The following is a 128,363-nucleotide window of genomic DNA, read 5'->3' as shown; positions in this document are numbered from 1 at the left end:
TAACCCAACAACCCCCCCCTTAACCTTACTTTTTTTTTAGGACACTACGTGCAATTTAGCATGGCCAATCCACCTAACTGCACATCTTTGGACTGTGGGAGGAAACCGGAGCACCCGGAGGAAACCCACGCACACACGGGGAGGACGTGCAGACTCCACACAGACAGTGACCCAGCCGGGAATCGAACCTGGGACCCTGGAGCTGTGAAGCATTTATGCTAACCACCGTGCTACCGTGCTGCCCTTTTGTAAATGTTTTGTAAATGTAGTTATCTCTTTGTAGCCACTTTCTTAACATCAATTAATTGCTCTAGCCTTAATTATTCTTACAAAACTAGCATTGAGCCTCCAATTTCACCATTGCTGCAGTTACTCTGTCCACTGTGTAATGAATGTAATAACTTGGTATATATATTGTATGCTATCTATTTGTTGCAGTAATGGTTTTAAAAGCCTGGGTATGAGGGCAGCACGGTGGCACAGTGTTTAACATTGCAGTCTCACGGCACCGAGGACCCGGGTTAGATCTCAGCCCTGGGTCACCGTCCCTGTGGAGTTTGTACATTCTCCCTTTGTCTGCCTGGGTCTCACCCCCACAACCCAAAAATGTGCAGGGTAGGTGGATTGGCCACGCTAAATTGCCCCTTAATTGATAAAAATTAAACTTTAAAAAAGCCTGGGTTAGGGTGTGCATGTATCTGCTGCAGCAATATTATTTGTAAATCCTGGTTCAAAAGATAGACAGACTTTGTGGCTGCATAAAGTGCAATTAAGATGTCGGGCCCGATTTTCCCACCTTGTTGTGCCTAACGCCGACTGTGTTGCACCGGGTGAATAGTGGGAAAGGTCAGTAATGAAATTCTCACTGTGTGCAAACCATTTTGCTATTCACCCGGCCCGCTCCCAATCCGGATCTCCCCAAAAATGACGAGAAGGTCATTAAGCCGAATGTGCATTCTTTTCAATCTCATTAGAGAGATTGAATGCAGCGGCCTCCTGGAGTCACCCGACTCCCCGGCGAGAAGTCACACGGGTGTCATTTAGTACTCCTCCCAAAAAAGGCACCTGACACAATGGCTACTGAGGGCAAGCGAGGCCTTGAGTAGCCGTTTCCATTTACCAGCATGTAGCTCAAGGGCACCAAAGCTGATGACCAGGGCTGTCTGAGGGGGTGGGGGGGGAGGGGTGGTTTGGGATTGTTTGGGGGACTGGAGGGGTCCAGATCGGGGGTCACCGGGATGAAGACCTATTTGTCGGTCTCTCACCTCCAATTCCTTCCAGATACAAAAGTGATTGCAGGGGTCGATCCCGCAGAGGCTGCCCTCGTTGTGCTTGTCGCACCCAAGGCGGGAAGAGGCTGAAGAAGACAGCAAGAGCAATGCAGCCTGGAGGCTGCACCACATGAGCAGGGCTCCATCGCACACCCTCAAGACCCGCCACCATTAGGCTGAGGAGGGAGCCAGAAGGGGAGTCCAGCAATGTGCCAAGGTGTACAGGACTCGTTGGTCCTCCAGCGAGCTGATGGACAGAATATGTTGGAGAAAACTGCATCTCAACAAAGAGACAATGCGGCACCTGTGCCACGCCCTTGTGGACATGGCACCTGCACCCGGTGGCCAAGACGGTCACCACAGGCTTAAATTTCTACACCACCTGGTCATTCCAGGGCTCAAGCGAGGACTTGTTTGGTATTCCATAGTTGCATTCGGGAGGTGACTGATGTTCTGTATGTCCAGGCATCCGACTATATCACCCGGCCCGCTCCCAATCCGGATCTCCCCAAAAATGACGAGAAGGTCATTAAGCCGAATGTGCATTCTTTTCAATCTCATTAGAGAGATTGAATGCAGCGGCCTCCTGGAGTCACCCGACTCCCCGGCGAGAAGTCACACGGGTGTCATTTAGTACTCCTCCCAAAAAAGGCACCTGACACAATGACCAAGATGCCCGGGCTGTAGGATTTGCTACCAATGCCGGGTACCCTATGTCCAGGGTGCCATCGATGGCATGCATGTCACCCTGCGAGCACCGGGGCATGAGGGAGTGCCCTATATTTTTATTTTTTATTTTGTAAATTTAGAGTACCCAATTATTTTTTCCAATTAAGGGGCAATTTAGAGTGGCCAATCTACCTACCCTGCACATCTTTGGGTTGTGGGGGTGAAACCTACGCAGACACGGGGAGAATGTGCAAACTCCATACGGACATTGACCCAGGGCCGGGATTCGAACCCGGGTCCTCAGCGTCGTAGGCAGCAATGCTAACCACTGTGCCACCGTGCTGCCCGGGAGTGCCCTATATTAACAAGAAGTGGTTCCACTCCATGAATGTTCAGATCCTGTGTGACTACTGCCTCTGGATCATGCTAGTGTGTGCATGCTATCCTGGGAGCGTACATGGCAGCTACATCCTGGAGCATTCTGAGATCCCCAGTGTTTTCAAGGACCACCCCAGAATCGGTGTTGGCTCGTGGGGGACAAGGGATACCCACTACGGTCATGGCTGAGACCGAGGAGAAGACCTGTTAAAATGAAGCCCTATAATGAAGCCCACACTGCCACCGGTGCTGTCATTGAGCAGTGCATCAGGCTGCTCAAAATGCAGTTCCGCTGCCTGGCCTACTCTGGCGGGACTTTACTGTACACACCCAGAGGGTCTCTCGCTTTGGAGTGGTCTGCTGTGCCCTCCACAATCTGGATCAGCAGTGGGATGATCTGCTGGACGAGGAGGAACATTTGGCCCCATCTGAGGACCAGAAGGGGCTGGAAGATGAACCCGCGGATGCTGGACGACTGGCGGCGGCAAGGGTCCGACATGCAAGGGAGGACCAGGAGGCCCTCAGCATCTCGAGAGTCTCCTCAGACAAACCTGTGCCCGTGAGCTCAACACACCCCTCCCCCACATCCTATTTCCCTTCCCTGACTACAGTGTTTCCCCCCTCCAAGGATCTATCTAACATCATTCCAGGGTGACGGGCCTGTGTTGGCACCGTCAGTGAGTCCCTGTACAAAGAGGGAGAGTGATGACCACTTGCTGTGAGAAGTGCTCTGGTGCTCCTCAGGTTCGGATTAGGTGTGACTCCTGTCTTTCTGCTGACAGCCCGCTCACTCCCATCCTCATGACATAGTCTGCATCGGGGGCTTTTGATCTTAGATCACTGTGCCATTGGGAGTGGGTGGGGTGGGGGCACGGGTATCTGGGTTATGCTGTTCAAAGAATGAGACATGATGTTGAGGCCCTCAGCCATGGTCGACACAGACTGAGCAACGCCTCGACACCACCACTCGAGGCGCAGACTTTATTCTCCAGATTTTCCACTGCGGTCCCCACCCTAACAGTATTGGCCTGGGTGTCACACAATGCCAGCGCCATCTCCTGTACCTGAAGGCTTTGGGACTCCTTCAGTCGCTGGAATGTCACTGACACCCCTCCTAATGGCACGGCTGTGTTCTATCATCTTCATCAGCTCTGGGAGAACATTGTCCAGAAGCTCGGCATCTGGTTGGGACCCAGCTAAGTCCCGAGATCCAGCAGACCTCCGACTGCTGTCTCCCTTCAGTGTTCCTGCCTCCACCTGATGTGTATCAGCAACTGTGTGGTGCTCACCAGATTGTGCCCCCAAAGCCTATCTACTAACGTCAGCCACTGAGGTGTGTGTCTCTGTGCTGGTGGAAGGTGTGGATGATAGCTGTGACGCATTGCCGGTGTTATCCTTGGAGCTCTCCAGCGAGGTATCTTCTGGGGTAGCGGGGAGGCAGTGATTCTGGATGGCCTGGCTTCATCAGATAGTGACCCTGCAAGACAATGGACATGTGGTCAGTGAAAGGGAAGGATAATTTTGTGGGACATCAAAAACTCACCTTAGGCAGGTCTTCTGGATGGAGGAGCAGTGGATCCTCACATCCCTGTTGCAAGTTGTCGGCCACTGCTCTCTCCTTGGGTAACCATGCGATCTTCAGCATCCGGTCCTCATAGGGGGTGACAACTCAGACCTCTGGGATTCTGCCCCCCCCCCCCCCCCCCCCCCCGTCTGCACCCTTTCCCTCTTCTTATCGGCAGGTGGGACTATTGCCAGCAGGGATGTGGTAACTTACCCTTACAACCCGTAGGAGGTTATTCATATTCTTTCTACACGGACGGCAGCCCTCCTGGTCATGCTGCCTGCACTTACTGCAGCTGCCACTACATTGCCTCCCAGGTGGCATTTCTTGCTGTGCTGCTGGTTCTGCAAACCCCTCGGGGCAAGAGGGAATCCTGCCTCGAATCCATGCCACAGAGAAGCCTGGCCAGGTCAGCATACCCAAAGCAAGGTGCAGGTCTCGGCGCTACCATTCACGTATCTTGACTGGGAGTGAGTGCTGAGGGAGCATTTTAAAGCAGTTACCCCTTGTAAGTAGCAAGCAGCTGAAGCGCAAGTGGGGCAAATCAGAAGGCATGGGAGCCAGGCATGGTGAGATTCAGGTGGGGGCTCGATTTTTGCACTGTGCGGATGAATACAGATCAGAATCTCGCCATTACAGCCGGCACAAAACACCACGCCAAACTCGCCCAAATAACACTTTGTCAGTTTTTGGGTGAATTGCACCCTCCGTAAAAGTGAGATCATTATTCTTTCAAGCCATGCTTATGTTTACAAGGAGAGCCCTATTAAGTTTTTGTTATGATTTCTGGGGTGTAGATAATTAGAGGCATTGTGTTTAAACTTAAGTAAGTAGGCTATGGGATTTGAGTAGGTTAAAGATGATGCAAGTAATGGGAGGAGCCAGGTCTGTACCAGACAGTAGTTTTAGTTTAGTTTTTGGAAGCTGTGATGAGCAACAGCGTTTGCAGGAGGCTGTCAGATTCAACATTAATCTGTCAGACAGGAATCTGCAGTCTGTTTACTGAAAGGATCTCTCTCCTCAAGCAGTCTTTCACATAACTTTCCACCCAGAGAATGGCAAGTAATCCTGTGTTTGCTAACTTTATTGAAAAGTGATTTTTGACCAGTGATGGGTTTTGCTTGATTGGAGATAGAGAAGGTATCAGTTAGAAGTTAAAGTGTGTACTTATATTGTTAAGCATAATCTAACTGGTAATTGTAAGCTATATTTCTGTGGTGCTAAGATTGCTTTATATTGTTTTAATGATGAAGTTTGTTGAAATACATCATATCCCTTTTGTGCGTGGAATCACTCCTTTCCTCACAGTTTTACAAATTAAAAAAAAGTGATTGGGGTTCCTGACTGGTATCCGAGCAAATGTTGGAGTGTGGTCAGGGATTGTAATGACTGTATGCAGTGTAATGAAAGAAAGACAAACCCTACATTTATACAGCACCCTTCACTATGTCACAGATGCATTTACATCCAGTTATGTACTTTGGATTTGTAGTCACACTGGAATAATGTCGAAAATCTTATCAAATAGCAGAGCAAGCTCTTGCTCCCGATACATATGTTCGTATGTCATTCTGGGATAGATAAGATGAACTGGGTTAGATGGTCTTTGTCGTCCATAATTATCCTACAGACAGAGGGTAGAACCCTGACTGGAGTTCGATTTGTTTTATTACTATTGAAAGTTTACTGTGAGCAGGCTTTGTGGGGCAGGATTGCTGGGATAGGAGTGCAAAATGGGGTCATGGTGGATCATTAAACTATTTTGCACTGGACATGATTCTCAAGAACCTTTTCCAAGAATCTACTTACCTGTTATTCCACTCTATCTTGGCACTTTTTATGAGTTTCTTTAAAGTAAATTGAAATATTCCTATGCTGAGCCAACTGAATAGTCTGCCAGCACATTATGGAGATTTCCTTGTCTGGTATCCCCCAACAATCTATCGTTGTCTTGCTTCTATTTCTCACCTACATACTGTCCTTTGGTGACATCTTAATTAAAACAGCTTTAGTTTCAAATTTATGTTGACTAAATCAACCTTTACCTCATCATCAGTTCCCTCGACTCCTCTGGTGCTAAATTATTAGATTGCTTATCCAACATCCTGTAATAGATTAGCAGACATTTCTTCTATTTAATTTTTTCATGAGATGTAGCATCATTGGCAAGGTCAGCATTTTCATTGCCCACCCCTAACTGGCCTTGAGAAGGTGGCTGCCTTCTTGAGCAATTGTAGTCCTTGTGGTGTAGGTACACCCACAGTGCTGTTCGGGACTGAGTTCCAGGTCTTTGATCCAGCAACAGTGAAGGAATGGCGACATAGTTCCAAGTCAGGATGGTGTGTGGCTTGGAGAGGAATTTTCAGGTGGTGATGTTCCCATGTGTCTGCTGCCCTTGTCCTAGCAGGTGGTAGGGATTGTAGGTTTGGAAGGTGCTTGTCGATGGTACCCGTGGCTACTACTGTGCCTCAGTGGCAGAGGACATGGATTTTGGCGGTGTAAGGATCCTTCATGTTTATTCCCCTTTTACTTTGCCGTTCTTATTTTGATCTATGGATGATTAATTGACTTGTCTCTTTAAGACAAGCAGCCTGTATCTTTAATTCAAGCAGAAGAATCCAGAAGTTACAGGAGACATAATTTTGCTAGCCTGTGCTGGTTTGAACAGGAGACCCCAGACTTGTCGGCATCAGTGGGAAAGATGGGCCAGGACTTGGTTTGATTGATTGGTTGGTGGCCAATGAATTGGGTCAAAAGGCTGTACTGCGCTTGGTAACAGGTGGTGATTGGATCCTGTCCAAGAGGAATGCTTTTCAGAGTCAAAAGGGGTTTCAGTTTTTATTCTGGCAGCACAGAGGGAGATCTTACCATTTATATCTCCAGAAAACCTGCTGTGAATGCTATATTTCTCCAGAAAACCTATGAGTGGCATCTCTCTCCAGAAAGCCTGTGAGTGCAGTATGTTCTAAACTACAGAGAACCTGGATGAATGAATCTACAGAGAAGATCATTCTAGGATGCAAACTTGCTGTGAAGAAAGGTATGCTAAAAACCATCATCTGAAATAAAGATATTTTTTCAGGACCTCAGGTCTTTGGCCCATGGCTGCCCAATAATTACAGTCACCCGGTTTGTACTCTTTATTTATAACAACTATAATGAACTATGCAGCAAAAACTACTGGTTAACTAGGAACTAATTCCCAACTCCCCACTTTAACTCCCCCCCCCCCACCCTCTATACACACACACCAAAACAGGGCAGCACGGTAGCACAGTGGTTAGCATTGTTGCTTCATAGGAACCCAGGTTCGATTCCCAGCCTGGGTCACTGTCTGTGAGGAGTCTGCGCGTTCTCCCCGTGTCTGCGTGGGTTTCCTCCGGTTTCCTCCCCCAAGTCCCGAAAGACGTGCTGTAAGGTGAATTGGACATTCTGAATTATCCCTCTCTGTACCCGAACAGGCACCGGAATGAGGCGACTCAGGAATTTTCACAGTAACTTCATTGCAGTGTTAATGTAAGCCTACTTGTGACAATAAAGATTATTATTATGTTAGAAGCTTCTGAAAGTGATTTGTCTCAAATTCAATTGGATAATAAGGAAGTGCTGAAAGCTTTGAATGAATTTTAGAGTTAACTTCCAGATATAAATGGAACTGAATTGAGAAAGCTATTGCAGACATCTAGAACTATCTGTGGAGATAATTTTGGAAAAGCCATGCATGATAGGTGTAGATGTAGGAAAATCTGTTCCAAGAAAGCAAATCTTTACAGGTTGAATCCAGTAAGATTATCATTGGTGCAAAAAGAAATTGAACTTGTGCTCAAATATTACTCTTTTGAATTGAGTTGTAGTGATTAGAGTTCACGTATTGTGATGGTACCAAAGCCAAATGGATCACAAAGGCTGTATGTGGACTGTCGAACGGTGAATGTGGCAACTAAAGCAGACCCATGCCTTATTTCACGGTTGGAAGTCTGCTTTGAGAAAGTGGGACAGTCAAAGTTCATCACAAAATCTGACTTGCTGAAAGGATAGTGACATTTAAGGGGCATCTTGACAAATACATGAATAGGATGGAAATAGAGGGATACGGACCCAGGAAGTGTAGAAGATTTTAGTTTTGACGGGCAGCATGGTCGGCATAGGCTTGGAGGGCCGAAGGGCTTGATCCTGTTCTGTACTTTTCTTTGTTCTTTGATATTGTCAAATACTTATATTGGAAAGGGTAATGGAGATTTCAGCATTTGTAACCCCAAATGGATTTTATCAGTTCAAGCTCAAGCCATTTAAATGAAAAAATGCAGCAGCAACTTTCCAGAGGCTGATGAATAGGATTATTGATGGCCTGAGTTATTGTGTTGCATACATTGATGATTTAATGATATTTAGTCAGTGTTAGGAGGAGCATTAACAGCATTTGAAAGAACCATTCAATTGCTTGCAAGAAGCTAATTTGGTAGTTAACTTAGCAAAATAGTGAGTTCAGAAAAGCACAAGGCACATATTATTTTTTCTCCACGCATTTTAGCGTGGCCAATCCACCTAACCGACACATCTTTGGATTGTGGAGGTGAAACCCACACAGACACGGGGAGAATGTGCAAACTCCACACGGACAGTGACCCAGGGCCGGGATTCAAACCCGGGGTCCTCGGCGCCTTGGGATGCAGGGCTAACCACTGTGTCAGGTGCTGCCCTCAAGTCACATATTTTGACTATACTATTGGACATCGTCAGATTGTCCACGAGAATTCCCAGAGCCTCCAACAAAGAGGGAAGTTCTGCAATTTCTGGACATGAGTGGATTTTGCAGGAGGTTTGTGCCAAACTAAAGCAGCGTGGCTCCATTAACTGAAATTTTAAAAAAGAAAAAGAAGCTTAACTGGACAGTAGAGTGTCAAAATGCATTCAGAAATCTAAAATCTGTGTTGGCACTTTTAGCAACACCCAGTGATGCCAAATAGTTTAAATTGGCTATTGGTGCAAGTGATATTGTCATTGGTGCTATGTTCTTGCAAGATGACAACAAAGGTATCGAAAAGCCTGTGGGATAAAGAAAAGTAAACAGTCATTAACAGAAATACTCTACGGTCGAGAAGGAAACACTGGGCAAATCTTGAGCCCACGGGAGAGCAGGAAAATGGCGAGAATCGGGAAACGCAATTCTCGCCAGAGAAATCGCGTATCCCAATTTTCCCCGCTCCTGGCCGGCAATGTCACGAGATTGAACCTCATTTTAATAAACTTGAATGTGCTTAAATATTATTAGCAGGTCCCCAGCTAAATGATCCCCCCTCACTAAATATTCATAGCTTACTGACATGACGTGACGTCAGCGAGGTTTACAAGAGATTTCGCCAGGCGTGAAGCAGTCGAGGGGTTCCCTCGATCCCATCGACTGATGGCTGTTTGGCTGCAGTTCTGGTCAGGGTACACCGATCTGTTTGGAGCTGGTTCCTGGCTCTAAGAGGTTCCAGCATACCACCAACTAATCCCACTCAGTTTCTTTTGGCAAGGGGACTGAAGATTCCGTGAGAAAACTGGTCTGTGCAACTGGAGAGTCCACGCCAGTTTTCTGTGTGAGTTTGACCCGTTGCCAAATTCTGGTACGATTCCATCCGCTGAGTTTTGTTTTGGCACGGAAACATTTTGAGGTTTATGCTGCCAAAAATTCATCAGAGATGATCATCTAGGTGCTCCACAATCCATTGCGGTTTTTGGAAAAGTGATCGGAATACCAGACTGTTTCAATGGAACCTCTTATTACAACCATTTAACTTAAAAGTTATATATGTGGCAGAAAATAAAACATAATTATGGAAGCAATATCAAGGATTTAAGTTAGTGGTTAACACTGCTGCCGCACGGTGCCGAGGACCCAGGTTCGATCCCGGCTCTGGGTCACTGTCCGTGTGGGGTTTGCACATTCTCCCCGTGTCTGCGTGGGTCTCACCCCCACAACCCAAAGATGTGCAGGGTAAGTGGATTGGCCACGCTAAATTGCCCCTTAATTGGAAAGAAAAGAATTGGCCGCTTTAAATTTATAAAATAAATCAAAGATGTCAAAAGTTTTAATTGTGAAGAAGATTGGACATTTGAAACCTGTGGAACTTTATTTATAATGAAGCTTTGGCGTATACATTACATGCCTGTAATGTAATAGTATATAAGTTAGAAAAAGTAAGGAATAGCAGGAAACACTGGAAAAGATTAGACCATCTTTTAAAATTATGATGATTCATTTTTCAAAAAAGGGAGATGTCTCGAAAATATCGGTGAAATCCAAGAAATCGGAATATATTCTGTTGATTATGTTCTGGTCATATACTTTAAACTGTGGCAATATGTGAGTAAGATAAGTAAGGCAGGGACAGGGTGAACGTTACGAATGGAAGCATTTGATATGTTAATGACCCTAGCAACTCTGCAAACAGATGTTTATTTGAGACAATTTAGTAATAATGGGTGCTCCAGTTTCCTCCCACAGTCCAAAGATGTACTGTTAAGTGGGGTTATGGGGGCTGTGAGGAATGTGGCGACTAGGGGCTTTTCACAGTAACTTCATTTGAAGCCTACTTGTGACAATAAGCGATTTTCATTTCATTTCATTTCATTAAGGATTCAAAGGAAGAGAAGCAAGGTGAGTTTATTTAGCTTTTAAACTCAAAAATCTAAAATAAAGTGATGAAGGCAATTAAGTCTGGTTCAAGGCAGTTCTAAAGAATGTAGATCAGATAAGGAAGAGATCAAAAAGAAAAAAACATATTTAAGGGGATACAGAAAACTGTAGGGGGCTGTTTTTTTTTTAGATCTCAGCCAACAGCAGGAGTAGCTATTTACCCCTCGGAAAGCAGTGTGTGTGTGAATGAAGCCTGATTTGAAAAGTAAGCTGGGGATTTACCTCAGAAGCAACCCCAAGAAACAAAAAAAAAGCTCCGTGTGGTAACAGTGGCTGGATGTTTATAGATTTTAAAAGCTATAAAGGGCACGATTCAGCGGCATTGGCACACCCGACTTGGTGTCAGGACGAGGCCGTATGGCTCATTTAAATATACGTTTGTAGGATTCACCCAGCGCCCGGGACTCAATGGCTGTGCCTGGGGGACCTCGCCAGGGTGCCATTTAGTATTTGTCCACACAAACATGGACCAGTCGTAACGGCACCTGGGCGGGAGGGGGGGGGGGGGGGTTCCTGAGGCCATGGTTGAGGACAGGGCAGGGTGGCACCCTGGCTCTCCCTCCTGTCAATTACAGGGTGCCCAGATGACACTGCCAGGCTGGAAATGCCAGAGTGCTCAGGTGCAAGTTTGGCACTGCCAGGGATCCGGTCCGGGGGTGGGGGGGGGGGGGGGAGAGCAACCTTACCAGGTAGAGAGGTGTGAGGGGAGTTCCCAGGACCCTTCCCAAGGTTAGGAGGGTATAAGGGGTTGGGGGCAAAAATGGGGGTGAAAGGGGGGGAGATCAAGGCAGCTAGACAAGATGCCGCCCCGATCTAAGTGCGGCCTCGGCGGAGAGAATCTCCGAGGTCAAAAAGCAGCAAAGTGCCGTTGAATAGTGGGATGTTTCTTGGTGCTACAGGCGCTGAGAAACATCCCGCTAAACATGCCATTCAATGGACTTTAACTCAACTCCGCTGAATTGCGTGAAAGTTGTTGTGGAACAGATTGGGGAGAGTTATAGCTGAAGGTAATTAAGATTGTTTGGATCTGTTTAAAGTAGTGTTACTGTGTAAAGCCATAATCTTAATTCAGTGTACTTCTGGTTTACATAATTGTTGTTTGTTCTATTTCTTAATAAATATTTACTTTATTAAAATCATCAAAGAGATGGGGACATCATTTTCTAGATTGTAAACCTCTCATACTACACAAATTGCATACACAGTTGAAAGTAGTTGTTTCAAGTTTCCCTTTTGGGATTTGAACAGCTTGGCATTTACAATCAGCAGTGTCCTTTACATTACGCCAATTTGCACGTGGCTCAGGTAATAATCTAGAAATTGTTACGTTTGAGGTTCTGCTTAATTTCTTGCCGAGCTCCTCATACTGATTATGCAATACCTCCTTCCTCATCCTGCCTACGTTGTTGGTAGCTACGTGGACCACGGCAACTGGATCCTCTCCCTCTCCAACTGCAATTTCCTCCCCAGCCCTGAGCAGATGTCCCAAATCCTGGCAACCAGACAGCCAACATATTCTTCTGGACTCTCGCTCTTTGCTGCAGCGAACAGTGTCAATCCTCCACGATACTACCACTATATTCCATTTTGCTTCCCTCACTTGGATGGCTCCCTGTACCACTGTGCCATGGTCAGTCAGCTCATCCATCCTGCAGCCCTCCAGTCTCACCCAAACAAGCTGAAGGAACCTCAAACCTGTTGGACAATTGCAGAGGCTGCGACTCCTGCCCTCTGGGTCCCCTTACCTGTAACCACTTTCCAGATCAGACGATCTTTTTTTTTCAATAATAGTCAAATGATTTATTTAAAACAAAGCTACTTGACACAATTTTTATTTTATTTTTTTAAAAATTTAGATTAGCCAATTATTTTTTCCAATTAAGGGGCAATTTAGCATGGCCAATCCACCTACTCTGCACATTTTTGGGTTGTGGGGGCGAAACCCACGCAGACACGGGGAGAATGTGCAAACTCCGCACAGACAGTGACCCAGAGCCGGGATCCAACCTGGGACCTCAGCGCCGTGAGGCGGTTGTGCTAACCACTAGGCCACCGTGCTGCCCTTTACTTGACACAATTAGGTTTTAATCTTTAATTCATTTCATCTCACAGACCTAAATATTCTCCTGCAAGATGGTTTAATATCCTCAAAAAAATTAAAGATATTAAGTTTGTGCCAGAAAAAAAAGTAAAGGTGCTAAAATAAACAATGTTGAAAATTATAGCTAGAATTCTTAGTCCAGACTGTAAACCACATCAGTCATTATCTGCGAGGTCACTCTGTTCAAAATACCTGGCAACTAAACAAATCAGCAAATTCACTGCTGGCAATTCTGTATCTTCTGGACTTTCTAGCTTAGCACGAACCACTGAACATCTTCTAGCCAGTTGTCGATTAAGAGAATGAGCCTCAGGTAGCAATGGCTTCTCTATGCAGGCTAACAATGCATATAACCATCTGCCTAATTCTGGATATAACTTTTTATCTCCAAACCAGATAATTAGATATTCCAGGGTGTTAAATACAGTGGGCTGACTCATTCTGCTGACAATACTCAACAAAGGAGGAAGTCCCACCTGAATGTAGTCAATGCCTGGGTTATCGGGCTCATTCATGATTGGTAATACAGATGAACCCAAGTACAATTTTTGTCCAAGACAGAACTTTTTCCATCCTTCTTCATCATTAAGTGTTGGCAGCATGACGTTATTGTCCAAGGGCTGAGACTTCCAATGCTCCCTGTGTTTAGCTATACTCTGTCGAAGGATTGAAAAATTAGCTACTTGCTGCTGCTGCCATCGGAGACTGGGAGAATATCCGGCAGGGGCAGGTTGACATCCAGATAGTGAAATATTCACAGTCTGATTCATTTTCAACTTTTTTGGGTTAATCTTTGCCACTACTACTTCAGGACATCTTGATGCTTCAATCTGGACTCTTTTCAAGTATTCTTGGGGTGTTCTGGGTGGCACACTAGGGTCAAAGTCTTCAATGGTATCCCAGTCATCCACAGGCAATTGCCTGGGCATCAAATCCTCTTCAAAATTCATTGCTCACAGGTGGGTGAAATACTGGCTCAGGGCAAGACACAGATTTAGAACAATATTCAGTCCCCGCTGGTGGACGGGAAGCTGGTCTCGGTCATGATGAGGCCTTTAAAGCAGACTCTGCCTGACAAACTGCTGCTACCGCCACAGCCGCTCCGGATCAGACGATCTTATCCTACGTTGTGTGACCAGCTCCTGGTGCAAAGAGTCCAGATAACTTTCCCCCTCCCTGATGTGTTGCAGTCTCTGCGGCTCAGCCTCCAGCTCAAATGAATCTGAGCTGAAGTTTCTTGAGCCTTAAACTTTTCCCACAGACTTGTTTGTCCTGAATCACAATGGCATTCAGGAGCTCCCAAAAGCTGCAGCTGAGACTTATCACGGATCCAGCCATTCAGAAAGCATTTTAATCATCGACTTAATTATTTTATTCAAATACTTATTTTCATTTTATGCAATTCATTAAACTTACCACCAGTTCCTGTGCTATTTTAAAACTTAGAAATAGAATAGACCTTAATCACTTACCAGATATTCACTAAACAGCTACCTTCTTTGCCTTACAGTAGTGTCAGAACCAATTCCTACAGGGTGAAAAAGTTTTTATAAAAGCAAAGGAACACATCCTCCCCCTTCTAACCAACTCCCTCAACTCACCAAACTTCCAGCACTCTGTTCAGGTCGCACTCTAGTCAAGGCAGGATTTGACCAAGTGTGACATCAAGGAATCTGAGCAAAGTTGAAGTCAACGAGAATCAACAGGAAAACTCTCCATTGGTTGCAGTCGTACCTAGCACAAAGGAAGATGGTTTGGTTGGAGGCAAATCATTTTAGTCCCAAGACATCTCTGCAAATGTTCCTCAGGACAGTGCCCTAGGCTTAACCATCTTCATTTGCTGCATCAATTACCCTCCTTCCAATAGAAGGTCAGAATGGGAATGTTCGCATAATGTTCAGTATCAATTTCAACTCCCCAGATACTGAAGGAATCCATGTCTATATGCTGCAATACCTGGACAACAATGAGGTTTGTTCGGATAAGTGGCAAGTAGAATTTGAGCCACACAAGTGCCAGGTAATGAGTATCTCCAACAGGAGAGAATCCCTTGATGTTCAATGGCAATACCATCGCTGAATCCCTCACTAGCAAGATCCTAGGGGTTACCATTGACCAGAAACTGAACTGAACCAGTCACATTATTGGACCAACCATCTACAACTCCTGTGGCTACAAGAGCAAGTCAGAGACTAGGAATTCTGAGGCAGGTAAGCCATCTCCTCACACCCCAAAGCCTGTCCATAGTTGACAAGGCACAAGTCTGGAGTGTGGTAATAATCTCCACTTTCCTGGAAAATTAAGAAGCTCAACATGATCAAGGACAAAGCATGCCTGCTTGATTGGCACCCCATCACCACATGAACATTAATTCCCTCTACCACTGACGCAAAGTAGCAGCAGTATTCTCACTGAGAATCCTTTGACAGTTCCTTCCAAACCTGTGTTTGTCAACTGTGATTGAACGTATTCCTGGAGATTTCATCACATGTCTTGCCCCCCACCCGCACCTCTCAATGCTCCAGGCATTCGGCAGCTAACACATCCATCGTTGTGATGCACAGCCAATCATCCTTTTTAGCCCACCATTTTCAATATTTTTTATCTGCTAGACAGAAATGTTCAAAATATTTTTAAAAACAATTTTTTTTAATGTCCTGCTGATTTTGTTCCAGGATTGTACACGCAGCAATGTCTTGGATATTGATTTTCATTCCTGCAAACTCCAGGTCAATTCTGGAGGCTAACCCTAAACCCATGGCCTCTACCAACTATAAAGTTGAGGGCAGCAGACACAAGGGAACATAACCACCTGCAAGTTCCCCTCCAAGTCACACACCATCCTGACTTGGAACTACATCTCCGTTCCTTCACTATCGCTGGAACAAAGTCCTGGAACTCCCTTTCTAACAGCACTGCAAGAATATGCGTACCACGTGGAGTTCAATGGTCCAAGAAGACAGCTCACCATCACTTTCTCAAGGCAATTAAGGATGACCAACAGATGTTAGTCTTGCCAGTGAAGACTATGAAAGAATAAATAGAAAACTATGTCTATGATTTGTGTCACCTGCAAACCCCATCCTTCCTTTGTCGACCCTTTTATTATATATTGGCTGGAATTCTCCGTTTGGGAGACTGAGTGTTGCTGGTGGGATCGAATAGCGTGTGAAATGCACCTTCGTTGGGGACACTATTCGGTTAGCAAGTCAGGACATGCCAATAGACAAACACGAATTTTAACGTTGTAACCGCCGGGGCCGGAGTTAGCGCCAAAGAGCCTGGCAGCTGAAGCTGTTTTTAAGCGTTCCACTTACCACAAACTCACTGCAGCCACAAAAATGGTTCACAAAAGACCTGTCTCCCCGCATTTGGGAGTTTGAGGTGGACTCATAGCTCCATGCCCGTGGGGAGAGGAAGGTCACCTTCTACCCCAGCGTGGGTTGCAGACTCAAGCCTGCTCTCCTGAACAGTGCCTGGGAGATGGTGGCAGAGGCAGTTAGCTCTGCCAGCCTCAACCAGGAGGAAACAGCTGGTGATCCAGAAGGGTGGGGGTCACTGGTGAGGCCTCTGCCCTGAGGGTCAGAGAGTCAGGGAAAGTTCCAAAGGTCACGGTGTCTATTGGAGTGAGCTCTGCTGATTCCCTGCTTCCTCTGCAGCGGGCAGCACTTCTGAGGAGTGCCAACACCTGGCGAGTCCCTGATTGAGCTTGGCCACACCCATTCCTTTGATGAAGAAGCTGGGGCGTGCAGGTTGGCAGAGTTCTCTGAGCATTTAAAGGGCACAGGCAGTGCCCAGTAGTGTGAGCAACCAGGAGCTTGTATGTAACACCAAACCAACATACTGCAGCAGTGGCGGTTGCAGACCACCCTGATCCAGAGCGGCCACCCTGAATCTACGGACTTGGCACAAAGTTGTTCCGTCACTGCCCCCAGCCCGGACAGCCACCCCCCAACAAGCCTGACAATTTTTGAGGCTTTTAAGAGTTTTTTTTGCCTCCCACACCACCTCAACAGCCAAGGTGCCCAAACCCTGCTTGTAAATACTTGCAATATTTCACGCTTGTGAGACTTCCGCCTAAGAGCATCGTGGAGGGGTAGACCACGAAGTGTCCAAGCAATTAATGATAATAAAATCCTATGGCAGCACAATGGTTAACACTGCTGCCTCACAGTGTTGATGACCGGGCTCGATCTCCTCATGTCTGCATGGGTCTCACTCCCACAACCCAAAGATGTGCAGGCTAGGTGGAATGGCCACGCTAAATTTACCCTCAATTGGAAAACAATAATTGGGTACTCTAAAAAAAAATGTAAAAAACAAAAACCATGAAAATGACGCACGATTTTCCGCCGACTGCAATTCCATCATCGTGAAGCACGTTGGCCAAATAATGTATTCTGACAGTATTTCTGTCCCTTATTACTTTTTTTAAAAAAAATTCTTTGTAATCCTTGTTTTTTTTTGCTGTATTATGAACATTAGATATTTATAAACCTAATTTTCTCCTCGAGTTTTAACTTCTATCTCTTCAGTCACCTCACTCTTAGTGTTGGGTAACCTTCCTTAACCAACAGCCTCCCCCCACTCCCAGCACAATGTGCCTATACTATTCTCAAAGCATCTCCTCTTTAATGGCCTCCCATTAGGGCAGCATGGTAGCACAAGTGGCTTCACAGCGCCAGGGTCCCAGGTTCGATTCCCTGCTGGGTCACTGTCTGTGGGAGTTTTCCTCTGGGTGCTCCGGTTTCCTCCCACAGTCCAAAGATTTGCAGGTTAGGTGGATTGGCCATGATAAATTGCCCCCAAAAGGTTAGGAGGGGTTACTGGGTTACAGGGATAGGGTGGAAGTGAGGGCTTAAGTGGGTCGGTGCAGACTCGATGGGCCAAATGGCCTCCTTCTGCACTGTATGTTCTATGTTATTGTCAACTTAGTTTTGCCTACCAACTTTGATGGAATCCATCTTCAATTCACCAAAATGAACTGTCTTCTAATCAGGTATTTTTTGTTGATGGAGACGCATCTGGAATATTTGGAATAATGATACAATAACTTAGTTGCATATGGAATAGTGAAGCATGCTCATTGAAGCTGAGCTTCAAGACAGTTTCTGCAGTTATGCAATGTGGAGGGGGAAATGAATTGTTGTGAAAATATAATAAATCTCCACCTTGTGCCTAAACAATGTAATTACACCTAAACAGCAACTAGATGAAACCATATAGGAACATTGGTCTGTATTTTGCTCTCAGTAAAGGCATTGCCATTCACCATACTGAAAGCCATGACAGACTTTTCATGTCTTGTCATTGGAGATTTCCCTGAGTCTGTAACCTTCTCCATTATGGCACCAAGATTTGTGAAGGTGGCAAGAAACAGGTTGACTCTTCAATTGATCAGATTAAAGAATCCTCACTGAGGCATTCTTGGTGTAATCCAGTGAGTATAAAGCAGAAAATATAGATTTAAATGATGCAGAGAAAGCACAACGAAGACAGAAATACAGATGGGATTACGAGAGAGAGAACATAGGGCAGCACTGTGGCACAGTGGGTTAGCACTGCTGCCTCACGGCGCCGAGGTCCCGGGTTCGATTCCGGCTCTGGGTCACTGTCCGTGTGGAGTCTGCATATTCTCCCCGTGTTTGCGTGGGTTTCGCCCCCACCAACCCAAAAATGTGCAAGATAGGTGGATTGGCCACGCTAAATTGCCCCTTAATTGAAATGAATCGGGGAGAATGCAAACTCCATACGGACAGTGACCCAGGGCCGGGATCGAACCCGGGTCTTCAGCGCCATGGTCCCAGTGCTAACCACTGTGCTACTAACTTGTCCATATTAGACCTATCCCTGGTCTTCCATTCTGCCCCACCTCCTTTCCAACCATATAATTCTGTACATATCTACCTTGCTTCAGTTCTGTAGAAGGATCATTTAGATCTGAAACGTTAACTCTGATTCTCTCCATAGATGCTGCCAGACCTGCTGAGTTGATCCAGCAGTGTTTTTATTTCAGATTTCCAGCCTCCGCAGTATTTTGCTTTTATTTGATTATCTTCGGTCCTTCACATAGAAAAATGTTTTCAGGCTTTTTTATGCATACTATTATTTATCGTAGAAATCACACCGTACACTTTCCAGGTTAGAGCACTTGACATCTAGAATAAAATAGGAGAAGTGACAGTAATAAACCAACAATAATAGATTGAAATCCATGGCTATGGCAGTCCGTCAGATCAACTTGAAAACAAAAAATTAATTCTCCATGTTTATCTGGGAAATCAAAGGAATAACTTGACTTTTAAATTCAATAGCAATACATGCTACTAAATACGGTAGGTAATATAAGATGATGAACAATTAACACATGCTATTCATGTTAAAATAGTGGGCACATTTATTTTCAAGCAACGATTATGCCCTTGATTTGACTATTATGACCAATAACAATTTCTAGTTGCCTGTTTCAAGGTTTCAAATACAGAAAATGTTTTGAATAATTAGTATATTGATTAGGATTCAATAAAGGAAAATATAAGCTAAACCTTTGATGACCCAGTTCATCAGAACCGAGTATTAAGTCATTATTTTACTGATTTCTCCATTAACCCTCCCCAAGATACTTCTACGGATGACTAATTTAAATAGAGGCTGTATTTTGTACTTTCAGTTGGATCTGACTGATTGTTCTAACCTAGGGGTTGCAATCGATTAATGCCCAATTTGGACTGTAAACTTTAATTCAAATACAAGCAACTTTTAATTTTTGCTTTGAACTTCACAACACAACCATGTTGATCCAAGAAGGCTGCTGCCAATCATATTTGTAACCAGTTATTTTGGAATAGGCAAGTGCATGTGCTAAATACCTCTTGCCTCTTTGTCGAGAAATTTCAGACACAAATCTACAACCTGTCACATCAGGAATACATTAGAAGCAATTTGTTAAATTGGTTAATACTTGCGTGAGGCAAGATCTACTATAAGTTGGAAGTATAGTTGCAATTGAAGTTTCGCAATTGTAATACTTTTTTGATCATGTAGCAATTTCAGAACTTTTTAAAATAACCACTGCACTTATAATCAACAAGGTATCACAACAAGAAGCTAATTCATCAACATTAATTTAAAGGCTTATTTAATTAAAGATCATTTTTGCTGCTTGAACATATTTCGGATGCATTATCTCTTCAAAAAAAAAAGTCAAGGGAAAATAAAAGTTATATTGTACACTTCACCAATTCTGCGCAAAAGCAATTTGATAAGAGAAATACAAAGAAAGCAAGCAATAACAACAACAAAAACTTGCGTTTGTGTAGTGCCTTTAATATAATGAAACATCCCTAGGCACTTTGCAGGGACATTATAAAACAAAGCATGAAACAAAAATAATAATACTCTTCTAAATTTCTTTGGCAGGGCCTTACAGTTTCAAGTGCTGCTTTGAGACGAGTTAGAGACAGGAAATATTTGTGAAAGTATTTCCTTATAACAGCTCTCTAATTCTTTAATAATATCCCTTTTTAACACCTGTTCGAACATATTTTGGGATCTTCCACTTTCCTACTGTAAGAACTGCAGTAGAAATCAAAGGAAATGATAATGTAAGGTATTTCTCTCAGAGATGACATGGGGATATCTGAAATATTCAACATTATGACTGCAATAACACAGCAGAAAGTGCTACAAAATGTAAAAGCAGTTGTCTGTACAATTGGTAAAGTAACAGAGTGGCACAGTAGCTAGCACCGCTGCATCACGGCACCGAGGACCCGGGTCCGATCACAGCCCCGGGTCACTGTCCGTGTGGAGTTTGCACATTCTCATGTCCGCATGGGTCTCACCCCCACAACCCAAAGATGTGCAGCGTAGGTGGATTGGCCTTGCTAAATTGCCCCTTAATTGGAAAAAAAATATTGGGTTCTCTAAATTAAAAAACAATTGGCCAAGTAACAAGCACAATGTAAAACATGGTTGAAGGCTCATATTTTTGTATATGTAAATAAACAGACAGACGTGTATTTCTGGATCACTATTTTAATGTGGATAGTTGTTACAGCAGTTATTTTATAAAGAACATATATTAGTCACACAGACTGCATAATGAAAACCAGAATGAGCATTAAGATTAAGACCTTTTACTTCTCATGTAAATAAGATTTTTTTTTTGTTACGTGCAAAAGTTTATCCATTTTACTACTTTAAAAAAATATACATTTTCTTTCCTGACCATTCTTAGTCTCTATTCCATGCACCATCTCAGATTAAAAAGTTTAATTTGTCCACTCCAACCCTTTCACCAATACCACCTGAAAGTTAGCTGCAAAAACATATGCAAATGTGACCTGGAATTGTCTTGCCCTTTTGAGTGTATCTGCTAATGATGCACTATGACTGAAATGAGGAAATTAGCATATGCACACAAAAGTACACACAATTTCACATTTGACCAGAATATAGTGCCCCTTCTTAGCTAGTACACTTTCCGCATCATCTAATATTTGCTTTATTTTCTGCAGAGAATAAGCAGAATAATAACAGGCAGATAAATCCTACACCTGCAGAGATTTAAATGGTTTAAATTATGTGAGGTGTAATTATTGAAGTGCATGAACTCTGATCCCTGCACTACACTGACAGAATGGTTTTACTTTGGTGAAAGTGAATCATGGAAACAGCAAATCACCAAAACTTTAAAGTAATATCATTGATGTGTAAAATGTAGACAATGAAACAGTTACAGAACATATAAAGCACAATTACAAATAAGGAAACAAATGAGTTACTGTGAACAGTATCTATTATAAGATTCACCAAACCAGTCAAGATGTTAGATTGCAGGAAAAACAGCAGTTGGTTTCTGCTTACAGCTTCAATAAGACAAAAATGTACAGTGGTTTTATCCACCTTTTTGAAAGGACTGTTTTTTAATAAAGTCTTATCCTTCTCATGTTGGGAAGAACCTAGTAAAATGTTCCATGAACTTGGCACATTAGAAATCCCTGAAATAACTTTGACAAATACCAAAACAAGATCGGCCAGCATGTAAATCATCAGAAAGAACAAACTCTGCCCGACTGTCCATAAAACAAAACTCAGGTTGGCCATCCGGCGAGATACGTGCTCTGTGAGAGCCTCACACACATGCAGTAGCAGCCACAATATCAAAAAGCTCATCAAAAGGAAACCTTGCACTTTTATCCAGTCTACGACCAATGTCCTCTTCTTCATTATGTAAACACCAGTCTGTACACCAGCCATGTAAACAGCTAAGTATCCAAGCAATGAAAAGAGTCCTTCTCTGTTGGCATTAATGAACCCAATCCTGGTGTCTTTTCCATCACTTCCATGCAATATAAATTGCTTCAGATTTGTAGTTTCAAGAAGCAATTGATAACCAATGGCGATGCTCGCTGACAAGATCCAAGAACTTCTAACAGGGCATAAAATCAAAAGAAAAGATGACAGGATCCTAACTATTGCCAGTGTGAAAAAGAAGTTCCAATGTAAACCATATTCAGATATGTGCTCATGATAGTCCACTGCTTTAATGCTTATTAGACGAGCAAATCCCAAGAAAACTAAAGGCCAAACTGCTATGATCTGTTTAATCACAAAACTAAATTTGGAAAGTGATATATTTTTGGTCCTCTGTCGAGCTTCAGGAGAAACAAGGGCATTTGCAAAAACGAAAGCTGCCACTCCAAAATCCATAATTCCAGTCCCATATGTTTCAGCTTTAGCATAGCGTCTTGGGAAAATTGGAAAGTCCACAGCTAGAATGCTGATGCCAGTCTTTATGTTAACAAAGACCCGAAACAAAGTGACAAAGGGAATGTAATTCATATCCAAACTGGTTTCATAAAAAGATCCTATGACTTCTTTTAAGTTTTGATGGGAATACCGTTTTCTTTGATTGTATATCTGAACCACAGATAGGACAAGTACAGCTGCTAGAACCAGCACCACCCAATGAAGTACATCTGACAAAACCGTGCAGGACAAGACAAGAGAGGCCACCAGCATAATAAAATCAATCAACAGGAGTCTTTTCCACGATGAGACACCACTTGGTCCAACAAAGTACATTAATATCAGTCCTCGGCAGGTGACACATAATGCAGACAGAATTAAACCCAATAAATTCTCAGCCAGCGTAGTGCCACTTAGGTTACTGATAAATGCTTCTTTGACTTCTTTCTGCGCCATATTAGGATTAGATAATTTTTCTTGAAAAGACATCTGGTGCTGTGTTGGGTTTGGTAATAGGTTATTGGAAAAACAAACGTGGGTATGCAATTGATTTATCAACCATTCAAGCAAGGGCCATCCACCCGAAATGTAAACTGCTGTCTCTTCACAGAGGCTGAGTATTTTCAGTGTTCTGCTTGCATTTTCTGCCTAAAATTAGGTTGGGTTATTTCTGTTGGGTCAGCAGGGGATTTTTTTTGGATCAAACAAGTTTTGAAGCGGAATCCTGTAACATCCTTGTCTCAGGTGCGTTTTAAAAGGCATCCTCCTGTTTGGCCTTAGTCGCAGATCCTTGTCCAAAAGAAGTTACTCCTGAGTTCCTGGACATTGGGCAAGGCAGCCACTTGCTGTCTTTCTGTGAGGGAGAAACTGAGCAGTTACCCTGTGAGGAGCTGGAGGCAGAAAGGCAGGTCTGGGGGGTTCCCAGTGTGGGCCACCCCCAAGAACAGGTTTCATTCGGTGAGCGCCAGACGGCTGAAATAAAGATCAAAGTCACCCCGCCGCCAGCGCTAAAACCACTCGGATGAGGATTGTTTCTCTCAGTTTTACCAGCCAGGTGTTCTCACTGTTGTTCACGACCAGGCCGCGGCCCAGCTCACACACCGAGGGGGCAGTCCACAGGCGGCCGGATTCCCGGCTTCCCGCTTCCGCCCGCTCCGGGCCTGGCGGAGACCGGGGTGAAAGGTCAGGCAGACGGGTGCAGCCGCCAGATCCCGCGAGAGCAGCCGGGGATGGAGAGCGGGAATGGCCGCTTCCACCATCCACCCTCGCCGGGAGCTGCCGGAGACTGTCGCCCACTGCAGAGCTCCCTCCTCCGCGGCACGGTGCCGGGTAAGAGCGGCGGCTGCCGACCCGCTGGAGGGACGGCAGAGAGTGGATTGGGGGTCAGGGGCTGACTGGAGCAGAGGAGGTTTTGGGGTAGAAGCGATGGTATTGGGGGGGGGGGAGAGGAGAGAGTGGGGGGGGGAGAGGGGAGAGGAGAGAGTGGGGGGGGGAGAGGAGAGAGTGGGGGGGGGGAGAGGAGAGAGTGGGGGGGGGGGGGGAGAGGAGAGAGTGGGGGGGGGGGAGAGGAGAGAGTGGGGGGGGGGAGAGGAGAGAGTGGGGGGGGGGGGAGAGGAGAGAGTGGGGGGGGGGGGAGAGGAGAGAGTGGGGGGGGGAGAGGAGAGAGTGAGGGGGAGAGGAGAGAGTGGGGGGGGAGAGGAGAGAGTGGGGGGGGGGAGAGGAGAGAGTGGGGGGGGAGAGGAGAGAGTGGGGGGGGGGGGAGAGGAGAGAGTGGGGGGGGGGAGAGGAGAGAGTGGGGGGGGGGGAGAGGAGAGAGTGGGGGGGGGGGGGAGAGGAGAGAGTGGGGGGGGGGAGAGGAGAGAGTGGGGGGGGGGAGAGGAGAGAGTGGGGGGGGGAGAGGAGAGAGTAGGGGGGGGAGAGGAGAGAGTGGGGGGGGGAGAGGAGAGAGTGGGGGGGGGAGAGGAGAGAGTGGGGGGGGGGAGAGGAGAGAGTGGGGGGGGGGAGAGGAGAGAGTGGGGGGGGGGGGAGAGGAGAGAGTGGGGGGGGGGGAGAGGAGAGAGTGGGGGGGGGGAGAGGAGAGAGTGGGGGGGGGAGAGGAGAGAGGTGGGGGGGGGGGGAGAGGAGAGAGTGGGGGGGGGAGGAGAGAGTGGGGGGGGGAGAGGAGAGAGTGGGGGGGGAGGAGAGGAGAGAGTGGGGGGGAGGAGAGGAGAGAGTGGGGGGGGAGAGGAGAGAGTGGGGGGGGAGAGGAGAGAGTGAGGGGGAGAGGAGAGAGAGAGGGGGAGAGGAGAGAGGGGGGGGGAGAGGAGAGAGTGGGGGGAGAGAGGAGAGAGGGGGGAGGAGAGAGTGGGGGGGGGAGAGGAGAGAGTGGGGGGGGGAGAGGAAGAGTGGGGGGGGGAGAGGAGAGAGTGGGGGGGGGAGGAGAGAGAGTGGGGGGGGGAGGAGAGAGTGGGGGGAGAGGAGAGGTGGGGGCGGGGAGAGAGGAGAGGTGGGGGCGGGGAGAGAGGAGAGAGGGGGGGAGAGGAAGAGAGTGGGGGGGGGAGAGGATGAGAGGGGGGGAGAGGAGAGAGTGGGGGGGGAAGAGGAGAGAGGGGGGGGGGGAGAGGAGAGAGTTTTGGGGGGGAGGAGAGAACGGGGGAGGAGAGCTGGGGGGAGCTGGTGGGGGGGGGGGGGGGAAGAGAGCTGGGGGGTGAGAGCTTGGGGAGGAGAGCTGGGGGGGGAGAGCTGAGGGTAGAGGAGGGGGAGCTGAGGGTAGAGGAGGAGGAGGGGGGAGCTGAGGGTAGAGGAGGAGGGGGGAGCTGAGGGTTGAGGAGGAGGGGGGAGCTGAGGGTAGAGGAGGAGGGGGGGAGCTGAGGGTAGAGGAGGAGGGGGGAGCTGAGGGTAGAGGAGGAGGGGGGCTGAGGGTAGAGGAGGGGGGGCTGAGGGTGAGCAGGAGGGGGGGCTGAGGGTAGAGGAGGGGGGGCTGAGGGTAGAGGAGGGGGGCTGAGGGTAGAGGAGGGGGGGGCTGAGGGTAGAGGAGGGGTGGGCTGAGGGTAGAGGAGGGGTGGGCTGAGGGTAGAGGAGGGGGGGGCTGAGGGTAGAGGAGGGGGGCTGAGGGTAGAGGAGGGGGGGCTGAGGGTAGAGGAGGGGGGGCTTAGGGTAGAGGAGGGGGGCTGAGGGTAGGGGGCTGAGGGTGGAGGGAAGGTAGAGGGGATGGCGGGCAGGCGGTACGAGGTCGAGGGGACAGTGGGCGGAGGGGCAGTGGGTGGTGGGTGGGGGGACTGGGGGCAGTGGATGGTGGGCTGAGGGTAGAGGAGATGGTGGGTGGTGGGTGGGGGGACTGGGGGCAGTGGATGGTGGGCTGAGGGTAGAGGAGATGGTGGGTGGTGCTGGGGGTCAAGGGGATGGTGGGAGGAGGCTGCGGGTAGAGGAGATGGTGGGTGGTGGTGCTGGGGGTCAAGGGGATGGTGGGAGGGGATGGGGTAGAGGAGATGGTGGTTGGTGGTGTTGGGGGTAGAGGGAATGGTGGGGGGGGCTGGAGATCGAGGGGATTGCTGGGGGGGGGGTTAGGGGATGGTGGGGGGCTGGGGTAGAGTAGATGGTGGGCGGTGGTGCTGGGGTCAAGGGGATGGTGGGAGGGGGCTGGAGTAGAGGAGATGGTGGGTAGTGGTGCTGTGGTAGAGGGAATGGTGGGAGGGGGGTTGGAGATCGAGGGGATGGTGGGGGGATTGCTGGGGGGTTAGGGGATGGTGGGTGGGGGGCTGGGGTAGAGGGGATGGTGGGTGGTGGTGCTGGGGTTAGAGGGGGTGGTGGTGCTGGGGGTATAGGGAATGGTGGGGGGGCTGGAGGTCGAGGGGATGGTGGGGGGGTTAGGGGATGGTGAGGGGGTTAGGGGATGGTGGGTGGGCGGGGGGCTGGGGTAGAGGGGATGGTGGGTGGGGGGCTGGGGTAGAGGGGATGGTGGGTGGGGGGATGGGGTAGAGGGGATAGTAGGCGGGGGGCTGGGGGTTGTTGGGACTGGTGTAGAGGGAAGATGAGCAGGAGAGACTGGGTAGAGAGTAGATGGGGGATCTCTGGGTAGAGGGGATAGTGGGCAGGGTGGACTGTGGGTTGAGGGGATGGCAGGTGGGGTGGACGGGATAGAGGAGATGGTGGGTGGGGAGACTGGGAAAGAGTAGTATGTGTTTGGGGAGTTAGGGACAAGGTGGGCAGCAGGATAGCACAGTGGTTAGCACTACTGCTTAACAGTGCCAGGGGCCCGGGTTCAATTCCCTGCTGAGTCACTGCGGAGTTTGCACGTTCACCCCGTGTCTGTGTGGGTGTCCTGGGTGGTCCGGTTTCCTCCCATAGTCCAAAGATGTACGGGTAAGGTGGATTGGTCACGGTAAATTGCCCCATAGTGTCCAAAAGTTAGATGGGGTTACGGGGATAGGGTGGAGCGGTGATCTTATATAGGGTCCTCTTTCGGGGACTGGTGTAGTCTCGATGGGCCAAATGCACTGTAAATTCTATGATTCTAGTAGGAGGTTTGAGTGCAGAATTTAGGGACTGCAGGAATGATCATCACAAGGTCAATAGAATAGAATAGAACAGCACAGAACAGGCCCTTCGGCCCTCGATGTTGTGCTGAGCAATGATCACCCTACTCAAACCCACGTATCCACCCTATACCCGTAACCCAACAACTCCCCCCTTAACCTTACTATTAGGACACCGGGCAATTTAGCATGGCCAATCCACCTAACCCGCACATCTTTGGACTGTGGGAGGAAACCGGAGCACCCGGAGGAAACCTACGTACACACGGGGAGGACGTGCAGACTCCGCACAGACAGTGACCCAGCCGGGAATTGAACCTGGGACCCTGGAGCCGTGAAGCATTTATGCTAACCACCATGCTACCGGGCTGCCCTCATGCATGCCATTGCACGGTACACTTTCCCTACCTTCTGTATAAACTGCTTTTTTAAACATGTGGAAAGGTTGAAAAAGAGGAAACTGGTATAGAAGGATGGTAGACGTTGGATTATAGAAACATTGCCAACCGTAAACTGGTAATTTGAAATCACATGTATGGCAATTATGACTGAACTTCAATTGCACTTGATTTGCTCTAAAATGCTGTAGGGCGTCTTGAAGTTGGAAAAGGTGCACAAATACAATCTTTCTGATAGTATTGTGTGTGCTATTGATTTTTGAATAGTTTGATGTTTCCTCTTACAATGCTGATTGAATTCAACATGGACATACACTCATAGTTTAAAGAACCATTTGAAGTATGTTGAAAATTATGTACATCTATTAAACTTGGCTTTACAGTGGAAATAACCAGTCAATTAAAAGGCGTCATAGAGTTGAAGGGCAAATTTTTTTCTGAAGGTGATAGTTGAGCCATTAAATTCTTGGCAGGCATGGCAATAATGTTGTGCCATTGACCTCGCTCTGAAACGGCACAAATGGGATTGTCTCCCTTACTAAGTCTGTTTGGATCATCTTGTATCTGACTTTACGGTGACAGTCAAGCCCTTAAACAGAGTTTTGTGTCTAACTCCACCCTGTTGAAAACTGTCATGTTATCATTCGTAGGATTATAGAAATTGTTTCAGAGTGGGCCGCAGCAAGCTAGAAGTGACTCAGAGCAGCCACAATATATATTTTAAAGTTACTGTTCAGGCTTGTGAGCAATTCCTTCGCTGCAGTGCATGAATTTCACTCCAGCAACTTTCGACAGTTGTAACTTTTTTAATTTTTGTATTTGCTCTTGTGGTATGCATTTAGACCAGTGTTTTTCAAATTTTTTTTACTTAGCACTGGATACTCCGAGGAGATGCTATTCCAGAATACTGATAGCCTCATGGGTGTGGTCTTACAGGTCAGCTACAGCAGCGTAGTATTTTAATTTGGAGTCAGCTGTAAGTTAATAACTTACTCCGGGGTCTCAACCTCAAAAGATAGTTTTCACCCACCACTTCTCTTTCGAAATATGGAACTTCTCAATTGATGTGTATCTGATTCTGGAATTGCAGCCAAGAACCATCTCATAAACTAACTTAACATTGTTCAATTCAGAAAATACACGTTTGCCAGCATCATGGCCTACCCCTCCAATATTCCGGTGACCATCACGTAACGACCCCCCTGATTGGCCAATACCGCCTCTGCCAGAAAACAAAGCCTCTTGCTGGCCAGAATCATCATCCCCCCCCCCCCCCCCCCACCTTTCCAATCCGTTAATCTTTAAATAATTTGGTAATTTTGTTAAAAATGTAACGCTTAAGACGGTTGACCCCTTTTTGCCCAGGTGGAACTGCAGTAGGGTCCCCCCCCCCAAATATGCTCTTAATTTTGAATGTACAAATTAATACCGTGATTGGAATGAAACTTCCCACATGTTTCAGTGAATTTTTGCAGCAGAAATTTGAATGCACCTCCGAGCCCTGGATGTGTATACCATCCTCGGAGTTGCAGTGGAAGATACTTGCAGAATAAAACTTGTTAGAAGCAGCACTGATTATCCTTTCACCTTATTTGTATTGTTGTCTGTCATATTATGAGAAGTCCTTATCATCTCACAACTAGTGTCAAAAAGAAGACAAACTAATGGTGCTAATAATTTGTTTGAGAGAAAGTTTCTGATTTTAATTATTTCCCCACCCATCTTAATTCATGCGCTTCTTGAAGGTATGGGCTGCTACTTTAGGATGGCCTTTTACATGCTACTTAGCTTCCACTATATTTAAGCAGCCGCTTTTTAAGGGGTGAGGCCTGCTAGCGAGTCTTGGCAGGTTATTTGAAGGACTGCAGCTGAGTATGAGTCACTTGCCTGAAGTTTGCTAGTTTTGGCAGTGGTTTCTGGTTAATGATTGGGAGTTATCAGGACTCTATATTTTTTTTATAAATGCTTTTCATAAGCCAGGGTGATCAAGCCAATTACAGCACTGCCTCCGAAGCTCTGATCAACTAGAGCAGCTCATGCTGGGGTTTGAATCCAGGAACCGAGCCTGATCAGTCTGGCTCAGCCTTTTCCTCATTTATCATTTGAAACAATGGGGGTGTTGAATTTTGACTTTTAAAAAGCATTAATCAATTTTGGAAATGCTGAACAGGTAAATAAAGCAGAAAACAAAACTCAGGATGTCAGCCAGATAACAAACTTGCAGAAACTCGTTGGGGTTCTCCCAAGATGAAATAGTTGCCAACGCCAATTCTAGCAGCCAAATTGAGGAAATGCAGAGACCATTTTAATAAGGCTAAATAATATGTCTCTGAATGAGGCCTTTGGTTCCATGCTTAAAACACTTCCAATAATCTCTGTAAATATTAAGTATATAATCAATAAGCAGGTGGAAGTGGGAGAGCCTTTTGCTATTTTCGGAAATAAAGGAGCAAATCTGTAACTGATGGAAGCATATTTTGGCTTGTTTTTGAAATACGTTATTAGTCACAAACAACAGTTAGACTGTGATGAGCACCAACTGTGACTGCTCGTTCAAAGTTTTGTACTTAAAGGCGTCTGAATTAATAAAATGTTGGCTAACCATAGCAATTGCCATTAAGAATTTTTAAAGGGTTTGAGACTCAACCATCTGGAAAGATGTCATAAAATCAGTTTTGAATTGTTTTGTTTCAAAAATGCAAAGTGCCTTCCTTATGATAGATAATCTATCTACATACTCATCAGAGGAATCCTCTGGACACTGGAGCACATTCCCAAATAAGAACACTAATTATATAAAATATCCTTTGGCCCCAAATGAAATAAATGCTCGGACTGATGTTCTTTTTATTGCAAATGTAGGCCAAATGAACATGGAGGATGTTTTTTCCTTGGCCACTGAAATATGGAAAAAGTTGAAGAGTTTTGAATCTATTGAAAGTATTTGGAATTAAAAATTGAGCAGAAGACCTGGATGTGGAGGGTTCAGCTGTACTTGAAATTGAGTAGATCAATCAGGCACTACAGATGTGGATAAGTATGGTGTAACTAAATTGGGCACGCCTCGAATTACCAAGGCCATGTTGGAATGGATGTGTATTGAATGTTGGGTGCCATGCTGCAGGAGATGAAGATCTCGGAGCTGAAATAATGTAAAATAGAGTGTGTGGTGTATGTAGAAAATGCTATATATAATATTTCATTTTTGTGGAACTAATGTGATTTTAAAAAAGCGATGGGCCAAATGCTGGCAAATGGGATTAGGTAGGCAGGTTTTTTTTTCATGCGTCGGTGCAGACTCGATGGGCTCTTCTATGTTGTATTATTCTGTGATTCTGTGAAAGTGCATGCAGGCAGTGTAATGAAAGCTGTAATGAAAAAGTCATAAAAGATGATGTAGTCATTCATTCCAACCAATTATATGGTTATGGAGAAAGGGCTAATGAAATTGTGTTTTGATTGCTGGAGATTCCCTGGAGAAAAGATAATTTATTGCAGGATTGTATTTAGTCCTGGCTAAGCAGGCAATGGAATTTAGTAGGGTACAGATAATGCAATTAATGGGAGGAGTCAGGTCGGTCTGCAATTTTGCAGTATGTTGTAGAATTTTAAGTTGAACAGCTCTTTTACAAAATTCTGTTAGATTGAGCAAAAGTGTACTGGATCTGCCCTTGAAAGAAACTCTCCCCAAATGTCTACACAGCTAAGCAACTAACCTGTTGTGTTAACCTGCCTATGAGACCCACTTTTTGCTCTCGCGATGCCATTCCCACAAAGCTGCTGAGTCAACTTCCCTTCCTGGCCCCCATGCTAGTTGACATAATTGTATCACCCTCCTATCTCCCATCCAAAACCGCTGTCATACTCTTTTCATATTTAAAAAAATTACCATGTGCCCATCTGTCAACTCAACTGCTACCACATCTCCTATCTTTCTTAATTTCCCAAATCCTTTGAAATTATTTTAAAAAAATAATACATTTAGACTACCTAATTGTTTTCCAATTAAGAGGCAATTTAGCATGACCAATCACATATCCTGCTACCTTTTTTGGGTTGTGGGGTCAAGACCCATGCAGACACGGGGAGAACATGCAAACTTCACACGGACAGTGACCCAGGGCCGTGATCAAACCCGGGTCATCAGCCACCGTGCCACCCTACCTTGAAATGATTATTATCTCCCAAATCTGTTTCGATCTTTTCCTGGAACTCCATGTTTGATTATATCTAATCAGGTTCAGTCCATTTTTGTTTGATTATGCTCCTGTTAAATGTCAATTTCATAAATTGTTTTGCTGGTCCAGTAATAGAGAATTAGCAGGGCATAAAGTTGAGGCAGATCCAGCATAATTTACACTTTGATTGTCTTTGATCAGCATCACAACAAACAGATCATTAATGAATCAACACTTTTTTCATTTATTAAGATGAGGAATGTTGTTGCTGAAAAACAGAAGTTATTTTCGATTTTAACACCTAGCGCAAGCATCTCGCACTCTATACCACTCTGTTCTTACAATGTGCCTGGTCGCTAGACTCATTAAATGCACTTCTTCCACTCTTGTGTGACAATTTCCATTTCTCTCAGCAACTTTCCTTCGGTTTCTGTGAGATTACCAATCACTGTCAAATTTAGAAAAGCTTTGTCATGTGCTTCTTGTATTTATACATTTTGGATTGACTAAACTAATTTCATATCAGATATTCGAGAGCTGCCAGACGGAGGGGAGTTTTATTCCATCCTTCTGAGCTTGATTTGAACTTAAGGTGGAAGCCGGTGGATGACCCTGCACAATAATTCCCCAACCTAACCGTTTCTCAAATATGCACTGCTTGAAATAGAGGCTATTCTTATTGTGGGTAACACAGTAACCAATTCTGCCTCATGCCTGATCAAGCTGCCATTAGACATTTGGTATAAGAGTAATTATTCCTCCTAAGTGTATGAAGTAGCTTAATTTTTCAAAATTAAGAAAAGTGCCTTGAGTACGTACGGATTCTGTTATGTTGGTGCTTTTCCTTTTGCAGATAAGTAACCAAGTTGTTCAGACTTCCGTTTGTCCGCCTTTCCCTTTTGCTCACCCTACTGTATTTTTTATTTATTTTTGAGAAGAGACGGTGGTGTGTACTTTACACTCCCTGGAGGAACTACTGACTCATCTGTGGCAAGGCATAAATAGGCTGTCGAGCAATACGGAACCGTTGAGAGAAGTGACGGAAAGACCAAAATGGATGTAATTAGCATATATGTAGCAGCCGTTCTATGTCTGCAGATGAAGTCAGCCTGTAATTAAAGAGGTGAAGTGAAGACAGACCTTGCAGGGAGTTCTGAGTTGACACTGTGTGTGGGAGCAAGGGATATGAGTTTGCTAAATGGGTGGGAAGGAGTGGAACTGTGAGCTGAATAATGGAGGAGAATGGTGTGGTTGATCATGTTGAAAGCTATGGAGGGTTGAGAAGGATGCAGAGGGATTAACAAGTTGTTATTTGTAACTGTGGCTTGGGTAGTCCCAGTGCTGTGGGCAGACTAAAAGTTGTAGTGAAGGGATTGAAATAGGAGATTTTGGAGAGGGGTTACCAAGCTAGGAGTTGGTGACGTATCTGAGGAAAAGGGCAGTCAGTTTGGCACGTAGCAAACTTTCACAAACAGCAGTAAAATAATGTGTTTTAAATTTTTTTTTAGAGTACCCAATTTTTTTTCCAATTAAGGGGCAATTTAGCGTGGCCAATCCACCTATCCTGCACATCCTTTGGGTTGTGTGGGTGAAACCCATGCAGACACGGGGAGAATGTGCAAACTCCTCACGGACAGTGACCCAGAGCCGGGATTCGAACCCGGGTCCTCAGCGCTGTAGGCTGCAATGCTAACCACTGTGTCATCGTGCTGCCCTAGGAGTAAAATAAATGATCAGCTAATTTTTCTTTTTGTGGGTGTTGATCGACGAATATTAACCAGGCCACTGCGGCAGCATCCTTGCTCTTTGAATAGTATCACTTTAACCTAGTGGACAGCACATAAGAACATAAGAACTAGGAGCAGGAGTAGGCCACCTGGCCCCTCGAGCCTGCTCCGCCATTCAATGAGATCATGGCTGATCTTTTGTGGACTCAGCTCCACTTTCCGGCCCGAACACCATAACCCTTAATCCCTTTATTCTTCAAAAAACTATCTATCTTTACCTTAAAAACATGTAATGAAGGAGCCTCAACTGCTTCACTGGGCAAGGGATTCCAGAAGTTCCTCCTAAACTCAGTCCTAAATCTACTTCCCCTTATTTTGAGGCTATGTCCCCTAGTTCTGCTGTCACCCGCCAGTGGAAACAACCTGCCCGCATCTATCCTATCTATTCCCTTCATAATTTTAAATGTTTCTATAAGATCCCCCCTCATCCTTCTAAATTCCAACGAGTACAGTCCCAGTCTACTCAACCTCTCCTCATAATCCAACCCCTTCAGCTCTGGGATTAACCTAGTGAATCTCCTCTGCACACCCTCCAGCGCCAGTACGTCCTTTCTCAAGTAAGGAGACCAAAACTGAACACAATACTCCAGGTGTGGCCGCACTAACACCTTATACAATTGCAACATAACCTCCCTAGTCTTAAACTCCATCCCTCTAGCAATGAAGGACAAAATTCCATTTGCCTTCTTAATCACCTGTTGCACTTGTAAACCAACCTTCTGTGACTCATGCACTAGCACACCCAAGTCTCTCTGAACAGCGGCATGCTTTAATATTTTATCGTTTAAATAATAATCCCGTTTGCTGTTATTCCTACCAAAATGGATAACCTCACATTTGTCAACATTGTATTCCATCTGCCAGACCCTAGCCCATTCACTTAACCTATCCAAATCCCTCTGCAGACTTCCAGTATCCTCTGCACCTTTCGCTTTACCACTCATCTTAGTGTCATCTACAAACTTGGACACATTGCCCTTGGTCCCCAACTCCAAATCATCTATGTAAATTGTGAACAATTGTGGGCCCAACACGGATCCCTGAGGGACACCACTAGCTACTGATTGCCAACCAGAGAAACACCCATTTATCCCAACTCTTTTCTTTCTATTAATTAACCAATCCTCTATCCATGCTACTACTTTACCCTTAATGCCATGCATCTTTATCTTATGCAGCAACCTTTTGTGTGGCACCTTGTCAAAGGCTTTCTGGAAATCCAGATATACCACATCCATCGGCTCCCCGTTATCTACTGCACTGGTAATGTCCTCAAAAAATTCCACTAAATTAGTTAGGCATGACCTGCCCTTTACGAACCCATGCTGCGTCTGCCCAATGGGACAATTTCTATCCAGATGCCTCGCAATTTCTTCCTTGATGATAGATTCCAGCATCTTCCCTACTACCGAAGTTAAGCTCACTGGCCTATAATTTCCTGCTTTCTGCCTACCTCCTTTTTTAAACAGTGGCGTCACGTTTGCTCATTTCCAATCCACCGGGACCACCCCAGAGTCTAGTGAATTTCGGTAAATTATCACTAGTGCATCTGCAATTTCCCTAGCCATCTCTTTTAGCACTCTGGGATGCATTCCATCAGGACCAGGAGACTTGTCTACCTTTAGCCCCATTAGCTTGCCCATCACTCCCTCCTTAGTGATAACAATCCTCTCAAGGTCCTCACCTGTCATAGCCTCATTTCTATCAGTCGCTGGCATGTTATTTGTGTCTTCCACTGTGAAGACCGACCCAAAAAACCTGTTCAGTTCCTCAGCCATTTCCTCATTTCCCATTATTAAAACTCCCTTCTCATCCTCTAAAGGACCAATATTTACCTTAGCCACTCTTTTTTGTCTTATATATTTGTAAAAACGTTTACTGTCTCTTTTTATATTCTGAGCAAGTTTACTCTCATACTCTATCTTACTCTTCTTTATAGCTTTTTTAGTAGCTTTCTGTTGCCCCCTAAAGATTTCCCAGTCCTCTAATCTCCCAGCAATCTTTGCCACTTTATATGCTTTTTCCTTCAATTTGATACTCTCCCTTATTTCCTTAGATATCCACGGTCGATTTTCCCTCTTTCTTCCGTCCTTCCTTTTTGTTGGTATAAACCTTTGCTGAGCACTGTGAAAAATCGCTTGGAAGGTTCTCCACTGTTCCTCAACTGTTCCACCATAAAGTCTTAGCTCCCAGTCTACCTTAGCTAGTTCTTCTCTCATCCCCTTGTAATCTCCTTTGTTTAAACACAAAACACTAGTATTTTGTGTTCAAGTCCTGGCTTGGGTCACTGTCTGCACGTTCTCCCTGTGTCTGTGGATTTCCTCCAGGAGCACGGGTTTCCTTCCACTAGTGTTGGGTAATTTGGACATTCTGAATTCTCCCTCTGTGTACCCGAACAGGCGCTGAAATATGGTGACTAGGGACTTGTCACAATAACTTAATTGCAATGTAAGCCTACTTGTGACAATAAAGATTATTATTATTAGTTGGCCAACCAGGACCTCTGTTTAATGGCTCACCTGAAAGATGGCACCCCTGACAGCGACTGGGGTGTTGGTCTAGATTTTGTGGTCAAGTCTCTGAAGTGTGGCTTGAATCCACAGGACCAAAGCTTGTCCAACATGGATTTATAGAATTTATTTTCAGAAAGCGAAGACGAGAACTTGCATGGTGGCGAGAATCATCATCATCAGCAGCAGTAAATAGGTGAAGGGTCAAGGGAAAGGGAGGAATTAAGTTTCAAACAACTTCATATCTTTAATAAGACACGAGAACAGCCTTGCCATGAGGGGTTGTAGAATGTGCGCATTAAATACAGGCATTGTATTAATGTTTCAAATTAATTTGCAGTGTCCTCCATTAATGCAGGTCAACATTGATGTGGAAATAAAAATGTGCACTTATTTTGTGCCAAAAACGTTATGTTCCTTGTGTGGGTGACCATGTGCTCGTTTATGTTTCATTTGAAGAGAACTAATGATTTTCCAATTTTTTTTGTTTTAATTCCTTTTCTTCCATCGTTAATTAAAAACTAATATATCTTGCATGAGGCAGCTCTTACAGAATTGTGGTCTTATTCAGAAGAACTGATCTAAAGCTCTAACTCTGCTGGGAGTCGCTAGAACAAGGTGTTGTGTTCCGATCCAGCTGGTCAGAGGAACTTTGTGTTACACTTAATGATGATATGTTAACAATATGGCGAAAACCCTTTCATTCCTCTGATTACTGTGCTGTATTCGAGCATTCGTAGACTGTTTGACTTGCTGCATGACATTGAAGCAATGGTAGTATTGTTTTTTTCAAATTCGCTGATAAAACAGCACTGCTTAACATTTAAAAAAATAATAAATTTAGAGTATCCATTTTTTTTCCAATTTAGCATGGCCAATTCACCAATACTGCACATCTTGAGCTGTGGGGGTGAGAGCCATGCAGGCACGGGGAGGTAGTGCAGACTCCACTATAGTGACCCGGGGCTGAGATTAAACCCGGGTCCTAGGCGCCATGAAGCAGCAGTGCTAACCACTGTGCCGCCCTAACATTATTTTTTTAAATGGAGTTTTACTGCTAGATTAATTTTCTTCCAATTTAAAATTGCTCTAGTTTCTCTCTGCTCCCTCTTCCACCCTCCCTCCCCAAGGGCATCGATTCATGAGGCCATTGTTCTACAGGCAGCGGGCATCACTGAAGTGACTGACCATTGGTCAAACAATGCCTGCTCGCTGAATGGTCTTGCAACATTGTGTCAGCAGAACAACCATTTGGGGCCTGATTGTTTAGCTAGCTCCCCACTCCCCCAACCTGATGTTCACAAATATGGATTTTCCAGGAGGACGTCATACAGGACTGGAAATCCTCACTAATTTGACTTCTTCCCCATCTTTGTCACCATGGCTGAGATTAGCTAACTCAACATACAATCGGGGTTGAATCTGGAAATTCCACAATTGCAAATGGATGCTGGAAACTTTCTGTCCTTCGGTATGAGGTTTTATGGTGCTTGTAAAGAAGCAGCACTTTCATTTTGGGCACCTGATGCCAACACCAAGTGCTTCAAGGTCACTTGTTGCTTCCTCCTCGTTGTATTCCAGCTTCAACTCAGTACAGTGCAGCATTCGCTTGCTATGCCACTTGTGACCGTTTCCATTTTTGCACGTCGTCCAACCTTGAAAGAGATTGCCAAGAGGGGCAATTTATCGTTGTAGTCACACGTTGGATTCTTGCAGCCAGCATGTAGAAGAATCTTTCACCCCATTGTTCTCGACAGGATTTGATTCGAGGCCCCAGAGTTGTAAAGTACTGTTGCAGAACCTCAGTGCATCAGCTGCATATGTATGTAAAGAATGCCTTTGTAGTCTAAATCTCCTTTTTGTTTTCATGGAGTTCTTTTACCAGATTTATTATAAACAGAATTGAACATTTTGTGTACATTTTCAATTCTGTGCCACTGATCAGTATTCCACGAAAAGAACAAATCGTAGTTTTGTGAATAATCGTCACTGAGGTCACAAATTCAGTTTCGGAGAATGCAACACACTTGATGGTGATGTAACATGCAGTAGTGCACCGATATGTTTAACTTCTTTTCTGTTTTAAAAAAAATGTACACTTGAGATGAATACAAGTTAGCAATAAAAATTAAACAAGTGGGTTCACACTCAAAGAAAAAAAAATCCATGTTTCTTGTTTCTGGATCTGTTTTCAGAGTAATGGCTTCCAAAAGTCCCAGAAGGAATCCGGTTACACTACATTGAATCACACACTAAGGGAGACAAAAGTTTTTCTCACTGATGAAGATGAGTTGTACCAGTTTGATGACCTCACTAAAGTTAACCTGGTAACAACAACGACAGGTATGTACTTAATCTGCGAGCAGCTTGATTTTTGTGGGGTATTCATTTTTAAAATATTACATGTTTAAATGTGCTTCTAGTATGACTGGCCTATAACGTATGATCTCCAGTGCTTCGTGCCCCTTCCCTGCCACATGCATTACCATGTAAGGGTTGCATGGCAACTGCCTGGGAAGTTCAAATTCCTGTTGGGCAATTTCCCTGCATTGGGGACCATCTGATACTTCAATTTAAATCAGAAAATTCAGATTGTTGCCACTGATTTCTAAGAATAGTTACCCAGGAAAAATGAGAAGAATTCTCTCTGGCTTCTCAAAGTGGCTGCTTTTTACAGCAGCTATAGCCATAAAAAAAAAAGTGGGGGGGGGGGGGGGGGAAGGTACAGCTTCCTTACACTCGACTCTACTGCACTTGACTGAGGGGATTCCTGAACGGCTGCACTGCTCTTTTCTCACCAGGCCCAAGTTGGAAGGTTGGGCAAGGAAGATGCAGCTCCTGATGAAATACAAAGGAACTGTGAATGCCACGCCATCAAATTTCTGGTCTGGTATATTAATAATGGACAAGAAAAAAAGAGGCACACATGATTCGGTGTGGTAAAATTGTTAATATGAAATGAAATGAAAATCGCTTATTGTCACAAGTAGGCTTCAAATTAAGTTTCTGTGAAAAGCCAGATGTTTGTGGAAATACATAACAGTTCCATTGCCATGTGAAAAAGAGGATTGGTGTATTTGAAAATGGAGCCCCTTCAACAGAATTACTTTTCGAAGCATGTGCTAATTTGACAAATTCAAAGTGATGCTTCTCTCGGTGTTCATGATCCAACTTCAAGGTTGAGAAATTGTCATACTGGTCTGATTGTCCTAATTAAAGAAATCAAAGTACATTCATGTAGGCCAAGGTTTTTCAAAGTGCTGGTCGCTACCGCGGGTGGGTTGGGGGGTGGGTGTCAGAAGGGTCACGGAGTCTGGGTCTGCACTTTTGTTAACCAGGTAAGTGTGGGGCATTCAGGTATGTGGATGCACAAACCTACCACTCCAACAATCCAGTGAGAGTGAGTGAGAGACAGAACTGTGAAAGAAGAGATGAGGAAAATATTGAAGCAAAGGATAGTCACTGAGCTCACTGAACAGTGTAATTAATGTCTTGTGCTGGCTGTGCGTCGCCTCGCCTGGTGTCCTGAGCCCCACTCCTGACTTGTTACAACTGCTCAGTGTTGGGAGACAGTTGCTGTCATCAGAAACCATTCACCGGTGATGTATTTTGACCTGCACTAAAGCACTGGTCCCCTCAGCACTTTGAATAAACCAGAAGTGGAACCCAGAAATATTCTTTAGTGACATAGTGTCCCAAATCTGTGACCTACGCCTTGCAGAATGATAATGGCAGCAGATGCATGGTAACTTAAAGGTTGCCTTCTAAATCCCACGTTTATGCCTAACTCTGTTTTTGCAATGGTGGCAGGAAAGATAATGAAATAGGAAGGTAAAAAAGTATTAATTTGGAAATATTTCATAACCATTAATGAGTTTTCTGATATCTGAGAGTGCAGTCTTTCAACATTCACAAAGTAAATTCTCCTGCGGCTTCTCACACTTGCAAGGGCTGTGGAAATGCACATATCTCATCGTGAGGAAATTTTGCAAAACTTTCCCTACGGAGATTAACTTTCAGGAGATTCCATCATGGAGTGCTGTTTCTGGATCTTCCTTCATAACAGTTTTCGCACTGGTAATAACATAAAGCCAGTACGCTGCAGGAGTTACTCGACAGTGATTATGACCAGGAAAACTAGATGATTTTGTTTTCGTCCCTTGCCTGGGACAAAAACACTTTAGTGTCCCAAACACTGCCTTGACTCAAGACAGACTGAGCAAGTGAACGTGGTGTGGGTCCCGAAGGACAGCCAGTTGGCAAAAGTGGGTCCCGGAGAGAAAAGTTTAAAAAAATCACTGTCGGGTGGCCATACAGACTTTATGTTAAATGTATATATTCTTTACCGATACAGGTTTATAATCCAAATAATTTTGATTGGCAAATATGTACAAAATAAAATCTCTTAAAGTATTTTAATACTAAGGAATCTGCATAAATTCACATCTTTCCTTTCTCCCTCACAGTTTTAAAATGTCTGCAAGCAAGATATACGACCAATGTGTTTTATACCAATGCTGGTTGTACACTCGTGGCTCTTAACCCATTCCAACCTGTGCCTAATTTGTATTCCCATGGCATCATGAAGGAATACCACACTGCGTCTCGACCACAGGTAACCCAAGTAGAGAGGAGTCTTATAATGTGTTTGAAATGAGAATTAATTGGAATTTTATTCATACTTGATTACAAATTCTGTCACCTCAGAATCAAAATATTAGCATTTCATTTTTGTCCAGTCTATTCTAACCATTTATTCAATGTAATATATGCTATGGCCAAGACTGCAAATTTTCACAATCTATTTAAATTTGTTATTAAAGTTGAATAATTGAGAAAAATCCCTCTAGTTTCCAGTGTTGAGAGTACAGGAATAACAGATGAATTAGTTTGTCTAATGGTGATGATGTGATCAAAAAAACTAAATTTGATCTCCACAGAGACACCTTTATTGGCAGCCGCTGTATGTTCACATTTGCACTCGCCTAAATTTAACATCTTAATAACGTTAATAATTCAACACTTTTTGCTGCTTTTGCCACTATAGTGTCTTTTTATACAAATAAAAGCTTCAAGAGATTAAGTCTTTTCATTCTTTAGGAATTGAAACCGCACATCTTCACAGTGGCTGAGGAAGCCTTCAGGAATGTACAGAGCCTCATTGAACCAGTTAACCAGTCACTTATTGTCAGTGGGGAGAGTGGTGCTGGAAAGGTAAGAACTCAACATGAAGAATGTAATTGGAGGGCAGCACGGTGGCGCAGTGGGTTAGCCCTGCTGCCTCACGGCGCCCATGTCCCAGGTTCGATCCCGGCTCTGGGTCACTGACCGTGTGGAGTTTGCGTGGGTTTCACCCCCATAACCCAAAAATGTGCAGAGTAGGTGGACTGGCCACGCTAAATTGCCCCTTAATTGGAAAAAAATAATTGGGTACTCTAAATTTATAAAATAAATATAATCAGATCCACTAATGAAAAAAACCTACCTCACTCATAGGTGTGGATAAGATTTTGAAAATGGATTTTGATCGTTATAAGCAACTGATCATTAACGCAAATAATATAGTACGGTTCCATTGATCTGGCTTCATTGATCTATTCCCCCTTTACTAATGAGGTGCCATCATAGTGCAGTAGGCCCAAAACACTTGTTATATTCTTCAGTAGTGTTTTGATGACAAATCTCTGGTAATGGTATTGAAACCAAGTATTTTAAGTTTTTCAGGATTTGTGCGCAAAGTTTTTCTATTAAATGCAGGAAATAACCAGGACACAAACCAAGCAAAAACGCTTACTTGTTACAAATGGTCATACTTTCAAGCTCCATAATGTAGACTCTAACAGAAACCAGTTTCTAACCTGTAACTGTGTCTGTTGGTGACATTTCTGTTTTGCAGACTTGGACATCTCGGTGCCTTATGAACTACTTTGCCACGGTTGCTGCCTCATCCACTTCTGTTAAATGCCAAGAAAATGTTGAAAGGATAGAAAAGAGAGTACTCGACTCCAATCCTGTGATGGAGGCATTTGGTAAAGAAAATCTTTCTGCTTTTATCAAATTGGATGTTTGAAAATTTAGTGAAATATTTTGATTGGTTCCCAGGATAAAATATTCCTTTTTATTGGAATCTAGGTCTAATTGCTAACCAGTAGAAGTGATTCCATCAATATTCACATCATTTTGATCACATTAAGTAATTAGATCCTTGCTTGACATATCTGTCTGTGCACTGCAGTCATGGCTGTGTTCTCTAAGGTAACCTAGAAGGAACTGAGGCACAACAATTAGTCCTTGTGGTCAGTATTGCAGATCAGTATCCAGCAGGCTGCGTAACTCTCTCAAAACGCAGCAGTGTGGGGAGCAGAGATTGTCTTGTATCAGAGCAGGAGCAGTTCACACACACCTTTGCTCACATGATTGCATGTGACCTCAACACATCTACCTTTTGGTATTCAAGGATGCAATTGCAGATTCTTGTTTCACCTGAGACGCAGTGACAGAGTGATTACCAGGACAGGCGCCAGAATGTGGCGACTAGGGGCTTTTCACAGTAACTTCATTGAAGCCTACTCGTGACAATAAGCGATTTTCATTTCATTTCATTTCATCTCGGCTCATCTGTTGGGAATGGAACAAGGAAGTGCTTCTCTTGTGAAACTAATATATTAAAGAATGGTCAACCAATCCCCTATTAACCGTTCTGCACCACCTAGTGGCCTACTGCAGAACATCACTGGTTTAAATATTAGAACAGGCTGCAGGCTCACTCTTGTGGTCAGGTACAGTAATGATGTGTGTCACAAAGAATTGTGCGTGGTTGAGATAAGAAGAAGAGGTAGGAAGAAAAGAGACAGAAGAAAAACAAAATTGGGGATAGAGACTCTGAATCCTGCAGCAAGTTACTCCCCTCCTGCCCACCCCTCCCAAAAAGCTTGTCCGCCATCTATAAGGCACAAGTCAGGAGTGTGATGGAAAACTCTCCAGTTGCCTGGATGAGTGCACCTCCAACAACACTCAAGAAGCTTAATACCATCCAGGACAAAACAGCCTGCTTGATTGGCAACCCTTCCGCAAACATTGACTCCCTCCACCACTGACGCACAATCTTAATATGGGTGACATAGTAGCACAGTGGTTAGCATTGTTGCTTCACAGCAACCCAGTTCGATTCCCGGCTCGGGTCACTGACTGTGCGGAGTCTGCACGTTCTCCCCGTGTCTGCGTGGGTTTCCTCCGGATGATCCGGTTTCCTCCTGCAAGTCCCGAAAGACGTAATTGTTAGGTGGATGTGAAATTCTGAATTCTCTCCCGGTATACACGAAGAGGCGCCATGGTGTGGCGACTGGGGGATTTTCACAGTAACTTCATTGCAGTGTTAATATAAGCCTACCTGTGACAATAATAAAGATTATTATAGATTATTGTTATTATAAGTGGGCAGTGCGTATCATCTACAAGATGCACTGCAAGAACTTGCCAAGGCTCCTTAGACAGCACCTGCCAAACCCATGTCCACTACCATATAGAAGGATGAGAGCAGCAGACAAATGGGAACACCACTACCTGCAAGTCCCCTCCAAGCTATGCACCATCCTGACTTGGAACTTTATTGCGGCTTCTTCACTGTCGCCGGATCAAAATACACAAATTCCTTCCCCAGCAGTGTTCATAGAATCATATAATTTACAGTGCAGAAGGAGGCCATTTGGCCCATCGTGTCTGCACCGGCCCTTGGAAAGAGCATCCTACTTACGCTCACACGTCCACTCTACCCCGTAACCCAGTAACCCCACCCAACCTTTTTGGACACTAAGGGCAATTTAGCATGCCCAATCCACCTAACCTGCACATCTTTGGACTGATGGAGGAAACTGGAGCACCCGGAGGAAACCCACGCAGACATGGGGAGAACGGGCAGACTCTGCATAGACAATGACCCAAGCCGGGAATCGAACTTGGGACCCTGGAGCTGTGAAGCAACTGTGTTAACCACTGTGCTGCCGTGTTGTGGGCGTACCTCCAGCACAGGGACTGCAATGGTTCAAGAACGCAGCTCACCATCACCTTCTAAAGGACAATTAGAGACGGGCATTAAATGCTGGCCTAGCCAGTGATGCCCACCTCCCAAGAATGAATTTTAAAGAACCCATTGGCGGGGGTGTGTAAAATTCAGCCCATGGGTTTGAGGCTAATGAAAGAATTGGCAACACATTTCTTGGAGGCAGTTAGGCTACGGAGGTGAAGCTGGTTACTTGCGAAAATAAACCATTGCACATAATTGGCAGGGACTAGTCAAACAAAAGTAAGATTTTGTTCTTTTGGATGCATGTAAAAGATTTGCTGAAGGTTGAAAGCCATGATTCCGGAGGAAAATATGCAGATAATTGTAAATTTGTGCCATAGATTCTGCAGCATGAAGAGTCAGCAGCATGAGGAACTATCATGTCATTTTAGTTGGGATACAAGAAAAGCATCCACGAGTTGGCTACAAGCAGTGTGGTGTTAACTATGATTAGACTGTGGGCAATCTACCGCCAACATCTTGGATGGAGGATGTTTAGTAAATTGTCTGCTATGCTGAACTACATCGTTTTGAGGCACAGCTGGCCAATTGAAGGCGCTAAATCTGTATAATGTTGGATATTTTCAATTCAGCTTTCATTTGGTGTTTTAAAAAATTAAAGGTTCGCTCCATTCCTTTTTTAAAATCAAACTAATCTTGTGCATAAAATTAAAACTTGCTGAGGAGAGCATAAATGATTAAGTAATTGATTATCAACTTGATTTACTGTTTCACAGGAAATGCTTGTACACTACGGAATCACAACAGCAGTCGATTTGGAAAATACATCCAATTACAGTTAAACAGGTCAGCTATTTATTCAATTGGGTGCATTTATTCAATCTGCTCTTAAATTCTATAAAATAGTTTTCAAAAGACTAGTGCTTTTCGTTACATGAAGCCATTGTTTATGAGAATAGAATCGCTACAGTGCAGAAGGAGGCCATTCAGCCCATCAAGTCTACACCTGCCCTTGGAAAGAGCAGCCTACTTAAGCTTCAGCCCATGTCTCCACCAGCCGGAGCACCCGGAGGACACCCACTTGGAGAAAGTGCAAACTCCACACAGAATCTCCCGAGGACGGAATTGAACCTGGGTCCCTGGAGCTGTGAGGCAGCAGCACTAACCACTGTGCAGCCCATTGGTATTATTGGTTTGTTGCCAAGACCCCAGTGGGTAACCCTTGTTGCCTAAGAACTAATCCCTCACCTGAGGGAGCATCTTGAAGGTTCCAGGAACAGACGAGTGCGCCATGATGTGCGCCATGATGTATTTGTCGTGCATGCTGCCTGGGTATCGGGCGCTGATGTACATGATGTGCAGCTGATAGTCACACACCAACTGCACAATCAGGGAGTGGAAGCCCTTCTGATTAATGATGGACAGCCCCTAATTAGCCTGTGCTCATAGAGGAACATGTGTGCCATCGATCACCCCCTGGACCTGGGGCATGCTAGCGCTAGTGGCAAATCCTGGTGCTTGGGCATCCTGATGTGCCTGATCCCGACTGAAGTTTATATAGTCTGCTGCCCAGGTGCATAGGACATTCTTCACATCGCAAATGCATCTGTGTATAAGATCCCAGACAGGTCCCCGCTCGGTCCCTGGAAAGGCCCAGAAGCATAAATGTTCAGGACAACTGTTACCTTGACAGCCACCGGGAGTGGGTATCCTCCACCATACCCCTGTGGTGCCTGGTGCCCTCCATACCCCCCACAGTGCCTGGTGTGCCACCATCTGGCACAGGTGGTGTACAGTCTCCTTGGTGAGCCAAAGTCTTTGGCGGCACAGGCAGCCGGGAGCTCCTTGAAGACCAGTCGCTGACAGTATAGACGTGGTCTGATGTGGCGCCTCCTTCACATCTCCTCATCGACTTGTTGGACGGCTGACACCCAAGTCTCACCTGCTGGCCCCTGCTCTTCCGGAGCAGACTCCTCTTGTGCAGGGTCCTCCCTGAGCTAGCCTTGCTCCTCCAGCCTCCGTGCGTGCAGCCAGGTAGCTAACAAGCAGCTGGTGTAATCCAAAATTTATTCTCCGCAGAGGAGAAAAGACATGTTAGCAAGATGAGTATTCCCTTGTCCATTCAAATCCAACAGACTACATAGCCCCTACCCCCATCCTTCAGCTGTTCCCCCCCCCCCCCCCTCCAATATGTTACATTCGACACTGCAACCCTGTCCCCATCAGAGAGTGACACCAAGGAGCCTCTATCCTCACCATCCATCCCTGAGAGGGGTGAAGCATCGTGGAGGTCCGGAGCATAGTGGGACTAACGCAGGAAATATATTTAAATACACGCAAATGTTGGTTTTGCGTGCCCTTGCCGGTGCAGGCTGCAAACCTTATTATCGCCACCAGGGGGCCACTGCCACATGGTTCCTGAGTCAGCGCCGGGCACAGGCCTTGATTTTGGCCGGATGCCTGATTCTCTGCCTGATCACGGTTTGCGTTTGTGGCGTAGTTGGACAGAGAACTTCACCCAACATTTCAGATCAAAGACCATTCGGAAAACTTTATTTCATATATCCAGGATCAGTTCTTTTGGGTTTTGTTCCAGGTGCTGCCTATTTTAACACCCCTCTTGTGCAACCAGAATCATCTTGTTTATCTCCTCTTTATCCAGACAATCGGTGATGACCGATGCTCTATTTTACAGATCACAGCAGCTGGAGGGCGCCTCTGTTCAGACTTACCTATTAGAGAAAACACGCGTTGCTTATCAAGCTCCTTCTGAAAGAAATTTTCACATTTTCTATCAGGTGAGGCAATGATTCTGTACAAAGCTGATTTTCACAAGTTAATGGATTATAGTACAAGTTTAAATTTGTATTGAAAAAGTTGGAGATGGCAGTTTATTGGCAGAGTTCATAAACCAATACTAATCGCAAACACACAGTGGGGAGAGTAGGATAAGAATGGCATTTCTTTATTTAAATTTTTAAAAATTAACTAAGAGTACACGATTCATTTTTCCAATTAAGGGACAATTTAGCATGGCCAATCCATCTACCCTGCACATCTTTGGGTTGTGGGGGCGAAACCCACACAAACACAGGGAGAATGTGCAAGCCACAGATACACTGACCTAGAGCTGGGGTCGAACCTGGAACCTCGACGCTGTGAGGCAGCAGGGCTAACCCACTGCAGAAATGGCATTTCGTGATGTGGAGGTTTACTTTAGCTTTTGGACATAAAACGATGAAACAAAAACAAAATGTTGGAACCACCAAATAGATTCTAATCGAGCATTTGTGGACCAAACAGACCAAGTTAATTTTTCAGAAGATTGACGAAGAACCCACAGGGCTGGTTTAGCACAGGGCTAAATCGCTGGCTTTGAAAGCAGATCCAGGCAGGCCAGCAGCACAGTTCAATTCCCGTACCAGCCTCCCTGAACAGGCACCGGAATGTGGCGACTAAGGGCTTTTCACAAGTATCTTTATTTGAAGCCTACTTGTGACCATAAGCGATTTTCACATCTGAATGGTTAACTTTTAAAAAAAAATTAGAGTACCCAATTATTTTTTCCAGTTAAGGGGCAATTTAGAGTGGCCAATCTGGCTATCCTGCACATCTTTGGGTTGTGGGGGTGAAACTCACGCAGACACGGGGAGAATGTGCAAACTCCACACGGACAGTGACCCAGGGCCGGGATTCGAACCCGGGTCCTCAGCGCCGCAGGCAGCAATGCTAACCACTGTGCTGCCCGCTGAATGGTTAACTTGTCTATTCTCTACACAAATGCTGCTGCCTGAAGAGTGTTTCCAGCATCTCCTGTTTTGTTTCCAATTTGCAGTTTCCGTATTTATTTTTGTTCAAATAGATGACAGACTTCTGTAGTTTTTTTTGAGTTCATAAATCCAGAACTGACGTCCATGGATGATCTCCTCGGTTAATTTTGGAAATTTGCACTGGAATCTTGGAAATATACCAGTATAAGTGAAGACTTGGGTTCCAGTTTTTCTTCCATCCAAAAAGGCCTTGCTCTGTAGCTGTCATTCCTTAGGCCTGACCAATCCCACTTGCAGAGGAAAATATACTGTTATTTCTAAAACACTTTCTAGGTTGACACATTTTGCTCTGTTTGAAACCAAACTAACTTAGACTATGATTGTAACTTCTTATAACAGCACATCATAAAATACAAGAAGTAATGGAGACTTTGACATTTGTTTTGGAATCTGTGCTTTTGGCTTGATAGCCCACTCAAATGAACTGTCCAAATCGAAAACTGCCCTCGTACTTGCAGCTCTATTAGAAATGCTGGCCAAGTTCCATTTAAGAACTCTGCAGACGTTTAATGCGCCCGTCGCACCCAGTTTCTGCACCCTTACCACAAAGCTATTCAAGAAGCTGATGTGACCGTCCCTCTTCAAAGATTGCACTTGGACATCTGAAAGAGCTCTTGGGCTGCATTACTGCAGAACCGGAAACTTATTGCTAATATACTCGAGAGGTTTGTAATCAGCATTAGCATTCACGTCAAGCTGTGCAGCAATCGGGAATATGCCGCATAGGGAACAGCAGGGCACGCACAAGCTATTTTTCCTTGAAGATGCAACCATGCGCGGCCACACGTCAATCTTAAAGGGGACCATGCAGTGCAGCAAGCTTGCCGCGCACAACAAGCAGAATCCAGAGGGAACATTGGCTCTAATGAGGGGCAAACAGTAATGAAGGTATTAGGAAAATTTAAATACTTTGCTGTTGTCTTGGATAACTTCTTTGTGTTATGTTCAAGTCATTGATTCAGCAATTTTCTGAATGCTGGAGCTTACTGCTGTAATGTTTTCTCAGATAATGAAGGGAGCCACTGAGGAGCAGAGGTTGGAGTGGGGTCTTCCTGAAGCAGCAGAATTCTTCTGGTTACCAAATGCTGACAAAATGTTAGAAGGTTAGCAAGATTGCCAAACTCTGCCCAATGCTGCTTTTGAAAGTAGACAATCCAAGAATACACTCATCAAGTACTATACTTGCAGTTTTAGCAGCAATAGATGACCATCTGTGGTATTATTTGCAGGAGGTTAGATAATGCCTTGCTTTTATCACTGTTCTACTGTATAATGCACAATGTGTTATTGAATCTGATGAGGCGGAGGTGTGTTTAAGCTATCCTGCTTCTTATGATTCCAATTCTTATGCACAAGCCTGGCCTGAGATCGATCATTTAATTTATTGGTCAGTAAATCACACATTAAAGAAAAAAGTTGCATATTTATAGAACCTATCAGATGTAAAAGAAATGTTAAATAAATTGCTTCTTATTTTCTTCACCAATTCTCTGCCTTCTCATTATTTTCCCGCCCTTGTTGGAATTCTGTGAGGGAGGATTCCTGTAGGGAATATTAAGCAGTATGGAGTTTCAGCAGAGTATATGGCTACGTGAGCGTTATAAACTCTGGTTCATCCTGTCCTCACCCAATGTATATTGAGCATTTTTAATTGGGGTTTCAGGAGGGAGATGGAGGGGGGGGTTGAAATCCCAGAATTATTTTTTTCTCCCTTACCTAACTCTGTGATATTGAAGCTCAGTTGTAACACATGGATTACTTACTCTGCTCAGTGCAGCTAACTCACCACAGACCACGGTGTTAACCTGGAACCTTGCTATTCATTTTGCTCTCCGCTTCTACCTTTTGTAAAGTACGTGAAATTGGCTGCCCTTGTGATACTGTTTTTATTTAATGTGTAATAGGCTACAGAATCCTCTCCCATGTACTTCCGAAACTGAGTTGTCATTGAGACATTGTTTGAAGGCTGATGTTCTACCTTGTTTGTCTGTCTTATCATGTTGTAATTCTGCCAGATAATTCATGGGAAAGATTTCTAAATAACACTGTTGACCAATTTAGTGACTAAATGACCGACTAAGAAGAAGAAAAAAACTGAGGGGGTGAAGAAATTGAGTATAATATGGAAGATTCATTGTTTATGCACATAGCTTGGCTATCAGTCCAATTATTTTCATCTCTCTTTATGTTGTGTAGAGGACCAATTTAAAGAAACCAAAGATGCAATGCTACATTTGGGTATTGACCGCGATACACAAGAGCAGGTATTCCGGGTAAGTGAACCATGAACCTTTGCAATTTCTCTTTTTTTTTATATTAAGCAGTAACTCAATCACCATTTCATTGGTTCATGAAGTGGCAAATTTCTTTTCGGACATTTTTAAAAATACTTTTTTGTGGAATTAGAGATGGAAGCTGTTCCTTATCCAAGCTGCCCCTTCTCTCCTAGTAACGATGATTCAAATCTGTACACTGAAGGAAAATGCAAGTTGTTTATTTGAAGTATTCATTGGAATCTCGAGCTTTGAAACAGCTTATTGCTCCTCACCCCAGGGTAAATATGGCTGGATGCAAGTGGGATGGTAAAGAATTGTAATACCTGGTTGATTGGCAAAGTGGTGCAAGGTCAGAAAGTGCCACGCATGAAACAGTTACAACAGATCAAGGAATGTGGGAGGAGAGGAAACTGGATTTAAAATTAGTTAGAAAGGAGGAAGCAGATTCTAGAATTTGAGGACACTTTCAGAATGTTTGGAAATGGGTAATGTAGTTCTGTGGGTTTCATTATTTTAAAATTTAGAATACCCAGTTATTTTTTTCCATTGAAGGGGCAATTTAGCGCGGCCAATCCACTTAACGTGCACATCTTTGTATTGTGCGGGTGAAACCCACGCAGACTCTGGGAGAATGTGCAAACTCCACACAGACAGTGACCTGGAGCCGGGATCGAACCCGGGTCCTCAGCACCGTAGGCAGCAGTGCTAACCACTGTGCCACCGTGACTCCCAGTTCTGTGGGTTTCATCCCTGCTCACAAAATCAAAAGGCGTCATGGTCAGGGACAGCAGGTAAGGAAAACCGAGGTTAGGCGAACAGAGGATTTAGTGATCTCGTTGCTGAGCTGGTTTTTGTGCATTGGAGGGGGATGGTAGCTTAAGAATATTTACGGTAGGTGAAGAACTTAAGCACGGTACTGAACGATATAAAAGTGAGTTGACATAGTTTAATTCTGTTGTTCCTTTGGGGTGATTTTTTTCTGTTAATTTTGTCAAACATTTTAAACAAATATATTTTGCGTGAAGGTAGTAAAAGTGTCGGTGCAATTCTTACTATTTTTCTATTTATTTTGTGCTTTTCCTTTTTCTGTTAGATTTTAGCTGGTCTCCTACAGCTTGGTAATGTGCGATTTAGTGTGGCTACAGATGAATCTCACCCTTGTGATCTCAAAGAAAAAGCTACGTGTAAGATAAGCCAAATTGATTATTATTTTCAAGAAAAATGTTTCCATTATTTCTGAGGAAGTTGTGCTTTGGGAAATTTCCTGGAGTTATTTTTTTCCTGAAAATAAATCAGACTGTCCTTTGTGCTGACACAAGTTTTCCTCCTGGCACTGGGAATAGCCAATTTCTTGCCTTCTGAGTTATCTTTCCTTTTGGGCTACTGCATTGATCAGAACCTCTTATTTCCTTCAGGCTTTCTTAAGAGAACTGCAAATCTACTCAAAGTTTCTGAAGAGGACCTTTTGGAACAGCTCAGAGTCCGGACTATTACAGCAGGCAGACAGCAACAAATCTTTAAAAAACCATGCTCTAAAAGAGAGTGTAGCACAAGAAGAGACTGTGTGGCCAAAGTCATCTATGCAAAGTAGGTGTCCGTTACTGATTATTTGAAGCCATGCTGTATTTATTAATTCAATTGAGCAAAGTAGTTTACCCACTGGAAAAAAAACTACAGATGGGGCATTGGAAAAATTGAAATGTTGAAATTCTTCTGCAGTTGACTGTGATTCCATGCTGGGATTCCTGTTGGCCCAGTAAGTAAACATACTCAAAATGTGATAGTGAATCATAGAATCCCTACAGTGCAGAAGGAGACCATTTGGCCCATTGGGCCTGCACTGACCCTTGGAAAGAGCACCCTACCTAGGCCCACACCTCCTCCCTATCTCCATAACCCCATCTAATCTTTTGGACACTAAGGGGCAATTTTGCATGGCCATTCATCTATCAGAACACCTGGAGGAAACTCATGCAGACACGGGGAGAAAGTGCAAATTCCAAAGGACAGTCACCCTAGGCCAGAATTGAACTTGGGTCCTTGGCGCTGTGAGGTAGCAGTGCTAACCACAGTGCTACCTGCTGCCTGTAAAGCTAGCTAGACCATAGGCACAACAATTGGTAGAAATGAGATTGGGATTTGGCAAAGGGATTCATAAGGAGTACCTCATTGTCAGGTCTTTAAAGTAAGGTGTTAAAACTATCTGTTTGTCAGTGACGCCATATGAAGCAATGCACGGAATTCTCCAATATCTTGGTCATCATTTCTGCCTCGGTTAGCACCAGTAATAGCTAGTTCGTCATTTGTCTAATTTTCTATTTGTGATATCTTGCTATGGACAAATTGTTTAGGTCAGCAGATTGCAAATGTAATTAGTTAGATGTGAAGTGCTTTGGAATATCCTGAAGCTGTAATAATACATGTTTCTTTTTCTTCTCTATAAGGGGAAAATTGAGAAAGCTCTTTAAATAACACTATCACATCTTTAGGATGAGCAAAAATATTTTGCAGCCAATAGATGTCTTTCGGACTGTTGTCACTATTAATAACTGTGGCATTCAACTTTCACACAGCAAGTGAATGAATGGTCAGATAATCTTCCCTGATGGTTTTAGTCAAGATTAAAAACCAGGACACTGGGAGAACTTCCCATGCCTTTCAATTATGCCATGTAATCCATTACATCATCTGAGTTGGAAGATGGATCAGCAGAGCTCCTTCATTACAAAATTGACATTACCAGAGAGACAAACTTACATGTACGAATCTGCTGAAATATCTATCTTTTCTAGTCTTGATATTGTTCATTTCTAATATTATTTTGTTTTGGGTATTTTGCAGGTTGTTTGACTGGCTGGTAAAAGTAATAAATGGCGCCATATGCTCAGATTCTTTCAGGTGGACAAATTTTATAGGTATTTATGATAACTTTACAAAATTGAAATCTTGAAGTAATCCTTTTCGTGACTTAATTTTACTGTTGAGTATTAAGACAGTAGAACAAGGTAATATTTCAATTAAACTTCCAATCATAAAGGTGATCTTGCTGGAGAATGAAAGGGGTGATCACTTGCTGGAAGTCCCCCGTTTCACAGAGAAAAATATTACACACAGTTCCTGGTTTTAAAAATGTATCATTTGTTTGAAATCTACTTCATTGAGTTTTATTGTTCTTCCCTGTGGGTTTGATCGCTAGTTTGAGGCTTGGTCAAGCGTCCATTCATTTTATTCCGACAAGTGGTTTATTACTTCTGATCACTCAAATTACCTCTTACTACCTCCTGGGATTTTTTAATAGAACATTTTGCAATACTTTACTAGTAAATTAGTTACAGACATTACCTGTGGAAAATGGTGATTGGTCATAGAGTTTCACCTTGTTTCATCTTGGCATCTCTTGCTTTACATTTTACTTATAAATTAAGCATTAATTCTACATTTTACTTAGAAATTAAGCATTAATTCTGGAGCCAGTTCATTGGATATATTCAAGAGGGAGCTGGACGTGGCCCTTGCGGCTAAAGGGATCAATGGGTATGGAGAGAAAGCGGGAGTGGGATACTGAATTTGCATGATCAGCCATGATCGTATTGAATGGTGGTGCAGGCTCGAAGGGTTGAATGGCCTACTCCACCTATTTTCTATGTTTCTACACATCTAGTAGCTTGCGCAAGAATGGAATCAAGCATTTCTTGAGGGACAAGTGGTGGAACTTGAATTTTTTTTAAAGTTGTTAAATGTTTATCTTTGTGATATGGGCCATCTAATTTCCACTTCACATTTTTGAAAAGGCCTCAGTCCTGCACTGTTGTGAATGTTATGCATTTGAGAAAAAACTATGATGTTCAACACTTTCTTGTTTGTGCAGGTTTGTTAGATGTGTATGGATTTGAGTCATTTCCACAAAATAACCTGGAACAGCTTTGTATTAACTATGCAAATGAAAAGCTCCAACAGCACTTTGTGGCACATTATCTCAAAGCACAACAGGTACTCCAACTCAATGATTCAGTATACCTTTAGCTTGGCATAACACAGGCACTTCACCTAGAATTTTTTGCATTATATTATGGGTGTCAGGAAGTAAAACATCCACAATTAAATACAGTGAATTGGCAAAAACCTGTTGGGATTCAATGGGAGACTTGAAGTTTTAAACTAAGGATCTATTAAAATCAGATGTAGGAGTTCCAGTTATTATTCCAGGCATGAAATAACACATGAAGCTCAGTGGTCAACTGATCTGTCCTTCAATTCTGTATGTATACACTCGTCTTCCCAGTCTCCCTTATACTCAAATGATCTCTCAAAAGCACTATAGAAACTAGTAGATGCTATGGGATCTTTCTGATACACAAGTTTTAAAATGAATATTCAATTGTCTATTAGGTTAAATTGTTTATTACTAAACCCAGTAACATTTGAATGAATCTATTCAGGTAACCTTTGTACGGTGAGATTACAAATAGAAGTAATTCCATTAAACCCACACATAAGGAGAGCAGGGAAGTAATGCGAGACTGTTAATAACACATTCAAACAGGCTATTTTCACAAATCGAGATTTGGCTCGGGTCTCTGGAAAATGTGCTACATTTTTCATATTTGACGTTTTTTCACTCCTGTTATCCTATCTTTTTAGGAAGAATACGCAGCGGAGGGCCTGGAGTCGTCCTTTGTTAGTTACCAGGATAATCAGAGCTGTTTAGATCTGATTGAGGGAAATCCCATCAGCATCTTTTCCCTTTTAAATGAGGTTGGCAGTTTCTTCAACTCCTCTTTTGTAAGCGTGCATTGAGTAGAAAGCACAGATTGAAAGGTTACAACGGTTTGGTTAGTTGTTACTTGTTACAAACTTGTTGGTTAATTTATCCCATTAGATTTATCATTAAAATAAAATAAAATTTGATTTACCTTTAAGCCTCAGTGAGGGAAGGGAGTGGAGTAGGAAGCACAAGTTTCAGTGAACCAATTATCTTTAATTGTATAGGACTTCTCCAAACTCTTATGGCAGGGTGTGGCACTGTGTACTGCTGAAATCAAAACTCATCAGTCTTCTCATTTTTTCTTTCCCAGCTGCTCAAAACTTTGGTATTTCTTACCTCCTTCAGTCTTTAATTTTGCCTACAATCTTCATACATTCATAATGCAGTCCAAATCCGGCTGTCCAAACACTGGAGTTGTCTAAAAACTGGACATTTTTAGAATGTGCCATACATCAATTTTGATTGAGTAAAGTTTATAAACAATTATCTACCAGGACAATTTGGCCAGGCAGTGCATTAGTGGTGTGACGTGCCTGACTAGTTATCGCCCTCGCTGCTTGCACACCGGTCTATTTCCGCACTCCGAGTGACCCTTGACTATATATCTATAACATTTAGTTTTGGAAAGCCCACCTCATCCTTTACATCTACTATATTACATTGTTTCAGTCTCTTAAAGACCTTTATCAGGTCAATTATTAGGAAGGTTCATTATTTTCAATCTCCAAGACCCATTCACCGACCATTCCTCAGCAAAGTTTGTATGATGCTAATAACTCTTGATTTACGAAAGTCTGCTTGCATTGAATTCTGCATTGCGAAGCTTGTGATGTGGTGAAAATTCTAATGCACCTAATGGTTGGCACAAGTGTTTTTTCATTTTACCAACCAGCTTGAGCCTTATTGCATAAAAATGGTATAACTTCACTTCACTAACTCATGATTGGGGGGGACAGCAAGAGGGAAGATTTGTTTAAAATTATGATTTTGTGCCTTTTTTCAAAAATGAAACGGATTTTTTGTCCCATTTCTGAATTTTAAAGAAGTTCCTACCAACATGGATGTTGTGATGCTTTATTTGTTGAATAAATTATATTGAGTGGATTGGGTATGTAGTTCGTAAATGTTCCCTGATTTTTTTCATTTGAATTTATTTTATGATCTCTTTCCCTGTAGGAGAGTCGCCTCAACCGACTTTCAGATGCAAACAAATTTAAAACTCGCCTTCAGGCAGCTTTGACAAATAACCACTGTCTGAGCTGGAATATGTTTAGCAAGGATCCGAATTTCACAGTGACTCATTACGCCGGCAAGGTTAACTACCAGATTGAGGGAATGATGGAAAAGAACAAGGTAAGAAAATTTGAATACCCCTGAGACACTCACTGAAGACTCTGTTAATGAGGTATGATCCCAACTACAGTACAGTAGTTGCTCATTATTGTACTATATAGCACCTGATGTAAATGCAATGATCATTTTCTCATGACTGTTTATATTTTGGTTTTGTACATCACCTAAAACGGAATTACATGGAGTTTTGAAACAAATGCACAACACATGGATTTCTGTAGTATGATGAGAGTCGGGTATGATTTCCCCGCTACATTGTATTTTTCATCTTGGTCAGGACTATAGGAAAGCAATGAGCAAAGGTTAGGAATGGCCTCATTGTGGGGAGAAAATAGAGTTGTCTCAATTAATATCCTTTACTCTGACCTGGTGTATGGTGATTGTGTGGTTCGAAGGGCAGGAGACAGTATGCACTTTTATTTGTATTCAGCAAATAATTTTTGTTTATTATATTCAGTAGACGATGACATCAAATTAAATTCTTTTGAAAATGTAACCATATCCAATAAATAAGCTAGCGTAGTATTTTTGGTAGTTTATTTGGTGTAATTGTGCTCATCACTTATTCTCATGCACTTTAAAAAGTTCTTTAAATAAATTCTGATGTAATATGCATTTCTTATTGCTCCCTCATTGATCATTGATTAAAAAATTCAGTAAAAATATTTGAGGTACCTTTTCGTATCCCCTATTAAAAGCTTAGTAAAGTCACTTACTGGACATGCCCAGATAACACACCTCTGTGGAAGTTACACTGGCTCAGAAAGTCAGCGAGACCCATTTCAGCCTAAAGTGTCAATACACAAATCTGGAAACCATCCAGAATTGGATTCCTGGCTTGAATGGGACTTTCCAGAAACAAAGAAAGTAATGGTCTCAAAACTGTAGGGGGCTGGAAACAACCGAGGATTTGGTTAGTTAACGTAAGGCCAACACCATATTTGGAAGGGAGCTGTACGCAGCCACATGGTGACGCAGCCATGTTTTTAGGCTGCCCCCTTTCATTCAAACAGGCAGTCTGCAGAAAGACCAAAAGAGATGGCGTGTGTGTGGGGGGATTTCACATAGAATTTCAAGGTGAATGTGTGAATAAATAATCCTCTTTATTGAAACTCACAAAAGTTTACTGCTGTTATTCACTAATTACATGCTTGGGTACATACTCTCTTTCCAAAATCAAACTTATTATGAACCATAAGGGAAGTGGGGGATTTCAGTTTATCTCACCTACCTTGTCTGCAGTAAGCATCAAATATTGTGTTAATAACAAACTATGTGTATATAAATAAGTAAACACAGCATAGCATTACTATTTTAACTATTTGAATATTGTACTAAATTCCATTTTAATGAAACAGTTAGGTTTTGTAAAGAGCTTTTTTGTTCATTACTGTGGCCACCTTGTAACAAATGGACCATTTTAGACATTGGAAATCATTATGTTCTTGCTGCATTAGGATCCTGTCCCACCAGAGCTGGTGCAGTTGTTACAGAATTCTCGGGATACCTTTCTGAAGAAGCTATTTCCTTTTGAAACGAAAGAACAGAATGATAATAAAGCTCAACACAAAGCAGTTACTGTGGTCTCAAGATTTAAGGTCTGTTTGTATTAATACTGCATTTCTGTACATGACTGATACAAAATGTGTCTCTTGTAGTTCTGTCCTGCAATATGTCTCTGCCTCTTCCTTCTCCTTTAGGGTTCACTGGAAAGGCTAATGCGTATATTGAACAGCACCACACCTCACTACATCCGATGCATCAAGCCTAATATGGACTGCAAACCTCTCCATTTCAAATCAGAGGAGGTACTGTCATAGAACGAGACAAATTGCTCACGATGAAAGTTATAAGCAATAAGATAGTTTGGGCTATTCAAATTAAGCTGATAAAACTTAGATTAGTTTGACTTGGGATTGGTTATCTGTATGTTGTCACATCTGCTTTCAGAGGCTGTGAAATAGAGTTTTGGTTAAAAAAAATTCTAGTTCATTTTTACCTTTTTCGGTGCATTATAGGGCTGGCAGTTTAAAAATTGTTTTCGCCGACAGTTTCAAAATATTAATGTTAAATGGATATACTAGTTTTATGAAGCTTCGGGTATTGTGTAATCGCCTTCAGTAAAGTGATACTTCTGAGTAACGTTTAATTTCCACAACTAAATTTTTCACTATTTCAATTCGATGCTTTGGCTGTATACAATTTTACTGTAGATGCACCATGGTGCAGCCAGAAAAAACTTTGCATCACACATTTGAGAGTACTTGAGCTTTTTTTCATGAAGTGATCTGTTTGCTTTAGATTCTCAGCCAGCTAGAAGCTTGTGGTATAGTTGAAACAATCAACATCAGTGCAGTTGGATTCCCTATTAGGTACGTTAGCCTATTACCATGTTACCTTTCTCAAATGGTAAGAACTCATTGCTCCTTGTGTGTCATGTATTAATTGCCTGAGTAGAATAAGGGAACTTGAGCTCATTATAGATCTTGAAGTACGCCTAAAGCTTAATGGAACATAATATATAATAATTATGGCCTATTTGATTCTGATGGGCTATGAATAACTAATTGTGGAAATCACTTAGTGAAGAAGCTACAAATCAGACCAGTCAGACAGCAAATACTGATTGATTTGATGGCTGGTTCCTTTGGGAAGGATATAGCAGTGTGAAATTTGCACTTTATTTGACCTGGATTAAAAACTCACTGTTTAATGAGGTATGCTTTGTAAACTACATTTTTGTTCACATACGGTGTTTTGCAATTTAGGGTCCCATATCAGCATTTTTTGGAACGCTATGGGCTTCTGAGAACATATTGGCAATGCCATTTTAAAAATGCAGCTAGCTTTAATGGATGCTCTCCTGCAAAAAAGAGGAAAGGTTTGTCATATTTATTCTGTTAATTTTAGGAGCAACATTTACAACATGAACTGTAATTCAGCTACATTTCTTCCGTTTTGGTCCTGTATTGATGCTGTAACCTCATATATAGTAAAGTAACTTTATTTATGTACTGTTAAGTTTAGTGCTGCGTTTTTGTCACTGGTGCTATATTAGATTTGTTCTCTTTAATTTTCTCTCCTTTTTCCTTTGTTTTTTTTTTCTCATTCTCTCTCTCTCTCTCTCTCTCCCCTTCCAGTTTCTCTCGATTTGACTACACCAATTCCTGAATTTTCTGTTTGCTGCCTTCAGCTTGCTAATTGACTCAACTTTGCTGCGGTATCTCTGCTTTCTCACGTCTGCCTGTACTGAAGATGCTGTTGCCATGGAAATGGATATCGTTTGCCTTTGCAGGTTCATCATCAACAGATGGCAGCACTGAGGCATTGCAAGTCACCGTGCAGGACATTCTCACTAATGTATTAGCTGGCCAAAGTGCCACATCATCCTATACGCCAGCCGAGAACAGGTCATGTAGATCAATGATACATTGCGGCAACACAAAAGTGTTCATGACTTATATTATGGTAAGTTGCCCAAGTCAAAATTCTCTATCTGGTTACAGATTTGATTTCTCATTAAAGAACAGGAATAGGCTATTCAAACACTCAAACCTGTCTACCATTCGAAGTCATGATGTGACACTCTCAACCGCCCTGGCTTAACATCCTTGGCTGGCAAAAATCTACCAATCACAAACCTTAGAATTATTAACTGAGCTAGCATCTATTGCTTCTTGAGACAAGTGCTCCACGCTTGCATCACTCTTTTTGTTTGGAGAATGTTTCCTAACCTCTCTTACGCATGGCCTGGCTCTAATTTTAAGATTCCGTCCCTTTGTCCAAGACAGCGGCCGAAGAAGTTTGTCAATTTCTTTCAAAATCCAAAATAACTCCATGAAATCATTCCTAAGCCTTTTAATCCAGGAAGTGCAAGTCTAGTGTATGGCATCTCTCCTCACAATCTAACCTTAGAACCCAGGTAACTTTCTGGTCAATCTGCGCTGGCAGTGTAGCATTTCTCAGGTGCAATGCCCAAAACTGTATACAATACTAAGATATGGCCTAAGAAGGTCTTTGTACAGTTGTAACAAAATCTCTTCCACTTCCTAGCCCTCTCTCAATATAAATTACCAATTTTTTTTGTACCTGACTCCTAAATCTCTATGGCCTTCACTAGGAATGTTCTTCCACCATTTAAAAACAAAAAAAAAATGATCTATCTTTTTGGGTGTAAAATGGATGATCTCTCACTTGCCTATGATGAATTCATCTGTCACAGTTTTGCCCCTTACTTCATGTATCAATGTCTTTGTAATTTTATTATTGTTTTCCTGCCTGTTTTATTAATTCAAGGGCCAGCATTTATTGCCCATCCCTAATTCCCCTTGAGAAGGTAGTGTGGGGCTGCCTTCTCGAACCACTACAGTCCGTGTGGTGTAGGTATGCCACAGTGTTGTTAGGGAGGGGGTTCCCAAGATTTTTGACCTGGCAACAATGAAAGAACGGTAATATATTTCCAAGTCAGCATGGTGAGTGGCTTGGTGGGAACTTCCAGGTGCTGGTGTTCCCATGCATCTGCTGCTCTTGTCCTTCCGGATAATAGTGATTGTGGGTTTGGAAGGTTTGGTCTAAAGAGCCTTGGTAAGTTCCTGTAGTGCATCTTGTAGATAGTACGCCCTGCTGCTACTATGCATTGGTGGTGGAGGGGTGAATGTTTGTGGATGGCATGCCTATCAAGTGGGCTACTTTGTCTTGCATGGTGGCAAGCTTCTTGGGTGTTATTGGGGACAAGTGGCGCGTATTCCATCACATTCCTGACTGTTCTGCCACAAATCTTTGACCTGGATTAGCAAACTTGGGAGTATTACTGTCTATTGTATTATTTAACTCATTAACAAGTATAATTAAATAATTAGGACCCCAGCAGAAATCCTTGTGGAATATCATCAATAATCTCCTTCCAATTCGAGTGCATCGCTGAGATCCCAACTCCAAGTCTTCTACCACCTAGCTAATTTCCTATCGAGGTCAACAATTTGCTTTCAATTTCATGTGCTTTAATTTTATTTAATGGTCTCTTATTTGAAACCTTCAAGTCCATGTAAACTACATTTGCTTGCTTACTACTTTTGAGTTGTCATTACTGCAAAGCAAATTGTGAGGGGATGAAAATGTTTTAAATGGTTAGTAAATGTTTAATCTATTAAATCCCTTTTAGCTCGAATTGCTTGAAAGTGCAAGGAGTCAAACACTTTCCAAGAAAGCACTTTGTATTCAATGTAGTTGGCGACAATATCGCCGGAGAAAATTAGCACGATTGAGACGAGCAGCAACTATCATTCAAGCAGGCAAGTGTTACACCCTTACAGCTGATTTTCTGATAGATTTTAGTGTTGAAATGGAACGCAATTCATTTTAGGAATTAGTGTTTGCCTCAATCGTTCTCGCCTCTGGCTCATCAGGAGGTCTCCCTCTGCTGTGCCCAACAGTTGCCTGAACTCCGCCTTGGAAGCATTGAATTATTGTGACATTAGCAAATTATCTCATTTCCTTATTAACTTTTGGAATTTTCCAGTTCGCATTAAATTAGGAAAGTAACATTGAAAGCTTTTTTAGTGTCATTAAGAGCAGAATTGGTATTCCCCTTCCATACAACACTGCGGTGAATTTGCAAACTCGATCCAAGCAAACATGGGGAACAGATTTAGGGCATTAAGCACCTCAAACCTGTTCCACTGTTCAGCGGATCAGAGGTCCATAGAATCCCTACAGTGCCGAGGAGGCCATTTGGCCCATCGAGTCTTCACCAGCCCGCCGAAAAAAATGAAATGAAAAATGCTTGTTGTCACAAGTAGGCTTCAGATGAAGTTACTGTGAAAAGCCCCTAGTCGCCACATTCCTCACAGCCCCCATAACCCCATTTAACAGTACATCTTTGGACTGTGGGAGGAAACTGGAGCACCCAGAGGAAACCCACGTAGATTACCGGAGAACATCCAAACTGCACACAGACAGTCACCCACAGCCGTAATCGAACCCGGGTCATTGGCACTGTGAGGCAACAGTATTAACCGCTGTATTTCAACGCTATTTATCTGTCTTTGATCTATAGTCCTTGATTTCCCTCGACCTAATGCAAATAGGTCCACCGTGAAAATTCCAATTGATCCAGCAATCACGGCCTTTTTGGAGAGCGAGTTCCAGATTCCCATTACTTTTTTTATATAAAATAGTGCTTCCTGATTTGATCCTTGATGTAGCTCTAATTTAAAGATTATGCTCTTTTATTCTGTGTTCCCGTGGAGAAAATAGTTCCTCTGCATCTACTCTATTCAATCACTTTTAACATTTTAAACGTAGGAGAAATGATCTGTCAGCTGTAGAAACTTGAGGGATTATATAAACCAAGTATTTACAAGCTGTCACAATTTAACTCTTGGTATCATTCTAGTCTATTTGTGATTTAGCCGGTCCCAGACCAATATACCCTCATCTTTGCTGAGTTCCAATAACTCCCATAATTGAATATAGTACTCCAGTTGGGGTGCATTGTCTGTACAACTGAAGCATAATTTTCTTCACCCCATTTGCCTTTCAATCACCTGAAATACAGGTTCGCATTTCACGAGAATTTTAACTATGTTTTATACCGGCAAACACTACCTTTTTACTGATTTGTGTACACGGACTCCTAAAATACCTCGACTCCTCCGCAATTTATTTTTATTTATTTACGCAATGTTGGCATCGCTGGCTAGGCCAGCATTTATTGCCCATCCCTAACTGCCATTGAGAAGGTGGTGGTGGACTGCCTTCTTGAACCGCTGCAATCCTGAGGTGTAGGTACACCCACCATTCTGTAAGGGAGGCAGTTCCAGGATTTTGACCCAGCGACATTGAAGGAACAGAACAGCGATATATTTCCAAGTCGGGATGATGAGTCACTTGGAGGGGAACCTCCAGGTGATGGTGTTCCCATGTATCTGCTGCCCTTGTCCTTCTAGATGGTAGTGGTCATGAGTTTGGAAGGTGCTGTCTAAGGAAACTTGGTGAGTTCCTGCAGTGCATCTTGTAAATGTACACGGCTGCCACTTTTCATCGGTGGTGGAGGGAGTGAATGTTTGTGGAAGGGGCACCAATTAAGTGGACTGCTTTGTCCAGGATAGTGTTTGGTTTCTTGAATGTTGTTGGAGCTGCACACATCCAGGCAAGTGGAGAGTATTTCATCACAATCCTGATTTGTGCCTTGTAAATGCTGAACAGACTTTGGGGAATCAGCAGGTGAGTAACCCGCTGCAGGATTCCTTGCCTTTGAGCTGCTCTTGTAGCCATTGTATTTATATGATTGGTCCAATTCAGTTTCTTGTCAATGGCAAACCCCAGGATGCTGATGGTCGGGGCTTCAGTGATGGTAATGCCATTGAAAGTCAATGGTTACATCCTCTCTTGTTGGAGATAGTCATTGCCTGGCACTTGTGTGGCACAATTGTTATTTGCCAATTGTGAGCCCAAACCTGGCTATTATCCAGATCTTGTTGCATTTGGACATGGACTGCTTAGGCATCTGAGGTTGTCCCAAATGGTGCTGAACATTATGAAGTCTGACCTCATGGTGGAAGGAAAGTCATTAATGAAGCAGATGAAGATGTTTGGGCCGAGGACATTACCTCGATGAACCCCTGCAGTGCTGTCCTCGAGCCAAGATGATTGGCTTCCAACCACCACAACCATCTTCCTTTGTGCCAGGTATGATTCCAACCAGTGGAGAATTTTCCCCCTAATTCCCTTGATTCTAGTTTTGCTAGGACTCCTTAATGCCACACTTGGTCAAATGTTGCCTCGATGTCAAGGGCAGCCAATCTCGCCTCACCTCTGGCTTTCCAACTCTTTTGTCCATGTTTGAACCAAGGTTGTAATGAGATCAGAAGCTGAGTGTGACCCTGATGGAATGCAAACTGAGCATCCGTGAGCAGGTTATTGCTTAGTAAGTGCCACTTGATAATGCTGTTGTCGACCCCTTCCATCACTTTACTCATGATCGAGAGTAGACTGATGGGATGCTAATTGGCTATGTTGGATTTGTTGTGTTTTTTGTGTACAGGAATACCTGGGCAGTTCTCCACATTGCCGGTTAATGCCAATGCTGTAGCTGTACTGGAACAGCTTGGCTAGGGTTGTGGCAATTTCTGGACCACAAATCTTCAGTATTATTGCCAGAATTTTGTCAGGACCCATAGCCTTTGCAGTATCCAGTTCTTTCAGCCATTTCTTGACACCACATGGCGTGAATCCACCACGTGGATTGGCTGGAGACTGACATCTGTGATGCTGGGGACCTTTGGAGGAGGCTGAAATGGATCATCCACTTGGCACTGCTGCCGAAGATTTTTGCGAAGATGGGGATATTTGTGGAGCCTCCTCCTCCAGTGAGTTGTTTAATTGTCCAACACCATTCACGGCTGGATGTAGCAGAGCTTAGCTCTGATGTGTTTGTTGTGGAATCACTTAGCTCTGTCTATTACTTGTAGCTTATGTGTTTGACACACACGTAGTCCTGTCTTGTACTTTTAACCATGTTGACACCTCATTTTTTGGTATGCTTAATGTTGCTCCCGGCATGCTCTCTTGCACTTTTCATTGAACCAGGGTTGATCTCCTGGCTTGGTGGTAAAGGTTGAGTGGGGGATACACCGGGCCAGGAGGTTGCAGATTGTGGTTGAATACAATTCTGCTGCTGCTGATGGCCCACAGCGCCTCATGGATGCCCAGTCGTGAGCTGCTAGATCTGTTCGAAGTCTATCCCATTTAGCACGGTGGTAGTGCTACACCACATGATGGAGGGTATCCTCAATGTGAAGATGGGACTTTGTCTCCACTAGGACTGTGCGGTGGTCACTTCTACCAATACTATTATGGACAGATGCTCCTATGGCAGGCATTGAAGTCCACCACCCGGAGCATATTCTGCGCCCTTGCCACACTCTGTGCTTCTTCTAAGTGGTGCTCAACAGGGAGGAGTACTGATTCATCAGCTGATGGTGGTTGATACATGGTAATCAGCAGGGGCTTTCCTTGCCCATGTTTAACCTGAAGCCATGAGACGCGAGTTGATGTTGAGGACTCCCAGGGCAACTTCCTCCCAACTGGATACCACTGTACCGCCACTTCTGCTGGGTCTGTCCTGCCAGTGTGACAAGATATACCCAAGAATGGTGATAGTGCTGTCTGGGATATTGGCTGCAAGGTATGATTCTGTAAGTATGACTGTCAGGCTGTTGCTTAACTAGTCTGTGAGACAGCTCTCCCAGCTCTGGCAGAAGTCCCCAGATGTTAGTGAGGAGGACTTGGCAGGGTCGACAGCGCTGGGTTTGCCGTTGTTTCCAGTGTCTGGTTCGATGCCGGGTGGTCCGTCCGGTTTCATTCCTTTTTTCTGTTTTCGTGGTGGTTGAATACAACTGTGTGGCTTGCTGGGCCATTTCAGAGGACATTTAAGAGTCAACCATATTGCTTTGGTTTGGAGTCACATAGGCCAGACCAGGTAAGAACGGCAGATTTCCTTCCCTAAAGGACATTAGTGATGGGTTTTTATGACAATCGACAATGGTTTCATGGTCATCACTAGACTTTGAATTCCAGATATTTTATTGAGTTTAAATTCCACCACCTGCCATGGTGTGATTCAAACCCGGGTCCTCGGATCATTATCCTGGGTCTCTGGATTGCCAGTCCAGCGACAATATCACTACGCCACCGCCACCCCTATTTACAGTTGTTCAATTCAAAGGCACAATTCTGAACATAGAGCAGTGGTGAGTTCTGATGGCCACATCTTCAATTTCCTTCAGTTTCTTTTAACACTGAGGTTTGAAGATTTAACCATTTGAAGTCTGACTAAATTAATTCCATCGCAGTTGCTGTCACAGCAAACTGTGTTAATCCTGCAACAATTACTTCCATGTGATTCTGACTCGGAGTCGTTTCAAAGAACAAGTTGTAACATGTAATACTGCGGCGCTAGCGTGCATCTGTGGAGACCGAAACAGTTAACGTTGCAGGTTGATTTTCTGTCAGAACTCAGCCCCACAGATACTGCAACATCTGCTCCGTATATCCAGCAATTTCTGTTTTTATTTCAGATTTCCAGCATCTGCAGTATTTTATTTTTGTACAGTTTCAATATATATTGAATAAAGTGTTGCTGTTATACATGTGTTAAAAGACGAGCAAGAAAAAGTAATTTAAGGTATCGAACATTGTTCCTAAACTATGGAGTGACCCATGCACACAGCTCTCCATATTAGATTTTTGATGTGATTGTATCCTTCAACTCGCCTATTTCGACTTCAAATTAAATTTTTATTCTCCCCTTGCCCCACCTGCCATTCCTGGCTTCCAGCTTCAGCCTCGGCTCCAGCTTTCCCCACCACTAAGCCCAGCACCACCATAACTAACCCAATTCATATTTTTGATCGCTAGTTCCGCTCATCATTGACCGAAAGACAAATATCAAGGTACACCACTTCTGGCCAATTTATCAACAAGCTGGTTGTCTAAAAATGTCATGCAGAATTTACGTAATCCTGTAACACATCGGGACTTGATATGCTCCCAAAATAATTTTTAAGTAACTCTTGCCAAATGCAGCACTTAGACAGACATAGAATTTACAGTTCAGAAGGAGGCCATTTGGCCCATCGAGTCCGCACTGGAAAGACCAACCCACCCAGGCCCTACCTCCACCCTATCCCCCCAAACCCATTAACCCCACCTATCCTTTTTGAACACTATGGGCAATTTAGCATGGCCAATCAACCTAACCTGCACATCTTTGGACTGTGGGAGGAAACCGCAGCTCCCAGAGGAAATTAATGCAGACACTGGGAGAACGTGCAGACCTGACCCAAGCTGGGAATCGAACCTGGGACCCTGGAGCTGTGAAACAACTGTGTTAACCACTGTGCAACCATGCAGCCACACTCATTTTTAATTTGTCAGAAAATTGGTAATAGCAGCTATTAACCATTTTGCAAATGTTCCTGGTCCAGCAGAAACAAGTCTGTTGCCTCCCACATACATGCTGACATATGTGCAAATAGGACTCGCAACTTCAGTTTCCAACTGAATGCAGGCAGACAATTTTTTTTTGAATAAGTTACAAAGCCAAATCCATACAAGAGGCTTAAAGGTTTACATTTGTATCGTTTGTAGCAATTCATCGCCGATACAAGCAGTGCATCTTTGCAAGTTCAGTTAATTTACTTGTTTTTCCGCAGCTATCAGATCGTGGTTGACCAGACAGTGGATTAAAAAACTCCATTGTGCTGCTGTGGTGCTGCAACGAGCATGGAAAACCTGGAAAGTGAGTTGCAATTTTGAAATTGGAGATGCTACTGTATCGAGCTTAACTGAATACAATTCAAAATTCATCTCCAAAAGTTATTGAAACTCTGCAGAGTTAATTTTTTAAAATTTACATGCATTCCATTAATGTCTTGTATCCGAAGTATGGCATTACAGTAGATATTGGACCAGACTTCTGTAAAATGAACAAATGCCATTTTTGGCTTACCAATGTAGACTCCAGTATTTCAGTGTTTTAAAAAGTTTATTTTAGTAGCGAGTTACAAAATAAAAATCCTGGCATTCATTCAGCAGGAGTTGCAACAGGATAAGTTTCTGAATCCGTATTTTACTATAACGTATACCGAACAATAGAAAGACAGAAAAATAAAATTTACTTACATTTTAAATAACCTTTTAATATTTTTAAACTGTTTTGTGGATCTTTCACATTTAGTGAGTAATTTTGAAGTGTAGTCACTTGTTCAGAGAAAGGAAGCATGCGTTTTATCCCATACACAGTTAACCTATATATTGGTTGTGACGGTTCAAGTGTGGAATGTTGGGCCAGGATGCAACAAGAACTTCCGGTTCCATTCTCCTACATAATAATGAATCTACTACGAAACAAAGGCCTTACTTGTAAAGTGTGTTGTGATGTGTTCAGAACATTAATTGTTATATAAATGCAATGTTGTTCTTTCCTTTCTCTTTCAATGGAGCTATTTCACCTCTTTACCTGTGCTAAAGAGACTTTTTTAATGTCTCTTTGAAAAGACAGCACCCGAGAGTATTGCACTGTGATGCTAGCTTATACTATGTATACGCATCCTGGAATGGGACAAACTCTCAGCCTTGCTGACTCCTGAGTTGAGAATGCAGGAGCGTAAACTCAGCTATTCAACTAATCTCTTCTTTTCAATTGCTAACTGTTTAGATTAAAATGGAAACCTTGGCAGCAGAAGAATTGGATGAAACAGCAGATTTTAAAGAAATGGAATTGATTCCAGGTTCTCCTATTTGCACTCCACTACATGATTCACCAAACAAGCTTTCCCAAGGTGCTCAGTTTCAAGGTCTAAAGTTACTCTGCTGGCCTCTGGGTCTAATCCTGTCATCTTCTAGCATTACTGGAATGACTCCATCCGTATCTGGAACACTTAAGGCCTTTACGCGACTGGCTGCCTTGAAGGTAAAATGGAGAAGTAACCAAAAGGTGGAACGTAATCAGTCTGATCAGGGTATTGCTTCTATTAGAGCTTTACCTGAGGTAAGGAGTATTTTTTTTGTGTAAATTAAATGGTATTTGTATTTACATTAAGAGATAGTTGTGCTATATTTAACAGTAACTTGTATTTAGCATGTAATGTAATTAATTTTATATTTACTTTTCTTTCCCCCAGGTACAAATAAAGTTCCACTGCAGGCGATCTCCATTGCTTTTTGCTGATATCTTTCCAGAACACCCAAAATGCACCATCATTGGCTTTAACCAGATCTTATTGGAAAAGATGTAACTTAACCATGCTCCTTTATATAGAAACATGTTACTACAAGTCTTGCATAAACTTGCTGGTAGAAGCCATGGGTAGAAATGTCAATCAACCCTTTCACTGGTCTACGTTACTGATGGATAGTAATGAGGTTTGAATAAAATCAAATTGTATTGCAAGAACAATCTATCACCAAAAAACCCATCAATTTTGACTTCACACCTAATTGAGAACAATTCACATGAAGTCTGATTGAACTTTTAAAAAAAAATGTAGAATATCCAATTATTTTTTCTTCCAATTAAGGGGCAATTTAGCGTGGCCAACCCACCTAACCACATCTTTTTGGGTTGTGGGGGTGAGACCCACGCAGACATTGGGAGAATGTGCAAACCCCACACGGACAATGACCCAGGGCTGGGATCAAACCCGGGTCCTCAGCGCTGTGAGGCAGCAGTGCTAAGCACTGCGTCACTCTGCTGCCCTAAGTCTGATTGAACTTTATTGTTTAACAAAATGACATTTAAAAAAAAAAAGCAAAATTTGAATGGTGCATTACTGCGATTATCTTGAGAATCTCAACATGGGGGGGTCTCACCCGAAGTACTGCCTTTTACTGCACACTACACTTTCTTATAAGTCTGAGCTTGTACTGCCTTTCTGATGAAAAATTTAATCCAATATATCATAGTTCATGACTATTCCATTATACATGCCGAAATCCAAGTTGCACAAATATGTGCCTTATCCCAGGATTGGAACAAAATGGAGTCATAGTTTTCCAGCACAGAAAAGAGGCCTTTCGTCGCATTGTGTCAATCCTACAGTGAATGTGTGCTCCTAGGGGCACTACAGTTAAGAATGTTGTCTTTTGTTTTAAAATTCAGGAATGTCTTGAAATTGGAGAAACTTAAAATATTTTCTTATTTTTCTAATTGTGAGACATTTAAAATCTGACTCTTATCTCGGGGAAACATTTGAGAGTTTTGCTTAGTTGTTTGGTCTTCTGCAGCCTTTACTAATTGAATTAAATAACACTACTTTGTTTTTGATCATCTTTACAAACATGATTAGCACTACGACAATCTTTGGAACCAGACCAAAGAAAACAATTTTTCTGACTTTTTAATGTTGAGCACTGACTGTTTAAAAAAAAAAAACCCCACAAATGACACTGAAACGTTCAAATGACTCTCTTGCACAGTATTGATACTCTTGGGTATTGTGGAAAGACATGGCTATCTTGTCTTGATAAATCCCTCGAGATACTAGAGATAACATTGTAACACACTAAATTATTTTTAGATTAGTCTTTCCATATAGCTATGAGATAAGAATTTTTGGACAATAATATAGGCTATATATAAATATTGTTCTGCAGTCCATTCCAGGATATATGTCTTCCAAATGGAAGTCCAGGTCAACAGAACAAAAAGGGCTTAATTGGAAGCTAATAGTGCTCAACTTATCAAATGGATTGAAGTGGCAAGAAAATCTTTATTATAAACGTGATGAGGGTTGAGCACCCAGGTTCTCTGGCAAAGCAACAATTCTTTTAGAAAAGTGTTTTTTCATCTACTTTCTGCCACTTATTGTCATCTCTGATGGGGCGTGATCAGGCCTGCCACCTTTCACAGAGTTGAACAAGTATTTGGGATCAATCTGCTAGATGGTCCAAGTTAAGAGTATTGGATTCCACATCCTCCAATTTGCTGCTAAGCTCTGTATCACTTGAGTTGCTAAGTGTCCAATCCTTTGTTGAAACTATTTCCGAGGGCTAACTGATTTGTCGTTTCAATTCATTACAGCACTATATTCAACTGTCATTCATGGAAGTAACAAAATAAATGTGTATTATGAACAGTCTTGATAGTATGATGAGGGCTGCCAAAGTTTTAACTGGACAATAACGTTGCACTAAGTATTCACATTATGAACTAATGCAAGTTTAAAAATGTTTAGTTTCAAGAATAAACTTTGCCAAATTGGTAATTTTCATTAAAAAAGAATCCATGTTGAACCATATTACTGACGGATGGTAACCCTACAGAGTAATGGAAACTACTAGACTCCTGTCTGCCAATAACAATGGGGCTGTAGTTGCATTATGAAAAAAAACAAAGGTACACATTTTTGGGTGTTGGCTTGCACTGGAATGCACTGCACTTTTATTCACTGTGCAGTGCAACCTCAGGCAGGAATCTCTTCATTTCTCTATTCTGTGGTTACTTCAAATCAAGGGACCATTATTAAACCAAAAACATGGGATTGATGAAATTTGCTTCTTTCAAAAGTACATGATTGATAAATGATTTAAGTATTCATCTAGTTATGTATTCCATGAAAGCAAACTATATGTACAAATGAGAAACTGATTTATGTGGCATTAAACATGTACCCCTAAGCATTTTGGCATTCATTGTTTTTAAATTCTTTAATGGAAGGTTTTTAAGGTATTTTGCTCATCTCTTCAGCTTGCATTTTCTTGCAATGCTAATATAACTTTTTCACAATTGCGGTGTCTAAAGATTTTGATCAACCCTTAAAATTGATTTCTGTCCCTTAAATTCCGTACAGCTATAAAGCCAGGAGGTTTGCTGTCCAATCAGCCTGATTGAAAATTGAAGTTTATTTTTCTATAAGATTGCTACAGGAGTTCCTTAGGCCAATTTCCTAGTCTTGACCATTAGTAACCTTTCCAATTATGTTGTTCAACACACATAACTAAGTAAATGAAATCAAATGAACCGAGGGACAAATTAAAGGGACAGCTCCTTAAAGGGAAACCGCCTTAAACCAAAAACAGTGTCACAAATGGAACTTTATCACATTTTGGTTTAATGTTTTTAACGGGGTCAATAAGGCAGCTCCTGCAGTGCCCAATGGACACGGAAGGTCTCAAGGTTTCCTCTCCAGGGACATGTAGCCGCAGAAGAGGGACAGACAGTAGGGTCGGACAGCCCCCTTGATCGCCTGCTGCCTCAACCTGTTGATGACAAGCTTAGCCAGGCCCAGGTGCAGGGTCATGAAGAGGTGGTCCTCCCTATCTGACCCCCTCTGTACCGGGTGGGGCTGAAGTGCAAACAAAACTACAAGATTTTTTAAAAACTGACGAGTGCAGCCTATAACCGATATAAACCTGGTCCATAAAGGGCAGGTATCTTGGAAGTCTGTGAACATTGTAACTGACTGCTATGTGGCACTGCTGCATGCAAAGCACTCCACCCCAAGTCCTCTGTTACGAAAGAGGGCTGCCGTATGGCAATAAGGCATGTCCAGGCGAGGACAAGGAAGTGAAGGATGTGTAGCAGCAGCCCATATAGGAAACTTTCCTGCGTGGTATGAAAGGGTATGGAGGGCATTTCTACGAGGTAGCTCAGGATCTGGGGAGGGGGGGTGGGGGGAGAGGTTGGTGGTGGTCAGGCCTTCAGCCAATGTGAAATTCCATCCAAGCAGGAATCCACTCAGATGGGACTCCATCACACACCTGGCACCTCCTCAAGACCATGAGTTCCATGGGGCCCGACCACAATTATTTTAAGGTTGTGGATGGCATTGGTCGCAAGCTGGACATTCACCATTCTGCGTTGCACCAACATGTGTTATCCAGCATGTCCCCGATCCTGGGCAGCCACAGGAAGTTGTATTGATGGAGGTCCAGATGGGGAGAGCTGCAGTGCAAGGTGACCGTGTTCCAGACTTTGAGTAGGTCCTGGTAAAAGACTGGCAACACCAGCTACGGGTTTCTAAGACATGTCTGGTCTACAAACAGGAGCTGCACGTTATAGTTCAGGTTGTGTACCTGGCAGAAGAAATACATCACCAAGGCACACCATCTAGGAGGAGGCTTGATGTAATAATAATTTTTGTCATAAGTATGCTTACATTAACACTGCAATGAAGTTACTGTGAAAAGCCCCTAGTTGCCACATTCCAGCGCCTGTTCGGTACACAGGGAGAATTCAGAATGTCCAGATTACCTAACAGCATATCTTTTGAGACTTGTGGGAGGAAACTGGATCACCCGGAGGAAACCCACAGTCAGAGGGAGAACGTGCAGATTCCAGCTGGGAATCGAACCTGGGACCCTGGCGCAACAATGCTACCCACTGTGCCGTAAAGGTATCGCTGCAGGGTCTGAAGGTGGAAGCTTGCCACCTGGGTGTCGAGAGACACCAACGCCTGACTGCCTTCCCTAAACAGGAGATTCAGAACCTCAGCAGTGACCAGTGTAGTCTTTTGCCCTGGAAGTACTGTATAAGTTCTCTGGAGCTTGTGACAAGGTTTGGGGGGGGGGGGGGGGGGGGGGGTCAAAGGGACCAGCTAGCCAGTACCACAACATGGAGGCAATCAGCTGGTTTATGAACAGATCTTGGGCCTTGTAAGGCAGCACTCGGAGCAGTCCTGTCCAGCGTTTCAGGTGAGCAGTGACCTTGGCTCCAGCTCCTGCCAAAGATGGACTCCCAAATGCAGGAGACTGGTCCTGCTCCAGGTGAAAGGCCTAAGCTCCTCTGGGAGGGGGTCCATTTGCCACTGACCGACCAGGATTCAACACAGCCCAGTTGATCCTGGCAGAAGAAGCAACATAGTACGCAGCCTGGCACTTGCACATCCTCTGCAGGTGAGCAGTGTCCATGAACATAAGGACCACGTCATCAGTGTAGGCCGAAATGCCCGCCCTGCGGAGAACAAATCCCGACAACCTCTTTCACAAGGCACAGGAAAGGCTCCTCGCAAAGGGGCAACCCTGATGCACACTTCTCCCAAAGCCAAAGGGCGCTATCAAGGACCTGTTATCCTTAACAAGACACCCTGCAGCAAGGTACAAAAGTTGGATCCGGGCAACAAAGTGTGTCCCAAACCCAAATGCCCACAGAGTTCCGATCTATCCTGTCAAAAGCCTTCTGCTGATCAAGAGACAGGAAGATGCTCGACAGGCCAGCCCTCTGGGAGTGATGGATGAGGCCCTGGACCAGATGAATATTATCATAGATGGTACAGCCCAGGACCATGTGGAATGGTCATGATGGATCATGCGGTCCAGCACGGAGACATGGCGGGAAGACATTGTCCTGGCAAACATTTTATAGTCCGTGCTGAGGGGGACTGACTGCCATTTTTTTAGCAGGCGGAGATCCCCTTCTTGGGCAGCAGGGCAATAATGGTCCTATGCCACGAAAGGGGCATCTCCCCATTTGTGATACTCTTCCCCAGGACTCCTGCATAGTCGTCCCCCAGTGTCATGGGAATGCCACTTTAAGAAATGTTTGTCTTCTCAAGTGGCTGCAGTGATGTCATTTTGTGGGTGGAGCTGGGCTCTGCTCTTTACTTTCGCTTTGAGCTGGAAGCTGTTTTTGGCTCTGAGTTTTAGTTTCGTTTTTAGTTGGGGAGCTGCATTCAAAGCAGGAAGGTGTATTGATCTCTATCAATCGAAAGAATGTCTTCAGCTCACTTGATCATTTCAAAGTAACACCTGTTTCTGTAAGAAATGCAAACCTACTTCTTTGTTAAAAAGGGTGTTTTGATTTATGGATGTTGTTAGGAAAGTTAAGGATTATCTATCGAGTATTTTATCTGTGGGGATTATTTGTGTTGGTAGTTGATAAAACTGTTTACTGTGTGTTTATAAAATGTTCACTGGATTCATAGAATAAACATTGTTTTTGTTTAAAAATTCTTTAGATCTCTGTTGCATCGCACCTGTAAAGTGGGCCCTTGTGCTCCCCATAACCAAAATCTATTAAAAGTTGTGGGTCAGATGAACTCCATGATATACTTTGTTCTCTAAACCCTGGCCCATACCAGGATGCCCAGAGCACCCTGAAGAACTCCATGGTCAGCCTGTCCAGCCCCAGGGTCTCGCTCCGGACTCAAGGTGGAGGTGCCCAGTGCTAAAGATTAGGATGGGGAGGGAGGGCTTTGTTCACCGACAACGCTCAGAGCCCCTGTTGCCCTACGAGCTGCAGAGCCCCCTCCCTGCACGAGGAATGGCATAATCAGCCTGGGAAACCTCCATATCCAGTTCCCCCCCCCCCCCCCCCCTCCCAAACCAAACCACCACCCACCCAGCTCAGGGTCGCACACTTAACCGTCACTGGACTCAGGGATGCACACAGGGATGATGCCAGTAACAACAGAGGCATGGACGGGCCCAGATTCAGGTGGTGTGACTGTGATGAGCCCAGGTGCTGATTTATCGTCCGCGTTGGTGTTTTCCTATGGGTATTTTCTAAGTGGGGATGATTGCTGATCACACTATTCAGTTCCACTTTCAATTTACCAGCAAAATAAGCAGTCTGTACCAAGGGCAGCAAGACCTGAATAACATTGAGACTTGGGGTGGTTAAGTGGCAAGTTAAACTCAGGCCACACCACCACCATTTCCAACAAGAGAGAATGTAACCATTCCTCAATAGTCAATGGACTACCATTGCTGAATTACCCCACTACCAAAACCTTGGAGTTACCATTAGCCAGAGTCTAACTGGAGCAGCCATATAAAGAATGTGGTTACAAGGCCAGAGCAGAGGCTGGGAATTCTCTGGTTTGTAACTCACCCGACTTCCCAATGCTTATCAAAGCATAAGTCAGGGGCGTGATGGAATATTTCCTACTTTGCTGTATGTGTGTTGTTTCAACAACATCCAGGACAAAGAAGCCCGATTGATTGGTATTCCCTCCCCCAGGGCACAGTGGCCAAAGGGTGTACAATCTACTCGATGCACAGCATCAACTTTCCAAGACCCCTCTGGCAGTACCTCCCAAACCCATGTTCACGACCACTTAGAACAAGGCCAGCACCAGGCGGCACACGTATACATCCTACAAATTCCCCAGTCACCCACCATCCAGAATTGGAAATGTATAGCTGTTCCTTCAGTTACAGCATTAAAATCCTTGAACTCCCCAACAGCTGTATGAGCACATCTACACAATATAGAAGGCAACTCACCAACGCCAACACCTCCTCCAGGGCAGTAAATGTCAATCTTGCTGGGACACACACATCCCATGAATGAAAAAAAATGGAGTTAATCTGTTCTTGTCTTATTGAAATTGGCCAAGAGAATAAGGCACCATTTTATTTCTTGAGTAGTGGTTCAGTATCCCACTGGGCTCTATGCTTTAACCTCTTAGCGACACTATTCATTAGTGACATTATCCACAGATATGACTGGTTCCACGTGTACACTGTCAACATCCAGCTCACTAGTGAAATGGGCAGCAGCACAAGCTTCTAAACACGAGTAACTTTGTTTGGACACAGATTGGGGTAACATGATTTTATTTTGGGGGGATCTGGTGACAGACAGATGACATTTCAGAGTACTGCTCCAATTGTATAAATGACTACTGAGCCATGGGAAATGAAGCTCTTATACCAAATGAAAGAGAGAAAATGATAAAACAGGTAGAACACAGAAGATTGGAGCAGACATTGGTCATTCAAGTGGCCAGCACCTGAAAATATTACAATTATAAAGAACAGTTAAAAGGAGACAAAACTAAAGACTGGAGTAACAGATCTTTCGGGATAGGGGTAGAAAAGATTAAGAAACTGGATTGTCTCTTACTTGGCCATGGTACACAAAAACAAGACAGTAAACTAGTTGCAAGCCATGGGTTAGGTTCAGAGGAGTTATTTAAAAAAAGATATTTTATTGCAACAGTTTAAGTCAAATTTGGAAAATAGTCTTTCAAAGTCTTTGGCATCACAGCACATCAGTAGGTTGCTGAGTAGCCACACTGTTTATTTTTTAATCAAGTAGAAAAACTTAATTAAAATCAGGATAGCGATCCATTTTACAAAGAAATTACAAAAATATTTGCTAAGGATTAAACAGTTTGTACTAGGAGGCAAAAATTTAATTTTCTTTCTCTGGGGGTTCAACAATGTGTAAACACTGATCTGCAAATTCCACAAAAATTGGTTCCTGCATGGCTGTCTTCATGATGCTTTCCTTATCCTCTGCCTTGTCTACTGTTAATAGCAACTGTTTAAGGTGAGGGTTGCAAAGTAAGCTCTTCAACTCCTTGGATTCTGCTGTTGGAATGATAGAAATTAAATGAACAGAAATGTAATGACACAGCAAATTAAAAACAGAAGCTTTAAGGCCAGAAACCCACTCATAGAATTTACAGTGCAGAAGGAAGCCATTTGGCCCATCGAGTCTGTACCAGCCCTTGGAAAGAGCATCCTTCTACAACCCATGCAGACACGGGGAGAAGATGCAGGCTTCGCACAGGCAGTGACCCCAAACCAGGAATCAAATGGGCAGCATGGTAGCATGGTGGTTAGCATAAATGCTTCACAGCTCCAGGGTCCCAGGTTCGATTCCCGGCCGGGTCACTGTCTGTGCGGAGTCTGCACGTCCTCCCCATGTGTGCGTGGGTTTCCTCCGGGTGCTCCGGTTTCCTCTCAGTCCAAAGATGTGCGGGTTAGGTGGATTGGCCATGCTAAATTGCCCGTAGTGTCCTAAAAAGTAAGGTTAAGGGGGGGGGGGGGGGTTGTTGGGTTACAGGCATAGGGTGGATACGTGGGTTTGAGCAGGGTGATCATTGCTCGGCACAACATCGAGGGCCGAAGGGCCTGTTCTGTGCTGTACTGTTCTAATTCTAAAAAAAAACCTGGGACCCAGTGCTAACCACTGTGCTACCACGCCACCCATAAACCCTCACTGCTGGCCTCACTCTGTGTCATGAATCAGCTGTCTAACCAACTGAGCTGATCTGGCCCCACCTCCCACCATCCATGGGCCTACTCCCAAATTCTAGGGAATGTGATCAGCAGTCAGCATAGAACATAGAACAGTACAGCACAGAACAGGCCCTCCGGCCCTCGATGTTGTGCCGAGCAATGATCACCCTACTTAAACCCACGTAACCCGTATACCCGTAACCCAACAATCCCCCCATTAACCTTACACTACTGGCAATTTAACATGGCCAATCCACCTAACCCGCACATCTTTGGACTGTGGGAGGAAACCGGAGCACCCGGAGGAAACCCACGTTTCTGTAAGGGATTTTAAAGACTAAAGAACCATAAAAGGAAATCTCTGGATGACTACCTGAGCCATGAGCAAATTCACACAGGATAAATAAGATTAGAGATAAATTTGTGAATGCAAGATTGGTATGGGAGAAATGGGTTTTGATTCTCAGGGACTGGTACCAGTACTGGGGAAAGGGGGAGTTGTACCAGTGGAATGGTCTTCACCTGAAGCACGCTGGATCTGATGTATTGGCAAGTGGTATAACTGAAGCAGTAGAGGGGCCTTTAAAGCAAATGGGAAGGGCAGGGGAAGAGAAAAAGAGGAAATCAAGTGAGGGTAGGTATGTGGTATATCGGGACACTGGCAATAGTACATGGTTGCAACATGGATAATGATAATCAGTGTGGCAGGAAGGCAAAGGATACAAGCTTAAGAGTAAACTAGCAGATAAGGCCAGGATTTGCAAAGATAGTAAATTAAAAAGAGAACTAAAAGGCTCTGCATCCAAATGCACCTAGCATTCATAACAAAACAGATTAATTTTCAGCTTAGGCAGAAATAAGTATGTATAACCCAATAACCATTTCAGACATGGGTGCAAGGTGACTAAGGCTGGTACCCAAATATTCAAGCATACTTGACATTTGTGAAGGACAGGAAGCTTGGAAAAGGTGGTGAGATAGCTCTTAAGGATGGCATCAGACCAATAATGAGAGATAACCTTAGTTTTAAAGATCAAGATGTAGAATCAGTTTGGATAGAGGCAAAAAATAACAGTAAGAAAAGAATTAGCAACGGTAAGAAGTCACTAGTGGGAGTAGTCTCCCTAATTGTAATCACACTGGAGAATGGAGTGTACAGGAAGAAATATTAGGGGCTTGTAAGAAAGGTATTGCAATAATCATGGATGATTTTAGACTGCATATAAATTGAACAAATCAGGTGGGAAAAGGTAGACTGCATGACGAGTTCAAGGAGTGTTTTCAGGACAATTTCTTCAAGCAGCACATTCGAGGTGAACCAGAGAGCAGTCTATATTCTAGACCTCAACTGCGGTCTAGTGGCTGTGTTACCCATGGCCGCAAATCCCGTAATGACACTAAATCTCGTGAGCGGCCAAAAAACAAGATTGATACCAGCGAGATCATCCCCCCCCCAAACATGCGTAATGGCCATGGACCTTATTTCCATAAATCTACATGCATTTTAACCTAATTAATAGGCTTAACACCATAATGTGCACCCACATCTCTTCCCGCCCCCCGCCCCCCCCCCCACCCAAAGCAGTGTGATATCATGCCAGCACGAATCACTACCGACTTTCAAAAGCCAGTCATGATGAGCATAGCACAGGTGCAGAGGTGCCTGGGCACTTCCCCTGTTGCTTCAGGTTTGGGTTTGATTTCCAGCTTGGGTCACTATCTGTGAGGAGTCTGCATGGGTTTCCTCCAGATGCTCTGGTTTCCTCCCACAAGTCCTGAAAGATGTGTTGTAAGGTGAATGACATTCTGAATTCTCCCTCTGTGTACCCGAACAAGCCGGAGTGTGGCGACTAGGGGCTTTTCACAATAACTTCATTGCAATGTTAATGTAAGCCTATTTGTGACACTATTAAAGATTATTATTGTCGTTCAGTGGGGGGGGGGGGGGGAAGGAGGAGGAGAGGATGGCTACTCCATGTTCCTGTCCACCAGGGCATCCTGATTTCTTGGAGGGTGATCCCAATGTCTGTTGGCAGGGAGGGGGTGGCCTAAAATTTAACTGAGATCAGGATGCCACCTTGATCTCAGATTCCTGGCGTTGATGCCATGTTTAGGCCCTACCACTCCAGCTGGCTGTGAGATCCTCACCAGCACTCTGAAATTAAGGAGATATTTCATAACACTCAACAAAGATTCGACCCAGTGAGAAACAGGCTGTAAGAGAAGGATGCACCTTTCTTGGGCAACTAAGGAAGTTAAAGATACTACCCAATTTAAAGAAAAGGCATACAACTCTGAAGATTGAAAGGTATTGGACAGAATTTAAAAATCAGCAAAGAATGACGAAAAATATCGAGAGAGAAATTAGAGAATGAGAGTATGTTACTTAGAAATATACAAACAGATAGCAAGGACTTCAAGTACTTTCTAATAGGCAAGGAGTAACAAAATTGTAGGTTGTTCCACGAGAGAGATTCAATGAGAAATAAGGATATGAAATGAAAATTGCTTATTGTCACATGTAGGCTTCAAATGAAGTTACTGTGAAAAGCCCCTAGTCACCACATTCCAGCGCCTGTTCAGGAAGGCTGGTACGGGAATTGAACCGTGCTGCTGGCCTGCCTTGCTCTGCTTTCAAAGCCAGCGATTTAGCCCAGTGAGCTAAACCAGTCCCAAAATGGCAGAGCATTGAGCAGATAGAGTGTCTCTGAAATATATTTGTAAGTCAAGAGGTGAAAAGAGGGAGGGACTCAAAACCATTACAATCACCAGGGAAAGGATACGGAGAAAACTATTAGTACTAAAGGCTGACAAGTTTCTCAGACCTGATGACTTGCATACTGGGGTCTGAGAAACAAGAAGCTGCTGAGATGGCATTAGTTGCAAGTTTCCAAAATTTCCTAGATTCTGGAAAGACTTGAACAAAGCAAGTGTAACTCTAATCAAGGAGGGAGGGACAGAAAAGCAGGAAGCTACAGGCCAGTTAGCTTAACAGCTGTCAAAGAAAAATTGCTAGAAACTAGTAAGAAAGTTAGCAGAACATTTAGAAAATCCTAATGCAATCAGGCAGAGTCAACATGGTTTTGTGAAAGGGAAATAGTGTTTAACTAATTTATCAGAATCTTTGAGGAGGTAACAAGCAAGGTGGATAAAGGGGAACACATAGATGTGCACTTGGAATTCCAAAGACATTTGATGGAGGTGTCACATCAAAGGTTACTATGCAAAAGAAGAGCTCATGGTGCACAGAGTAACATATTAGCATGGCTAGAGGATTGGTTAACTGAAAGGGAGCAGAGACTAGGGATAAATGGGTGTTTTGGGGTTGTCAAGTTGTAACCAGTTGCCAGAGGGATCAGTGCTGGGGCCTCAGCAATTTATAACCCACATCAATGACTTGGATGAAGGGACCAAATATTTAATTGCTAAATTTGCTGATGGCACAAAGATGGGTGGGAGAGTAAATTGTGAAGAGGACAGAAGATGTCTGCAAAGGGATATAGTATCAGTATATTATTTAAATAGAGATAAGTTACTGATCTCTACCAAACAGAGGGATGTGTGTGTCCTGGTACATGTGCAACATGTTAGTATGCAGGTACAGTGAGTAATTTGGACAGCAAATTAAATGTTTATTGCAAGGGGAATTAAAAATAAACGTAGGGAATTTTTGCTACAACCCAAAGAGCTTTGGTGGGGAAACAACTGGAACACCGTGTACAGTTTTGATCTCCTTACTTAAGGAAGGATAATTGCACGAGGAGCAATTCTCCTGCTCCTAGTTTGTGTGCCCATATGTTTATACCCATATTCGTATGATATTCAAAAGTGGACCTCAGAGATCCACCAAGGACTGAAACGTTAAAAGTTACAACGTTGTCCCAATCAGACAGGTAGTTTAGAAAAGGTCATCTAATCTCTATGCATCTTGGGCACAGGTGTGGGTTGGAGTCCTCAGTGACCACTACAAATATTAAATCACACAATGAGCCAGAAGAAGTTTAAGTAAAATGTTTTTTTCTGAGACCATCATGCAGTTTTGCAGATGAAACCTATTTCAAGTGACTAATATCCAAACACTAGACCATCCATGTGGCAATCAGGCGCTTCAACACTAACTATTAAATCATCTGGTTCAAATTGCTTATTCCCAGTAACAAGTACTAGAGACCCAGTTTTTATTTTTGTTCTGCATACCCAACAATCTCAGTTTCTCCAGTGATACCCGGTCAGATTCTTCTTCCTCATCATCATCTTCTTCATCATCATCGTAGATATCATCTGGGAAATGGTGGCCTGTTAACATTTTTTAAAAGGTTTTCAACACAACTTATTAGAGGCTAGTTCCTGCATAATGAAATAACCCACAGCAAAACTCATTATTGATCTTTTACAGGGAGCCCAACAAGGTGATTAGTGTCTCTGTGGAAATAGATTTTTAAATTCCAGATGCTCAAAGTTAAACTAAAAATCTTAAGAAATACTGCAAAGCATTGCGCAATCAGCATTTCAAAATGAGAACTGGACATGTGCATTGAGTGGATGACTTGAAACTTTAATCCATTCCTTCTCCTTCTAATGCTTCCCATGTTAATTTTTATCCCTCCCTCCCCCGACCACCCAGTGATGCTCCCATGTGTTTGCATCTCCACCCAACCCGTTTTTTGATTAGAAACATAGCAAAGAGCTAAGTCTAAGACTCGAGCAAAAGAGTACAACTCAAATATCATCAGAATAATGCAAATTGAGGAGGTTATATTTACACTAGCTAACAATAAAAGTAATGTCTTGTACTGATTGTATTTTGTAAGTGCCATATATTTGCATTAGCTTGACGCAACTATGGGAAAACTCATTCATCAAAATGCGGTAAAATGGTTTTAAAATTGGGATCCAAAAAGGTTTGCAAGCTAGTTGCAGCACCCGAGCTCAAAAACAATTATAGCCTTGCAGACATTTCTCTTTTAGCTACCATGAGAAGAATTATACCTTACCATTGGCATCTTGCTGTATTACTTCCTTCAAAGCTGGATAAAGTTCTGAAATGGTTGAAACGGAACCAGACTCCTGTGGTTTACAACCATCTAATAAAACAAAAGCAATGGTTTTAGTTATTTTACAGAATGTTCACACAAAGAGAGGTTGACGAAAAAGTCAGTTAAGAACTCAGACTTGTCAGAAGCAGCAAGATTGCCATACTACATCGCAAGTACAGCTGTAATTTAGACAGCAGAAACGTTTCAAAACACTCGACCTGTATTCAGAATTGTGCAGGTGGGATGTCCAAAGGCAGATTTTAACTTGGCCTTGCAATTCACTGCTCCTTTAAATCGCATGCCTTACCTCACAAATAAAGGAGATACGATACCCCTGTTTGAGACCAGAACGAAGCAAGACAAAGATTGAAGGATGAAAGGTGAAAGCTTGCCATTCACCACATTCTTTTAACAATGCAAGCCGCGGATAACAAATATCCTGGCATCTGCATTTCTGAAATTCCAAGCTCGACCTGGAGCCCTCCAATCCAATAGTTATTGCAGATTATTTCTTTCGTCAGGAAAAAATTAATTTAGAGCATTACAAGCTACTCTTCAAATGCAACATGGGTTTAAAGTTTCCTTTGGAAAGTTGGCTATTTCACCACAACTAATCAACAGATTTCAGCCAGAGTACAACAACGGAAATTGGTATTCGACTACTTTAATATGGCACGAAGAACAATCCATACCTTTGTGTATCTTGTAACATCCTACAGAGCAACTGGAAATAAATACAAAACCAGAAATGTAGTTAATTTGACAACTAACTTGTTGCTGATATCACTGGCAAATCACTTTAAACATTCCTGCATGGTTACCTTTTGACTACGCAGCCACGCCAATTTAGCGGGAACACTGGTTACAAAATGCAATTTCATGGGATTAAAGCAACAGTGACAGCTTTTAAAACTGGCCAAGGGACAGAAAGCTCGACTGTAGTGGTGACTGGTTGTTTCTCAGACCAGAGAGAAGTGACCAGTGGTGTCCCACCCTCTCCCCAGGAGTTGGCCTTGGGAATCTTATACTCTTATTGATTACAGTCGGGTACACAGGGTATGAGCGGGACCAGCCAAAGCCTAAACCGAATGATCCACCAAGAGAGATCATAGTCTGATACCACAGTTACCATGTCAAGGAGGTTTTGTGCTGGGCAAAGCAGAAGCGGGACGTGAAGCAGGAAGGCGTTGGTATACGTATCTATCAAGATTTGATGGTGGAGTTGGCAAGAAGTCAAGTGGCTTTTGGACAGGTGAAGGTAAAACTCTTCATGGCGCCACAAACCCGGGTTCGATCCCAGCCCCAGGTCACTTTCCGTGTGGAGTTTGCACATTCTCTTTTTTTTTAAAGAAATTTAGAGTACCCAATTATTTTTTTTCCAATTAAGGGGCAATTTAGCATGGCCAATCCACCTAACCAGCACATCTTTGGGTTGTGGGGGTGAAAGCCCCGCAGACATGGGGAGAATGTCCAGGGGCTGGAGGGGCTGGTTTAGCTCACCAGGCTAAATCGCTGGCTTTTAAAGCAGACCAAGCAGGCCAGCAGCACGGTTCAATTCCCGTACCAGCCTCCCCGGACAGGCGCCGGAATGTGGCGACTAGGGGCTTTTCACAGTAACTTCATTGAAGCCTACTCGTGACAATAAGCGATTTTCATTTCATTTCAATGTGCAAACTCCAAACGGACAGTGACCGAGAGCTAGGATTTGAACCCGGGTCCTCAGCGCGTAGTCCCAGTGCTAACCACTGCGCCGCCCTCGAGTTTGCACATTCTCCCCGTGCCTGTTTGGGTCCCACCCCCACAACCCAAAAAGATGTGAAGAGGTGAATTGGCCACACTAAAATTGCCTCTTAATTGGAAAACAAAAGAATTGGATACTCTAAATCTATTTTAAAAATATAATGAGAAGGATAGTAACAGACCTTTACTGGTCATAAACAGCCAAGTGAGTAAATTAGGACACTTTATGCTTGGTCTCAGGGATATCTTTTGCACGAGCTGGTGTGGGAAAGTCACAAGGAGTTGGGGGAATGTCAAAGTTCCAGCGGAAAGGGCAGGGAAAGAAGGGGGTGAGCGAAAGTCTCCTGGCAGGTGTTGCTGTAATTCCAACAGGAGGAAAGATGGCGAGGGCTTGTTCGTCGGGTGGGGCTGCTTTCGTCACGGTTCAGACTCTGACCGAGGTGATATCAAGGGAGTTTGAAAGGCTGTTCGCCAAACATCGAGGTGCTTCAGAGGGAGATGACAGCTTCCCTAAAAGGAGGAACTTGCCCTGAAAAAGTTTGCAATAACGAAGATGTTGTCAAGGTACTAGAGCAAGGAGAGAAGATGAAAGGGGGTGGAGGAGGCATTGTCGCGACATAGCAACCAGTTCACCTCAATGGGTGAGGTGCTGCGGAGGGTGGCAGAGGTCAATAAAGAGCTAAGAGCCAAGGTGGAGGACCTGGAGAACGGGACGAGGAGGCAAAATTTGAGGAAAGGGGGTGGAGGGCCAGAGGCCCACTGAGTATTTTGGAACACGTTCACCACGTTGATGGGGGAGGGGGAAGAGCCCTCCCTCTATGAGCTAGACAGGGCACATCGGGCACTGCGGCCGAAGCCTAAAATGAATGAGCCACCAAGGGCAGCCATTGTCTGCTACCACAGTTACCACGTGAAGGAGGTTTTGAGCTTGAAGCAGAAGTGGGAAGGCATTGATATATATATATATACCAAAACCTGACGGCGGAGTTGGTGAGAAGGCGGGCGGCCTTTGGACGGGTGAAGGCGGTATTGTTCAGCAGGAGAGTGACATTCGTAGTCTACCCAGCGAAGCCGAGAGTGACCCACAATTCAAAGGGCTTTTATTTTGAGACGCCGGAGGTGTTCGTTACGTCTGAAGGTCTGGGACTGAGATGAGAGTTGGGGTCTGGACTTCGATGGTGTGGACTGGGATTGTTTTGTCTTTGAGCTTTTTTCCTGGATATATTTTTTTCAATGTTTTTTTTTAACACGTGTTCTTGTTTCTTCTTACGGACGTGATTTTGCTTTGTTTAGGGGATGGGGTCTCCCTACTCTGGCGGTATGGTTCGAGGGTGGGGGTAGTGGGGTTTGAGGGTTTTTGGGCATGAGGGGCCGGCTTGCTGAGGGTGTGGTGGGGAGGAGGGGGGCTGTGGCAGGGGTTACCACACTAGCAAACAAAGGTTTGCCAGCGGTCAGGAGTGTGGTGGAGGGAGGGGCCTATTCGAGCAGGTATAGATGGACCTGGGAGGTGGAAATGGCGGGGGGAGGGGATCGATACTAAGCAAAGCGTGTGCAAGAGGAAGTGAATGGGGGGATTGGTGGGCGAAAGGGTGAGGTTACAGATGGAGAAAGTGGTGGCAGATCAGGAGGCAGGTATGTGATTGTAACGGGTGCATATAAGCATATATGCCGACAATTGGGATGATGCGGGGTTTGTGAACAGAACGCTGGCTGCAATCTCGGATTTGGATACCGAGGGGACAGGGGGATTGGAACACAGTGCTGGAGCCGAGTGTGGACAGGTCCCGGCTGCGCTCGCTGACCTTGTTTTTTTTTGGGGGGGGGGGGGGGGGGGGAGGGGGTGGCTTGTTTTGAGGGGGGGGTGGGGGGGGGGGGGTGGCTAAGGTATTAGCCAGGCTTATGAGGGAGATTTTAAAACCCAAGGGACCAGGAGTATTCATTTTTTCCCTGGTGCACAAGGATTGACTTTTCCGTGGTGGGGAAGGTGGTGTTGGCTGGAGTTTAGAGGGCAGAGTATTTGGCAATTGTTCCACACTGGATGGACATGGTATCGAAGAAGGGTCCAGATGCCGAGGTGGAGGATGGATTGGGGCTGTTGGCGGACCGGAGTTTCTGTGATAAGATAGAGGTGAGTGAGCAGCATGTGGGGGTTCAATTGTACAGGGGAGATCGCGCATCGGTGGTTTGGGAGGCACATGTGAGGGGTGGGAGGGGAGGTGATCTTGTTTAAGCGAAGGTGGAGCAGAGGGACGAAGAGATAGAAGAGATTTTGGAGGTGGATTGAAGTTTCACGGGGACCCTGATGCAGGGCTCTTGGCAAAGAGGAAGAAGTTGCAGGTGAGGTACGACCTGCTGCCCATGGTGCATCAGCTGAGAAGGGCGAGGGGGGCTGTCTCTGAGTACAGGGAGATAAGGCGGGTCATATGTTGGCAGGTCAGCTTCATAGGTAGGCTACGGCGAGGGAGATAGTTCAGGATAGGATATTAGAGTTGCTGGTGGCTCTGGAATAGATTAACAAGTATTTGAGGAGTTTTATAGGGACTTGGACAAGTTGGAGCTACCAGAGGACTAGCGGGAGAGGAGGGAGTTTTTGGGATGGTGGGGGGGATTGGGGGTTTAGACTGCCGGGGTTGGGTTAAGTGGAGAAGGCAAGGCTGAAGGAGCCAGTGGGGGTAGAGGAAGTGAAGACAGCAAAGTGAAGACAGGTAGGGAAGGCAGTGGGGCCAGATGGTTCCCAGATGGTTCTTTTTACAAGAAATCCAAGGACAAACTGGCGCCATTGCTGGTCGAAATGCTCGTGGGGCGATGGTCAGGAAGGTCTTGCCGAAAACAATAGGACAGGCCTCCATCTCATTGCTGCTTAAGGATAAGGACTCAGTGGAGCATGGGTCATACAGTCCCACATCTCTGCTGATGTGGACGCCAAGATAGTGGCAAAGGAGTGGGGGTTAGGTCCCAAGGGTGATTGGGGAGGATCAGATGGGTTCGTTAAGGGCTGACAGTTGACATCAAATTCAAGGCGGCTGCTGAATGTGGTTCTTTCTCTGCCAGAGGAATGGAGTTGGAAGTGCCGTTAGATGCGGAGAAGGCGATCGGGTGGAGTTGAGTTATCGGATTGCGGTGTTGGAGAGGTTTGGGATTTTGCCGAAGTTTGTGGCATGGGTGCAGTTGCTCTACAAGGAGTCGATGGCGCACATGCACACGAATAGGTATTCAAGGTATTTTTCACTGCATCGGGGAATGAGGCAAGGGTGCCCAATGTCCCCCTTTCTGTTTGCATTGGCTATAGAGCTCTTGGCCATTGTGCTGAGGAGCTTGGAGTTGTGGAAGGGGATTGTGAGGGGGGGGGGGGGTTGGAACTTTGCGTGTTCTTTGTACACGGGTGGCTTGTTATACATTTTGGAGCCAGCCTTCTCTGTGGGGGACATAATGGGTTTGCTTCAAAGATTAGGGGCATTCTCAGGGTATAAACTGTATTTGGGGGAAATTTTTGGATTTCTTCTCCAGGGACGGGTGTTGCCATTTCACCTGGCAGCCTCGCACAAAGGGTTCTGTGGGTGCAAGTGGCCTGGGACTGGGCAGGTCTTCGGAAGTTGAATTTCTCTAGCTTGGTTGGGAGGGTGAAGGTGGATTTGTCGAGGTAGGATAATCTTCCTCTGTCGCTGTCGGGCCGGGTACAGGCAGTGAAGATGAACATTTTACCACATTTTTGTTTCTGTTTCAGTGCCTGTCTGTCTTTTTGCCAAAGACAGTGTTTAAGGTGGTGGTTAGGCTGATCTCTTTGTTTGTATGGGCGGGAAAGGTGGTGAGGATAAGGAAGGTGGTGCTGCAGAGGGGACGGCAGTCGGGGGGGGGGGGGGGGGGGGGATCTGATGTACTATTACTGTATTGGGTGGTGAATGCAGAGAAGGTTCACGGAGGCGGGGCCTTTGTGATAAGGACTGAGGCGAGTTCACGTAGGGGGTCAGGGCTGCGGGCCCTGGCAGCGACACCTCTCCCAATGGCCCCAGGAGAGGCATTTGGTGAGTCTGGTGGTGGTGGCCACGCTGAATATTTGGAGGCAGTTTCGGCAGCATTTTAAGTTGGGAGTGGGTTGGGGGGGATGCCGATCAGGGAAAATCACGGATTTGTGCCGGGGAGGATGGATGAGAGGTTCCAGGGATGAGAGGAGAAGGGGATTAGTGAGATGAGGATTTGTTTCTGGGAGCTTGGATGAGAAGTTTGGGTTGGTGCAGGGAAGATTTTCACATACAGGTATGGCACTTTTCACAATAGGTCTTTCTGACCTTCCCGATAGTGCCCGTCTCCTCGTTGTTGGAGGCAGTGCTGTCAGAGGGTCTTCTCTGTGATCTACAGGAGGATTTTGGGAGAGGATAAGGAGTCCATGGAGGGGGTTAAGGCAAGTGGCAGGAAGAGCTGAGGGCGGTGCTGGAGGAAGGATTGTGGCGTGAGGTGCTGCATAGGGTGAAAGCCTCAACTTCATGTGCAAGGCTGGTATTGATAAAGCTGAAGGTGGTGTACAGAGCACACCTGACAAAGTCAAGGATGAGCCGGCTGTTTGAGATGGTGGGTGTTTTTGAGCAACGTGGGAGGGGCCCTGCGAATCATGTGCATATGTTTTGGTTCTGCCCAAGGAAAGATTTTGGAGGGTGCTTTTCAGCACCATTTCAGGGGTTTTGCATGTTGATGTGCAGCCCAGTCCCCTGGAAGCCATATTCAGGGTGTCAGACTGGACAGAGTTGCAGATATTTTTAGCCTTCACTGATTACTCACAGGGGGGTCTTGTTGGGATGGAGGTCAGCTTCTCCACCCCATGTCTCAGCAGTCGGGGGGGGGGGGGGGGGAAGAAGAAGAAGAGGGGAACACCCGCTGGAGTTTTTATCCAGTGAAAAGATGAAATTTGTTTGGGGGGGGGGGGGGGGGGAATGCTACAAAAGTTGGGGTTTGTTCATTTTGCATTTTGGAGAGTTGGTTGCCGTTGAGGGGGGGGGGGGGGGGGAGAGAGGTATGGGTTAGTGGGGGAGGTGGGTTTAATGTGGGTGGGTTTGTTATAGTTGTAAAAATGTTGAGAATTTGGATTGTTGCACTCCTGGGAATAGTCATTGAAAGGGCAGTGATAAATCCTTAACGGGGAAAATGCTGCAAGGCTATGGGTAAAGAGCAGGGAAGTGGCACTGAAGACATGGTCTACTGCTGTGCCCCCTCCCCTCCTGGCCCAGCCTCTGTGTATAACATTATTTGGAGTTTCACCATTACTTAAATAGTAGCGTTTGCGGCATTTACAAACAGGCTCCCTCCTCCGAGGAATGCTTACTGAATCCAGCCTGGGGTTCAGCTGGATCCACCTGTTCAGCAACTCTGCTATTCGACTAGGAAGGTATCACAGCTTTGATCAGAGGCCGAGAGTGATACCCCCCACGGCCGAATAGCCACGGCTCAGTGCCGGGGTGGGGGAGTTGGAACCGGAGCCGAGTTGTCAGACCAGCAGGGGAGCCGCGGGCTCGAGTTGTAACCAACGCGGGCATTAGCACCCAGCCCGCGGCTCGGGGCCGTACTCACTATCGCAGCTCGCAGCGTGGACACCGGTACTTGGGCGGCTGCTCCTCGCACACGCCGCAGATCTTCATCCGGCCTCAGCTCCCCTCACACACACAGGCTGGACTTCCGTTTCCGCTGGACTGCCCCCCCCCATCACCCAGCACCGCCCCCATTACCCAGCACCGCCCCCCATTACCCAGCACCGCCCCCATCACCCAGCACCGCCCCCATCACCCAGACCCAACCCCCATCACCCAGACCCAACCCCCCATTACCCAGACCCGCCCCCACCACCCAGCACCGCCCCCATTACCCAGACCCGCCCCCATCACCCAGCACCGCCCCCCCATCACCCAGCACCGCCCCCCCATCACCCAGACCCAACCCCCATCACCCAGCACCGCCCCCATCACCCAGCACCGCCCCCATCACCCAGCACCGCCCCCATCACCCAGCACCCGCCCCCCCATCACCCAGACCCAACCCCCATTACCCAGCACCGCCCCCATCACCCAGACCCCAACCCCCATCACCCAGACCCCGCCCCCCCCATTACCCAGCACCGCCCCCATCACCCAGACCTCAACCCCCATCACCCAGACCCCGCCCCCCCATTACCCAGCACCGCCCCCATCACCCAGACCTCAACCCCCATCACCCAGACCCGCCCCCCATTACCCAGCACCGCCCCCATTACCCAGACCCAACCCCCATTACCCAGACCCGCCCTCATTACCCAGACTCGCCCCCATTACCCAGACCCGCCCCCCCATTACCCAGACCCGCCCTCATTACCCAGACTCGCCCCCATTACCCAGCACCGCCCCCATCACCCAGACCCAACCCCCATTACCCAGACCCGCCCTCATTACCCAGCACCGCCCCCATTACCCAGACCCGCCCTCATTACCCAGACTCAACCCCCATTACCCAGACCCGCCCTCATCACCCAGACCCAACCCCCATTACCCAGACCCACCCTCATTACACAGGCCCGCCCTCATTATACAGACCCAACCTCCATTACACAGACCCGCCCTCTATTACACAGGCCCGCCATCATTATACAGACCCAACCTCCATTACACAGGCCCGCCCCATTACCCAGACCCGCCCCATTACAGACCCGCCCCATTATACAGACTCACCCCATTACACAGACCCACCCCATTATACAGACCCGCCCCCATTACATAGGCCTGCCCCATTATACAGACCCACCCCCATTACACAGACCCACCCTCATTACACAGGCCCGCCCCATTACACAGACCCAACCTCCATTACCCAGACATGCCCTCATTACCCAGACCCGCCCTCATTACCCAGACCCGCCCCATTATTCAGACCCAACCCCCATTACCCAGACCCAACCCCCATTACCCAGACCCGCCCCATTATTCAGACCCAACCCCCATTACCCAGACCCGCCCGCCCTCATTACCCAGACCCGCCCTCATTACCCAGACCCGCCCGCCCTCATTACCCAGACCCAACCCCCATTACCCAGACCCGCCCCCATTACCCAGACCCAACCCCCATTACCCAGGCCCGCCCCCATTACCCAGGCCCGCCCCCCCATTACACAGACCCACCCCATTATACAGACCCGCCCCCATTACATAGGCCTGCCCCATTATACAGACCCACCCCCATTACACAGACCCGCCCTCATTACATAGGCCCGCCCCATTACACAGACCCAACCTCCATTACCCAGACATGCCCTCATTACCCAGACCCGCCCTCATTACCCAGACCCGCCCCATTATTCAGACCCAACCCCCATTACCCAGACCCAACCCCCATTACCCAGACCCGCCCCATTATTCAGACCCAACCCCCATTACCCAGACCCAACCCCCATTACCCAGACCCGCCCTCATTACCCAGACCCAACCCCCATTATCCAGACCCAACCCCCATTACCCAGACCCGCCCCCATTACCCAGGCCCGCCCCCCCATTACCCAGACCCAACCCCCATTACCCAGACCCGCCCGCCCTCATTACCCAGACCCGCCCTCATTACCCAGACCCGCCCGCCCTCATTACCCAGACCCAACCCCCATTACCCAGACCCGCCCCCATTACCCAGACCCAACCCCCATTACCCAGACCCGCCCCCATTACCCAGGCCCGTCCCCCCATTACCCAGACCCAACCCCCATTACCCAGACCCGCCTGCCCTCATTACCCAGACCCGCCCCCATTACCCAGACCCGCCCGCCCTCATTACCCAGACCCGCCCTCATTACCCAGACCCACCCCCATTACACAGGCCCGCCCTCATTATACAGACCCAACCTCCATTACACAGACCCGCCCTCTATTACACAGGCCCGCCCTCATTATACAGACCCAACCTCCATTACACAGGCCCACCCCTATTATACAGACCCACCCCATTACACAGACCCACCCCATTATACAGACCCGCCCCATTACATAGGCCTGCCCCATTATACAGACCCACCCCCATTACACAGACCCGCCCTCATTACATAGGCCCGCCCCATTACACAGACCCAACCTCCATTACACAGACCTGCCCCCATTACCCAGACATGCCCTCATTACCCAGACCCGCCCTCATTACCCAGACCCGCCCCCATTATACAGACCCGCCCCCATTACCCAGACCCAACCTCCATTACACAGACCTGCCCCATTACACAGACCCGCCCTCATTACCCAGACCCAACCTCCATTACACAGACCTGCCCTCATTATATGGACCCGCCCTCATTACACAGACCCACACCCATTACACAGGCCCACCCCATTACACAGACCCGCTCTCATTACACAGACCCATCCTGCCCTCATTACACAGACATGCCCCCATTACACAGACCCACCCCATTACACAGAACTGCCCGCCCCATTACACAGACCCGCCATCATTACACAGACCCACCCCGCCATCATTACACAGACACGCCCCCATTACACAGACCCACCCCATTACACAGGACTGCCCGCCCCATTACCCAGACCAACCTCCATTACGCAGACCCACACCCATTACACAGGCCCGCCCCATTACACAGACCCGCCCCATTACACAGACCCACCCTCATTACACAGACCCACCCCATTACACAGACCCACCCCATTACACAGACCCGCCCCCATTACACAGACCCACCTCCCATTACACAGACCAGTAAGAAGTCATACAACACCAGGTTAAAGACCAACAGATTTGTTTCAAAACACTACCTTTCAGAGCACAGCTCCTTCCTCAGGTGAATGAAGAGGTAGGTTCCAGAAACATATATACAGACAAAGTCAAAGATGCAAGATGATACTTTGAATGCAAGTCTTTGCACTCCATTAAGCCTTTACAGATCCAGAGAGAGGGGTAATCCCAGGTTAAAGAGGTGTGAATTGTCTCAAACCAGGACAGTTGGCAACATTTTGCAAGCCCAGGCCAGATGGTGGGGGGGGGGTTGAATGTAATGCAACATAAACCCAAGATCCCGGATGAGGCCGTACTCAAGTGTGCGGAACTTGGCTATAAATTTCTGTTCGGCGATTCTGCGTTGTCGTGCGTCCTGGAGGCTGCCTTGGAGAACGCTTACCTGAAGATCAGAAGCTGAATGCCCTTGACTGCTGAAGTGTTCCCCGACTGGAAGGGAACATTCCTGCCTGGCGATTGTCGCGCGATGTCCGTTCATCCGTTGTTGCAGCGTCTGCATGGTCTTGCCAATGTACCACGCTTCAGGACCACGCTTCAGGATTTGAAACAAACCTGTTGCACTTTAACCTGGTGTTGTGAGACTTCTTACTGTGCTCACCCCAGTCCAACACCAGCATCTCCACATCATTACACAGACCAACTTCCATCCACAGCCCCGCCCCATACACAAAACCCCGCCCTATACACATAGACCCGCCCCATACACATAGCCCCAACCCATACAAATTGAACAGCCCCATTCACATAGCTCGGTCCCATACTCATAGCCCTCCCACCACTCATAGCCCCGCCCCACTCACATAGCCCCACCCCATACCCATAGCCCCACCTCCATCCACACAGCTTCACCCCATATACATAACCCTGCCCCATCCACATAGCCCCACCACTCACATTGCCCTGCCCCCACTTAAATAGCCCACCCCATACACATAGCCCCGCCCCATTACATAGCCCAGCCTCCATCCACATTGCCCCACTTCCATCCCAATAGCCCCGCCCCATTCCCGTAGCCCCACTCCCACTCCCATGGCACAATTTCATAGCCCCGAACCCACTCCTATAGCCCAGCTCTCATTTCCATAGCCCCGCCCCGATAGCTCTGCCTCCACTCCCATAATCCTGCCTCCATTCCCATTCTCCCACTTCCATAGCCCCACCCTCATTCCCATAGCCCCACCCCAGCTCCTACACCCCAGGGCAGCCCCAACACCGATAGCACAACTTCCGCTCCCTGAGCCCCACCCCTGCCCTCCCAGCCATGCCCATTCCCAGCTCCACTCCCACATTCTAGCTCCCCCAATCCTGTCCCCCCTCCATAGCCTATTCTCTGCTCCCTCAATCCCAGCTCCTACCGTCAACCCTGCCCGTCACTACTGCCACTTCGTATCCCCTGCTGCCAGTCCTGCTCTCAGGCACCAACCCCTGCTCCCAAACCCCATCTTCCTGATCCCACTACTCCTCCTTCTCTCCCAAATTGACACCTGTTCCCTCAGCCTGCCCCACTCCCACTTTCTAGTCCCATAATCCGTGCCTACCCCCTGCCCTTACCCAATCCTGCACCAACACACTCTCAAGCCTGCAGGCCACCCTGTTTGCTGAACTCTGTTACCCAGTGGCACAGTGGATAGCACTGCTGCCTCCCAGCGCCAGGGGCCTGGGTTCAATTCTGGCCTTGGGTGACTATCTGCATCAAATTTGCATGTTCTCCCCGTGTGTGTGTGGATTTCCTCCGGGTACTCCTACATCTTTGACCACAGCTCAAAGATGTGCAGGTTAGGTGGATTGGCCATGCTAAATTGATTCTTAGTGTGTCCAAAGATGTGGGGTTATGGGCAATAGGGTGGGGTCGTGGGTCTCAGTGAGGTGCTCTTTCGGACAGTTAGTGCAGAAGCGTCGGACCGAATGGCCTCCTTCTGTACTGTAGGGACTCTATGGATCCTAACCCCAACCCCAGTCCCCCCACTCCCACTCCCTGCCCCCAGGTGGCCCACTCCTTAACCTCATCTCCTGCTCCCCAGCCCTGCTGCCCATTCCACTAATCCTAGCCCCCTCTCCTCCTTGCCCAACCCCAACCCCCCTCCCCCAATCCTGCTGAGTGGCTGGAGATTCTGGAACTCAGCACATGTCCCAGAACAAGCGGTCAACCATCTAGGATGGAGCTGAGGAGAAAATTCTGAACTCAAAGGGTTATGAATCTTTGTAATTCTCTACTGCAGAAGGTTTTGGAAAATTCATTATGTCCTTGGCTTAGATCAACAGATTTTTGAACTCGAGGAATATGGGAATAGATGCGTATTTGGGGTTGAGATTGAAGATCAGCCATGATGATACTGGATAGCAGAGCATCTCAAGGGGATGCACAGCCTGCTCTTGCTCTTATTTATCTGTTTACATGGATGCAGGGTATGAACTCCGTTTTCTGTCCTAGAGTCAAACTTTGTCCATGCTAACATATATTATCCCCAGGAGTCCTTATCTTGTAGAACAATGTTTGGTGTGGCACATTTTTGAATTCCTTTTGAAACTCTAAATACACTAATTTCACTGGTTCCTTATGGCCTCCCTTACTAATTACATCTTCAAAAAAACTCCAGTAGATTTGCCAAAGGTGATTTCCTTTTCATGTTGATTCTGCCCAATAATATTATGATTTTCAGAATAATGAATTTCAGTATTTTCCCAACGGATAACTAGTTTCTATTTTGCTCTCCCTCTTATCTTGAATAGTGTTGTTACATTTGCTAACTTCCGATCCTCTGAGACCATACCTCAGGAATTTTGGGTGATCACAACATTGCATCCACTATCTCTGCCGCTATATCTTTTAGAATTATTGGATGTAGGCCATCAGGTTGAAGGTTCCCCTACCAGCCTCCTCGAACAGGCGTCGGAATGTGGCGACCAGGGGCTTTTCACAGTAACTTAATTTGAAGCCTACTTGTGACAATAAGCATTTTCATTTCATTTCATTTTTCAAGGGAATTGACAGCTTTTCGTCCGATAAATCTTTCCAGCACTTATTCTTTTCTAATATTAACTACCTTAAGTTGGTCACTTTCATTAAGTCCTTGGTTCCCCACAATTTCTGGTACGTTCTTTCCGTCTGCTACTGTGATGAAAGACACAAACTTTGTTCAACACCTCAGTCATTTCCTTTATCCTCAGGCTATCTCCTCTGTTTGAATGTCTAAGGAATCCACGTTCACTTTCAATATGCTCTTAATTTTTACATATTTTTAGAAACTCTGACAGTGCTTTGATATTTCATACTAGTACTCATATCTTATTTTGTCCTGCCTGCCTCAATGTCTGCCGAGGTGGAGATGGTTGACAGCTTCAAATTCCTAGGTGTAAACATCACCAACTATCTGTCCTGGTCCACCCACGTCGACGTAACAACCAATAAAGCACAGCAGCACCTATACTTTCTCAGTAAATTAAGGAAATTCAGCATATCCACAATGACTTTAACCAATTTTTACTGTGCATCCTATGTGACCGCATCAGAGCCTGGTATGGCAACTGCTCGAAACTACCGAGGATTGAGAACACAGCCCAGTCCATCGCGCAAACCCGCTCTCTAGCCATTGACTTTTCTGCACTTCCCGCTGCCTTGGGAAAGTAGGCAGCAGAATCAAAGATCCTTCCCACCTGGTTTATTCTCTCTTCCACCCTCTTCAATTGGGCAGAAGATAGAACATAGAACATAGAACAGTACAGCACAGAACAGGCCCTTCGGCCCTCGATGTTGTGCCGAGCAATGATCACCCTACTCAAACCCACGTATCCACCCTATACCCGTAACCCAACAACCCCCCCCCCCCTTAACCTTACTTTTTAGGACACTACGGGCAATTTAGCATGGCCAATCCACCTAACCCGCACATCTTTGGACTGTGGGAGGAAACCGGAGCACCCGGAGGAAACCCACGCACACACGGGGAGGACGTGCAGACTCCGCACAGAGTGACCCAGCCGGGAATCGAACCTGGGACCCTTGAGCTGTGAAGCATTTATGCTAACCACCATGCTACCGTGCTGCCAATACAAAGGTTTGAGAACACGCATCAATGGTTCAGAAACAGCTTCTTCCCCACTGTTACCTGAATTATTCTTATGGACCAAACTGATCTTTCTATGCATCGTTTCTACAGTTGGCACACTATATTCCATATGCTTCATCCAATGTCTATGTCCATGTATTTACATTGTGTATTAATCATGTGTCCTATGTTTTCCATGTATGGAACGATCTGCCTGGACTGTACGCAGAACAATGCTTTTCACTGTACCTCAGTACATGTGACAATAAATCTAAATCAAAATGTTCTCCCTTTTTCTAAAATCAATTTTTGGTCACCAGATGCTGGTTTCCAAAAAAAACTCTCCCAATCCTCAGGCCTACGACTCTTTTGAGCATATTATAAATGTCTTCTTTAAATCTAAGACTAACCTTAACCTCTTCAGTTAGTCACAATTGGATTGCTTTCCTGTGGAGATTTTATTTCTTGGTGGGATGCATATTGTTGAGAACTATGAAACATTTCTTTCAACGTTTACCATTGTCTTTCCTTTTAATTTCCCAATCCACCAACGCTTCTGATATTTAACAGCCAATCTGTAAAGTGTTAATTGCCACTGACGGTTTCTGTTAAGCATTGACTAATTTGCAGTTTCATTTACAGATTTTTAATTTTAAAAATTGTTTACATTTTTCAATTTCTCAGTTGAATTTAAAATGTTACACTAAACGTCAGTTTGGGGGGAGGACTCACTTATGACTTACTGGAGAGTTCCACTCTCACCAAGTTCTCACCTTTTACACTCCATTGATGAAGATCTCCATTTTAGGACCTCTTCTGTGCGCCATCCTCGTCATTGTACAGTGAAATTGACCACCGAGCTGCCAAGAGAGCCAAAATGAAAATCGGCTCAGAGCAACAGCTCCTTTCTCAGGGATGAAGAGTTTGTACCTTGACAAAAATGTAAGGGTGTTTATTGAGCTGTAGTTGCTGTTTGCCTCCCCTGACATTGTCGGAACAGCACAGTTAATTTATGAAAGGAACGCTGCTAAGGATTGGGAAAAATTAAGATTAAAAAGAAAATGAAATTGGGATAAAATAAAATAAAACAGGGAGATGGCTGAAGAGATGTTAAGATGCAAATGAGCATATCAGTGAGAAAAGCAAGTGTTTACCGAGGTGACCAGAGGAAAGAAATGGAGGTGTAGAAACAGTAACTTCAAAGTGGAGAGGTAAAGAAATTGACACGTACATGCAAAAAGACGACTTCACAGGGTTTATAAAATGTATTCATTTTTACGGGATGGTGGGCTTCGTTGTCCAGGCCAGCATTTGTTGCCCAGCCCATGCCTTCATCCTTCTTTGGCCTGGGCAGTGTTTGTATCCTGGGGAGGTCTGGGTTCCTTCTGTCTTCATCTTGAGGTTGAGTTTTTCTTTCCCTTTGTCTGGATCTCTCTTTGTGTTCCTCCTCTGGACTTCTGTGGTGGCCAGGCTGTTGAGATTGGAGGATTCTCTGGATATCCTTTCTGCGACGGTGGTCACTTTGAGCTAGGCTGCGTGTCCCCTCTCTGGGCGGTTTCTTCTCTTCATTGGGGTGAGCCTGATGTTGGTTTTCTTATCCTGATCTGTCCTGCTGGTTGGGCGGATGTTGCTGTTTGTGTGCCGGATGTGAAGGTGTCGGCTCTCCCTCCCAGAATTATTGCGAGTCTTGATGATTACTCATCATCTTGGGTGGGAGACACCCCCCCCCATCCCACTCTACAGTAAGAAGTCTTACAACACCAGGTTTAAGTCCAACAGGTTTGTTTCAAACACGAGCTTTCAGGGCACAGCTCCTTCCTCACCTGAGGAAGGAGCTGTGCTCCGAAAGCTTGTGTTTGAAACAAACTTGTTGGACTTTAGCCTGGTGTTGTAAGACTTCTTACTGTGCTCACCCCAGTCCAACGCCGGCATCTCCACATCACCCCACTCTAAGCCTGGGATGGAATAATCATCCTCTTGTGGTACACTACTCTGGATGGGGCTGGAAAGTTGAGGGCTGACTGGGGAGCAGGTGTTTAGGGATGTGCTGAAGGCCTTGGGGGTATAGGTTTTTATGTGTCGATTGGTGCTGGGCTTGGCCAGTCCCCGTACTGTGTCTGTTATCCTGTGATCCCTAGAGGCTCAGGATGTCCCTCTCTGAGGGTTTGGGGAGGGGCTTCCTGGGCGGCTGGGTTTTGTTTCCTTGTCTCTCTAGTGCTCAGGGGTCGGGGGATGGGTTCAGTTCTGTGCCTTTGTAGATATCCAATGGTTCCCTCCTGGGGAGGTGGACCCCCGTTTTATTCATTGAGTGGCCTGTTCTCTTCTTCGAGGGTCATCTGGTGGAATAGCCCAGGTATGTCTGTTTTTTTACCCTTCCCTTTGTTTTCTGCCTTGGGAGTCCCTTGTGGGCCTGACCATAGTCTGAACATATTGTTACTGTTGCCGGTCCTCTCTTCCTGTCTTTTCGTTATAATTGTGGCTCTTCCATGGGACTGGGATTAGGGCTTTTGTTGGGTTGTGTAGTATGTCTTTAACTTCCTGCAGATCTGGGGTTTCCATGTATTTTCTTTTGTTTTGGTCCCTTGCTCCTCCATGGCTGCAAGTGGTCTGGAATCCAGGAAGAGAAGAATGTGCCGGTGATGGAACCATCAATTCACCAGACACGTGTTTTCCGATATGAATATAGGCTTTAATCTACTTACTACAGAGCCAGCCTGTTACCCGTTGATGAACTCTCAGTGAACTGCAGGCTGACTCTGGACAAGGGTATTTATACAGCAGCACAAGGGGGAGGAGTCGTGGGCGGAGGTGGAGCCCTGTACAAGCTCCTGAGCATTCCCAGAGCTACTCCCCCTAGTGGTCGGATAACGCTACTGCGCTTACAAAGATACAGTGTGAATTACCATGTTACATTCACCACATTCACCCCCTGCAAAAAAAATCAAGTACGGCGGGGGTGGTGGTTTACAAAGTCAGTCTGCCCGGTGGTCGAACTGTACGCTGTGATCTGCGGAGCACCGGGGTTGCAGCCTCTTGCGGTGGCTGTATGGGTGTTGTGTGCTGGGGTACGATGGCGGACTCCAGGGAGGGTTGTATCCGAGCTTCATACTCTCCTGGTTCGACCGGGGACTGGGGGCGCTGGAGGCTGGCCGGCGCGGGTGCACGGAACTGGTGGAGTGAGCTCGTGGGCTCGGGAGCGCGAGGGGGCGGCAGCATTGGGTGTAGGGTGAGAGGTCCTTCTGTGGGGGTAGAGGGGGTGCTGGATCCGGTGGGTGCCAGATCCCGGAGGGATACTGTGTCCTGACGGCCGTCAGGGAACTCGACGAATGCGTACTGGGGGTTGGAGTGGAGCAGGCACACCTTTTCAACAAGGGGGTCGGTTTTGTGTGCCCTGACGTGTTTCCTCAGAAGTACGGGGCCCGGTGTCCTCAGCCACGCCGGAAGTAAGACCCCCGTGGTAGTGCCCCTGGAAAAAATGAAGAGCCTCTTGTGAGGGGTCTGATTGGTCGCTGTGCACAAAAGGGACCTAATAGCGTGGAGCGCGTCTGGGAGGACTTCCTGCCACTGGGAGACTTGGAGCTCTCTAGACCGGAGGGTCAGTAGGACGGTCTTCCAGACCGTCGTGTTCTCCCTCTCCACCTGCCCGTTCCCCCGGGGTTGTAGCTGGTAGTCCTACTCGAGGCAATGCCCTTGTCGAGCAGGTACTGACGCAGCTCATCGCTCATGAAGGACGAACCCCGGTCGCTGTGTACGTAGCTGGGGAAACCAAACAGGGTGAAGATGCTATGCAGGGCCCTAATGACTGTGTGGGAGGTCATGTCGGGACACGGGATAGCAAATGGGAAATGGGAGAACTCATCTACGACGTTTAGAAAGTAAACGTCCTTGTTAGTTGAGGGGAGTGGCCCTTTTAAATCAATCACGAGGCGTTCAAAGGGCCTAGAAGCCTTGACCAGGTGGGCCCTGTCTGGTCTATAGAAGTGTGGTTTGCACTCCGCACAGATCGGGCAGTCCCTGTTGACCGCTTTTACCTCCTCGTTGGAGAAAGGCAGGTTTCGGGCGCTGATGTAGTGGGCGAGCCGGGTGACCCCTGGGTGGCAGAGGTCACTGTGGATGACTTTCAATCGGTCAATCTGCGCGCTGGCGCATGTCCCGCGGGATAGGGCATCCGGAGGCTTGTTGAGCTTCCTGGGTTGATACTTGATACTGATCCTCCACCTCAGAATTTTGTCGTTTTTAATTTTGCCCCTTTGCGAGTTGTCAAACGTGAAGGCAACCGATCTTTGGTCGGTGATGAGAGTGAACCTCCTACCTGCGAGGTAGTGTCTCCAGTAACGAATAGCCTCCACAATGGCTTGTGCTTCTTTCTCGACTGAGGAGTGTCAGAGTTCTGAAGCGGATAGGGTACGGGAGAAAAATGCGACTGGTCTCCCTGCCTGATTTAGTGTGGCTGCTAGAGCTACCTCTGAGGCGTCGCTCTCTACCTGGAATGGAGTGGATTCATCCACCGCCCGCATGACCGCTTTGGTGATGTCCTCCTTGATGCCGTCAAAGGCCTGGCGTGCCTCAGCTGACAGGGGAAATCGTGTGACCCTAAAGAGTGGGCGGGCTTTGTCCGCATATTGAGGGACCCACTGGGCGTAGTAGGAGAAGAAGCCCAAGCACCGTTTGAGGACCTTGGCGCAATGAGGGAGGGGGAGTTCTAAAAGGAATCCGTTTTCCACGACATAGCCGAGGATGGCTATTCTGGTTTTGCGGAAAACGCATTTCTCCTTGTTATAAGTGAGGTTTAATTTCTGTGCCGTCTGGAGAAAACGGTGGAGGTTGGCGTCGTGGTCCTGCTGGTCATAGCCACAGATGGTGACATTGTCCAAGTACGGAAACGTGGCCCGCAGCCCGTGCTGGTCCACCATTCAGTCCATTGCTCGTTGGAACACCGAGACCCCATTAGTGACGCCGAAGGGGACCCGGAGGAAATGGAAGAGGCGGCCATCGGCCTCAAATGCCGTGTAGTGACAGTCCTCCGGGCGGATTGGGAGCTGGTGGTATGCAGACTTCAGATCCACCGTGGAAAAGAGCCGGTACTGGGCGATCTGATTTACCATGTCTGCAATCCTAGGGAGGGCATACGCATCGAGGAGCGTAAATCTATTTATGGTCTGACTATAGTCGACAACCATGCGGAATTTCCCCCTGGTCTTAACGACCACCACCTGAGCTCTCCATGGACTACTGCTGGCCTCTAAAACCCCTCACTGAGAAGCCTTCGGACCTCTGATCTGATCTGACCCTATCCTGCAGGCTGTACCGCCTGCTACGAGTGGCTACGGGTTTACAGTCCTTTGTGAGATTGGCGAAGAGAGGAGGGGGGAGATGCGCAGCGTGGCGAGGCTGCAGATAGTGAGTGGGGGCAGGGGCCCGCCGAAGCTGAGGGTGAGGCTCTTAAGGTTACATTGAAAGTCTAGGCCTAATAAGAGTGGCGCGCAGAGGTCGGGCAAAACGTAGAGTTTGAATTTTGAGTAGCTAGCGCCTCTGATTGTGAGTGTCGCGGCAGTGCGTCCCTGGATCTGGACCGAATGGGAGCCTGAAGCGAGCGAGATAGTTTGCTGCACGGGGAAAACGGGGAGCGAACAGCATCTTACCAGGTCGGGATGTATGAAGCTCTCAGTGCTCCCGGAGTCGAAGAGGCATGGCGTTTTGTACCCATTGATTTGGACCTCTGCCATCGAATTTCGCAGATGCTTCGGGCGTGATTGGTCCAGAGTGACTGCGCTGAGTTGCGGGTAGTCGGCGGCTCGATCAGCTGTGCTGGAGTGGCCCCGTGATGACTGCCCTCTGCGTTCATAGTCGTACTCTTCCGATGAGTTGTCCGAGCGTGGAGATGCAGTTCGGGCCCGTGGATCGCATGTGGCGGGCGGCGAGGAAGATGGCGTCCAAGAATGCGGCCCCCATGAGTCGCACGTGGCCGGCCGCGTGGTGGAGGTTTTCCAAGATGGCGGCCCCCATGGATCGCATGTGGCGGGAGGGGGCGGAGTCGGGGCATAGGCCGCAGCGTTTCAGGCCCTGCGGGCCTGCATGTGTGGGGAGCAATTACTTTGTGCCGCTGTGGAGTTGGAAGCTGGGGCTCTTTTAGCGAGGCACACTCTTGTGTAGTGGCCTTTCCGCCCGCAACTGCTGCAGGTCGCGGTCCGGGCAGGGCAGTGCTGCCGTGGGTGCTGGTTCTGGCCGCAGAAATGGCAGGCTGGAGCAGCTTAGTGGCTGGCTGGGGCAGCATGGTGGCTGGCTGGAGCAGTATAGTGGCTGGGCGGCAGCGTGGCACAGGCCTGGGGGAGTTGCTGGTCGGGGGCCCATGATTGGGTCGCGAGGTCCGCGGGGAACGAGTTAAGGCTGCGGAAGGAGACCTCCATCTTGGTCGCAGCTTCCACAGTTGTTTCTAAGTCTTGGGCCCCCTTTTCCAGCAGTCGTTGGTGCACATAATTAGACCTGAGGCCCGCTACAAAAACATCGCGTACAGCAAGTTCTCTGTGTTCAGCCGCGGTAACTGCTTGATAATTACAGTCATTTGACAGTGTAGCCATCTAAGATGGACACCAGTAACACAAAATGGAAGACTGCAAAGAATACAGGGAAAAACGGACATAGTAAAGAGCAAACAGCTTGCAGAAGCAGTCAGCATTGAGACACTTGAAAAAACCGGTTTCCCGACAGCTGCAGAGTTCAGGCAGCGCTGTTAATGGGAAAACAGTTTACATATTAATGAGGTGATACCGGGACAATCCCGGGCAGAATAGATACACTCAAGTATCAATCGATACTTTCAAAAGCGAAGCAGACACGATGGAGCCAGCGAAACCAGGACAATGAGTCCTAAGAACCGCCCCAGCCATCAAGGAACGACCCTAGGATAGGGGGGTTCAAATCATATCGATTGGGAAAAGGCCCAATCGATCCCTAGCAGGTGAGGAAGCCCGCCCCAAGGGGCACGGACCTCCTGGGACCTATAAAAGAAGGTCCCGCACATGGTTCGGTCTCCTGTCTCTGGCCTCCGACTCCAGCCTCCAGACTCCTGTCTTTTACACCAGCTGTCGAGCAGCAGCCATCGATAAGTAAGTGCCAAAACGACGATCGCTACCTTGACCCAGGCATGACTTATACCCGTGCCGACCAGTAGTAACAAGAAGTTGCAGACCAGAACGGAACGAAGGCCTTGTTCCCTGACCTTGCCTGGTCCTTCTTAGATAAGTATTAGTCGTTTAATGGTAGAAGTAAGTTAGTCTTTAGCGTGTGCATGAGTATTTATTATAATTGTTATAATAAACTCTAACTGTTTGGACTTACTAATTGGTGTATAGCTTTATTGCTTTGAACTTGACCTTGATACTTGTGACGGTGTCTCTTACGGCACCTGCCGACTCCAGAGCATAGAAACGAGAAACAGAGCCAAACGAGTGTTAAGCACACTTCCTCTGCTGGAGGAGTGTTAAACACACTAACTCAGAACGAGCAACAACAAATTATTGAGTTCCCTTAAAAATTCGGCAAGTGATTCTGTAGGCCGCTGGCGGCGAGCCGTGAACACATGGCGTGCGTAAACTTCGTTAATGGGCCTTACATATATCTTATCGAGTATCGCTAGCGCTGCAGTATATGAACCGGCCGAGTTTAGTTGCGTAGAGATTCGGTGGCTCACCCTCGCATGCAGTAGACTTAACTTCTGTTCCTCTGTCGTTTCGGCTGTGCTCGCTTCTGCCAGGTAGGCCTTAAAGCACCGCAGCCAGTGGGAGAAGATTTCTTTTGCCTCTGCATCCTGCGGGTCGAGTTCCAGGTGTCCAGGCTTGAGGGCCGATTCCATGATCGATCTTGACTGTTCTTAAGTAGATTAAATTGATGGAACCATCAATTCACCAGACACGTGTTTTCCGATATGAATATAGGCTTTAATCTACTTACTACAGAGCCAGCCTGTTACCCGTTGAACTGCAGGCTGACTCTGGACAAGGGTATTTATACAGCAGCACAAGGGGAGGAGTCATGGGCGGAGCCAAGGGTGGAGCCCTGTGCAAGCTCCTGAGCATTCCCAGAGCTACTCCCCCTAGTGGTCAGATAACGCTACTGCGCTTACAAAGATACAGTGTGAATTACCATGTTACATTCACCACAGCCGGGTCATCTGTTTATTTACGGTATTAAGCCAATTGCGACAGCATTCCCTAGTTCCATATTGTGCTCATGTGGGTTAAACTGCCTCTGTTATTTTTATCCTCCCTTATTCTGGGAGCTGTATTACTTTGTAACTTTGTGGTATTATTTTGTTAAAAAAATGTAAAATCTCAATAAACATGCTTATTAAAAAAATGCAAAAAAGATTACAGGGATAGTAAATAACGAGGAAACAGAGACAAAACAAGAAACCCAAGTATCTGTGCCCCAAAGCACTAACCCATCTTTGCTTTGGTGCTGACTAATCTCTTCTTATTGGCTCTAATCCAAGGCCATTCTCATTAATGTGAAAATATTATATGTTTATTTTAAAATTTTAACCAATGAATTTTGCCAATAAAAGAAGTTCGCAAGAAGCAAGACATTTTGGGCATAATATTTCATGATCATAGAATCATAGAATCACTGCAGTGCAGAAGGAGGCCATTCTGCCCATCGAGTCTGTACTGCCCTCTGAAAGAGCACCCTACCTAAGCCCACTCCCCCACCCTAACCCCATAACCCAGTAATCCAACCTAACCTTTTGGGCACTAAGGGGCAATTTAGCATAGCCACTCCACCTAACCTGCACATTCTTTGGACTGTGGGAGAAAACTGGAGCACCGGGAGGAAACCCACGCAGACACGGGGAGAACGCGCAAACTCCACACAGACAGTGATCCAAGGCTGGAATTGAACCTGGGTTCCTGGCGTTGTGAGGCAGCAGTCCCGAAAGATGTCCTGTTGTGTAATTTGGACATTCTGAATTCTCCCTATGTACGCGAACAGGCGCCGGAATGTGGCAACTAGGGGCTTTTCACAGTAACTTCATTGCAGTGTTAATGTGAGCCTATTTGTGAGAATAAAGATGACTATTTTCGGGAAATTCTATTTATGCTTTATCCATTCACGGTTTTGGAATAGAAGCTAAACACCTTGCAACTCTTTAGCAATGTTTGAGAGCTTGCTATTTGATTTAACTAAATGCTAAATATTTTAGTTCCTATATTCTGCCAAACGTCAGCGATTGTTTATAATAACTGAGAACACTTAAGTCCCTCTTATGTAATCTTGGTTCCAAAACATGAACACATTGATTCAATCTTCCAAGTGTTGTTTTTTGCTATTAAAGCCGCTGCATTAAATGTGCCATGTCATCTGTGAACTAAAATCAAATATCCGTGAAGAGGAGAGAATTTTAAAATGCGGGGCACTGGAAGTCATTGAAAAACAAATGGTTTTATGACAGCTCTCCTTAGTAACATCATGTTACCATGTTCTGATACAGCTGTCTGTGATAAGTAATTTCCTGAAAGCTAATGGCATAATCTGGCTTTATCTAAAGATGAAAAATGTTTGATGGATGCAACCGAGCTCTAAACTAATAGGCTCATTTTGGTTTGCTGATCTGCCCCCACTGTGTTGAATTTGCAATGGGTGCTTTTTGGTCAAGGTTCTGTCTGCATCTATATGAAACTCTGTGTGTGTTTTTGCTACATAATCGCACAAGAGTCTTTGGTTTTCTTTTTTTTCCCAGTAAATTTGTGATGTGTACTTCTTTAACATTCAAATAAACATAAAAGTCACTCTAGACATATATATGTCAAACTTCCACCCACCATTGTAAATTACATAATGTTATATAAGTAGTGCACCATTCTTATCTGTTAGTGTATTGTTCATGACAACAACCCTTCTCCCAAATAAAACCAGAAGTTCAGATTTGACCTAATAAGGAGGTTTTCAAGCTATTGAATTATGAAGGGGGCTGAGGCAACTTTCATTTCTTTTAGACAATCAGAGTTATTTGTCACCCATAAGTATGGTTAATTTAAATGAATCATCATTTAAAATAAAATATCTCCTTTTGGAAAATAATAATAATCTTTATGAGTGTCACAAGTAGGCTTACATTAACACTGCAATGAAGTTACTGTGAAAATCCCCGAGTCGCCACACTCCGGCGCCTGTTCGGGTACACAGAGGGAGAATTCAGAATGTCCAATTCACGTCCTTCGGGACTGTGGAAGGAAACTGGAGGAAACCCATGTAGACACAGGGACAATGTGCAGTCTCCGCACAGACAGTCACCCAGGCCAAGAATCGAACCCGGGTTCCTGGGGGGTTGTTTCACCACAATGTACACTTTAATGTCAATAACGAATTTGTGAGGGGACGGTGACAGCACTTGACATCAAGGCAGCGCTTGGCTAAGTGTGGTGTGAAGGAGCCTGAGCTAAACTGGAGTCAATGGGAATTGGGGAGTGGGGGGGGGGGTGGGGGGAATGGGGGCTTTCTGTTGGTTAGTCATACCTAGCACAAATTAAGATGGCTGTGGTTGCTGGAGGTTAACCGTCTCAGACCAATTACATCACTGCAGGAGTTGCTCAGGATAGAGTCCCAGGCCCAACCATCTTCAGTTGCTCCTTCCAACATAAAGTCAGAGGTGGGGATATTCAATGATAATTGCATAATGTTCAGCACCATTTGTGACTCCTCAGATACAGGAGCATTCCATGTCCAAATGCAGCAAGATCTCGACAATATCCAGGCTTGGCCCAACAAGTGGCAAGTCGCATTTGCTTCACACAAGTGCCAGACAATGACCATCCCCAAGAAGAAAATCTAACCATCACCCCTTGAAATTCTGTGGTATTACTGTTGCTGAATCCTCCAACTATCAACATCCTGGGGGTTACCATTGACCAGAAACTGAGCTGGACTTTCAATATTAAGAGTCCAGAAATCCTGTGGCAAATAATTCACATCCTGATTCCCGAAAGCCTGTCCACAATCTACAACGCACAAGTCAGGAATGTGATGGACTACTCCTCACTTGCCTAGATGAGTGCAACTCCAACAACACTGTTGGCTTCTGGGTCACTGACTGGTGAGCACCTTACAGCTGATGGTCCACAACTGGCAGAGGCTGGGATATCTCATTGATCTAGCACTCTGAGAGATGCCGGTGCTGAGGACTCTGCTGAACCCAAGGCCGGTGACGTGCCCCTGGATCTGGTTGTCCCAGAGCTGCTGGAGATGCAAAGGCAGAATCAAGAGCATCAGGAAGGAATGTCGGATTGCAAGGGCGACTGGAGGAGTCCCGCCATCTTCTGTCTGAGGAGATGGTGTCATCAGTCCGACGCAACAAGGCCAACACTGTGAGGGTCAAGACCCAGGACTCGCACTCCATGAGGGATGTCTGCTCCATTATTCAGCTCATGACCACCATGGCTGTGGGTCATGAGCTGCACGATGCAGGACTTCAACTGCACGATGCGGGCATCGGTGTCAGCGCCAGAGGGTGGCTGCCCACGTCAGATGTTAGTTGGATGAAAAAAACCTATTACATCACTGCAGGAGTTGCTCAGGATAGAGTCCCAGGCCTCGGAGGGGGCTGAAGTAGCTGAGGTAAATCATTTTCAAACCCCATAAGCATTAGCAGGATGCAGTCAGCTTTCTGTCAGGCAGAAGTCAGACAACTGAGGATGAAAGGAGCATTGCTCTGTCCTCAGTAAAATTCATCATCATTCTCCTGCAGAGTTCAGCCAAAGGCTGTCGTCCACAGCCCATGAATGTGGGCACCATTGAGGACCTTTCACTGGTACCACATTAGTGAATTTATGCCGCACCCCACAATTGGGAAGCTCTTCACTCTCTAATCCTGGGCGTCCCCAAAACAAGAAGTTATGAGGGCATCCCTAGCTCTTCAGCCTATGCAGACCCTGGCTATCGTCCAAGGTTCTTTCTCCTTCTCCTCCACAGGTTGCTGCTTGCTATTCTCCTCAAACTCCTCCTCATCCAAGGAGATGTGGCACTCCCCCATCTTCTGGTCAAGCTGGTCTCCCCCCTGCAGTGCCACGTTGTGGAGGGCAGAGCAGACCGCTCTGATGTGGGACACCCCCTGGGGGTTGTATTGGAGGGGCCCCATCAAGACCGGTCCAGGTACTGGAACCGCTTCTTCAGCAGCTCAATTTCCTGCTCGACCAGCACATGTGTTGACGCATGAGCCTCATTATAGTGAGTCTCAGAGGGTGTTTGTGACCTCTCCACTGGTGGCATCAGCCATCTCCTGAGCAGGTAGCCCCTGCCCCTGAAGTGCCATCAGTGGCAGTATTCTCCCTCAGTGATAGCTGATACCTGAGAGTGCCCCAAGATGTAACTATCATGGACATTCCCCGGGAAACGGGCACACATCTCATTATGCACATTGGTCACAAACAAGTTGGACATTGAGGGAATATATCCCTTGCAGTTCATAAATGGTACCTTATTCCCCCATGTAGACTGCAAGGCCACCTGAGTGTACTTGATTACACCCTACATCTGGGGCATGTCTGCTAAGCAGGTGAAACCCATGGCCCTGGTTCCCTGGTCCCAGTCCAGGTTGATATACATGTGGGCCCTCACGAATAGTGCATTTGTGACCGCCCATATGCACTTGTGTGTGGCTGACTGGAAAATGCGACACAGGCCACCCATGCTGCCCTTAAATGAGCTGCTTGCGCAGAAGGTCAGAGTATCAGTAACATTAGGGGCCACAGGCAATGGGTGACCTCCCAGGCCATGCGGTGCCAGCTCTTGCATGACCTGGCAAAGTTGGTCCACCATCCCCCAGAACAGACGCAGTCTTCTCCAGCACTGCAGCTCTGACATCTGGAGACAGGGTGTTTAATGTCTGAAAGCCCTTCAGCAGTAGTGCCTCTTACGAGGCTCCACCATCTGTGGTTCTACTCCTGGAATATCAACTGGCCCCGCCTTCCCCTCCGCTGCAGAGTGCTGGTCCTGACCCTGGGCAGCAGCATATTGATATCACGACTGCTGGTCATTAGTAATGAGTAGAATTGCCAACATGACTGGCTCCAGGATTCTCCAGAATCACAAACTGAAAGCAAGAGAACATCAAAGTGAGCAATGAGGATTCTTGCAATGCTCTGACCCACAGCCCTCTACTCTTCTGGGACATCCACCCATGCATTTCCTCTTCAGAGAGTACCTCTCCACTAAACCTCACTCCCTCCCCTTTCACACACAATAGCCATTTCCCCACAGTCGTCCCTCTCAACTCCACCTGAATGATGTGTGTCGACCTAGAGAGTCTCGGTGGTACCTAGTTTCTGGCCATTCCCAAACCAAACCCCTCACAGCCCAACCATGAGATGGTAAGGCGTAAGAGTGAATGGTTTGCTCCTCATGGGTGATGTCATCAATGCCCCCGGCATGACCATGAACGGAGTGAGAGATGAGATATTTCACCATCACACTTTACTTAGAGATATCCTTTAGTGAAATCTACCTAATGTAGACATTAGTATGAGCACTGGAGTTCAATGCTTTATGGTTTAGAAAAGGGTCCAACTATATTGACTGAAAAAATTAAGCTAATTAAACAAACTGAAGGCCAAAGTAAACTGGGCAACCTGATGAACTTTATACAATGTAATTCATCAAAGAGCCGTTACTAAGGAAAGGTGGAATCAAACAAGTGGCAGACGAAAATCTGACCATGAGCGCTCACCTGATCAACCTTCTGGTTTCAGACAATCCACACTTCTGCCCGTGCACTCTGCGCTGGGAGGCAGTGGCATTGTAGTATTGTCACAGGACTCGTAATCCAGAAACCCAGCGTAACGCTCTGGGTTTGAATCCCATCGCGGCAGATGGTGGAATTTGGATTCAATCAAAACCTGGAATTCAAAGTTCATGAAACCATTGTCACTTGTTGTAAAAATCCATCTGCTTCACTTACGGGCAGCACGGTAGCATAGTGGTTAACATAGTTGCTTCACAGCTCCAGGGTCCCAGGTTTGATTCCCGGCTCGGGTCACCGACTGTGCGGTGTCTGCACGTTCTCCCCGTGTCTGCGTGGGTTTCCTCCGGGAGCTCCGGTTTCCTCCCACAGTACAAAGATGTACAGGTCAGGTGGATTGGCCATGCTAAATTGCCCTTAGTGTCCAAAAAAAAAGGTTGGGTGGGGTTACTGGGTTACGGGGATAGGGGGGGAGGTGTGGGCTTGGGTAGGCTGCTCTTTCCAAGGGCCGGTGCAGACTCGATGGTCCGAATGGCCTCCTTCTGCACTGTAAATTCTATGATTCTATGATAATGTCCTTACCTGGTGTGGCCTACACGTGACTCCAGCAAAGTGGTTGACTGTTAAATGTACACGTCTTAAACTGTGTACACATTGATTTATTAGATATCAGCTCTTCGTACTACAGAGAGTGGATTTCAGTTGCAGTGGTACCAGGAATATTTATTGCTGATTTTCAAATTATGCAGTGTTCCTGCCCTGGGAGTTTAAGTCATCTGAATGCAGTCTGTCTGCCAAGGATGAATTTGCTTGTAACTCTTTAAATTACAATATGCGATTTACTTTCCTCAGACAAATCTATGCACTGCTTATTTCTTTCTCCGCATACATGCTTAGCAACATTTGTAGGAAGCTTGGACAATGAAAAAGTTGCCTTTCAAATTTGAGGTGAAAATTGTCCTCGTCCGTATTTATCTGATCTTCTTCTGATATAGTTCACTCTTAGTCTGGAGCTCAGTTTTTGGTATTTATTGTAACCTCACTGTAAACTAAACATGACATTGTCTTGCACTTCACTGTAATGCAGCCAATTTAATGGAAGTTATATCGAATGACTGAGTTGAAGTAGATGATGAGGTGGAGGAGCAAGCAAGACGTGTTTGTAATGGACAGGATAACGGATTTTATGTTTAGCTTGGGGTCAGTGGGGCTGATGAATTGTTCGCTGCAGCTTGGATAAGGAGCTGGGGAAGGAGGGTAAGAGCATTGTGACAGGAGGCGAATGAAATAGCTCTGGCCTTCTCCGTGTTGGAGAAAGTCTTGGGCTGAACTACAATCTCCGGTTTGATACCAGGCTAGAAACGTGTCAACATAAAGATGGTCAAGGGGCTGAGGGGTGGAGTGCTGCAGCTGGGTATAGTTGGCATTTATTCAGTAAATGATGTCACCTCTCGAGCTAATGTCACGGAAGGAGAGGCCCATTAGGAGAATTTCTTGTAGGCGCTTTTTTAAAACAAAATCTGTCCAAATTTAGTTTTTTTCCCCAAGATAATATTTTGTTTGCTTGCTAAACGGATAATATTATTTCTAAGATAATTACACACATTGACCTGTGTGAAGAAGGAAAATTATAACTGAAAAGAAGGTAAAGGCACTTTCTTGATCAAATATTTGATATTTCAGTTAGTTGGAAATGCATCTAAGCAACAGGGTGGCACAGTGGTTAGCACTCCTACCAATGGCGCTGAGGACCCGGGTTTGAATCCCGGCCCTGGGTCACTGTCTGTGTGGAGTTTGCACATTGTCCCAGTGTCTGCGTGGGTTTCACCCCCACAACCTAAAGATGTGCCGGAGACAGTTACATGGGCAGGGTGGGTATAGAGGGATATGGGCCAAATGCAGGCAAGTGGGACTAGTTCAGTGGTAGAAACTGGGCAGCATGGACCAGCTGGGCCGATGGACCTGTTTCCATGCAGTAAACATCAATGACTCTACGATCAATGACTAGGTGGATTGGCCATGCTAAATTGCCGCTTAATTGGAAAAAAAAATTGGGTACTCTAAATTTAAATAAAATAAACAATGGCGCACATCACTGCCCTGTATATTCCTAATACACAGATGCAGCATTCTAAATAACCATATTGAAAAACAGTTTCCCAAATGTTAAAACACTTTTCAATGTAAACCACAATGTGTTTCTGTAAATTGTTTTTAAACAATATAAACAGCACTCCCCTGGTAGCTCAATTAGCTTCTCCACTGAATAACTGGGGAACAGATTCAGTCAGCTGATCTCAGGCTAGATCAGAGTTTGATGTTGCAATTGGCTCTGTTGCCTGCAGCATAAAAAGGACAGAATGGTAATCCCCAGTGACCTGTGTTGCAAGACGTGTTTTGTGTACACTTAGAATATAATCAGCAGAATTGTGATGGGTCCTGTGACCGAATGGCCTCGCTGCGTTACCTGTAAAAGTTCATGAATGAAGAATTAACACTTGAATGAAATAAAATATATAACGTGGCAGCTAAGGAACAATCTCCAGGAGGAAATGGGAGGGAGGAAAATAAAACAAGCTGAATTTGGCAAGGATGCCTGCTGAGCGCTCAATTCAGTTGGGTGGCCAAGAGATATTGGATATTAAACAAAAACAGCAATAGTGGTGTGATTGTCATCACAGACAAGGTTCAGATACGATCAGCTGTGAAACAAAATGCCACAATCACAATCTTGGCAAACAAAACCACATCAAGCCTCTGGAATAAGTATTAGAAATTCAGCGCAGGTAAATGCAGACGCGATACTGGGGCAGCACCCCAACACCTTCCACTTTTACAAAGCGCCAGTGTTCAGGATTTTCAGGATAAGGAGTAAGATCAAGACGGAGATCTTGAGACCCACTTGGAGGGTTACTCACCACACTGGTCGCCATGCTTTAGGGAGGGGCACCCAATTACCCCACAGTGGGGTATTATTGCTGACATATTCATTTGGACCGTGCTGTTTTTAATTCCATTTAATTTTCTGTTTTTAATTTTCACATTTCTCGACCAAGAAGAATAGACCAAAACTGCAGTACTTGAATTAATTGGCTTAGTACACAGATTCGACAAATTAAGTCACCAGGTTACAACACTGATTTTTTAAAAAATTGAGTATAATATGAGTTTCGAATCACACCGATAAAATCTAAATACTTCTCAAGATCAATATCGTCGATGGCGCCAACTGATCTTTAGCTAACAGAACATAATGACATCGAATAATTGAGATGGCCCCGGAGGTTTAGTTAAAAAACAAACGGCTGGTGGTCTGAATTATAGTACAATAGAAAAAAAACCAGCAGAACAAGTTAAATTAACGCATTGAATCTTCAATATTCAGTAAAGACTGCCAAATCTCCACCCGTGGGTTATTCCATAGAGCACTGCTTGCGTGGCTACAGAGTTAAACCCACTTTGTATAAGGGACAACGGTGCGATATACCAAGCACTGACTGTATAACTTTCAGATCCAATCCTTCCTCCGCTTGTGTCAGACATTGCTGGAGATTTTTTGACGATTGGAAAATGTCCTTAGCTCATTGCTCTTTGAGAGGGTCGGTGCAGAGTGGATGGGCCAAATGGCCTCCTTCTGCAATGTAGGGATTCTATGATTCAGCTAAATTGAAAACTGAATTAAACTGGGCGCGAATCATACTTTGTTTTAGTTACAATGAGCATTGTGTGTAGATTTAATAGCTGGCGGGGTGGGGTGGGGGGTTAGTTAATAATTGCGAAACTATCACTGTTTTAAGCTTGAAAGATTTCGGCATGCCTTGGGCTGGCTGGCTGAGCTAACCTATGGATGCCTCGTTTATTGGAATCAGGTTAACTGCTGTTCCTGTCAGTTGAAACCAGACATATCGATACAATAGCAAAATACTGCGGATACTGGAAATCTTCAATAAAACAGAAAAGGTGGGAGTACAGTGCTAGCCGGTAATATCCATCTGTGGAGACGAGTTAATGTTTGAGGTCAATGATATTCCAGCCATATTGAGTGTGCTGTAGTTTGTCGCTGTCCAGTGGTGCTGAAATATAGCCAGATGTTGATCCAAAGAGCAATAGCTCTCAGCGCCTTTCTATTCCAATCAGATAAGGGTGTCCAGGTAAATGTCCCAAATTCAGGCATTGTTTGCTGTTTGCATGTGGACCTTGTTGTTAACAGGGCATCTGAAAGAGCCAATGGTGTTTCCCAAACCCTTTAATTTCTGGCTATAGACTATGGGATTAACTAAAGAGTTTAGCGTTATCATCATAGCGGTGAAGTTTCTGAAAACATAAATGGGGATATGTAGGTCCTCGAGGGGAGAGTGATCTACTGCATCCCAGATAACACTGCAAAAGAACGGAGCATAGGAGACCGCACTCATAATCCAAATAACCACACTTGTCTTTGCTACATGGGCTTCAGCCATCCTGTAACTGTTACTAACATGTCCTTGAGCTACAATAATGCCCTTCTGTCTCTTTAAAATGACAATGATGGCAACGTAGGTGAAGGTTAAGCAAGCGAAGGTCACCACACAGTTAGGGATCGTAATGAAGAGCAAGTAATCGATGCAAAGAGGCCGGTAGAGAGCTGAAGAGGCTTCTTCTTTGCCCAAGCAGTTCCAGCCCATCAGAGGCAGTGTGCCAAAAAGCCCCGCCAGTAACCAGCTGGTGCCAGCTGCCAGCCAAGCCTGACAATGGGATATCCTGTGTCTGGGTCTGAGACAGTCAGCCACTGTGAGGTAGCGCTCAATGCCAATGCTCATCAGGTTGTAGACGGTTGAGAGTATAGAGATGGCGAGGATAGCGTAGGCGTGCATCAGTGCAGCCGAGCCGTAGACAGTGTCCTCAGGCTCTGTGAGAAAGAGCAGGGCGATCCAAAAGGAAGAGGAGCTGGACAGCAGGTCGGACAAGGCCAGGCTCCCAAAGAGAATGAAGATGGCTTTGTGTTGATGCCTTGCCGAGACCATGGCCAGGATCACCGAACTGTTGCAGCCCATAGAAATTAAATTGATGACCAACTGCGGGATTCCCAGCGACAGAACGAGGCAGTAACTCCAAGTGACAGAGCCATTGGTCTGACCCAGGGAGACGTTTGACACGCGGCTCATCGTGTTGAATGTGGCGGCCCCAGTACACCCAGGTTAGAATGGAACTGCCTGGGCAAACCTCACCTTCACACCGTGGCTCAGGGGAAATCCCAGGTCCGGTGACCAGATGATAAAGATCGGAGAGTAGGAGTTGGCTTCCTTCGTAGTGGAGCAGATCAAATACTCGGCACCATCTGCCTTATCTTAGACGGAGTCAGGCTAAATACATAGTTGCAGTTGCTCATTGGCTTACACCGCGACTTCACCACACTGAAAGCATCCGGAGCAGCAACATAATGTGAACAGCACTTTATCAGGAGTGCTCTAGGATTAACAGTGGATCCCACAAGGCAGGGGAGGTATTTATTTGATGAAGTAATGAAGAGGTTGGTGAGTGTTACGTTGTGTACATGGAATTAAAACAAATTGATAAAGTGCCGCCTGATTAATCTGTCAGCAGAAATGACGCCCATAGGAATAAATAAATGAGCGATGGTTATGTGGATATAAACTTGATCAAGGGACAGAAATCAGAGAGCGGTGCTGAATGGACGGTTTTCAGAATGGCGAGAAGTACAAAGTGCTCAGTTTTAGGACCACTGCTCTTTCTCATATACACTAATAACCTGGACCTGGGTACACAGGGCATCATTTGAAGGTTCGCACATAAATTCATCCGATATAACATCCGGCCCATCGAGTCTGCTCTGCCATTCTATCATGGCTGATATGTTCCTCATCTGCTACTTACAATGTTACGGACCCAGAGCTGGATTGTGAAATTAGCAGAGCATCTCCTCCCTAGAATACATGACCTAGGAGCAGGAGTAGACAATTTAGCCTCCCAAGCCCAAAAACCCTCAATGTGATCATGGCTGATCCCAACATGACCTCAACTCCACCTTCGTGCCGTTCTCCATAACCCTTCAACCCATTACCAATTAAAAATCTGTCTAACTCCTCCTTACCAGATGGTACAGAATCATAGAATGGTTACAGCACAAAGGGAGGCCATTCACCCCATCATGCTCTGTCTTTTCCAGGAAAATTCACCTGATGCCACACCGTTGCCTTTTCCCCCACTGCCTTGCAAATGTTCCCTCTTCGGGCAGCACGGTAGCATTGTGGATAGCACAAATGCTTCACAGCTCCAGGGTCCCAGGTTCGATTCCGGCTTGGGGCACTGTCTGTGCAGAGTCTGCACATCCTCCTCGTGTGTGCGTGGGTTTCCTCTGGGTGCTCCGGTTTCCTCCCACAGTCCAAAGATCTGCAGGGTAGGTGGATTGGCCATGATAAATTGCCCATAGTGTCCAAAATTGCCCTTAGTGTTGGGTGGGGTTACTGGGTTATGGGGATAGGGTGGAAGTGTTGACCTTGGGTAGGGTGCTCTTTCCAAGAGCCGGTGCAGACTTGATGGGCTGAATGGCCTCCTTCTGCACTGTAAATTCTATGAAATTCTATTCAGATAACTATCCAAGCATCTTGATAAATGCTTGGAGAGATAATATGTGCAGGATTATGAGGATAGATCAAAGGGTGTGACTTATTTAATAGAATTGTCAAAAAACGTCACTGGAATAACGGACTGAATGTTCTCTCAAACAGTACTGTTTTTAATCATTCTGAGAATAGTGATGAATGAGTTGCTTTAACATTAACGAAACATTTTAACTTTTGAGTGTTTCATGAAATTAAAATACCTTTGAGATATTTTGACCCTTTTCCCATTGTACTGTCGGTGACTGTTACAAACCCATGGAATGAATAATAAGTGTTGCCTTGGAGCAATTTCTTTGTATTCCATGTTGCAGGGATCATACCAGGGTGTGAAGACAATAGTTGGAGGAAATGTCTGTTCACCCAGTCCTGGATGTCGGACAAGCAATCTGACAATTTCTGGATAGAGGTAAGGTGGGGGGAGGGGACAGGGTGGCGAGAAAGGTGGTGGTCAGGCCCCACACCTCCTGTTGTTGATTAAGGTCAATGGCTACATCCTGGAAATGCAGACTATTTTCTGTAACTTGGGAGCCTCCTCTCAACAAAGGCAGACATAGAAAACGATATTCATCATTGCCTCCAATGTGCCAGCTCAACCTTTGGTCAACTGAGGAGAAAAGTACTTGAGGACCAGGATCTTAAACCTAAGATCAAGGTCATAGTTTACTGGGCAGCAGTGATTCCCAAACTTCTGTATTCTTCAGAGAGTTGGAGAACCTAAAGAAGGCACCTTGCAGAATTCAAGAAGTCCCAGCAGTGGTTCCTTAGTAAGATTCTCCAAATCCGGACTCAAGAAAGGCCATCCATCCAACAGGGGCATCCTACCCCAAGCCAACATCTCCAGCGTCGAGGCACTAACCACTCAAATCAAGCCTCACTCAGTAGGAGATGGCATTCATATGCTTGATGCCAGATTCCCGAAGCAACATCTTTAAAAAAATAAGTTTAGAGTACCCAATTCATTTTTTCCAATTAAGTGGGATACTTTAGGGATGTTCTCAAAGTATCCTTGAAGAAATCAAACATCCCACTGACTCATGGGAGTCTTTGCCTTGTGACTGGCCAAAATAGAAAAGGGTTGTTCAGGAAGGCAGCGAACACATGGAGAAACTTTATCAGGAGCAGGCAGAAGCAATGTTGAGGTGTGGAGATTATGCACAAACACCTAAAAGTTTCATCTCATTGATCTTTCCAGCACCAATGTGACAAGAGTCTGTTGAAGCTGAACCAGTGTTTTATAAAGGTTTATCATCACTTCCCTACGTTAGTACTCTATTCATATATATAACAGTGTTCAGGTGTTGTATATGGATTTACAAAAAGCATTTGAACATGCCACACAATAGTTCTGCTGACAAAGTTGAATCCCATGGCAAAAAGGGCAAGTGGCAGCATGGATACAACCCTGTCTGCATGTTTAACCACTGTCTCAACATGCCCTGTCTCCTTCAATTGCAGCACCCCTTCAGAATTCTACACTTTATTTGATAGTGCATCTCCTCATTCTTCCTGCCAAAATGTACCACTTCACATTGACTTGCATTAAATGTCATGTCCGCCCATTCCACCACTTATTTGTGTCCCTTGCGTCTTTCATTATCCACATAGTTCACAATAGTTTCAAATTTTGTGACATCTGCAAATTTTGAAATTTTCCCCTGTATACCAAAGACTAGGTTAGTAATATATTTCATGAAATGCAATGGTCCTAATATCAAAACCTGTGGGATCCCATTCTATACCTACCAAAGCTCTCACTGTATACCTACTGAGGATCCCACTGTATACCTACAGGGTATCTCACTGTATACCTACCAAGGATCCCACTGTATACCTACAGGGGATCTCACTGTATACCTACCAAGGATCCCACTGTATACCTACAGGGGATCTCACTGTATACCTACCAAGGATCCCACTGTATACCTACAGGGGATCTCACTGTATACCTACAGGGGATCTCACTGTATACCTACCAAGGATCCCACTGTATACCTACAGGGGATCTCACTGTATACCTACAGGGGATCTCACTGTATACCTACCAAGGATCCCACTGTATACCTACAGGGGATCTCACTGTATACCTACCAAGGATCCCACTGTATACCTACAGGGGATCTCACTGTATACCTACCAAGGATCCCACTGTATACCTACAGGGGATCTCACTGTATACCTACCAAGGATCCCACTGTATACCTACAGGGGATCTCACTGTATACCTACCAAGGATCCCACTGTATACCTACAGGGGATCTCACTGTATACCTACCAAGGATCCCACTGTATACCTACAGGGCATCTCACTGTATACCTACAGGGGATCCCACTGTATACCTACAGGGGATCTCATTGCATACTTACCGAGGATTCTACTATATACCTACAAGGGAATCTCACTGTAGAGATCTACCATGTGGTTCAAGTGAAGTCTCGCAACGTTAAACTCAGTAGAAATTAGAGTTCCACTTCTCGGATGAAAATAAGAATCTTCTGTTGCCTCTACTTGATTACAATTGAGAGAAACTTAAATATATTCTCAATAAAGTCTTGCTAGCTAAAGATGGAAAGAGAAGTAATTTATAAAACAATTTAACTTTCAAAATAATGGGCGCGATTCTCCGATGTCACGCCGGTTGGGAGAATAGCGGGCCGCGCCAGTTTTTCACGCGACGCCGGTCCGATGCGCTCCCGCTATTCTCCCAAATGGCCAAATGTGTTCCATCGTGTTTCGCGGGCAAAAACACGGAGAATCGCCCGATGCACCCAAAATGGCGATTCTCCGGCACCCCCGCTATTCTCCGGCCCGGATGGGTCAAAGTCCCGACGGCGTGACGCCAGGTCATGCCGTCACCGTTCACACCTGCTTTTCAAAGAGCAGTGAGGAGTCTCCGCAAACTGGGGAAGGCATCCCCGAGAATCCAGCAGCGAGAATGGAGGGGGGGGGGAGAGGGAGAAGTGGGGGGGGGGGGGGGGGAGGGAGGGAGAAGTGGGAGGGGGGAGAGGGAGAAGTGGGAGGGGGGAGAGGGAGAAGTGGGAGGGGGGAGAGGGAGAAGTGGGAGGGGTGGAGAGGGAGAAGTGGGAGGGGGGAGAGGGAGAAGTGGGAGGGGGGAGAGGGAGAAGTGGGAGGGGGAGAGGGAGAAGTGGGAGGGGGGGAGAGGGAGAAGTGGGAAGGGGGAGAGAGAGAAGTGGGGGGGGGAGAAGGAGAAGTGGGAGGGAGGGAGAGTGAGTGAGTGGAGGTGGGAGGGGGAGAGGGAGGGAGTGGGGGTGGGAGGGGGAGAGGGAGGGAGTGGAGGTTGGAGGGGGGAGAGGGAGGGAGTGGAGGTGGTAGGGGGAGAGGGAGGGAGTGGAGGTGGGATGGGAGAGAGGGAGTGAGTGGAGTGGGTCATCCACCCCCGGCTGCAACATGTCAGCCGCCCTGCCATGGCAGGACGGTGACGAGGACACGGCCGCTGGTTGCCCTGTGGCTGATGGGCACAGGCCACTGACGCACGGGTGAGGAGCATACATTGTTAACTGCCCGTTGGACGCAGAAAGTGACCAGGGGTTAGGCTGGCCGCGTGTCAGCAGCGCGACCAGGACACCGGGACACACAGGTATCCCGTGGCAGGCAGCTGCCGAGGTGTCGAATAACCTCCGTCTAACATGTCGTTTCTCTGCCCCCCACCACCCTTCTGTAGGTGACCATAATGTATTCGAACCGAACGGCTATGTTCAGCGCAGTGGTTGGGGCTGCTGCACTGCAGTTGGACATCCAGCAGCGTCCACAGCCACAACCCGCAGTGGATGCAGGGGCAGCTGCAGCAGCAGAGGGAATGGCCGCCGAGTGGCCCATCGTCGAGCAGCATGGGGGGGGGGGGGGGGGGAGGAGGAGGAGACATTGATGGTGGAGCCAAGGCGCCAGAGGTGACGAGCGAGGCCTAGGGTGTACCGTGGCCGGATCTCTTTCGAGACAATGCCGGACATCACCTGCAGGAGGAGACTCCGGTTGAGCAGAGAGACGGTCGCACATATCTGTCACCTTGTGGCGCACCTCGCCCCACGTGGAACGGGAGGAGGACACGTGATACCGGTTGCTGTCAAGGTAACGGTGGCACTTAACCTTTATGCTACCGGCTCTTTCCAGTCTCCGAGCGGGGACCTATCCGGGATATGGCAGGCATCGGTCCACGGGTGCATCCGGGATGTGACCGACGCCCTGTCTGCCATCGCCGACCGCTACATCACCTTTCCCGAGGACAGAGCAAATCAAGAAGCACGAGCCCGTGGATTTACCAACGTTGCTGGGATACCGATGGTCCAGGGGGGTCATTGATTGTGTTCACGTCCCCATGCGCCCGCCTGCAGGCAACAGGGAAGTGTTCACAAACAGGAGGGGGACATACTCCATGATCATCCAGGTGGTATGCGACCCCCACATGAAGATCATGCACGTGTGCGCAAGGTTCCCTGGCAGTGTGCATGATGCGTTCATTCTTGCGCAGTCATTCATCCCTGCTATGTTTGAGGGACGGCCCCCCCGGCTGAGGGGCTGGTTGCTGGGCGACAGGGGTTATTCACTGACGTCTTGGCTGATGACGCCTATACAGAGGCCTCAGACCAACGCGGAGACCCTTTACAATGAGGCCCATGCAGCAACCAGGGGTGTGGTGGAGTGCTGCTTTGGACTTCTGAAAATGAGATTCAGGTGCCTGGAATGCTCTGGAGGGGCCCTGCAGTACCAGCCCGACAGGGTCGCTCGCATTGTAGTGGTATTCTGTGCGCTGCACAACATCGCGATGCAGAGGGGAGATGCCCTGGTGGAGGAGTCGGAGGGAGAAGCCACTGGCAGTGATGCCAACACGGAGGAGGAGGAGGAGGTGGAGGAGGAGGAGGTGGAGGAGGTGGAGGAGGCTGGTGGTGCGTCGGGCGCAGAACACAGACACGACCCGGGTGCTGGTCATGTCCAGGAGGCTGCACGACAACACCGGTGAGGACAGCGGGCACGTGACGCCTTGGTGGCTGCACGATTCACGCATCGCGTGCGATGGCATCGCTGAACACTACCACTAACACCTGCATCGCCAGTCGTGCAGACGGACAGCACACAACTCCCCCATCCCCCCGTACCCCCGCTCTGCGTACACTGCTGAACTTCGAGATCACCCTTACCCCTACGGTGAAACGGTATGGCACGACATTGATGGCTGTGTCAGCGGGTGTGATCAGTGCCATGTGGAATGATGACAGCCCGCTCTGCGATGAGCTGTGAGCTCAGAATCGTTAGAGAGAGTCTGACTCATGGCAATAGCTGAACCATCCACCTTGGTGGCCGTTGAGTTCTTCACGGACACTCCATCACGTGCCCGCGTGGGCTAGCTGTGGGAGGGGGTGGGGGGGGAAGGGACTGCACATCCGGCACCGAAGTTTCACCGCTCGTCAACCCCAGTGACACTCGGTCACCATCACGATCCCCGTGTCAACGGAAAAATCACACAGTCTTACAAGTTAGGTGCAACAGTGAGTTTAATGGTGAATATTAAGTACAGATGCCCTTGCCCCTACAACTAAACTGTGCCCTTCATCCATGCCAACTTACTCTGTGTCCCTCTTCATTGCCTTACGGGCCCTACCACTACGTCTAAGTGAATCCCCAGATGATACAGCAGGAGTGCAGGCGGACTGCTGAGAATCACCCCCTGCGACATGTCTCCCCATCGGCACTCGTTTCCTGGGACGACTCGGCCTTGATGGGCCAGGCTGCTCCGCGGGCGTTTCGGATGACGTGGTGCCACCCTGCTCTGCCCGCTGCCCACCCGATGCACCAGGGATGGGACGGTGGGAGGCCGAGCGTTCAGGGACGTCCCGTGATGGAGTTAATGGGACGGGCCCCAGAACCTCCTCCTCCCTCGGGGAGCCCGGTGGCCCCCGGGCCTCACTGTGGGATGGAGGTGGGAGCGGGGAGGTGCCCCGTCGCCCCACCGACACCTGGCGCTGCCAGTCCTGGAGGCCTGCAACCGTATCGACCAGGGTCCGAAGGTTCGCTGTGAGGGAGTCCAGGGAGTGAGACATTCCCGGCAGGGACTGCAACCTCAACCTGTGAGTGCGCGACGCCATCCAGCACGTGTGTCAGGTGGTCGATGCTCTCCGCGACTGACTGCTGGGACTGTGCCATGGCGTGCTGGGGCTGGGCCTTGGCCTGCTGGGACTGTGCCATGGCGTGCTGGGACTGTGCCATGGCGTGCTGGGACTGTGCCATGGCCTGCTGGGACTGTGCCATGGCGTGCTGGGACTGTGCCATGGCTTGCTGGGACTGGGCCATGATCTGGTGAGACTCGGCCAGGGCCCGTAGCGCGCCGGCAATGTCGTTTTGGCTCTGGTGCATTGCTGCCTGTGAGAGGGCAACCCTGTCCAGGGCCGAGGATGACGCCTGCACATTAAGCCCAACGCCTTGCATAACCTGACCCATGGCCGAAACCGTTTCACCCATTGCCTCGACCGCGGACGCCACCCATGCGGTGTCGGCCTGGGTGGCTGCCATGAGCGGCACCGCTCCCTGCTCGTGTACGCAGTTTGACTCCTCTAACTGCGTCTGCAGCTGCTGGAAGACGGCCCTCATCCCGTCATTGTGTCGGGTTTCGAAATGCATCGGCTGTCCACGTGGGTCGAGTAAATCCAGGAACCCGGGAAACGTCTGGGCGCCAGCTGGATGCTGGGCCTGGGCTGCCCTCCGACCGTCCAGCCCCTCGGCTGCTCCGACCTCCACCTGCTGTACCGGCTCAGCTGTGTGGTGCACACCAGACCGTGACCCAGGAGCCTCATCACTTAATTGCCCAACCGAGGTGAGTGTCTCTGGGATGGTGGATGGTGTGGGAGACAGCAGTACCGCAAGCTCTAGGTCCTCGTCCGTCAGAAATTCAGGACTGTCCTGGTCCCAGTCATGTCCCAGCGCAGGGCGCACGTGGACCATGTACGGTTCAACGTCAGGTGAGTCTGTTCACTGTGTTGCCGTCCTGTGTGCGTCGTGCTTGAGGGTCCGGGGTTGGGAGGATGGCACTCCTGGCTGACCTCCTGCCACCCTCTGGGTGCGGTGGTCGTGGCAGATGGTCGCCTGTGTGTGGCAGCAGACGGCCCTGGACGTTCGTCAGCAGGCCCTAGGGAACAGAATAATACGGGGTTAGTTAGACACGCTCGGCCAGGCATTGGATGGTCCAGTGGGTAGAGTGTGAGGGCACAGAGGATGGGGGGTTGAGTGGGTAGAGTGTGAGGGCACAGAGGATGGGGGGTCCAGTGGGTAGAGTGTGAGGGGAAAGAGGATGGACTGGGGGGGGGGGGGGGCTTGTCATGCAGGATTGTCTCACTTGGTTCTGCACCTCCAACCTCGCATTGCGCGACCTCCCGGGTGGCAGATCCCCCAGCAAGGTTCAGTGCCCTCTGCTCGAACACTGTCAGTGGGTGCATAATGGGTGAACCCCCTCCGGTTCTGTGGCGCTCCCGGCTGTTGTGAGCAGTCTTGTCCTGTTTGGGAGAGGGGGGGCATAGATAGAGCATCACAATTAGGCAGGTATCATCAGGGCGTTCAGATATTGGCACAGGTTGGGAGGAGAGTTGCAGCTACACTATGGCATCTCTCCAGGGGGTCGCAGCGCTCATGTGGTCTGTGACAACTTTGTTAACCACCCTCTACTCACCCTCATGCCCCCCCTTCCCCTCGTGCCCGGGGGGGGAGGTGGGTGATGAGGGGCAAGGGGGGGGGTGGTTGTGACCCGGAGGCACCCTCGTGGCACTTACCCTGGCAGCCCTGGTGAGGTCGTGGAGCTTCTTGCGGCACTGCTCCCCAGACCGAGGGGTCTGCCCCACAGTACTGACTGCAGTGCCCACCTCATGCCAGGCCCGTCGCACAACACTGGCAGGGTGGTGATGCCCTCTCTTGGGCAGATGATGCCCCTGCGCTGCTCCACCTCATCGAGGAGGGTCTTGAGGTCAGTATCACTGAACCTCGGGGCGGCCCTCCGTGCCTCCGACATTTTCACCGCCTCCCTTGTTGTCCTCGCTCACGCCCTTTTACGACACGGAGCGGCATCATTCGGGCATCGCGGGCTTCAGACGTCACCCCCCCCCCCCCCCGTGTTTCCCACTGCCCCGCTCCTAGCCCATTTCCGGGGCCAGAATCGATCATGAACGGGGCCGTTTCGTGCCGTCGTGGAACTCGACCGAGTTCACGATGGCTTTCCCAGCATCAGAGAATCGCGCCCAATACAGAAATGGTTTCTTGCTTACGGCAAAACAGCTTGCGCGAACTTCAGGAGTTAGAGTGGTAAGGAGAATATTAACAGTCTGAAGCCATCTGTCTATGCCTCTATGTCGTCCTAATTGGTTTGGGCAAGTTTCAAATATATTTGATTCAATGGTTAACTGTCAATCCTCAATGTACAACATAAGCTTTAAATGTTTCATGCTTGAATATTTGTGTGTGCTATGGAATGTGATTTTGTGCTGGTTTTTACTGGTTTTCTGCTGACTTCACTTTATCCATGTTTTGAACAATAAGAACATAAACATAAGAACATAAGAACTAGGAGCAGGAGTAGGCCATCTGGCCCCTCGAGCCTGCTCCGCCATTCAATGAGATCATGGCTGATCTTTTGTGGACTCAGCTCCACTTTCTGGCCTGAACACCATAACCCTTAATCCCTTTATTCTTCAAAAAACTATCTATCTTTACCTTAAAAACATTTAATGAAGGAGCCTCAACTGCTTCACAGGGCAAGGAATTCCATAGATTCACAACCCTTTGGGTGAAGAAGTTCCTCCTAAACTCAGTCTTAAATCTACTTCCCCTTATTTTGAGGCTATGTCCTCTAGTTCTGCTTTCACCCGCCAGTGGAAACAACCTGCCCACATCTATCTTATCTATTCCCTTCATAATTTTAAATGTTTCTATAAGATCCCCCCTCATCCTTCTAAATTCCAACGAGTACAGTCCCAGTCTACTCAACCTCTCCTCATAATCCAACCCCTTCAGCTCTGGGATTAACCTAGTGAATCTCCTCTGCACACCCTCCAGTGCCAGTACGTCCTTTCTCAAGTAAGGAGACCAAAACTGAACACAATACTCCAGGTGCGGCCTCACTAACACCTTATACAATTGCAACATAACCTCCCTAGTCTTAAACTCCACCCCTCTAGCAATGAAGGACAAAATTCCATTTGCCTTCTTAATCACCTGTTGCACCTGTAAACCAACCTTCTGTGACTCATGCACTAGCACACCCAAGTCTCTCTGCACAGCGGCATGCTTTAATATTTTATCGTTTAAATAATAATCCCGTTTGCTGTTATTCCTACCAAAATGGATAACCTCACATTTGTCAACATTGTATTCCATCTGCCAGACCCTAGCCCATTCACTTAACCTATCCAAATCCCTCTGCAGACTTCCAGTATCCTCTGCACTTTTCGCTTTACCACTCATCTTAGTGCCATCTGCAAACTTGGACACATTGCCCTTGGTCCCCAACTCCAAATCATCTATGTAAATTGTAAACAATTGTGGGCCCAACATGGATCCCTGAGGGACACCACTAGCTACTGATTGCCAACCAGAGAAACACCCATTAATCCCTACTCTTTGCTTTCTATTAATTAACCAATCCTCTATCCATGCTACTACTTTACCGTTAATGCCATGCATCTTTATCTTATGCAGCAACCTTTTGTGGGGCACCTTGTCAAAGGCTTTCTGGAAATCCAGATATACCACATCCATTGGCTCCCCGTTATGCATTGCACTGCACTGGTAATGTCCTCAAAAAATTCCACTAAATTAGTTAGGCACAACCTGCCCTTTATGAACCCATGCTGCGTCTGCCCAATGGGACAATTTCTATCCAGATGCCTCGCTATTTCTTCCTTGATGATAGATTCCAGCATCTTCCCTACTACCGAAGTTAAGCTCACTGGCCTATAATTTCCTGCTCTCTGCCTACCTCCTTTTTTAAACAGTGGTGTCACGTTTGCTAATTTCCAATCCACCGGGACCACCCCAGAGTCTAGTGAATTTTGGTAAATCATCATTAGTGCATCTGCAATTTCCCTAGCCATCTCTTTTAGCACTCTGGGATGCATTCCATCAGGGTCAGGAGACTTGTCTACCTTTAGCCCCATGAGCTTGCCCATCACTACCTCCTTAGTGATAACAATCCTCTCAAGGTCCTCACCTGTCATAGCCTCATTTCTATCAGTCAATGGTGGTTTCATATTGCTATGGTGCTTATTTCGACCTTGATCTTGATTTCTGGTACAGTTCATTTTTCAATATGAAACTTACTTTGAAAAACAATAGTTCGTTCATATTGTCAGTACAAATGTTGTTTTTATCTCCAATTAGTTTGTGGATGTGTCATGCTTTGTACCTCTGTTTAAGTTATGTGTTTTGTCATGACCTAAGGTTATGAATACTGAAATCCTTATTTTAAAAATGGGTATTAAAGACTGGGCTTTAATATTTACATTAAAATAGCCTTTTACCTATCAGAAATAGTTGATTTCCTTCAGTCTGCCCTTTTGATAAATCGAAAGATTAAGTGAGATATATCACAATAAGATAAAACAAAGGAGTAAATGCGATAGGATAGGTAAAAGCGCGAAGCAGAACTCATTCATATTGTCATTGCAATCTTGAACAATAGAGTGGGCAAGCATTACATTACAGCAAAATTTATTAAAATTCTTCAAGAATTATTATTATAAAACAACAATTAATCAATTAATCGAATTTGATTCTACTGATTCAGTATTAATATTAGCAATATATTAATAATTGATTGATTAGTAACAGTTCAACAATAATATTGCAGTTCTATTTCATCTAATGGTGGTGCAGTGGGGTTAGTGTGAATCATTCTGATTGTTGGGCCCTTGCGTTTGGTGAATAGTTGTC

At 45.9% G+C, this 128,363-nt stretch overlaps 5 protein-coding genes across 9 annotated transcripts; 1 reads left to right on the top strand and 4 right to left on the bottom strand.

Annotated features, from left to right (window-relative positions):
- Positions 1-12,748: 12,748 nt before the first annotated feature.
- LOC119975101 (gem-associated protein 2-like) lies at positions 12,749-13,761 on the bottom strand. The gene has a single exon (XM_038814628.1). It carries the CDS (start codon positions 13,613-13,615, stop codon positions 12,821-12,823), a length of 795 nt encoding a protein of 264 aa, XP_038670556.1. The 5' UTR covers positions 13,616-13,761; the 3' UTR covers positions 12,749-12,820.
- A 6,925-nt stretch (positions 13,762-20,686) lies between these two features.
- On the bottom strand, positions 20,687-23,607 carry pigw (phosphatidylinositol glycan anchor biosynthesis, class W). Its single transcript, XM_038814127.1, has one exon. It carries the CDS (start codon positions 22,905-22,907, stop codon positions 21,348-21,350), a length of 1,560 nt encoding a protein of 519 aa, XP_038670055.1. The 5' UTR covers positions 22,908-23,607; the 3' UTR covers positions 20,687-21,347.
- On the top strand, positions 23,607-71,235 carry LOC119974838 (unconventional myosin-XIX). 2 transcript variants are annotated; one of them, XM_038814125.1, is made up of 24 exons: positions 23,607-23,747; positions 38,001-38,148; positions 40,272-40,420; positions 40,906-41,019; positions 41,702-41,834; positions 44,605-44,674; positions 46,524-46,626; positions 48,665-48,761; positions 49,855-49,931; positions 51,028-51,118; positions 51,350-51,521; positions 52,776-52,849; positions 53,803-53,924; positions 54,576-54,689; positions 55,876-56,052; positions 57,510-57,650; positions 57,753-57,860; positions 58,354-58,424; positions 58,821-58,933; positions 59,348-59,520; positions 61,214-61,343; positions 67,269-67,354; positions 68,273-68,605; positions 68,739-71,235. In XM_038814125.1, exons 1-24 carry the CDS (start codon positions 23,661-23,663, stop codon positions 68,850-68,852), a joined length of 2,997 nt encoding a protein of 998 aa, XP_038670053.1. In that variant the 5' UTR covers positions 23,607-23,660; the 3' UTR covers positions 68,853-71,235. The 2 variants fall into 2 exon arrangements, with proteins under 2 accessions (XP_038670053.1, XP_038670054.1); XM_038814126.1 differs by lacking the exons at positions 61,214-61,343; positions 67,269-67,354; positions 68,273-68,605; positions 68,739-71,235 and having other exon boundaries at positions 59,193-59,434.
- A 4,861-nt stretch (positions 71,236-76,096) lies between these two features.
- Positions 76,097-89,991, bottom strand: znhit3 (zinc finger, HIT-type containing 3). 4 transcript variants are annotated; one of them, XM_038814121.1, is made up of 5 exons: positions 89,862-89,991; positions 83,255-83,286; positions 82,521-82,610; positions 81,724-81,822; positions 76,097-76,872 (listed from the first exon to the last, which is right to left on the bottom strand). In XM_038814121.1, the coding sequence occupies exons 1-5, from the start codon at positions 89,927-89,929 to the stop codon at positions 76,694-76,696; spliced, it is 468 nt and encodes a 155-aa protein (XP_038670049.1). In that variant the 5' UTR covers positions 89,930-89,991; the 3' UTR covers positions 76,097-76,693. The 4 variants fall into 4 exon arrangements, with proteins under 4 accessions (XP_038670049.1, XP_038670050.1, XP_038670051.1 ...); XM_038814122.1 differs by having other exon boundaries at positions 76,097-76,869; XM_038814123.1 differs by having other exon boundaries at positions 81,724-81,807.
- Positions 89,992-114,985: 24,994 nt separating this feature from the next.
- Positions 114,986-115,963, bottom strand: LOC119974329 (lysophosphatidic acid receptor 3-like). The gene has a single exon (XM_038813100.1). The coding sequence runs from the start codon at positions 115,961-115,963 to the stop codon at positions 114,986-114,988; it is 978 nt and encodes a 325-aa protein (XP_038669028.1).
- Between the last annotated feature and the right edge of the window lie 12,400 nt (positions 115,964-128,363).

Source organism: Scyliorhinus canicula, chromosome 12 (genome assembly GCF_902713615.1).
Source record: "Scyliorhinus canicula chromosome 12, sScyCan1.1, whole genome shotgun sequence".
Classification (NCBI taxonomy): domain Eukaryota; kingdom Metazoa; phylum Chordata; class Chondrichthyes; order Carcharhiniformes; family Scyliorhinidae; genus Scyliorhinus; species Scyliorhinus canicula.
Note: the sequence above shows the minus strand (reverse complement) of the source record. Positions and strands in the feature narration are given on the sequence as shown.

What these genes read in the sequence shown, in the direction of transcription:
- LOC119975101 (XM_038814628.1), bottom strand. Translation starts at nt 13,615, where the DNA reads ATGAATTTTGAAGAGGATTTGATGCCCAGGCAATTGCCTGTGGATGAC.
- pigw (XM_038814127.1), bottom strand. Translation starts at nt 22,907, where the DNA reads ATGTCTTTTCAAGAAAAATTATCTAATCCTAATATGGCGCAGAAAGAA.
- LOC119974838 (XM_038814125.1), top strand. Translation starts at nt 23,661, where the DNA reads ATGGCCGCTTCCACCATCCACCCTCGCCGGGAGCTGCCGGAGACTGTC. An exon ending in TCCTGTGATGGAGGCATTTG is followed by an intron (nt 41,835 to 44,604) that starts GTAAAGAAAATC and finishes ACTGTTTCACAG; the next exon opens with GAAATGCTTGTACACTACGG. An exon ending in GAGCATGGAAAACCTGGAAA is followed by an intron (nt 67,355 to 68,272) that starts GTGAGTTGCAAT and finishes CTAACTGTTTAG; the next exon opens with ATTAAAATGGAAACCTTGGC.
- znhit3 (XM_038814121.1), bottom strand. Translation starts at nt 89,929, where the DNA reads ATGAAGATCTGCGGCGTGTGCGAGGAGCAGCCGCCCAAGTACCGGTGT. An exon ending in CCACGCTGCGAGCTGCGATA is followed by an intron (nt 83,287 to 89,861) that starts GTGAGTACGGCC and finishes ATTTATTTCCAG; the next exon opens with TTGCTCTGTAGGATGTTACA. An exon ending in GGAGAAACTGAGATTGTTGG is followed by an intron (nt 76,873 to 81,723) that starts GTATGCAGAACA and finishes TCATTCCAACAG; the next exon opens with CAGAATCCAAGGAGTTGAAG.
- LOC119974329 (XM_038813100.1), bottom strand. Translation starts at nt 115,963, where the DNA reads ATGAGCCGCGTGTCAAACGTCTCCCTGGGTCAGACCAATGGCTCTGTC.